The 128,578-nt window shown below is 41.0% G+C and overlaps 4 protein-coding genes across 7 annotated transcripts; 1 reads left to right on the top strand and 3 right to left on the bottom strand.

Annotated features, from left to right (window-relative positions):
- Positions 1–75,588: 75,588 nt before the first annotated feature.
- Positions 75,589–82,195, bottom strand: mrpl46 (mitochondrial ribosomal protein L46). 3 transcript variants are annotated; one of them, XM_074661246.1, is made up of 4 exons: positions 81,889–82,195; positions 79,420–79,621; positions 78,346–78,516; positions 75,589–75,981 (listed from the first exon to the last, which is right to left on the bottom strand). In XM_074661246.1, the coding sequence occupies exons 1-4, from the start codon at positions 82,156–82,158 to the stop codon at positions 75,734–75,736; spliced, it is 891 nt and encodes a 296-aa protein (XP_074517347.1). In that variant the 5' UTR covers positions 82,159–82,195; the 3' UTR covers positions 75,589–75,733. The 3 variants fall into 3 exon arrangements, with proteins under 3 accessions (XP_074517347.1, XP_074517338.1, XP_074517329.1); XM_074661237.1 differs by having other exon boundaries at positions 75,589–75,978; positions 81,823–82,185; XM_074661228.1 differs by having other exon boundaries at positions 81,823–82,182.
- Positions 82,196–83,822: 1,627 nt separating this feature from the next.
- mrps11 (mitochondrial ribosomal protein S11) lies at positions 83,823–88,528 on the top strand. Its single transcript, XM_074661340.1, has 6 exons — positions 83,823–84,012; positions 84,175–84,282; positions 84,741–84,839; positions 85,450–85,579; positions 87,352–87,417; positions 88,338–88,528. The coding sequence occupies exons 1-6, from the start codon at positions 83,924–83,926 to the stop codon at positions 88,443–88,445; spliced, it is 600 nt and encodes a 199-aa protein (XP_074517441.1). The 5' UTR covers positions 83,823–83,923; the 3' UTR covers positions 88,446–88,528.
- A 345-nt stretch (positions 88,529–88,873) lies between these two features.
- On the bottom strand, positions 88,874–104,356 carry pdpr (pyruvate dehydrogenase phosphatase regulatory subunit). Its single transcript, XM_074661325.1, has 18 exons — positions 104,216–104,356; positions 102,771–103,044; positions 101,704–101,837; positions 101,341–101,422; positions 100,616–100,779; positions 100,289–100,410; positions 99,883–100,000; positions 99,186–99,335; positions 97,706–97,898; positions 97,332–97,456; positions 96,232–96,387; positions 95,998–96,131; positions 95,507–95,655; positions 95,316–95,428; positions 94,687–94,781; positions 94,381–94,470; positions 94,077–94,259; positions 88,874–92,645 (listed from the first exon to the last, which is right to left on the bottom strand). The coding sequence occupies exons 2-18, from the start codon at positions 103,031–103,033 to the stop codon at positions 92,238–92,240; spliced, it is 2,679 nt and encodes an 892-aa protein (XP_074517426.1). The 5' UTR covers positions 103,034–103,044; positions 104,216–104,356; the 3' UTR covers positions 88,874–92,237.
- Positions 104,357–106,785: 2,429 nt separating this feature from the next.
- pnoca (prepronociceptin a) lies at positions 106,786–127,135 on the bottom strand. 2 transcript variants are annotated; one of them, XM_074661207.1, is made up of 4 exons: positions 126,956–127,135; positions 122,886–123,053; positions 109,616–109,749; positions 106,786–108,503 (listed from the first exon to the last, which is right to left on the bottom strand). In XM_074661207.1, the coding sequence occupies exons 1-4, from the start codon at positions 127,017–127,019 to the stop codon at positions 107,886–107,888; spliced, it is 984 nt and encodes a 327-aa protein (XP_074517308.1). In that variant the 5' UTR covers positions 127,020–127,135; the 3' UTR covers positions 106,786–107,885. The 2 variants fall into 2 exon arrangements, with proteins under 2 accessions (XP_074517308.1, XP_074517317.1); XM_074661216.1 differs by having other exon boundaries at positions 109,616–109,746.
- Positions 127,136–128,578: the final 1,443 nt, after the last annotated feature.

Below are 128,578 nucleotides of genomic sequence, written 5' to 3'. Positions count from 1 at the left end.
AGCAGGCATGTGCGTCCGCAGCGAGGGCGAACAGTCATCAGCGTCTGCAAAGCCACACAAGTCGATCTCTGCCGACTTCTATCGACCAATTACTCGCCGGGTCATCGCCGTGTGAGTAGGCCGACTGAGTTGTCAGGAGTGCCACTGAGGAGGCCGTGCTGTGGGCTCTGGCTGGGATTGAATGGGGATGAGGAATGGGGGATGGGGGGGTTGAGGGGCTCTTTCCATTGTGCCAGTCTGACAGACCGCTGGACAGCTCGGCGGCCAGGCGGCGAACATCAGCACTCCGGCCCTTGTTCCGCAGCACCGGCAGGTCACTTGCAGGACCTTGAGAAAATAAGGGAGTCAGACTCCATTTGTTTTCCGTCTCTGTTCCCCGAGGAATCAAAGGGGAAGACATTTCCAGCCGTCCCGCCTGACTGCGTCCGACTCACTTAAGAGGTCCGTTTTCGCCTGGCTCCCTCCGAGCTTTGTTCACACATCCAGCAGACATGGCATGTGGGACAGTTGTGGCTTAGCTTGGCCAGAATAGCAGGAGAAGCAGGGGAGTGGAAGAGGCAGCGCTGGCTGGCAGGGAGGCAGCTGAGAGGACAAACAGCACTGTGGAGAAATGAGAGGGAGCATTATAAAGGCCAAAGCCCCGGAATAGGCCTCTTTCCTTTTCAGGAGGCAAGAAAATTGGCTGTATGAGTGTGTTTGGGATGTGTTTGCATGAGTGCATTTATTGTTATTGTAGAGTCGCTCCGTCATTTCCTTCCTCATGTTTGAATACTCAATGCGTCTCCGACAACAAACCAACAACTTAGCTGCTTCTTGTAAATTTCCACCAGTGAAAAGTGAATAAAATTAGTTTTTTTTCTTCCTGGAAAATGGAGTAGCGATTCAGCAAACGTCGAGTGAAAAGTGGCACTTCCACAACGATTAAGGACATCGACTCCTGGAAACTAAAGGCAGGAAGAACAACTAGAATGGTGGCAAAGAAAGAGCCAGTGGGAGATAGCAACTTCAGAGTCGTTAGTGAGACAGGTGTACAGGTAAGAATGTGGTTCCTGTCAGCTTCACTACACTTCAACACGCAGAGAGCGACGGGACAAGTGCGGGCAGCTTAGCAATTTCAAGGCTCTTTTCCAAAATTAGATGTCCATCATTTTTACAAATACGGTATGTTACCTGCTCTCAAAGAATGACTGCTGTCATTTAAGTCAGGCTTCCTTGAGATTTTTTACACCATTTTTAAAAGACATATGTTTCCCACATGGTCTGGAGCTGTGGAGGGTTTTCTCGAACAAATACGCACGTCAGAATGAAATGTTTCTTTTTATGTCCTGTTATAAGACTCCATTTATAGACAAGGTCGAAATTACAAATGCATTATGTAAAAGAACAATAAAATAGATTTAATATCTGCACTCAAAGTTGAACAAAAAATAAAGTATTATTCAAATTTCAGTAAGAACTATGTGAATAATAAAAATTCAGATGAAATTCTCCTGCAACCAATAAGCATCCGTCAATCCTGGTCTGACTTCAAAGATGGTTTGCCCAAAGGACCCACCAGGCACGAGCCCAGGGGCCATCGGGAGTCAGGGGGGCCCAAAGTCAGACCCTTCTGTGACAAGTGACCGCCATTAAGATCTCGGGACGAAGTGCCGCACAAAATGAAGAAGTAGCCTAAACATTCACTTTGCATTAGTCACACGAAAAAGCTATCATGACAACCCGCTGTCACTCCCAACTTGTCAAATACTGCCACTTGGTCAGCGCCCCTTGGCGTCTGATACGACGCACCAAGGCACCCTTTAGCCAAAGAGTATAGAAGCAAAGAGACTGACACCAGAGGGGTACCTAGAGCGTCATAGTTTGAAGCCTAGGGATGCTGAACAAGCTGTGGTATTTGACTAGTTGGGAGTGAGAATGGATTGATCTTGACACTTTCAAACGGAGTGTTTACCCCTCAGGTAGTGTGTAGGATGTTCAGGTCTAGTTCAGCATTAACAACATGCAATATGGGCTCTACCGAATCAAAGATAATGCATACATGCCCAGGAGCCCATTATCTCATAATCCGTCCATTAAAGAACCTAGGATTGTTGTTGTTTTTTTTATTGGGACCAGACCCGGATTCTGATGCTCAAACATAATGTCTATACAGGCTGTGTGATGAAAACAGCACATCAGTAGCAGCTTCAATCCTCCATCAGCACACAGGATGCGTTTTAGACGTGTGTGTAGGTCACCCGTGTTTTGGCAGCACTCAGAGCCCAATATGCAATCGCTGCCGTTACGTGCATAAAGCGGAAGTAAATAGACATGAAGCCTAAAATGTGTATCTGTGTTCACAGCTGTATTGATTCAAATGGAAACACATGATACGGACGACTACAAAACGTGGCTGAAACGCCTCCTGTGTAGACACGACAAATTAAAATATTATTGAACTAAAAATGTTAAGATGTAAGAATTAATTCCTCAAATGCCAAAAAATGCAGAGAATCTTAAAATGAGCTTGAGGCAACAGTGAAATTATTATTTAGTATTTGTCTCCCAACAGTCTTTTGGCCTACAGCTGGTATGAGCATTTCCATCAGAGGATTTCAGCATTTATAGCGCTGCTTCACTAACCCCTGGGGTACCCCATCACCACTAATTTCCTTCATGTTACATCCAGTGTTTTTGCTCGAAGGCAAAATGAAGTTCACACGTGAGGTTATTTTATTAGCTCATATGCGAGGTATTAATGGTATAAACAGATGTCAAAACTCCCCTCGTAAGATTAATTTCTCCTTCTTTGTCCCACCTTGTGATCTCACAACAAGAATATAGAATATTTATTACATCTAATTAAAGTTTTCTACTGTACGCCTGTGACCCCTATGCCTCATACGGTTAGTTTTCCTTTAGCATTAATTATCATAGTGAAGTGCATTCTTCTTTTTTATTGTTGCACTCATTGGTTTCTTGTAATAGAGATCAAGTTATTAGAGGAACTATTATACATTGTGCTTTTTCCCTTTCCTTTAGTGTGGTATATAGTTTTGTTGTGCATGTAAAAGGTCTGCAAAGTCCACACCAAAGAGAGTTACCTTTCCCCACAGAAACACTGCTCCTGAACTGTCTGAAACACCTTGCTTGAAGTCCCGCCTTTTCTTCCGTAACATGGTGATGTCACCAAGTAACACATTTGCGTAATACCTGCCTAGTGGCTAGTTTAGAGGGAGCTAAAACAGAGCGTTTCAGACAGAGGATGAAAAGAGTTGCTGCAGCACAGCCGGTATGAGAGTTGTTTTGTTTGTTTTTCTTTAAATTAAAAGGGACTGTATGTAAGTTTTTATACGTATAAACATTTTTTCATCGTTATTTATTGCCAATGTGTGAACAGGTTCTAACCTAACCTAAAAAATGAGATCTTACGCGACTTTCTGGGTTTCCTTTATCAGCATGTAGACTGCTTTAAATGTGAAGAATCTGGGACGTTTTTTCCGGTAAAATCCAATGGATGTGACGTCATGTGCGCTCGCAAGTGCCTTTATTTTCATCTCCGCTACAGGGCTAACGGTGTGCAACAATAGCTAACGTTCGGTTAAAAATGGAGGCCTACAAACGTCCAGCACCCACCACAACTCAGACTCCAACACAAACTCCACAGAAGCACAAAAAAAAAAAAAAAGTCATATCTTGTGAAGCCCGTCTTGCAAAACAGGAATGTGACCGACGTCGGGGGTAAACTAGGATTTATATCAGCCGGGTCTTTAATTCATGGAAAATTCCTATTGGACAGGTAAGCTATTGCTAAGCAAATATAAAGTGATATTGTGGTTTTAGCTGTCAATCACGTTCAGTCTCGTGTGTGTCGCTTCACTGTTTTGACCGATGCTCACTTGTGTCTACATAGCGCAAACACGAGCAACAGGACACTGACTGTCGTTGACTTAACAGCCACAGGTTTCACTGTTAACAGGCAATTTCTGATTCCTACATCGAGCCCCTTTAAAGCATGTAAACATGTTCTAGTAGAAATCTAAAATACAGGTATGAACCTGAAAATGAGCATTATAGGTCCTCTTTAATGTTCATATTCAAATCTTAAATGTTTTCCTACACTTCCAGATTAAAGAACTAGTATGCCAAGTGTAATAATGCAGGGCTATCTGTTCTTAGAGGAGAATTTTGCAAGTTGCAAAATAAAGCGGTGACCTGGTTCTCTCTCAGCTAGTATCTTCAGTAGTCTGATGCTACTGTATACTTACAACACAGCAGGTGGTGTCGAACAACGTTCCACCGCAGCTCCCTGCAATTAGCCCTCCGCGCATCCATGTGCATGTTGGCAGCATACAGTCTCTGTCAAGTGGATGTTTCATCAAGTAATGGCCCGTCAGTCTAAAAATGTGAACTATTATTTGACCCAGCGGGATTTGGAATAAGATTTGGAGAATTTTAGAGAATTGTGTGTTTATTCCTGTTTTGCATCCAGCAACCAGACCAATGTTAGTAGATTCATATCAAAGTATAAAGAAGAAGAACAGAAATAAACAGCAAAGGAGACTGATTCATATCAGACAGTCTGTTATTATCCTGCCTATATCAGCCTCTGATCAATTATCCAGCGCAGACGGGCTATGTGTGCAGTAATGTTCACAAAATGAACCTGACCAGGACCAAATGGAATGAAGGGGAATAAATAGAAATTACAGCATGGAAATGAAAAAAGTCATTACTTTATTCATTCGGAGGTGACATGACTTTTTGTTACTAAGATAAATTAGAGCGTAATAGCGGCTTGTCACGGAGCGTTCGGAAAGTACTTAACCAACGGTTACATGCCACCCCACTGGAGGAGCAACAGCAAAATCAAAGATTGAAATAATATTGCTCGTTCCCTCATATGCTACCTGCAAAATTGAAATGAAGTCACCTAACTCTTCTTCAATATACTATTATTACTTCCACCAGGGAGTTTATGATTTTGGTTTGGTTTGTTTGTCTGTTTGTCAGCCGGATTACGGAAAAACTACATGGTCCCTCCACCAATGAAACTTGGTTGAAGCTCTTTTTCGACAAACCCCATAAAGCGAGTGGAAAAAGCTTTTTTTTGTAATTGAGGAAGTTTTATCAAATTTTGACGTTTCCATACAGCTTTTCTAATGTGATACTTCAAAATATGTATAAAAATATGTGAATGGAAACACAGCTATTGTGAGCATGCTCACATTAGCATTTAGCTAAAAGCACAGCTGTTCCTACACACAGCATCTAGCCAGGCTGTAGACCTCTGGTGTTGTTTACATTAGTGCCAATCTCTTCAGACTGCAACAGTCACCGGCCCTGGGAGTCTCAGGGATTTTGCCCCAGGTAGAAAAAAAAATTGATTTATTTCTGTGGTTCGATTTAAGCAACACAGCTCACAGGATGCAACGGGGCCCACCGGTGGTGTAGCTGTGACCTTTTCTATAGGCTATACCGAGGTCATTATCCAGGGCAACTAGTATTAATTAAGAGGTGTGGGTGAGTTTTCTGCTTCAGGGCAACCCTGGCGCTACACCACAAGCATCAATCAATACTGGACCTGTATTCTATGCAAATGTTTTTAAAAATCTCGCTGTACTATATATGTGTATGGAAACTGTTATGTTTACAGTAAGGTTAGGTAAAGATTAAGGTTGTGTATGTGGTTAAGGTGTCGTTAGGGTTAAGCCTGGTGTACACTTAAAGATTTTTCAAATCTTAACAGATGTTGAAAATGTGAGAGACCCCACACATAACATGTTATGTTAAATTAAACAGTTTTGTCCCTGTAGTGTGTGGAGAGCAACGATTTGGCCAAAACAGCAGCACACCACACACTAACAGACTCTATTCATGATGAAGAGTCCTGATAAAAAAAATGGAAATCTCGCAAAATCTAACGTGATCAAACGTGACTTTAGTGTAAACAAACATGGTGGACGAAGGGCAGGAAGAATGTGGTTTTTGCACTACTTTTCATACTGAAAAATTGACAAAGGATGGATGGATGAAGTCATGGAGACACGTTAAATAAACACTTGTGTTGTTGTCACAAATCAACAAGTTGGTCCTCCATTTCTGAGGTCCATCTTACTACTTTATTGTTGTTATCGTTCTTTCCCATGTGACTGCGTCATCGGCTGTCCTCGGGGTTCCCCACACACAACAGGATATCCAATCGCAAATACTGAACATGTTTAATATTTATGATTTGATTCGGTGATGCCAGGATGGACTTCCGAGTCGATTAGGGGATGTAAAAAACCCTGTTAACATACCTCACAATACAGGAATATCTGGAAAGATAATCTCGAGCACAGTCACTCCAAGTTCCCTAACCTCTATAACTCTTCATGCAAATCTACATAAGGAGCGACACACACTTTCCCATTGTACACATTTAAATTTCCAGCTTGAAAGAAAAGGTTTACAGTAATGTAATACTGCCAATTTGAGGGAACACAATTATATTTTTAGAAAAAAATAACCGAGGACTAAATCCTAAACACCTTTTCCTATAAATCCTGTTTTGTGTTAAAAGATGCTGTTTCCCTCATTTGCACCGCAGTGCCCATCCAAGAGAGATGCTTGTTCAGCAAGAAGACGTGGCAGCAATTGGAGTGCGACATGCAGACAAGCAGACAAGGTGTAATCCATAGATAAACACTGACAAGGAGCAGGCAAACAGGAAGCCTGCAGGAGTAAAAAGATGGCTGTACCTACAATGCAGAGCGCCGGCCAGCCAAGTCAAACAAGCCAGCTGGAGGTTGCTACCAACGGCTCCATTTACATTACATTTTACATTCACTGCTTGATTGACATCGAGGGGCTCTGGCAAGGATAAAACACAAGCCTTGTGTGGGGAGCAAGGGCATGTTTCATAGCAACAAACCTAATGCATAATGGATTATTATACATTAAACATCAGTACTTCTCAGTCACACAAAGATAGACGGATAGACAGACAGAAGAAAAGATGAATTTAAATCAAGGAAGCCGATCACATATTTACAGACTGGAATCCGCTGTGACTTTAGAAGAGAAACCAGGTAAAAGTCAGTATAATAATCATTCAGCTGAGCTCTGTCTATCTCTCACTATGTCCTCTCTGTCCCCGAAAACAAAAAAAAAAAATATTTTTTTTGTCAAGACTTTAAATAACAGATTTTTTCCCCAAGGCGGCAGCCATTTTCATTCCGCACTAGCTGTGACTCTGACTGGATAAGCTAATCAGCTCTCGCCTCAGGGATTACATTCCTTATCATATCTCTGCCACCAGTCAGGTTAAGCATGCTGCCACATTGTAACTCTTTTTAATAAAGCTCCATTTTAAATCAAGATTTGAGTAAAGCCACCCACTCAGTTAATTGGTTTCTATTATATTAGGAGGGATTGTATGGCAGCCAACTCAGTAGGACTGGCTCGGGCTAAAGTGCGTGCTGCACTGCTGACTCACACACCGAGACCTCACAACTACAATTTGCACCATCATTGAGAAAAGTACTTGGAAACTACTTTAATGCACGTCTGATAAGTGCGGAGGGAGAGCGCGATGGGCTTGGCTCTTTTTTTGGTGGATGTCATTACTTGGGTCACAGTGACTGCGTCGATGGATGTTATCAGCTTGGCTGCTAATATCAGCCCGGAGAATTGTGGTACTATCGGATGCCATCTGCCTGAAGGCGACGATAGTTTGAAGTCCCCACAACAAGTTGTTCTACAAGTCCAGGCGATGTAGATAATTAGGGGATGCGCTCATGTTTCACTCATCTAATTTCAACACAATATGAAGTACAATATATTCTTCCGGAGGCCAAGTTTAACCCAATTGTATGCACACAAGAAACACATATCTGAGACTAAAATCTGTCAGATAGCTGAAATGATCACCTGTATGGATGAGACTGACTGCATATGAACAGGTTAAATCCAGGACAATCTTCTTTTTTTTTTTCCACAAATCAAATCTGGATATTCTTCATTCTGCTGCTGTTCGATTGACATCAGATGTCCCATCATTAGTGCAAAGCACAAAGTTGTTTCACAGGCACAGCTGGCTACATCGACCAAGGAGCAAATTAGACATTCTGATTGCAGTGGGAATACATAAGTCTCTGATTCTCTTACCCCGACGTTTATACTTTCTCACTCTCCAAGTCTGTGTTTCTGTCAGCTATACCGCCTTGTCACAGAAGGAATTCAGCTCGGTTTGGTTTGCTACACCTCATAGATGTTATAAAATATGTCTAGTTATTTCCTATAACTGTACTTTTGGCTCTGTTAATGCTCCAGGGACATTTTAAAAATTTTTGGACTGCCATCTTATTGCTAATTTTTGTAAATTTGTTAAAGGGGACATCATGAAAAACAAAACAAACAAACAAGACTTTCAACCAGGAGACCACTGTTTGTGTCCCGTGTGAAACTAAAAGTAACGTTGACTTATGTCATGTGAGTCGTTGGTAACATGACTCATTAGTATCATCAGTCATGTGAGTCGCTTGTCAGTGAAGTTAACCTCAACCACGACCGCTTTCTAACCCTAATGAAGAGGTTGTGTCCTTCCTTTTGTGTTCCTGTGAAAACGGAAGGTTATTTTGAAAGGACAGTATGTATACAAGCGTATATTGACACGCCGCCCCCGACACGTCCAAAAGTAACGTAAGACGGGTGCGTCGGTCATCGATACCGAGGGGCAATGACTAAGCGGTGGTATTTGACGAGTTGAGAGTGAGAATGTGTTGGAAAGGTGCCCCATATTTTTCTCACAACCAGAGCAGACTGGGCTTTTTCAGGAGTGGGCCTTAAAGAGACAGGCGCCAAAACGGAGCGTTTCAGACAGAGGTTGAACACAGGTATATTCAGACAGACCGTATGAGAAAAATAATGTGTTTTTTGAACATTAAAGCATGTAAACATGTTCTAGTAGAAACCAGATATACAAGTATGAACCTGACAATGAGCATGATATGTCCCCTTTAATGATTCTTTATCGGACTTGACAGGGTTGAGCTTTGATTCAAATCTATCTCTCTAAACCACAATTCATCCTTTACTCTTCATCCACGTAGGCTGTTGTTTGCAGATTTCACGACTGCCTTGTTAGGTTGTTTGAACCTCACCTCCCCACACATCAAACTAAGTGGCACTTTAAGTACGAGTGTAGGAGTGTAGACACAGGAGTCACATAGAGAACCAGAACCAGTCCATAACTCTGACAGTTACAGAGAATTGAACCTATAATCCGAGCAGCGTTAGTGTCTGTCTCTACACATCTATTAACAAAGCACCACAGGATATACAGGCTTTCCTTTTTCTTTTTTTTACTGGGAAACATCATAGCTGTTAATAAGAGATTAAATAGGGCATGAAATCTGAGTAACATTTTGCAGCTGATTTGTGTCAAGCAAGTGTCAGGTTTCAAGTTTTCAAATGTGATTACACAGTTGCACCGGTACAAGGTGCAGTTTTGCATGCACTGTGTGCAGTGACTTGCTTGATTATGCTGTTCCTCTGAGATGTGAGGTGGGAGGAATAATCCAAACATTAAGAAGCTCCTACACAGATTAAAAGAGGCCCGCCACTGAATGCTCGCAGAATAATTTCCAATGGTTAGACAAGGAGAATGGAGGCAAAATGCAAATCTTCAATATCAGCATTATTGCCTCATCTTCTCACACAAAACAAAGGGGATGTATAATTTCTGTGCGATGCTACTTTCTCTACAACAATAAACCTTTAATAGGGAATCATTCATTGATAAGAGTGCAAGTACCAGCAGGTTTAAAGCAGCATTACTGTGCAATGCTGCGCTCTCATGAAGTGGTGAGGGAGATTGAACTCTCAGGAAATTAAACCTTTATGTAAAACTGCACCTTCACCTTCTACTCTCGACCCTCAGCTTCCTTTGAGGGGATGAAATGTTTGTCTATAAGGCAGACAAAAACAACCAGCCATTCACCACAACCATTCACTGAACTCTTCCTGTGTTGTGCCGAAATACAGTGGACAGGGCCATGACATGATTCATGATATAGATCAGCAACAGCCTTAGTGAGCACTGAAGAGGTCCTTGAGAATAGGGCCTCAAGATGGGTTTATACTGCTCTGGGTTGTTGCATCTATAATGTAAGTGTAACATGTAAGTACCATTGTAGCAAGACCTTAGCTTGTGTTTTCTCCTACAGTACATGCTTCTGGTGCTGGTCTGGTAGTGGTTGTTGACAGTGAGGACACAGCCCAGTCGCACGGCAGTTCGTGAAATAGTCAGGGTAAAAAAAACACAGGACTTTCACCCAGGAGACTGCTGTTCATGTCCCATGTGAAACCAGGAGTCAACGTAGATTTATTTGTCATGTAAATTCTGTCCTTAAGTTACGGTACTTCCGGAGTTATTTTAACCCAAACCACAATCTTTTCCTAAACTTAAACTTTATTAGATTGGTCATATACAGTACATACAGGTACAAACATTAAAATTTGACCTCTGCATTTAACCCATCTTAAGCATTAGGAGCAGTGAGCTGCTGTAAAGTGCCCGGGGAGCAACTTGGAGTTCAGTGTCTCACTCAAAGACACTTCGACATGCAGATAGTAAGAGCACTAACCACCAACCTTGGGGTAATAAGACAACCCATTCAACCCACTGAGCTACAGCCGCCCCAGAAGCTATCTAAGTAGTTTTTGGTCACGTAAGTTATGGCATTTCCGGTGTTATTTTAACGCAAACCACAATGTTTCCTGTTTCCTTAAACCTAAATGAGTAGTTTGTTGTCTAAACCTAACCATGTTGATCTATTCCTCAACCTAACTAAGTAGTTTTATTTTGAAATTGACACATGCGTCACTGCTGTGAGACTGTGTTGGAAGAAAACATGTAGCAGGTTGAAGAAACACTCATTAATCTCATATATAGTAATGGTTTAAAGTTGTAATTACATATCCAGGGCCGTAGCGAGGATTTCGAGACATTTTTGACTACCCACCAAAAAAAAAAAAAAGTCTATAGAATGTTTATTTTTTGCCAAATTTGGTTTTTCATTTAAAGGACTGGTTTAATTTCTGTAGATTTGATCTCTTCACATGACCGTCCAAATGCTGTTTCAAAGCCTTTATGTCATTGCAAGGAATATAACTCTGGTAGAGAAATATGATTTGCCTATAAAAAAGTCAAAGTCAAAAAGATATTGAATCCTACAAATATCAAAATCAGGCTTTAAAATGTGTAGCTTTAAGTGTAGAATGTAAACTGAAGTCATAATAACATCCATATAATCAAGAAACCAAGCAAATCCATCTCCACTGCAAAGCTTCCCAAAGCATCCCAAAGTAATTAAAAGAATGTAAACTTGACATGAAAGTCAATGAGTTGAATCAATAAACTAAAACTATAAATCTAAATCAACCCTGCACATATCTATGGGGGGGACCACTGAAACAGTTTCATTGGTCCCAACCACTCGCATATGTCAGTCACGACGGGGGCAACAAAAGACAGGTCTCACTCCTGTCACCTGTCTTTAGGCCCGCTGTATGAACAGCTGAGGCATGGAGGGCGGCAGGAAAACAAGCTGTAGGTGCTTTTATCACGGTCTACAGCTCCTGCAGTCTGTCGCTGCTTTTAGTCGAGAAAAAAAAATCTCCTCTTACTGGAGGGGAGGCTGGAGTAATAGAATAATATCACTTTGAATGAGCAAACACGGCCGAGGGCATTATTGCCAGTGTCATCCAGTGGGTGGTGTGGAGTCAGGGGGTGGCGGGGCCGGTCCGGAACACATCCTTTCTGGCACAGAAGGTCGTCACTATCGCTGTGTTCCAACTGCAGCTCCGGGGAGTAACCAAAATATCTGTAACACTGCCGGCACCTCTCTGCATAAAGAGCACTCTGGCTTGTCCACTACACGTGTGCTTGGTGCTGAGGCACTCGCAGCATTGCTCGTGGGGATAAGCAATTGCCAGCAGACCAGAGGATGACTGCTAATGGAGTTTCAGACCAAGCTGTCCTTGGCTATTTTTGTGTTTCCACAGGTAAGGAGAAAGTGGGTGCAGGAATAGAGGTGTTACTAAAGATAAAATAATAACATCATTAGCAAGGTATTCTGACCTTAAAGTGCACTAATTAATATTAAAATGATGTGTTAAATGAAAGGGGCTTGTAATGGATCCACAGAAAAATTACCACCCAATTCTGCAGTTTCCCTCAGCTTTAGCTAACTGTTTACGTCTTTCAGCTCACAACTTAACTGTTTTAGTTCAGCCTCATCGACTTCCAGCAGCAGGCAGCTGTTTTCAGCAAAAAAAAGCTCTAATAAATCCACTGTATATATAGATGGACCACGCGTCTCCACTTCCTCCCACTGTACAAAAGTGAAGCCAGAATATCTAAGATATGGAAGCTGCCTTCTTCAGATTTTGATGTCATTTGGAGCCAGAGTCTGCTAGTGATCGGGGGGCTGAAGCTGCGGTGTCGAAGTCCCGCCCACACAACCGCCTGAGCCAATCACGAGCCGAGCACGACCACAGCTTGTAACGCCAAATTCACACCAGAGCAGTGGCAAACTGCCAGACAATGTCTACGAAAAGCTACAGCGGCCACTCCCGAGCTCAGCGAGATGCGGCCGTTTGATTCTGCGGCGAAGTGCGGCCAAACAAAAGTTGAGAAAGTTTAACTTTTAACGGCAAAGTGTGGCCAGAGAGAACCTGCAGCCAGCTAAAATAAGAAAAAACATCTTTGAGAAAAATGTATTTGATGCGTACTTTGACTTTTTAGTTTGGCCCATGTCCCATCTGCTAACATGGAGGAGGCGGGATTTATGACTTATACTGCAACCAGCCACCAGGGGGCGATCCAGATGTTTTGGCTTCACTTTCGGGGAGCTGTCATGTCGTCAATCTTTATATATAGTCTATGTAGGCTACCACACTACCTACCGGAAAGACAAAGTTATCAACTGGCTTGTAGTGGCACATTTAGCTGCTAAACGGCCAGAGATTTGACTTTGGAGGTGTTCGAGACTAAAACAACTAAATGTTGCACCGGTGTTATTGTGCTTTGGGGTAAAGATGTTCACGAAAAGGTTTAAACTGTCACGTAAAATTCCGTAATTCACAAGAATATAGTTTTACCATATCTATTGTGGCTTTTTCTGTGCCACCGGACCATCTGGTCGCGAACATGCTGGAAAGGTGATTCATGGAAATTGCCATCTGTCCCTCTGGTGCTTTAGTCAGACGGTATACCATTGCTATTTCTGAAATCAGCGCTAAGCATGACAGATTCCTCAGGAACGTGTGAGTTTCCCACCACCACCTCCTCACTTAAAATCCTGAGCTCTGCTGATGACAATTCTGACAGCCGTCACATCCACAGCTAACTCACAAGCCGGCACTGAAACCAGTTTTTCATTCATTTAGAAGAAAAAACAAAAGGCAGCATACATAGGCGGGCTTGTGACCAGCAAAGCCACTTTTGAGTTAATGTGATTGAGCCGACCATAATCTAGACTGTCTTGAGCTGGATGAGAGCCACATCTGCAGCTTCCTCAGTTCTCTTTTATAAGTGCTTTTCATCTTGGAAAGGCAGCACCAATGTCATAGTTCTGGCTTTGAGACAATCACTTCCCCTTTTAGCATGCTTGATTTGCTCTCTGTGATTAATTCATTACTTTTTTTCAATGGGACTTCTGTTGATGAAGTCAGAGTTCCTAGTGTTCTTTCCATTATGAAACCTCCGCTTTTCATGCTAACTATTCAGTTCTTCCTCTGTTTATTCCAATTAAACTTGTGTTGATGTTGCTGTGCATCCAGGAGTTATATGATACCTATGCTAAAGAGAGTGGAACAGCAAATAAAAACCTTTTGGGAAGAACAAAAATAAAGCATTTACTGAGGGCCCATAGCAAGTAAGGCATGCATTGAAAACAACATGAGTGGGAGTATATATATTTGATATCGACTCTATCTTTACGCAATTTATCCCAATAGTGACCTGAAGGTAAAGCTTTCAAGTTTTCATAAACCAGCAGACACAGCTTGGCCTCTGATTTGCACTTTTTCTTCACGAAGCCTCTAAAAATCGTAGCACACGGTCTTAATCGCGGCTCCGGACCTCTCCGCTGTCAGGGAGGAGGGCATTAAGAGGAGGAACTCCCGGGCGCTGGAGCTGAAGCCCGAGGCAGAACTGGAATAACGGAGCGTTAGGCCTAGTCTTCATCACAGCAACAGTCAAGGTTCCTCCTAGGTTCTTTGATGTGGGCGGCTCTGAATAAGCAGGTGGGTGGACTGGAAATATGTTCATTAAACAGCACTGGAATGACTACAGCTACTACTTTGATCTGGAAAGAGAGGGGGGGTGGGAATACTGTGGGACAGAGGAAAGAAGATTCTCTTGATCATTAAAAAAAAGTTCATTTTGGAGAATTTTTCAGTAGTTTTAGTTATTGCTTGCATTTATATTTATATTTAATTGAATTATTAATGCTTTAAATGAGCTCATTTTACAGTTTATATCACGTGTGTCATCATTGTGGATTTTTCTTCCCTCTTTTCATGTTTTCCGTAGTAAGTCAAGACAAAGAATAAAAAGGAACTTTGATATAAACTTGGTGGATTGCTGATATCGCACAACCCAAATCCCTATCGTTTCAAAAAAGTGTCACAGTATGGCATATTCCCCAGAAAGAAACAAAGCAGAGAGACTTCCACGGACCAACTACTGCTCCCTATTTCCTCGCAATAATCCATCTGATCTCCATGTGTTGCCAATTTCTGTGTTCCCTGCTCTGTGACACATAACTAGCGCTCAAGCTAATAGGCTACTGGTATATGATGGAAAACTTTGAGAAAGTTTGACTATATGCAGTTAGGCAGCAGGATTCTTTGGGTCGGATCAATTTATAGACATCCAACGAATGTGTTTAAGGAACCTCAAAGAATAAACATGCATGTGTGCAGAAATATTTGGCCATTTTTACTAGCCCTTTGCAAAATGATTTCCCCATGGCACTATTTTTAAAGCTGCAGTCGGTAACTTTGAGCAAATATGATTAAAATGTGTTTTTATAAAACATTTACTATATCCTGACAGTAGTGCATGAGACAGTTAATCTGTGAAAAAAATCCTCCCCCTAATGCTCCTGATAGCATTTACAAGATTTCACCATGCCCAAATGAAAACAACCAATCAGAGACGAGCAGTCTCTGGGTAGCTGTCAATCACTGCTTGCAACACTCGCAAACTCTTATCAAACAGTCAAACTAGGCAGTACTGATCAAATATGAATCAATATTCTGTTACTGTAATGTCTATTTCTCTCCTCAGATGTTTTCAGAAACATCTTGTAGAGTACTGTGTAGCTATAAAATGATAAAGTTTGTGACCCGGTCGCCATGTTGAAAACAGTCGAGTCAAAAGCACCGCTCGCCCGTCGGAGTAAACGTTCTCATTTTACAGCTAATCAGTACACTACAAGATGTTTCTGTAAATATTTGAGATGAGAAATAGGCATTACAACAGAATATTGATTCATATTTGATCATTGCTGCCTAGTTTGACCGTTTGATCAGAGTTCACGAGCTTCGTGAGCAGTGATTGACAGCTGCTGTAGAGACTGCTCGGCTCTGATTGGTTGTTTTCCTTCGGGCACGTTGAAATCTTGCCATTAGGAGCACCAGAGGACACAGAGGAACATGATTTTTTTCACAGATTATCTGTCTCTTACACTACTGTCAGGCTATAGTGACAGTTTTATAAAAATAACTTCTTATCATATTTGCTCAAAGTTACCAACTGCAGCTTTAAATTAAGGGCATTGGTTAACCTTTGGGCCAATGGGTCCGAATGATTTTTACCGACTGACTCTCCGCTGTTGAACCATGCATGAGATGCTGTTGTGCAGTGGACTCAAGGCGAGAAACGAATGTTCAACAAATTGCTCTTGATTTAGCGTTGCATGAGAGGAGCCTTTTGACCCTTTTCTTCAGCTTTCCATCTGGAAATGAGTAGCGCGTTACCACATTACAAACTGCACTTGTGAAATTGCGTATCCCCGTAGGTGTAGTGTAAATGATTCTCACGGTGGAAGTAGTATTTAGCTGTTTCTATAAATAGTGTTACCAATAATATTTTCTATAATATATAGTATAGTGTATATTCTGAGGTGACATGAGTGGGAGTGTGGAATTGCTGTGGCAGGAAAGTTTGCACCGAGTGTGATGTATATGCCTGATAGCTGGAGATGATTGACATGGATTTTCATTAATCAACACCGACAATATACCTTTAGTATAGTATTATAATTATGGAGGAAGTAAATCCATCTGGTTGACTTTCAACTGGGAAGCGTCGTCATCATGTGTGAAAAGAGGCACTATTTTTTTTAACAGAAAGTCATTGGTCAAAGGTTTCAGTTTCTGACTTTCTCCCCCAGCAGCGCTGCATGCAGTCATATTTACTACAGACCAACAACTACCATTACAAAAATCTATACAAAAAAACATAAAACAGCTAGTTAAGTTGAATTCAATTCAACTGAAAACTGACAGACGGAGAGAGAAAGAGACGTGCGGAGAGACATAAATGTGACATGGAAACATGGAGGGAGACTGATAAAGGCAGACAGACAGAGAGGGAAGGGGGGGGTGTCTGGCAATTCCTGTATCATCTGAGCTCCAATTAGAGTAATGCAGAACAGAGGAGGAGGTGCATGTGTGTGTGTTTGAGGAAGATCAGGTGAAAATGAGGTCACACTCTCCTCCCTGAGATATTTACAACCCAGCATGAAAGCCCTGACCAAAAAAAAATGGACACCGGCGTCAGCCCAGAAAAGCATCCTCCTGATTTGAGGCCTGTTGACTTGACAAAATGGAAAAAAATCCATCTCAGTCCCCTTCCCCAAAGCCAGAGAGCAGCAGAGCCATCGTCACCTGAGCGCGGGGGGGGGGGGGAGTTAATAAGAAGCCTCATCTGCCCTTTACCCATCCTCCACATCATTATCATAATTCTGTATTAATCAGCGCCCGCCTCCGCTACTCAGCGGCATGAGATCTAAAAATGACCCGAAACTTTGACTTTGCCTCCTCCTGCTCTCCGAGAGGGAGATGTGAGGGTTTTTGGGGATGGAGTAGGTGCTGAAATATCCCAAGGATTGTGATCCCACTCCTGGTATAAAAAGGGAAGCCTTTGATGTGGCGATGGAGTTGTGTTCTAATGAGGCTCGTTACACAGCGATCTGTCCCTGCCAGACTAGAGGTGGCATCACAGAGCGGCAGCCAAGCCTGCTAAAACACTCCTGCTGTTCTCGGTTTGTTCAGCCAGGTTCTCATCACAGCCAGCCCAGTGCTACACTTTGGGGTTGTACATCCACAGTTTCAATTATTCATCGGCCTACTACAGCACCTCGCAAACAGAGACGAGATGCGCATCGGCTGCTGTTAGCACTCAACATCTTTCATTTTCAAACCGATTTTGTGTTTAACCCCGTAGCCAACCTGCTTGACAGTGTAAAAATGCTTGAAAATCTTTCAATCCAGTGAATGACTCACCACTGCTATGCACGGTTTTATTTCACACGACCAATTACGGCACTGAGCAGCGCATCTACTGCAGATACTCAAGCACAGTCTAATTATACAATCAGCATCAGTGATACCTTTACACAGAAAATGCTATAATTTAAGTGATGTTTTTTGTCTTTCAAATGAAGGAACACACACACGATGAATAATTATAGCATATGGCAAATGATATTCTTGCCGGTACCGTGTGTAGGATCTAGCGGTATGTGGCGGTGAGGCGAGGAGATTGCAATGAACTGAAGCCTCTCCTGTGTGCCAAGCATGTTGGAGAGCTACAGTGGCCGATGCAATGACCCTCTCTAGAGCCATTTAGACTTCGCACTCTAGAGCAGAGTGGGAAGTGAGTGGTGAAGCAAGAGAGAGAGAGCGTCGGTGATGGGACTGAGTAACCTTATTTCTCATAGACTTCTATAGAATCAGACTTCTTTTTGCAACCAGAGGAGTCGCCCCCTGCTGGCTGTTAGAAAGAACGCACGTTTAAGGCACTTCAGCAAAGGCTTCACTTCTCAGAACCGGGAGTTGCCCACTGGAACAGACTGAGCTTTTTCAGGAAGGGGGCTTAAAGAGACAGGCGCTAAAACGGAGTGTTTCACACAGAAGGTGAATACAGACAGACAGTATAAGAAATATAATGTGTTTTTGAAAATTAAAACATAAACATGTTCTGGTAGAAACCAGAAATACAAGTATAAACCTGAAAATGTGCATGTTATGTCCCCTTTAATAGACAGAGGGAGACATAAATATCTGATGATCCAGACAGTCACAAGCCTGAGTCAATGATTGAGACATGTCGACGTTTGCTATTTATAGTATAGTATATGACACATTTCAGTTATATATGGATATGTCAGAGATGTACGGCACGGCGCATCCGTCATGCAACATATTATCTTTTTCACATACGTCTGTGTAGCGCCTCTCAGACATGGAATTCATAACATGCTTGCTTCATCTATCTGTTAAACTGATGGCTTTTTGTCATTCAGACATATGAAATGTAAATGTCCCTTACCATTTTATTCACACATGACAGGGCCATTACAGGAAGAGCCACAATGTTCTGGCACGGCAACGGCGGTGATATTCCTGGAGAACATCCGTGAGTTGGAGAGTAATGATCAAGACGAGTGTGGGTGAATCAGAGATGATTTCTAATTGAGGCTTAATTAAAGCCTCCGCTTCTCAACAAATCAATTAAGTTTTATGATCAATTTCATCATTTTAATTTTATTTTATAATGTCCGTTTTTCCTTTTTGCCCTGCACATTTTTTAAAGACTGATCTGACACGAGAAGAATCTCCTCATTAATTTAAAAGGTACCCTGTGGAGTTTCTGACCGATAGTAGAGCTATAAAGTAATATTTTTACGGGTGATTCCCTGTTTTGTTGGCATGCGCAGAAGTCACATCCTGCCGTCGGTTTTACTATTGCACTGTTTGACAGTTGCCAGGGGTAACGCGTAAAGAAACATAGCAATGCACCAATAAAGGCAGTGAAAAAGACAAGCAAATAAACATTATTTAAAATATTTTTAAAAAAATCAGCTTTGCAAATGTTTTATGAGGAAGGACTGCAACAATACACACAATGCATCTTGGTGAATGGAAACATAACTTGTATTTGTTTACAAGAAAACACAGCGAGGTTCCTTTAAAATCAGCTCCTTCATGTTGTTTTAAACAACCAGGTCTCACTCCCAACTAGTCAAATACCGCCGTTTGGTAAGTGCCCCTCGGCATCAGAAACCAGCGCACGGAGGCACCCTTTAGCAACACCAACCGGGCTTTCAACTAACTCCAATATAAACCCAACTGCAGCGTTATTCGACAGTCGGAGCAACTGACGTATTAATAGCGTGAGAGCCCGGTAAGGGTGGGCGGCGAGGTAGGGGTGGTGGATGGGTCAACCAAACACAAGAATTTCAACCTGGAGACCGCTATTCGTGTCCCGTGTGAAACTAAATAGTAAAGTTGACTTATTTTGTCACGTCAGTCACGTGACTAGTCGGTATCGTTAGTATCGTCAGCTCCGTGAGTTCAGTGGGTCACTAGTCAGTGAAGTTAACGTCAACCACAACTGTTTCCTAACCCTACCTAAGTGGTTGTGTTGCCTAAATCTAACTTCCTGTGAAAACCCTAACCATAAATGATGTTAATCCGATGGCATTCAATTCAGACTTGTGCCATGTTCAAAGTGTTAATGTTACTAGATTACTGGTTTACTAAGTTTGCATTCGTGACTTTTACATAAAAATGACTTGGCTGCTTATTTTAGATATTAGACTAACATATTAATTTGTACATTTACCTAACAAAGCACGTGCCTGAAAGGGGCTCATGTTCTACTGTGAATGGTCTAGCATCACTAAAGATACTCACTCTTGTCAGTAACATCATCAGGTGTCACATCAATTCTATTAAGACCACCTTGCTGTTAACAAACTGCAACAAACTTGGACATCTTCCTGCTGTCTACCTCCGTTGATTTTAGTTTGAACTCTGCACTCTCTAATTCAGAATTGATTGGTTCGGTCTGTAAGTCTGTTTGAGTTGCAATACCTTGTTTTCTGTTTTCTGTTTTCTTCACAGCTCTACCACCCGAGACACCCGAGGTTAGTTTGCAGTATTTTCTACAAGAGAAACTGTGAAAATAACAACTCGTTACTCCGATGGACAAAACCACTGACACCGCGGTTGGGAATACTATAACTGATCAATCCAATCACTACTACCACAAGTCCAGAAGTCCTTAGAGGGACGTTGCTAGAAATTCTGCGTCGCCTGACGACAGCTCAATTGGGACCCTAGAACAGTAAATATGTGTGATTCAAGCAGTGAGCTGCTGCTGTGTAACCAACGACATGACATGGAATGAAAGTCTGCTTTTTTATGAATACGATTGTTATTGTATACTGTACAAGCAGAATTGGCCAAGAAGTAGCACCTCGCCTGGATCAGGGAAAGTGGGGCATCCTTGAACCAGACCTGGGAGGGGAGCTCACCAGCGAGCTTCTGGTGACCAGGCCTCGTGCCCGAGCAGAATTACATGGAACGGCTGCCCTGTTTGGCCCAACACCAGCAGGGATAGGCACTGGGGTCTGGTGCATTGTCAGACCCCTGGCATCGCACACTGGTTCTAGGGACGTGGAATGTCAGCTCTCTGGCGGGGTAAAGGAACCAGAGCGAGTGCAGGAGGCTCACCTATACACATAACACTGGGTCTGGAACCAAACTCCTGGAGAGGAACTGGACTCTCTCCTTTTCCGGAGTTGCGGAGGTTGAGAGGCGCCGGGTGGGTGTAGGGAAACTCACGAGCCTCCGGCTGAGCGTGTTGAAGTTCTCCCCAGAGAACGACAGAGTCGACTCAATTCAACTACGAGTTGCTGAGAGGAAGGCTCAGACTGCTGTTTGTGCCTACGCACTCCTTTAGAGTTAGGGTTATTTGCTAATATAACAAAATTCTGCTCCTTCTAACCATGTGGTTTGGATGCTTAAAAATATTTTACATTCATGAATAAATTAAATATGTTTTTATGTTTCTTGCATTCGAGCACCGTGACCTCTTAAGATGGAACTTTCAGGAAAATGTTTCTTTTGAATATAATGAATCAAGCTTACGCAATATTAAATGATTTGACCCAATTCCAGCTTGGACTCTGCTAGCTGCTGTTTGCGGCGTTATTGTGTTTACTCTCTTTATGTATTGTGTTGTGTGATTAACTCGGTCAGAGACAATGAGGTATTGAGCCTGAAAGTGGGTCTTGTTATTTAGGTTAAAGGAGACTATACAGTGCAACATGCACGCACATAGGGCATAAACATCATTTGTACATACATACAGAATATACACATGTACTTTTTAATGGTGTGCATGCTTATCTGCACCTTAATATGTCTAATTTGTGTCTATATTATCTCTATCTTTGCCGTTTCTTCTGGTTTCTCTGTGTGTATGGCTATACAATAAGCTGTATGTGTGTGACATTTCATTAACACTGTAAAACACACTCAGCTGGAAGCTGAGAGGTGATGATATAGGTGAAAGTGCGAGGTTAGAGAGGACAGGATTTACCAGCAGGCTGACGATTAGCCCCACTATCACCCCTCTAACACATACACACACACCTCATTTAATTACTCCTACATCCCCATCTGTACTGAGAACACGGAAATAGATGCCAGCTCTGTGCATGTGTTAGTGTGCGTGTGAATTTCTGCATGGGCCGTGTGTGAATGTATATGTGTGTGTGTTGGGCCGGATTTATACGTGTGCGTCAGGGTGTTGCAGAAGCTTCGGGACATGCGGAGGCTCCGGAGCTGACGTGCACTTCCTCAAAAATATAACCACGGTAGGACCACAGAGATGCCATGTGGAGACCACAAGAATAGAGATTGGGTTGGGAGAAATCCCGGTATGCCCATAACATTTCGTGCTAGTTACACTGGGCCAACTAATAATATTATGTCAAAGAGCACCCTGTCCAAAGGAGACCGTCTTATCATGATGGAACGTTTTGAGAATAAGTTATTAATTTAGCAGGTAGTGGCAATAAAATCTGGATTAAAAGAAAAAATGACTGGATCAGGATTCAGTGAGTAAAAACAAGAGTCTACTGCCATGCTATAGCGGCTCTATGAGGTATTTAGATACAGCTGTGCTTAGAGCTAATCATTCAACATATCCTCATACAGCGGTTTGTATGATATCTCAGGAAAATCTTTTCCTCATTTTTCGTGTGTTTTCCTAAGAATCTCCAGCACTTCTGTTATTTACATGCATACAGTCTTTTCAAAATAAACTTTCATTTTCAGAGGAAACAACTTGGTAAAAGTTTGGGTTCAAATAAATACGGAAATGGCGTAAATTAAGTACGGATATTACGTGACAAATAAATCACTGTTGACTTCTGGTTTCACTCTGGACACAAACAGTGGTCTCCTGGGTGAATGTCTGGTGTTTTTGACTCACCCATCCACCCAGACCTCCTTCCTACGAGGTGTTTGTCGCTCATTATACTTCCTAGTTCAGGATTATGTGGATAACTTATGAATTGCTTTCGTGGGATATATATACGAATTATAGTGCATTACTTTTCGTAAGTATAGCTACGAACGGTGTATGAGCCTGAATCATCATAGTGATGATTTTAACATGCTGATGCAGGTTTAATGTTTACTATGTTCACCATCTTAGTTTTACCATGCTAAAATTGGCTAATTAGCACTAAACACAAAGTGCAGCTGAGGCTGATGGGAATGTCATTAGTTTTGCAGGGATTTGGTCAGAAACAAAAGTATTGGACAAATTCAAATGTTGATCTGGTGATGGTGCTAGATGTAACGCCAAAGTGATTACAAGTGATTCTATGGGGACATGAATGTTTGTACAAAGTTTTATGGCAATCTTTGAAACAGGCGTCAAGATATTTCACTCAAAACCACAGATGTCGATATCATGATGGTGCTTGAGGCAAAAATTAAGAGATTCATTAGGCTTAATCTTCTGTGATCCATAAATGTCTGTACAGAATTTGATGGCAATCCATCCAGTAAATCTGGACCAAAGTGGTGGAATAACCAGCCAACTGACATTGCCACCCCTGGAGCCACGCTGTTGGCATGGCTAATAATATAATATATTCCATGCAGCTGACCCGTGAACATGGTCTACACCAAAATGCTGACTGAACTGTCATAATATTATGCAACAGCTGTCCACACATCATGAGTTTGCAGAGTTTGGCTCATTGGAGTTTGAAAGACTTGCACAAAGCGAGTTTTTTGGTTTGGTTTTTACACCGAACTGATCCAGAAAATTCAGAAAACCAACAGCTGTCAAGAGGTGCATACTCTCCCTTTGAATGTGTGAGCAATTGATTCTGTGCAAACCACCCATTTTATTCATGCATTTAGTTTTAAGGTTATATCAGTGTGTTAGAACTAATTTGAATGGAATTATGCCAAAGCAGTGCGTATGAATGTGTTTCCTGTGTAATGCAGAGAGAGAGGCCACTTGCATAAAGAGTACAGGCTTTGTTCACGCCATCGAAAGATTGAAAGGTGGCTTTTGGAAATGAGTTTCAATTTCTGAGATGCCAAAACTGTCATATATTTAAAATTATATTTCCTGGCAGCACAAATAGCTGCAATATACTCCTCCATGGCTGGGAATTGAAACTCAGTTTGGTGAGGTTGATGGGACCATCGCTATAGGTGGGGTAAATACATGGTTGTATGGGATAGGTAGCAGGAAACATGGCTGCTGCTGCTGGTGAGAGCTTACAGCAATGTCCCCTTCCATTATCTGCTAGTCATTTCTACACACAATCCCAGACATTTTGGTTAGAAGTTAAAGTTTGAGCAGCAGACGTGGAGACAATAAGAAATGCTACAGTGGTGTACATTATATGAAATATTTTCTGCCCCACATTTGTGTCTTCTCTCATCAGTAACTGGAAGTCTCCTTTATAGTCCACATCCACATCCGTCGTAGCCATGGCGCCGACAAATGGCATTTCCTAACAAATGTCAAGAACATTATTGGAAAGAGCTTTCTTTACTTGACACTCAACTATTTCATTGACAATTGCTTTTTGTGTCCTTTTATCATCTTATTTTGTGTCCTGTACTTGGTTTTTGTGGGTAGGTTTCCTTTTTTCCTCAAGCAATTCGAGACATTTTTTTCATGAATGGCAAAAGGTTTAAGGTGTCAATACGCCTCAACCAAATGCTTGTTTGTCAGAAATCAGGAGGCTACATCCGACAATTTCTGTAACTTCCCAAAACTGACGATCCGAAAAGCACGCCCACTTCACGCAGTTTTGGCCAGGTGTGCGAAAGTGAGAAAGGATGCAGGGTTTGAACTTCTATCTCAAGCTTTCTTTGTCATATTTCACTCAACTACTTTTTCTCTTTTTGTATGAACAACCCAGTGCAAAAATAATTTTGTCCTAAAATGTGCACTGTTATCCCCATTTGAACAATTATTGCATCCACCCCCACTCTATGGCTCTTGCAAGTTTGGCTGTTTGCAACGGCTAAACACTTTTGCCTTCAGACAGTCGGACGACACGTCGTGCTAAGTGGTTCGCTTCGAGAATAACCCTCACCAAAAGGAAGTTTATTCAAGTGTGCTATTAGTATACTTCTTAAGAGAGTATACTTTCAGTTTACTTCTTATGTACTTATCAGAGATATACTTAACAAAAGTGAACTTAAGTATACTTGGCTCATACTGACAAGTATACAGAAAAGAGTAAGCATACTTGGCTTATACTTGTACTTAATCTTTTGATCAAGACATACTTAAGAAAAGTATAAGTTAGTATACTTGTCGTCTAAAAACAATTTAACTAGTAGTTTAATGAATATACATTTAAGTGCACTTTCATAAACTATAAAGTGGGCTACAAGTATATACAAGTATACTTGCAGTATACAAAACTTTTAAACCAGTAGTTTACTGAGAGTAAACTTTAAAGTGAACTTTCATAAACTAAAAAGTGGGCTGCAAGTATAACACTATCAGTACAATACTAACACTTAAAGTATACTTTTATAAACTAAAAAGCAGGCCTATTTAATCCCAAGAAGTATTAAAGTAGTACACTTGCAAGTATAAAACTAGTAAACTATCTGTGTACTTATATGGTATAGTTGCAGTATAAAATAAGACTTGAATGTAAACTACTTGTGTACTCAAAGTTTACTATTCTTACACTTAAAAGTAAAAGTGGGCCAATTTAGTCCCAAGAAGTATTAAAGCAGTACGCTTATGAGTATACTACTAGTACATTGATAACAGTATACTTACTACATATAGTATACTTATATAGAAAAAAAACATATATATATATATATATATACTTATATAGAAAAAAAACATATATATATATATATATATATATATATATATATATATATACACACACACTTGAACTTTATTGAAGTATAATTCATAAAATAAACTTGAAGTATACTGCTTTTTTGTAATGGTACTGATGTCTTTAGGCAAACAGGACGATTTAGGCCTGTACACATACACAAACACACTCGGTGACAGACAGGCACAGAATTATGACACTATAACAATATGTATGTTATTTATTTATTATTACTTTACTGTGACAAAGTTGGTTATTGTAGCTTTTAATCAGTGTCCCTTTAGGCTCTCACCATTACACTGAATGCACCGGGTTGAATAAAAACAAGTCCCTCAACAACCTTTAAGCTTTTAACCCATTCTGCATATAAAGCTGTTCTACACTCATAAATAATGCAGGATGTGTAAAGCAGATGCATTACGTAGAGCTCCATTGTTCAGACACTCTGTTTAATGAATAGGCGTCGCTAAGAGCCATTACCTGAAAGCAAAGCCTTCCCCGATGTCTTCTCTTCCCCTGTGCATTAGTTGACCAGCGTTGTTGTGTTGGGAAGGCCGGGGCTCTGGCCTGGTTCTGACAGTCTAATGTTCGTGCTCTGTAAATTGTGTTGGAATTGCTCCCCTGGGAGACATGAACGTGACAATGGTCTGTGGGTTGTAAGTACTTGTTCATAGACAATATTGTGAGTCTGCTTGCCCTTTTCCTTTGAATAAGGAATTAATTATTCATCCGCCGATGGGAAATAAAGAGTGTGGAGGAGAGAAGAGGAGGTGTTTTTGTAGACAATAGATTCTGAAATCTTTTTAGGTGTCAATAAAGCTGAAATTAAGGCATCGGGATAAACGGGAGCAGCGAAAACAGACAGAGGAGCATCTTTATTCTAAATGAAAATGTCCTTGTATTACCGTCTCCAGGAACCTCATCAAAGTCAGCGACGGAAATTAAAAATGCAGAGTGTAGCATTCATGCCATCATTTCCCCAATCACCCTTCTGTACTTATAATCAGTATCAGATCAGTCACCTATTGGCTGTGTACCTCATGATTTATTTCTCCAGAAGCCCGAGACACCACCAGCAGTCCTCTAATTTTTGTGTTTTTTTGCTATGGCACCACGGAGCCATTTAAGGGGTCAGACTGTTAGACCATTTATCTCTCTAAATCTGTTCACTGTTAAAACACATCATCACCCTGTCCAAGTGACGTCAATGCTCAGAGACGCTTGACTTACAACTTGAATCCTAAATCACCACAATTTAATTTAAAATGCTCTTTACTTATCAAGAACCAATTAAAACGGCTGTCTTTATGGGGTTGAAATAATTGTGTCAGGATGGAGCAGACAAGATTTCCTTGTTTCCCTACTTTGTTTCCCAAAGCGAGATGTGAGATAATTTGAGTTTATAAATGTTACCTTATCTCACCTGCATTTTTAGCAAAACACCCTTTTCCTTTTACTGGGATCTATTCCTGTCTTCATTTCACAATATAATAGTGTTGACTGCAAGAGAAAACCCACAGATGCACAAGAGAATTTGCGACATTGTTGTATCAACTGTGCCATAGATTTGCCAGCTATGTTAGCTAATGCTACTGTATTCTCAATAAGGCCTAAACCTGCAGTAAGTACTTTTTTGGCCACTTGGGGGCATTGCAACAAGCTGCAAACACAACCTTGACATAACTTTGACATATTATCACCTAATTACGTTGATATGGTAAACGTGATAGCACACAGCTGTTTAAACATAAGTTAGTCCAATATTCACTCTCCTTTAGCTCCGTTTTTGGTCTCCACCAACTAATGAGGGAAATATCTGGCTCTTTAGTAGCTAAATGCTCCATTTTGTTTACCAGTGAGTCGCTAACCTTGACTTTAGCAACTACCTGTTTGGTGCCTGGGCAGACACAGTGGGTTTATCAAAGCATTTTTTACTGAGAACAGCTATATGGTGGCCTGCGGCTGGAAGCAAGTTTGATGAATGCAGTAAGACTCATAGATTGTATATAAAAAATGGATATAGTCACCATAACGTCACCCATTGGTTTGTGGACTACGTTTTGAAGCCTTGAGTTCGGCATTTTGGCCATCTTGTTTTTTTGCAACCAGAAGTGACACGAGAGGATGGAGCTAAGTACAATGCTGAATAAGACATTTTTAGGCAACAAAAATGTTACAATTAACTTTCATGAACTGAAAACACACTGTGAAAGGGTTAAAGTTTTAAGACAAAAACACGGACAACACCTACACCGGAAAACGCCGTGGTAGCGACCTGTCATTCACAAGGTAGTCATGCCCTAAAGCATACCCTGCTTAATGGTCTATTTGACTCTAAACGGGACCATAATTTACTACATGAAAATCATGCTGTATTGAAGAAGACTTGAAACTAGCGATTGAGACCATAAACTCATGTTTACGATGTTTACGGAGGTAATAAATCAGGTAGGGTCATTTTCTTCTATATAAAATATAACAATGTTGATTGATCTATCACAACCGTTAGATTGTGATATTGTGACAAAATGAAATGCTCAGTAACTATGTCTGACATTGCCACAAATCTGCCACGCTGCTGAACACAATTTCCTGACTTGTGTGATCTTCACCCTTCATGACTGCTCCTCCCCTCTGGTGCTCCCTGGGCAACACTTAGCGCACCAGCAGGCCATCTCTTGTGCTGACAGGAAGTGTTGAGTCGCCAACAGCGCCATCCTGGAACACCGTGGACGCCAGGAAGCGGTTGTAGCAGAGGAGGAGCAGCTGCCTATGTGGGTGGCAGGATATCAGATGTAGGATCACTGAGACCAAGGGAGGTGAAGGAGGATAGAGAAGACAGGGCTGAAGAGGAAGAGGAGGAGGAGGTGGGTTATGCATGTGTGTATGTGGTGGTGGTGGTAGGGTGCCAGAGAAATTGCACAGCGAGGTGCAGGAGAGCACTATAAATACAAACCTGCTGCCAGCACGGTGGGCAACCTCCAGCCAGGTCGGAGTCGTTTCCATAGCAGTAAATGCCATTTATCTAACGTATTGGCCTATTACGACCTCTCCTTTATGTGTTCCTGCTGAGGGATCCCCTGCAGTCTCACAGCAGGGCCACCGGCGCACAATTGATTGGGGAGTCGTTCTATTTCTGCAAGCAGACCCTCACTCATGCTTCTGCCTCTCGCTCTTCCTTTATCCCGCCGCTCCCTCTATCTGTCTTCCTCTGCCTGCTCCTCTTTATCTCCCTCCCTGCCTCCCTCTGTCCCCTTTGCCTTTTTCTGCCTCTGTCTCCTCACTCTCCAAGGACTGGCTGCAGGCGCATTGTCAGGCCTTCCTTGCAAAAAAAAAAATCAATAATATCATTCTAATTCAAACTGATATTAAAAGGCACACAGCCAGCAAACCATTTCTCTGCGGACTTATCATAAGCCCATGTTTTTCCACGCCGTTTATTTTCTGTCGTTTGGTCCCTTCGATCTCCTTTTTAGGGGGCTCCTCTGGGCTTCGCTCGCCCAGCATGTCTGAGCAGAGTTTAGATGTTACATTTGACGCTGACAAATTTGGCAGAGTAGCCGTGAGTGTCCATGAGCGCCACATTCATGAGATATCCGTTTCTGTGATAAGTACCCCAGATATTGGCACACAGAAGCACTTCTGCAACAACACGGGCAGAAGCCTGCCTTAAACGTAATTTTAATCTTTCATAAGCTAGGCCAAGAATAAAACAAGTAATTATGAATTCTCAGAAGCCCAATTTCTTAAGAACAATGCAAGGGGGATGGGAAGCATAATGTAGGGCTCCATTAAGCACTCATGTTTATTCCATTTTAAGTCAGCCAGAATCACTTTCTTAATGTAATTATTGCAAATAACCAATCTCTCCCCCCCCCCCTCTGGCTATACCAAACCACTAATGCTCCCGCCCCCCTCCCAAAAAAATGCCTATCAGCATGTTTTGTCCAATTACAAAGTCATTTGGGAAGCTAAAATGCAGTCCAGTCGTATGAGGAGATGTTTAAGGCCTTGAGGTGCTGTTACAGTTCAATATTAATGAGATAATTTGATCAAGTTAGCGCCAATGCAGACATTTTGTGGTTGGATAATTCACAGTCCATATAGCTTGTAGTTGGTTTACCAGAAGCCTTTTGGAAACGCTGTTAGCTGCAAACTTTGTAATGGCCGACGCAGCAAAAGAGCACTCTTAACTATTTATTATTATGTTAGATGACAAATGTTATTTATTCTAAAAGCATTTAAAAGTGCTAATGGAGTCAGACAATTTCATCCTTTCCTCAATACAGTTTCAGGATGTTTTTTTTAGATACTGGAGGCACAAGTTTTACGTAAACCACACTACTCAACCTGTTTCGATATATTGCCCCGTGTTTCTTGAAAGCAGTGAACTCTACGGCGAGATGATTTGCAATTAACTGCTCCAGTTATTTAAAGAGTAGTTGTAATGTTCACGGGCAGTCACATATAATTCATTTTATGTGGAGTGGGCGCAGGAAGAGTTGCCGCCTATCTGTCATTGTTTATATGCACCAAGTCAATCTGAGTCGGTCAGCACCAGTTTGTCACACTGAGAGCGTGGGAGCTTTAAAAGACGGTTCAATCAGGAGAGACTATCTACTCGTATCAAGTGATGTTGATAAAATGGAGATTAGATTTTGGCACAGACTCCCTCTGGGGATAATGACCAGTTGTTCACCACAGTTGGTGAACAAAACGGGCTCATCCCCGTGTTCCCAGAGTCCTCATTTTAAGAGAAGATTGGTAAGGGCTTTCTTGGCAGTTCAAATTGCTAAAGAACGAAGGGAGATGGATGTTTCAAATGCAGTTTGATTGGTAGAAATCCATTCAGCCACTGTGGAGATGTCAATGTCTAAAGTCAAGAAAGAAAGCTGTGTGCAAATTTGAGAGCGTAGGTTTCAAAGAGTATAACCAGTGGGCTACCTCAGAGTCTGAGAAGTGAAGCTAATGCTGAAGTGCCTTAAACTTGCATTCTTTCTTATAGCCAGCAGGGGGCGACGACTCTGGTTGCAAAAAGAAGTCTGATTGTATAGAAGTCTATGAGAAAATGAGCCTACTTCTCACTTGATTTATTACCTCAGTAAACATTGTAAACATGAGTTTGTGGTCTCAATCGCTAGTTTCAAGTTTTCTTCAATACAGCATGATGTTCATTTAGTAAATTATGGTCCCATTTAGAGTCAAATAGACCATAAAGCAGGGTATGCTTTAGGGCGTGGCTACCTTGTGATTGACAGGTCGCTACCACGGCGTTGTCCGGTCTGCGTGTTGTCCGTTTTTTTGTCTTACAACTTTAACCCTTTCATAGTGTGTTTTCAGTTCATGAAAGTTAATTATAACATTTTGGTCGCCTAAAAATGTCTTATTCAGCGTTCGGTTGTACTTAGCTCCACCCTCTCGTGTCACTTCTGGTTGCAAAAAAACAACATGGCAATGGCAAAAATGCCAAACTCGAAGCTTCAAGACGGAAGTCCACAAACCAATGGGTGACATCACAGTGACTACGTCCACTTCTTATATATAAAGGCTATGAGTATAACATCAGTAGGCTGTGGGTGGGTGATTTCAACATATTGAACATTTGACCTTGGGGGAAAAATATTGCTGAGAACATAAAACCCTTTGAAAGGTCTCCTTAATGTGTCAGATTAAGAGGATATAGAGCTGTGGAACACAGAAACCCTGGGAACATAAAACAACCAGCAGTCTGATTCTTAATATTTGACGTCTTAATGCTTGTGTTTGGAAATCAACATCAGGAGTTTGCACAGGTGCAGCTAATTTAGTTAATTAAGATAATTGCTGATTAATTATAGCCTGCTGTAAGGCTGACTTGACGTAGACCTTTTCAAACTTGACAACATAAACATTCAAAACGGGCCCCTTCGTATTTCCTGTTGCAATGTTTGTTAATGCAGCAGCTGACAGGAAGTAAAACTGCACCAAAGCTGTTGCACTAGCAACAGAATTGCAATGTCTATAGTGTGAAGTGAACCAGACTGACGTAATAATAGTAGCAATAATAGGGGGGTTGTGGGACAATAAATTAAAAGGATAGGAGCAAAGAGGACTGGCCCAGAAGACACAATGAATTCAGACAGAAAGAAAAAATATTTTTGCGTGCACACAGGACACCAGGTTATTGGAAGAAATCCCATTAAGGTGTTTACATGCACTGCAGTTAGCTGGTTACTTTATATTCAGCTGGTCAGTAATCAGATTCTTCTTATATCCTTTTACCATATTTCTGAAGTGAGGCTGTCTAATTTTAAGTGAATTAGTGATACGAGTCTGCAGCCTTTTTGTTGGAACAGTTGGACTGACGCTGCAGTGAGAGGACAGGCTGTGTAGTGTGACAGCACAGTTTTTCCTTACAGTGTTCACATGTCTGGATTTTACAAATGCTTCACTGTTCAGCCGTAGAAACTGGCTCACTTTGAATGATTTATTTCAGTTTTATCAGACTTTGGATTTCATTATTTAAGATATAAGAACACATTGCTACAAGTAAGTATCCCATCACACTTTTGTCCCCCGCTTTACTTTCCCTATCTTAAGTTTTTGTCCTAAAACCCAGTTAGAACCCCAGCGAAGTGTACACATGGTCAAGAAATCAGGTTTCTCCAGCAGAAAAGTATTTGTGTTAACTGGGTTTCTCAGGTGTTTTCAGCTGATTAGACTTCTGGCTCAGGTTGAAGTTATGTGGAGCTATTTTGGGATTATCTGAGGTCACCAAACTGCATAAGATGATCAAGGTGCCACAAAGCTAATAGGTTGGTCAGACAGTTTCCTGTCTGCACACACCTACACAGTCCTTCGATGTCTAATCAGGCATGATAATTAACATTAGCTGTGTGGGTGGACCGTAGGTGTGGAGGGCATTTAAGAAAACCAAGTTTCTCATTTACATCAGATTACTGCAGAAAGCCAATAATAGGCAGGTTACTTAGGTGCATGTAAACAGTGAATGGTGTCGTTTTTCGTCACAAAGGCAAAATAAATCAAACAAATGACAAGATCAATCTTGTTTCATAGAAAAAAAGAGAAAAAAATGGGAAGAATGAGAAAGTTGCCCGTTGCTGATAGAGAGGCATCAACATGACAGCAGAAAACATTGCTTTGATACCTAAAAAGATCACAGTACAGGCTGTCTATTTGATGATGAACACAGGAGGCATTTAAACTGAGCTTCAGTCTGTGATCACTGGGCAGCGGTGGAAAGTAACAAAGTACATTTACTCAAGTACTCTATTTAAGTACAGTTTTAGAATAGGTTTTACTGCCGTCTCCGTCCATGGCACTGTATTGCTTTGCTCCGGTGTCGGTACTCTTGTCTGTTTCTACAAACTGGACCGTCATCTACTGTAAGTAATACACCTACTATGGATAAGTACCTCATACAACCCCACTTCAAAACGCCCGAACTATCCCTTCAAGGCAACGGCATCATAGCCAATATAAACTAAACTATATCAACTGCATCCTATGAAGGGAAGTTTGACCACTTTGGGAAGTTGTTTGGAAGTTACATGTTTGTTTTAGTGTGTTTTCATTGCATCGCCTTGAAATTAAATCATGAATGTAAAAGTGAGAAGAAGTAAGCAGTAGTTAGTGACTATTAGTAAAGAAACTGCTTTTTTGAATGTCAAAATAAAGTGTTTATTTTCCACCTTGTTTGATGGAGTCGAGCGGCTGCCTGTGAATAGTGAATTATCGGTCCTCTCTGTCAGTGTGGCTCTGTCTTCATGTTGATGCATCAAAGACTCCCAGCATGTTTCAGGAACATTTTACGTTTTAGATGTGGCCACCGTTAATTATTCCTGACAGTAAACATGGCACATTCATATGTTAATGACATTCCTGTTTTCCCTCCAACACTCGCCTGTGCTATTAGTTTGGCTGAGAAATGAAGATCAGCCGCTTTGAATGGAGAACGGCCTGCACAGGCCATCGTTCTTCCCGTAGATGACCCTGAAAAAACAGCACACAGCCTGTTTATCTATCATTTTATTTTAAAAATCGTCATTTACCGGATTTCTTAGAAATATATTCTCTTCATATTCCACAATAATTGGCAACCTGTTCTCAATTTGCATCAAGTCTCTACGGGGCCTCTCGGAGGAACAGACAGGTTCTTGGTTTTTGATTTATATTTTTTTTTCTGACTGCTCACATTCGAGACAGTTTCTGTGAAAAACAGTCAATTTACTAATCTACAAGGACCGATGTACTTTTACTTCAAAACTAGAGTGAATGTCTGTTGAGACACAGTGGAAACAGGTTTGCCATTAAACCTATCAAATGGGAAACTCAGATGAAGGATGATTGGTCTAATTAGACCCAATACTAGAACCTCTAAAATCTTATGTGGTGTAATGTCTGTTGATATTCTCACAACTGGAAAATAAAGAAACTGCCTCATTTCTTACAGTACAGTGTATATGAGGATCCTGTGAGGAGGTGGAATGATTAATGACTTGTTTACTACTCACTAAATGCTCCATCACCTCTTATTTAACCTTTTATTTTAACCTGCATTTAGCTTCATTTAAATAAAATCATTATGCATGTCTTTAAAAAGGCCTCTTATGGTTTATACTAATGTTCTAATATTATACATTAAGATACTGCATCAGTATGCTGTCAATGCAGGAATTTTGTATTATTGGAGCAAGCGCAAAGTAGCCGTGGTTACCTAACCCGGGTGACAAACACTTAGAGGTCCTCAAAACTAAAGGAGGAAATGCATCTTTATTTGTCAAAACTAATTTTGTGATCTGCCATAGTTAAGGTTTGGTTAGATTTAAGCGACATTGGACTATCCTCTAAAGAAAAACAACAGCATCACCTGTTTCTCCAAATGGCCAATGAAAAGATATGTTAAAGGTGCTCAATACGAAATTCAGAGCATATATTGCCTCCACCGGAACCGGAGAGTGGGCGCTACGCTTCCGCGCCGCCTACATTAAATAAAGTAAAAAACAATAGTACAGTTACTTTACAATTTTTGTGTTGTTCTTGCATAGGTTTAATAATATTTTTTCACATTAATTAAAGCAAACAATGGCCACTTAGAGTCATATATAATCACATTATAATGCATAATAACAGTGATTATAATGCATTATAAAAATATTATAATGTATTACAACTATGGGAATTATAATACACTATGATCCTTGCAAAAAAAAATGTCAGTGAGTGACCAGCAATTATGACGAATTATGATACTTGACTTTATAGGTCATTATTTAATGCTTTATAATGTGTTGTGATTATTTTAATATGAAGCCTTATAAATATTTACAAGTGCTTATAATTATGCAGTGCTATAGGCAGATTATAACGCATTATAAGTATGTTTATAATGCATTATAGAATTGGGCGTCATTTTTATTTTTGCAACAGTAATTTGTGACAGTGTTGGAAGGCATTCTTATCAGATGATATCGTTCTGCTGATAGAAGCGTCTGATTAGGAAAAGGCTTATGTGTCATTCAGTAGGGCAGTAACTAATTATTTATTATGTATTCAGGCACAAAACCAACTTTGTTAAGGTTAGGAAACAATATGTCATGGATAAAAGAAGAATTACTTGGTCATGGTTAGGCAAAGACTGCGGCCATGGTTAAGAAAAACACACATTGTTGACTAATCTAACTTCTCTCTGTCAGGGAACTCAATTTCTGGCCACATTATCACAATCGTTTGTTGATTTTCCTCTCAGAGCAGGCAGCGGTTGGTTTATCTGGCCCGTCAGTAGAGGTGAGGGGTGTGATATCACGTGAGAAAACACAATCCCTGTACTCTCCATCCTCGTGCATGGTGCCTGTTGGATTATCTCTGCTAACAGCCACCTCACATCACTGTCACTGTCAATACTGCATATTTATTCCAAGCAATTCTCTCACCACATCATTAGTTTGTCAGCATTCTGATGCTCTCTTCAGGCTGGGATTAAAATGAGGGATTAGATGTCACATTCACTCGCTGTGACTTTAAAGGGGACATGTCATGAAAAATTCACGTTTTTCAGTGCTTGTGCTCGTACATTTGGGTATCTGGAGTGCCTATCAACCCACAAACTGTGAAACAAGACAACCCAGTCAGTTTTTTGGTGGGCTGCCTAGATCAGAAAACATATGATTCAACAAGACATTCAGATTTGGCTCCCCTTCCTATGTCGCTGCACCCAATTTGACTCTTAAATAGGCGTTATCAGTCGCTATAAGCACCATGGATGTGGGTCATTAGGGACGTAATATAAGTGAAACTTAAAAAGCAACACGTTTATAACATGTTGTAAAACTGACTGAAACGTCATGTTCTGAACACAAAAAAAAAAGACTTCTTTAGGTTTAGGCAAAAAAAAACACTTAGATAAAACCTACTAGTGGGCGTAGTAGGCCCCTATTTACCCACATCTAAGGGGCTAGCGATTGATAACGCCTATTTGATAGCCTGACAACAGTCTAATCGACCGGTCACATGCAGGCTCATTAGAATATTCCGCACACAGCTTGAGAACTACTTTCGCAAAGGTGCACCATATATATCTCGCAAAGCCAATCAGAGCAGACGGGCTTTTTCTGGAGGGAGGCTTAAAGAGACAGGCGCTAAACGGAGCGTTTCAGACAGAGGGTGAATACAGATATATTCAGACAGACCGTATGAGAAAAATAATGTGTTTTTGAACATTAAAGCCTGTAAAAATGTCCTAGTAGACACTCAAAATACAAGTATGAACCTAAAAAATGAGCATGATATGTCCCCTTTAACTTCGTTTTCCGTCCAGGTTCAAATTAAGAGCTTTATCATGCCTTTCACCAGAGCCCTTTTTTTACGACTTCCATATGCTATCAAGTACATGTGTGATGAGTGTGATATGACTAGCCTATTTACACTCACATGACATGTTAGGTAATTACAGGAAGGAGTCCTGCATTTCATGGCAAGCTTCTTGCGCTGCCTCTGAGAAAAACTGTCCCGAAGTATTAAATACGTTTCATTTTTTAGCCATGGAAAGTTGCTTACAGTCGGGTCTTACAAGAAGCAGTCTGAGATATTTGAGTTTAATGTTCCAAAATTGAATTCAGCCCACAAAGTCTGATAAAGAACAGGCTGCAGTGACGGATGTCTGTCGCTCCCAGTACTTGAGTATCCTGCCTCCCCTATCAGCAATACGAAGAGCATTAACATGATAAAAGACTCCCATCTGCACAACGAAGCATGCTGCTGTGATACCACATTACGACCTACACATTGTCATGTCAAAGACCTCCAAGTGCACACATTAGTGTGGAGACACCAACAGATTTAGCCCATATGGGGAGATTTTCTGCCATTATTTAGTAATGCTTTATAGAAGTGTCCTGTCTCCTAACACACATTTCTTAACCCCCTTTCTAGATCAATCATACCTGTGCTGTACGCAGCTACAGGTGCTGCTCTGGGCCAGCGGGCTCTGCAGTAGCCATCTGTTTAGTTTCTTCTTAACCTCCCCTCAATTTATTCTATATAATAAGCCTGTGCCCTTTAGAGTGACAGTGCAATATCCATCCATGTGGAACTCTGCTCATACTTACAGATTAACACAGATGGCTTAAAGCTGTAAACAAAAAGGGACACAGTCTCTTCCTTTCACACTGAATAAAAGAGGATGCTGCTTCAAGAACCATCTGGCTGATTGGAGCCTGCTGATGATGACTGAGCAATAAATTATGATAACCAATCACCCATCAGTGTTCATTGATGGATTGTCTGATATTGTGCTCGTCAATGAAAATTGAAATGAGAACAGCTTTTAAATTGGCGTGATCATAGCCAAAAAGAAAATCATCCGGCAGCAGTTTGTCGACATTTTAGCCGTGCTAATGGCGACAAATGTTTGAGGCCACTGACCGTCCCCTAACGCTAAGTCCTCTGTGCAAGCAAAGGGGATGGGTATGGGCTGGCAATGTATGTGCTGCTGATGAGCTTCCTTTAATGGTCCACCAACAGCCATATGCTGGTTCATCTATCATCTGAAACCCTACCTGACTCTCCTGACAGCCACCAGAGTGAAGCTGCCGTTTAACCTGCAGACCTGCTGTTAAAAACCTCGAGCGGCCGTAATTAGCAGCCCTGACTGCCACTTCTTCTTCTTCTTCTTCATCTACTACTTCACCCCTCTTCCTCCTGTTTCACCGACTAAACCTTTGCTTCCTCAAACCTCTATTAAAGGATAAAGCTGGCAGTATTCTATAGTTTTGTTATTGTCAACAGACCCAGGCTGTTCTCATACATCGCTCGTAGCTATACCTATAAAAAGTAATGCACTGTTATTCTTATATACCCCATAAAATCAATTCATATGTAATCCACGTAATCGTGAACCAGGAAGTGCAAAGAGCGACTAAAAGCTGTACAGGGAGGAGTTCTGGGTGGATGAGTGGGTCAAGAAACAACAGACTTTTTGCCCAGCAGAAGTTACGCCACTTCTTTAGTTATTTTAAACTAAACATTGACTTATTTGTTACGTATCTTCTGTACTTAAGTAACGCCACTTCCGGTGTTATTCTAACCGAAATGTTGACTCATTTGTCACATAACTTCTGGAGTAATTTGAACCCAAACCATGATCTTTTCCCTAAAACCTGACCAAGTAGTTTTGTTGCCTAAACCTAACCAAGTTGTTTCCTGTGAAGACGGAAGTTTATTTTGAAAGAAAACTGTATGCATGCGACAAGTGGAAATTGACACATCTTACTGGACATTCGTAGGAAAACGCATGAAAAATTTGTAACTTTTAGTAATCATATGAACAGTTGTACGAAGATACATTGGCAAACCTCATGAATAGAAAAAGGCTGTTTCCGAAATCCCTCCCTCGTCTAATCTTCTATCTCATGTATAATAGACATTTTGGGATTTTGGACACATTTTGTGACATCACCAACAGATGTAGAGTCCCACAACTGCTAATTTTTGCATCCAAAAAATTAGACACATTGCACTGTGGGTTTGTTAATAAAAAGTAGTGTCAATGCCATTGTGGGGATTTTTATGGGCACTTTGTAATGCGTACATTTCACACAAATCAAGAAACTCAAACTAAATGCCAGACAGTAAATGATTTCTCAGAATTGCTGGGCACTGTTTTTTTGTTCGCAAACGTAACTCAGGCAGAGTAAATTGTGTATTTGTTGGGGTCTATTTTTAGCATAGACTGTATATCAGAAGTGGACGTAGTCACCGTGATGTTACCCATTGGTTTGTGGACTGCCGTTTTGAAGCCTTGAGTTTGGCATTTTGGCCGTCGGTATCACGGTATTTGGCCATCACCATCTTGGTTTTTGCCTGTCGCCATCTTGTTTTTTTGCAACCAGAAGTGACACAAGAGGGTGGAGCTAAGTACAAACGAACGCTGAATAAAACATTTACAGGGAACCAAAAAGGTTATAATTAACTTTCACAAAGTGAAAACACACTGTGATAGGATTAAAGTTCTAAGATGAAAAGAAAGACCACTCCCAGACCGGACAACGCCGTGGAAGCGACCTGTCAATCACAAGGTAGCCTCGCCCTAAAGCATACCCTGCTTTATGGTCTATTTGACTCTAAATGGGACCATAGTTTACTAAATGAACATCATGCTGTATTTAAGAACACCTCAAACTAGCGATTGAGACCATAAACTCATGTTTACAATGTTTACTGAGGTAATAAATCAAGTGAGAAGTAGGCTCATTTTCTTATAGACTTCTATATAATCAGACTTCTTTTTGCGACCAGAGGAGTCGCCCCCTGCTGGTTATTAGAAAGAATGCAAGTTTAAGGCACTTCTGCACTGGCCTCACTTTTCAGACCCGGAGGTTGCCCACTGATTTCAGCTGCGGATTAATATACATTTGGTGTCCTCTGAGTATTTATGACACCAGGATGGTATATGTGGATTTGACTAGAGATAAACTACAGTGCCCACGTTCACAGTAATGGAGAAATGTGTCATCCAGTGCAGCGGTGCGGCTCATTGATCTGTTCTTTAATAGTTTTTGAAAGAATATAACTAGATATATTCTGTAAGAGGAGATATTTTTCATTTGCACAAAAGATAAAAACACAAAGCAATCGTTACTGTAATGCACGTCTATTTTCAACTCAAGGTAAAATAATTGATTAGATAATTATAAGAAACATATCAAAACAGAAATCTGAAGGTAAATACATCACAGTAAAACAGTCACAGAGACAAAAATCATTTTAAGTTAGTAAAAATTACTCAGGCTTAAGAAAGAAAAGTAAACAACAAAGATTAAAATAAGCCATCTAGGAGAAACTTGGCATCAAAACTATCAAGCAAATTAATTAAAACCTCCTCCCTGTCCTCTGGGCTGCACAGTGTCATCATGTGGCCCCTGCTAATTCATATAATCAATTACTTTGATCTAACACTCACGTTTGTCACTTTTGATACCCATGAATGCTAAATCACTGTCACAGCGCTCAGGGACCAGGAGCCCTGACCATCTTTGCTTGTATTGTTGAGGATCCACGAGTTTATTCTACTTAAGGGATGCTGCTCTAGATAAGGGATTCAGCTAAATGAAATGTGAATGTAAAAACATGGGAGTTCAGTCTGGGCGAGGAGGGGCCTGGTACCAAAACAAGCGACATCCTGCTCAGTGGATTTCAATGCATGCCACAATTTAGTGTGCATGTAATTGCTGTGATTATGTGGTGATTGGGTTATGTAGATTACACACCTGTTTTGGGGAGACCCCCCACAGGCAGCTCGTATTTGACTGAGAGTCGGAAATGATTGACTTTGATTCAGGTTTAGTTAAGCTTTCTTTGTACCACACTCAGGGATCGGCGTTCTGAGCCTGTGGGGTGTTTGAAATAAGAAAACTTTCAGAGGAGGGATCAGTCGATGCTTACTTATCCTGATTTAAAGTCTTACTATTAGAGGCATGAGTTGGTATTTAGAGTTTACGCATTTAGCTGTTACCCAGATTGCATTACAGGGAGTGCAAAAAGAGGATAAGCTTCAAATTTAAGATCACCAATATTGCAAGTAGTAAGAAACATTAAGCAGCCTGACAATATTCCCGGGACAGATGTTCTATGAATACATAAAGAAACAGAGCAAATGAGAAAGGTAGTTAGGCTATTTCTTCAGTGAGTTAGAACAAGCAGGAAGATGTGGGTGGGGGTTTGAGATGCAGCGCGGTGATTCACTGGTTCGCTGACCCAGTTTGGAAGAACTTCAGCATGTGTTTCAACAATTCACCCTGACAACCAACAATATGACCAGCTCCAAACTGGTCATACTGTAGAGTTTGGCTGACAGGGCTGTGAGTGTAATAATGTTCTCTGTCTCTGGGTTATGATGGATGGAGCAAGGTTAGCTGTTGGCACACACTCACACACACACACGAGAGTTGTGTGCTTAAAAGTCCAGTTTCCAGTCAGTTTCAGTGTTGCCAGTCCAAGAAGAATTATTTTTAAAAGTCACGCTGTGTGCTGCAGTAGCAACACAGCATAAGAGCTGAATGTTGCTGATGGTGTTTGGCTCTACTGGTCATCAACTCAACTACTTACAGTTGCACACGCCAGTTAGCCACTCCCTCCCTCCAGTCCACAGCTGCCACTTTAAAGGCTACATGATGGTGAGTATGAAGCCCTGGTCAGACTGGAGACTGGCACTGTGAGATTCGTTCACATGTCCTCATTAAATAGGCTGTGCTTGGATTTTTCTAACACAGTGACACCTTGCAGAGCTAGCTCAGCCTCTAACCGGACAATATGTTGCTATAGAGATGTCTCACTCGAGTTCTTTTGACCCCAATACGAGTCCTTTAACATCGAATATCTGCCGATACCTTGTCCAATACTTAATAATTACATAAATGACACAGTTGCCCAGTGCACACTACAGCTACAAAATTATACAAATTCATTCATCCCAAAATATTTGGGATATTTGGGGCCAAAACTGTTCAGTATACAGAATTATAAATGAATCAAATTTGAACTTTATCTGGATTTACTGATCATGATTGAAACAGAGATTTTGCAGATATTTTGTTTAGCACCGTCATTGTTTTGGTCTCACAGGAAGGCGTATAAATAGCACGACATTACAAGGACATTCTTTGTGTCATGAGGATGCATTTTAGGCTTTTCACATGTCATTCTTATACCGCTTTCCGTGTGTCATTTGTACGCAACAAAACTACGATAACGTCCGCAGTTGATTAGGATGAGGCAACAAAACAACTTAGTTAGGTTTAGGAAAAACTTCATTGTTGGGCTTAAAATACATACGTAAACAACATAACATCAGTACGGAAAGCACGTCACAAACGTCACTAAAAAACTTGACAGACATCACTAACTTACAAAACAAAACACCGGTCAAGAGTAAGCATGAGATAACATAACCAGTTAGCAAGCAAGCACAAGCCACCAATGAATACTTTGTACACTGTGAATACTGTTAGATAATGTAACTCCCCCAGTTTCATGATAAATCTGTCTTTGAAAGCATAGGGAACCACGTCTTTAGTGAGTGAGAGGATTTAGCTGAAGAAAACAGCTCATGAACAAACACATGTCGAGGACCTTCAAGCTGCAGTCATTGATGTTTCAAAATAAACATAATGTCTCAGATTTCAAACTTTCTGAAAGGCACAGCTGTGTGTATTTTCTGGAAAAGCTCCGCTCTCTGAGGACCTCCGAACTACCCACTTTGCGCTCTGTAGTGCACACATTATTTGATCCAGACAGAAAGGAAGAAAGAGCACAGCATACGGAAGAGAGGGAAATAAATGAAGGGAGGAAAAGAAACAAAAAGGACAATAGAACGATTAGAATGGACCAAATGAGACAAAATACAGAAATGTTAGCACAGAAAAAGGAGAGATGGAAGTTCAGGGGAATTGCAGAGCGCTGTTTACTCTCTCTGCCGTAAGGGCATGATGAAATATTGAACCAGATATTTTGCATGGCCAACAGGCTTTCAGCAGTGCAGAATCTGTTCCCTGTAATGAGGCCAGAGTTAGTCCTCTGTGGTGCCATGAAGACAGGAACACAAGGAGGATAGAACTACACCAAGCATGCTGGTTTGGTGTACTGTAAGGTAGTCTGCTGTAGCTCTTTGCAGGTGTGTTCACTCCAGGGTCATGCTGCCAACTTTGTAGACGCAAGTTTCTTTCCAAAAATGGAAAACATTTTTTATCATAATTTATTCATGATTATGATCAAACCCACTCACTATAGCTTAATTCCCTCACTTGACATTTCCCCGCCACGACCAAAACACCGCCAAACACACATCTATTGTAATGGGATGTTCTGCATCTCTGGATACACTACACCTGTCCACCCCCCCGCCCTCACCTCGTCCCACCAGGTCTGAATATGATAATGGTCATTGTGAATTTATTTGCTGAAGAAGCGTTTGCGGCCAGCAGTGCATAATCACGTCTGATTACAGGCAGGGAGCAGTCGGGGCTGCAAGCGAGGGAATGGGACATTTGCATAATGTCCCAGAGCATGTAGCACAGGTGAAGAAGCCAGTCATTTAAAATGGACAGAGCTGCAGTTCATGCCTTTGGAGTGCTGCTGGATACTGCGACTGCAGGCTGCGTACGTAGCAAGAAAGATGGATGAGGCTTCATTAAGACCTCGCCTGTTATACGCTGGCTACCACAATAAATGAACCATTTTCTGTCATAATACAAATAATAATGCTTTGTCCCTATTCTCCCCCTTTAAATCCTCCCCCTTGTTTCAGAGTTGGCTTTTGGAGTATCCCCTCTAGAAAAGAAAGTTCCAGCTGGAAGTGGTAAAATACATCCACTATGGAATAAGATTTGAATACATCATTATACGCCAACAGCAAAACAGAAAACAGAAAACATGTTTGATGATGAGTGTGTGGAGGACCATCTTTGTGTTATGATCAGCCACAATGCCAGGTGCAATGGCAGAGGGAGAGGGCTAAGTTTTCTACTAGGACACATTGTATGTTCATGCAACTCAGTTGCTTGTGAAATAGTCACAAAATTACTATTTCGTGACTATAGTAATTTCCTTTGTCATTTTTGTCACGTAACTTCCGTACTTAAGTTACGGCACTTCCGGTGTTATTTAAACCCAAACCGAAATCTTTCCCTAAACCTAACCAAGTAAATAGTTTAATTTTGAAAAGACTGGAGTGGAAAAAGACACGTGCATCATGTGTTGCTGGACATCATAGGAAAAAGCACGAAAAATACGTTGTTGAAAGTCGTTGAAAATCGTGCGGAGCGTCACAAAACATGTTATGTTAGCAATTTAATTAATCATAAAAGAGCACTCAGTTATAACATTAAATTAATACTCCTACTGAAAAATCTAAACAATAAGAGGAGCCTTTTAGTATACAGACCGAATAAATACTTTCTAAAATAATACCAAGGACAAAGAGAATAAAAACAGAACATTTTGTATGAACTTGTTTCTGAAGGTAAAAAAAATTTTCAGTAAAAAAAAAAAAAAATTCAGCTCTGAAGCTGTCAGCTGCTGGAGAAAGTCTAAAACAGGAATATGCTCGCAATCTCTTTAAAGCTTGTTAGAAGCCTTGCATCTTGCCTATATTTTGGACACGGAAAGCAACCTTTGATTCAACCCAGAGTGCAGTTTGTTGCAGTGGTATAAACAAGATGGGATAAAAGATGGGATTGCAGTCTCAAGGTCTGCAAAAGATAAAAAGGGCATTCTTTTATCAATGCTTTTCAGCTGCAAAAAACAAGCCCGAACAGCCCTATTTACTTGAAACAGCCGTTGGTTGGATGTGTTTTTATCAACCAGCTTAGCATAGAGAGCAAACAAACATGGCTTGTTGCGCTGCAAGTTTAAAGGTACTTGCTACACGTCCACTGCAAAGCATGAGAGGAGGAAGCATGTTACACAGAAATGGGGCCAATAAATACTTCTCAGGGAACTATTATAAGATGCTAAAGATAGATAGGAGGAGCTAGAACATCTATGGTGAATAACTGGAAATACTGCCATTTTCTCCTAACCTTTGATTTAAAAAATTGAGTCACGATACAGCCTTCAATTTCAAGGAAATATAACCTTTGCAAGTTTGACAGGATGAAGAAGACGAAGAGTCTACAGCCATTCTCTGTGAGGCTCCCCTTAGGCATAATGTTGCTTTGAGCTAAACGTTATCATCATTAGTTTTGTCTGGACAAATTGAAACTTTGACCTGATGATGGCACTATGAGACATTTCACTCGAAACCACAACTGTGAACCTCATGGTGGCTCAAGAGGAATAACCAAAGTCATTGGGATACATTGTCTGGGAACCATGAATGTCTGAACCATCTAGTAGATGTTGAGATGTTTCACTGGATTAATGAAAACTTTTACCTGCTGATGGCGCTAAAGTTAAAGTCAGGGGTTAACCCAATTTATTAGGATCCATCCTCTGGGCACCATGAATGTCCAACACGCTCTCATCCCAACTCGTCACATACTGCCAGTTTGTCACGCCCCTTGGCGTCACATTATTTTCGGCATCAAAACCACTAAATTTAGGTTTTGGAAGAAACTACATCGTTGGGCTTAAAACTAGTATGTTTGTACAGTGAAAATGAAACTGAACGTTGTGAACAGGGGACACGAACGAACCCTGTGTTTGTTGGACCCATCCACCCTCTCGCGTAAAATGTTTTCAGAAACATCTTGTAGTGTACTGTTTAGCTGTAAAATGAGACGTTTGTGAACCGTCAGCCATGTTGAGATCAGTTGAGGAAATACCAAGCACCGCCCACCAGCCGCAGCTAACTTTCTCATTTTACAGCAAAAAAACAAGCAAATAGGCATTACAGTAACAGAATATTGATTAATATATGACCGTTTGATCAGAGTTTGCGAGGGACTGACAGCTGCCTCCGTAGATTTTTTTAAAGCCTGAAACAAAGCCAAGAGGAGGTGCGGATGTCTAGTTATCTCTCAGAGCACTTGAACTACAATATGCTGAAAGGTTATTGTGGAATGATGCCAGTGATGCATAAACATTCTGCCTACTGCCGCTTTAAAATGTGCTATTTATCCGCCCTCCATGAGATCGGGTTGTCTGAGGACAACGTACAAAATGTCATAGTAATCCATCTAATAGCTCTTCTTACAGTCTGAACCAACCAAGAATGGCATTGCCATCCCTGGTGCAATGCCACTACTATGGCTAAACGTATAGGACATTGGCAGTCGTGAGGGAGCCTTTTGTGATTTTTAATAAGTAGGGCAACTGTATGGTCTCTTCTCGAAATTTGGTGGGGATAAATTCCAGTGGAAATAATGAAGATTTTATTTGAAGGATGCTCTCTGTGAGCAATACGCAAAGGAAAAGTCTGCTGATTTATACAGGACAAATGCAGGGGGAATTAAAGTGGAGTTACTGGGTTTGAACCGACTAGAAATGCGGTGTCAGCCAAATGTCAAAAAACGTGAAAAGAAAAGCGAGTAAAACGATAGTAAGGAAGAACTTCTGCTTTAATAGTACAGCACAATGATTGATGGTTTGATATCTCAACTGAATCAAAAAAAACACAGGCATCATGGGGCCATTAGTATACAATCTTCCCTTCTGTTCTTCAGCCCTGTGGCACTAACAACTTTCAGGATTTGTGAGTGCAATAAAGAGACCATAGATTCAAGGTAATTTGCTCCACAATGAGGTGAGACCCAGAGCGCTCGCGGAAGGCTTGCTACAATGCCAGAGCAGTTAACCTGTTCATCGGTCAAAACAAACAAGCCTCACCGTCAACTTTTATCAGCCCTTTATTTCATAACCTTGGCGCAGAAATGAGAGCCCCTCTGAGTGGTTTATAGGGCGGCCGTGTTGAATGCTGGGAGATGCGGTAGCCCGCCCAAGCAGCAATCGCTCTGATCTACAGCAATCTATTGATCCAGCAAGCTTGTCCAATCAATACAGGAGAAGGGAAGAGGGGAAACAACATTAGAGGAGAAAATAGCCTATTTAAGGAGCCTGAAGAGTGGGAGAGGGGGCTGCATACACATTTTGATAGGACAGGTACCGTATGTGGATTCTGCACGCACACATAGGGCTAGATGAAAGGAAATGCATTTTTCCACGGAGACCAATAGAAAAGCTCTGTATTATTTCCTTAGGAGTGCCAGGAATGTAATGAGAAAACTAGCAGAGGGGGAAAAAAACTGCTGTAAAAAAGTAAGGACAGCTTACATTAAATTATTATCTCATATACTATCTATAGATGTTGTGGCAGGATTCACCCATTTTGAGAATTTATTGCCTCATGTCATTTTAAAACTCAATTTTATAGAGAGTGAAGACTGAAGATACTGGCAACATATGAAACTAAAAAACCTAAGGAATCCATTGGTACCAACCATGTCATACATAGCTTTTCGCAAAGGATGCTAAATAACGCTCCAAACTTGCGCTAAACTTTGGCGAGGAAAAACTGGCATGGCCATTTTCAAAGGGGTCCCTTGACCTCTGACCTCAAGATATGTTAATGAAAATGGGTTCTATGGGTACCCACGAGTCTCCCCTTTACAGACATGCCCACTTTATGATAATCACATGCAGTTTGGGGCAAGTGATAGTCAAGTCAGCACACTGACACACTGACAGCTGTTGTTGCCTGTTGGGCTTGAGTTTACCATGTTATGATTTGAGCATATATGTTATGCTAAATGCAGTATCTGTGAGGGTTTCTGGACAATATTTGTCATTGTTTTGTGTTGTTAATTGATTTTCAATAATAAATATATTTATACATTTGCATAAAGCAAGCATATTTGCCCTCTCCCATGTTGATAAGAGTATACTCGACAAATCTCCCTTTAAGGTACATTTTGAACAGATAAAAAAAATGTGTGATTAATTTGGGATTAATCAAGATTAACTATGGACAATCATGCAATTAAATATTTTCATCGATCGACAGCCCTACCAGAAACACATGACGAATGTCCAGCAACACGTTTCAATTTCCGCTCGTTACATGCTTTTTAAAATAAACACAGGAAACAACTTGTTTAGCTTTAGGCAACAAAACTACTCAGTTATGTTTAGGAAAAGAACCTGGTTTGGCTACGTGAAAAACATATCAACATTGACGTCTGGTTTCATACGGGACACAAAAACTGGTCTCCTGGGTGAAAGTGGTGTTTTTTGTCGCACCCATCCGACCTGACCTCCTCGCTACACAGCGTTTGTTGCTCTTTATCCTTACAGGTACACGATTACGTGATACGATTTGATTTAATGGAATATATACAAATTACAGTGCATTACTTTTCGTAGGTATAGCTACGAACAGTGTATGAGAACAGCCTGCTCAGTATATCGTTTTTAATGTTTTTGAATGTATGAGCTGCCAAGTTTGTCATTTGCTGACGAGTATCCCTGTACCCCATTCTATCAAGGACCACCATGGAAATAAACATACTTTCTTAATTGTGCTATCCTTGGCCATTTCTGAAAAATTGTACGCCCATATCCTGTATTCTTTTTTTTTTTTCGGCAAATAAAATCAATCCATCAATCAATCACTTCTGTCAGTGTAACCCTGAGCTACAAACAGATCGTCTTCCTCTTCATTCACTGTCCATTTCTCTGAAAAGGAGCACTGTATCATGCCTAAATTGTAACAGACAGATGCTGAAGATGGATGAGCTATTAAACCAATGTAAAGATTTCCGTGCATCCACAGAGAGAGCAATCAGATGTAGGATGGATGAGTTGTAGAGCACACGGTCATGAATAAAGCTTTAAATATGTGCAGAAAATAGTGTTACTACATGCAGGATATCAATATTGTTTGATAGTAGATTTATAAAAGGGAGGAACAGAGGTAGAAAAGTAATTTTTCTTCAAATAGGCCCAAAACAAGGTGGGAAATGCATACAATTTCTTAGGGAATATTATCTCGGTAAGGGTCAATAATGAACATTCTCTAGAAATATAAGATAATACGACAATGGTTTAAGTTTAGTCTGTCTGCATATGAACAAGTAGTTCATAAAAGTAGTTTAGATTTCTTTTTCTCTAGACCATACAGTGCTTTTAACTTTTGTTCAACTTCATCCTGACAGCCACTTTAAAAACCTCAACCAGACCTTGGTTGGCTAATTGGCTGTAGGTGACAATTCTCCGGTTCAAATTAGAAGAGGTAAAACTTTGATTAAAAGGGAGACATCTTTCTATTACCAAACACTATCATCACTGTCATTGTAATTTCTCATCTCAAAGAATTGCTAAGTGATGAGAATTAAGTAAGAAAATATTCAATGTGCAAAAGTCTGCATTTAATTCACTTTGACCCGTCTTTAAGAAACTGTATGATTTACAGTTTGTGGAATGCTTTTGTTAGCACGCTATGTGCAGCCAACAATACTTGACCCTGCCCACATTATTTCCTCTCCCATCTACTTTTTGCCACAGCTCGAGTAAATTTCACTTTAAGAAATGGGATCTGTTCTCACCATTATGGCTCAGTCACACCAGCATTTAACTGGCAAAATTTTGCAGTATAATAAGTTCATATGAAGTCTCTGCAATCAGGGGATTTGCTGGTGAGGGTGAAGTAATATCCACATTTATCTTCTGTGTCAAATTCAACTTTGGAGTGCTGACGAATAGAAAACCATTGACATGCTGTTCGAGGTAACAAAGGGCCAAAGAATCTGGAAAAAAGAAGAACTATCATAGCTTTTTAGGAGTTTTGCAACATTAACTTTTATTTAGGCCTAACCCTTTTCAGCCAGAGAACTTTTATGGTCCCGTTAGTGACCAAGCTCACAAGCTAGCTGGCTCGGGTTCAGGGTTAGGGCTTTAGATTGTGTAACCATGGCTGTGACTGACTAGTGCTCACATGTTATTAACTAGATAGCATGTTAGTCGGTACCTCGGCAGCTACAGCAGTTCAACAGCTACCCCTATAGTCACCAAGCTTTTAGCACCTATTTCATGAGGACAGGCAGATGAACTTTCCTGTGCCTCTTGGTGCGACCTGGGCTGCGGTCGAAAAGTCAAAAAATTGTGAAGGTGAAGGAGAATTCATAAGGATTTAGGAAAAGACAACCGCGGTGTTAAGAGAATCCAACTTTCACTAAGCTCCGTAATTATGATGCGACAGCGGCGGATGTTGGTGACGCAGGTCTGCCGTGGTGCCGTGGTGAAAGAGAAAGAGAGATACCACAGGTCCTTCTGCTGCTGTAACACTTTACATCAACATAATATAAAGGATTATCTGACCTAACGTGGACAACCCGTGAAAAATACAACTTAATTACGAAGTTTGGAATTGAAATAAAAAAAAGAATCTCTGATAAATATTGAGTTAATTGTTCGAGTTACTCCTTTTCAGACGTGTAATATTTATTTATGTTGATTATTTGTTTATTGACAGTTTGCTATATGTTCACATTTTATTTGTTATTCTTGTTTTTGTTTTTTTTACTTAGGTATTTGTTACATGTTCGAAATAAATAAATAACTAAAGATAAAGTGAAATGAAATGGTTGTCACTGTCCACTCATATTAAACATGAATCTCAACTAGTATATGACTGTATGGAAAAAAATATGCAAGATAAGCATATTGTTTGTTATCATGAACGGCCGAATGGTGCGTCGCTTTAAATGCTGCTCCCGCAAGGAACTATCTCCTTTCCTTTGGTAAAGGATGGTCCAGTGTATCCTATGCTAAAGGAGATAATAAAGGAAGCATTGAAGCTCCATTAGGAACCTTCCTAAGCAAAAAAGACCTTTCGACCGCAGCCCTGACCTTGTTCTTCCACCTTTGAAATGCAGCTAGTGCAGCAAATGTTGCAGTCCATCTAAACATCCCTATGGCCAATGCCTCATCCTCTAAAGATATCTTTCATGTTGAAATGTTAGGTGCATAATATTAAATTCTTTATTCGTAACATGCATTCTGGACCCGATCCTCCTGCAGCTGAGGAAGGTCATTAGTTATGTGGGAGAAGAAGAGCAGCTATCCTGCTCTCGCTGATTTACTTCCTTTCCTTCAACATGGCAGACTATTCCCCTGCTTTAAATGTGTGTTCAATAGTCATGCCGCTCAGTAGTACAAATAACAAGTCTAAAAAGAGCACCGTTGCAAGACGTTGTGAGTCGTCCCCTTTAAAGCCTGAATAATTGAAGTTGATTTATAATTAACACGGCCATGCTTAAAATCAAAACAATGAATCCTCTCTACACGTCTCACCGATGCTGTTCACCCGAGAATCCGTGGAGCTGGCACACGGAGGCAACGCACTATAAAATCCTATCCAACATGCTCTCTGTCTAGGAGGTCGTTGTCAGTTCCAATTTTTCCTTATTCCTTTCTCTGTGGCGAGCAGCGGCGTGTGCAAGAGAGCACGTTTCTCTATCTGAATATAAATAAAGGGGTCTTATCTGCTAGCACCAAGCATCAGAGTCAGGAGGTAGAGAGTTCAGGCCTGGGAAATTGTTCAAGGGTTTATTTCAAAATTAATTACATGGAAAATAAAACAATAAACTGCTTTTCTGTTGTTACTCAAGTCTTTGGTTGGCAAAATTATAATAATACTATAATAATACTGTTTATTAGACTGATTCTCTTATCTTATCCATTGAAAATGCTTTCTTTCAAAAATCGATGCATAGAGAACTATTAACATCACTGCCACCTTGGAAGGAAACATACAAAGATGTTAACAATTATGTATTATTATATTTTATCTATGATGAATGTTTGTTTTGTGAGCATTATAAGGTTACACTTTAACATTTGTGCAACAGTTCGTTTTACATGCCGTCCACTGTAAAACGCACAATAATGTTCCAGTTTCATCCTGCCCAACAGTGTTACGGACATTTTGTTCCCAATTAATTGAATGTTTAAACTCTCTAAAACCCTCTCTATTTGACATTTTTACCCTTTTACACAAAACAATACAGAGCCTGAAAATGTCCTCCGTAAAAGCGTAAAATATTACATATGACTCTACAGCAATTAGCTCCATATTTTACATTGTCTGGAACGGGAGAGATGCAAAGCAGGCCATTGTATGAGGATCTCATTACGCTACTAAGAGTTTCGCTCCATCTAAATCATGCGGCTGACGCGTCTAATAGGGTCCAAATAAAGTCAGCCCATTTATGAAGCAGTTAATGTGTTGAGCAGAACTCCAGTAGGCCTGTGTTTATGGCCATTATGCTATTCAAGACAATGTTCTCATTTTTCAACACGCTACAGGGAAAATCCTCTTCACTGCAGTTAGCTGGAGTCTGCGAAATAAAGTGGAGCCGCGGCTCTGAGCACATCTCAACACGAGTTGGGGAAAAATATTGGCGGCAACTATTTATTTGGAGGATAAGGCATTAAACACATTTGCATAATCTGAGCAGTGCTGCAGCTGGCCCGCAACAACATCAACTCATACGGACCTAATTTCACTCTTATCATTTCCCTGCTGAAAGAGGAGCAGCGAAAATCAACTATTCATCCCTTTTACATTTATTAGCATGACTGCATCCACTGAGTCTCTCAGCTGCCACTGTTCATTTAGAGAGCGTGTCTTCTGGGAGAGATATCATATGTTGTTTTATGAGTGTGTTAAAAACCAGAGGCCATGAAAAAACCAAAGACATGCTGTGGAGGCAACCTTTAAGATAAGGTGAGACAAGGCCCTCAGGAGTGCTTGAGTTTTCACAGTGGGGTCCTAACGTCATAAAAACATAAAACAACATCTTCCAGATATGAGACGCGTATCGATGCAAGGTGTACAGGGGCTAAAAAGTGAGGGATCTTGGTGACCACAGGACTACATTTGTCAGTATAGGTTCATTGAAAACAGCAATGATCCGGCAGAGACGTGCTGTTTATCTGTCAGAGGCGGGAGAAATACTTGATCTTTGACTTAAAAGGTAAAGTGTGTAGGATTTGGGGGCATCTAGTGCTGTGGTTGCAGATTGCAACCACCTGGTAATGTGAGCCGCCGAGTGCAAAACTGTGGTAACACCGTTCGCCTCGCTCAGAGGCCATCCTTACCATAATAACACTACTTTAGGAGCAACGGAAGTCAGATGGCGGCAGTTCACGTTACCGCAGTTTCACAAGCGTGTCAGATAACTATGGTGGCCTTCAGGTAACGTAAAAAAGCTCTCTCTACAGTCAGTGATTGGTTAAGTAAAAGTAGTGATACCACAGTGTAGAAATATTCAGTTACAAGCAAAAGTTATGCATTCAAAGTATTAGCATTAGTTTTAGCAAAATATACTTAAAGTACCTAAAGTAAAAGGAATCATTACACAGAACTGGATACATTTTACTGGATTATAACTATGGATTAATTTATGTGTGAGTATACTTTAAAGGGGACATATCATGCTCATTTTCAGGTTCTGAATGATCATCTGAGTATACCTGTGTTCACCCTCTGTCTGACACGCTCTGTTTTAGCGCCTGTCTCTTTAAGATCCCCTCCAGAAAAAGCCTCAGATGGGGGGCGATATATTCTAATGAGCCTGCATGTGACATAGGAAGGGGAGCCACATCTGAATGGCTTGTTGAATCATGTTTTCTGATTTAAACAGCCCAAAAAAAACTGACATGGTTGTCTTATTTCACAGTTTGTGGGTTGGTTGGCACTCTTGATACCCAAATGTATGTGCACAAGCACTGAAAAAGTGAGTTTTTCATGATATGTCCCCTTTAATGTTGCAGCTGGTAAAGGTGGGGCTAACTGTAACTACTTTATATACAGGTTATAGGGTAGCTTAACCTATAACATTACATCACAATTTATTGTATTTTAAGGTAATGATTTGAAAGTAACTAAAGCTGTCAGATAAATATAGTGGAGTACTATAAAGCAGCATAAAATGGAATTACTCAAAAGTACCTCAAAATTGTTTTTTACTGTGTATATATGTGTCCCTTCGTGTCATACATGTATATTTGGAAATGTAAAGTTAATGAAAAGGCAGGTAATACGTTCACAACAAAACATGATGGCCACAGTCCTGAGATACAGCTCGTACATACTTTCTGTAGCTCGGTTACTATTATCAAGAAAGTTGGGGTCAGTAGACAATTATTATATGAGATTTCTATGTAACTGGATTGAAAAAAAAAAATTAAAAATGGGTTTATGTTGGCTGCTCTGGCAACGTACCCTCATACAACGGGTCGTATGATGTCTTACGAAAATGTATTCCTAATTTTTTGTGCGTTTTCCTACGAATGCCCAGCAACATGTGACACACGTGTCAATTTCCGCTCGGTACTTGCTTACATTCTTTTCAAAAAAAGAAACTTCCGTCTTCATAGGAAGTAGCTTGTTAGGTTTAGGCAACAAAACTACTTAGTTAGGTTGAGGAAAATATTGTGGTTTGGGTTAAAATAACACCAGAAGTGGCGCAACATAAGTACGGAAGTTACATGACAAATAAATCAATGTTAACTTCTGGTTTAATACGGCATAGAAACACTGGCCTCCTGGGCTTAAGTCCGGTGTTTTTGACCCCCCCATCCACCCCGACCTCCTCCCTACGAGGCCTTTGTCGCTCTTTATACTTCCTGGTTCACATTACGTGGATTAAATACAAATTTATTTTGTGGATATTACACAAATTACAGGGCATTAACTTTTCGTAGGTACAGCTACAAGAACAGCCTGACTCTGGAGGGAAGTGGAATCATCACACTCCAAGACTCACACAAAAATATGATTTTCAAGACTTACAATAAGATTCGACTCATTCTTTAGTAACTTCTCCCTGGGTTGCTTCTTCTTCTCTGCCCTCCCTCTCTGCCTCCATGCAGCTTCACACTCCATAGAGCCCCAGCCCTTAGGGCCCAGCGCTCCATCCTCATCCATCATCCTGAAGGGGGGCAAAAAGGGAGATTCACGTTTCCTCAGGGCGGCAGCCATTGCTGGGGGCTGTCAGACAACGGTGATTGATGGGCGGGGTTACGACAGGGCGCCTGGGCCAATGCACACAGCTCATCCTGGGAGCATGTTGGCTCCCCAACACCAGCTGGGCACTGCTATTCCCTCTACAGTACACCGACAGGCTGGAGCTCGAGATGCAGCTTGGCGGTCGAGCCGCCTATAGGAACGGCCCAGGGGGGTGAGAGTTCTCTGTCAGAAGAGCGAGTCTTGTCAGTATACTGTAGTTTCAAGGCAGCAGACATGGCGGCAGCAGTGGGAGAGTCGTGCAGACACCCACCACTGCGAGGATGACACATACAAACACAGACACTGACGCTGCTGTTGCAATACAGTAACTAAGCAACAGGAAGCCTCACACACTGACCACTGACACCACATAGTAATAGAAATATGGGTTAACATCTCACTCTCTCTCTTTCCTTTCTCTCCGTCTCTCCCTCTCCCTATTTTTTCTGTCAGACCCAGCAGACGTGACTCTATTCCAGACTCAAAAACAGCCGAACAGAGCCTCCGCTGCAGGTTTCTCTTCCTCCACCTACTCCTTCTCTGCAACAGCATTATACGCCTCCTCTTTCTTCTGTATTCTGTACTTCCCTCTCCTCTTTCTCTGTAGTGTTCTACACCCCTTCCTCCTCTACAGAGACTTGCACTTCCTCCCTCCAGCTCTTCAGCTGTTTTGTTTCTACAGTGTTCACCTCCTCCTCTTTTGGCCTCTACAACACTCTCCTCCATCCCCTGCACCACCACCACACTCCTTCTCTACAGTGCCCCGCACCTCATCGTCCATCTTCATAGAATTCACGTTCTCCCTCACTCCTCCTCCGAGACTCGGCAGACAGGTGTGCATTTCACACGCTATTTGTTTCCCTGTTTTGTCATTCTACCGAGCTCCAGCGGTCATCATTAATAACCCCAGTCCCTCTCGCCGCGTGTTTCTGTGTCTCCGGGCTGATGTTTCCTCCAGCCCGTTGGCAGCGCTGCCAGGCTCAGAGCCTCCGGTGCACACAGAGAGAGATGGAGGAGACAGATCAGTCCAGACACACAGGTAGCAACATCCAGACAGCAAAATGCACACAGCAAAACAAAGAGCAAAGTGTGCTCTCCGAATACTAACGGATATGATGATGGCCTCACATAGAGTACACAATGAATTAGGGAATATGTATAATACAGGGGTGTAACAGTAAACTATATGGCATCACATTGTTCTATAAAAGGTCGTTGAATTCATTATGTGAGTTATAATAGGCTGCTACTGATAAACCAGACTAACTGGATCAGGCAAGACTCCATTGGTTTATTTAGAAGTTATATTGCACTATGATGAAGCTGAAAGTTATGAAAAAATAAATACATTAGAGCACATTCTCCAGCATTCCTTGTTTTTCCGTATTGTAATTTTGTTAAACTGTGACACATTGTGCTGCATTACATGCATTACAATACATTTTGTGAAAAGTTACACCCCTAATATCACAATGTCATGGGACACATTGGCTTAGTGGCTAATATTGTGGCTTCAATGCATGCAGTAGGTGGGTGGTTTAAGGGTCTTTTCTGTGTCGGCCTTGCACAATCATCTCATGTCCATGTTGTCTTGGGTTTTTTACTGTCAGGAAGGTGGATTGGACTACAGTTGTCTAGACGGTTTAATTTTGGAAAAGGGGAACTTCATTTGGATGTTTGAGCTTCACTGTGCAGAATGACATCCTGTTTGTGCAGAGTTTGACACAAGAAGGCTGTTTTGACATGCATCTGCTGACGGGGGGGAAGTTTCTTTGTGCTCACCTTAAATGTCAGTTTAAGACGTGCACTTACAAGCCACGCAGCAGCCGTCCTGACAACTGCCTACCTGCAAGAGCGTTCTCCAAAATAGCAAAGCGTTTTTAAAAGCGGCTGCTGCCGCTATGGTCCAAGGGTGCAATGACAGGCAGGTAGGTGCTTTGGTGAACGTCGTAAAGGCTTTCTGGCGGAAGTGCAAGCTTGCTTGGTGCCGTGTAAATAATTCCCCAAGAAAATAGGCTTCTAGTTGTCCTAATAAGTAGCTAGCAGTGTGTTGTACAGCTCTGAGTATTGACACATCACCATTAGCCGAGGGGTCTGACAAAGCGTCAGTATGTGATGAGTTGGAATGAGAACATGTTGCATTATCAGCTCCTATCTTCTTCTTTCTTCTTCGGCCTCCTTCTATTTCCGCGATGTTCACCCCCTTCTGTGTGATTGGCCAAAGCCAGGCGGTTATACCCCCAGAAATTCAGCACGGTGAACTCTGCGTGGCAGAGCAAAATCTGCGCACATTCACGTGGACGGCAACCGCTTCATACCCCTACCTACCGCCGTGATCAAAACCGCTTCCCCTCTGCTACCTTCCCCTCATTGAAATGACTGGAGGTGGGGAGTTAGTATTATTTAGTATATTTAGTCTTATAGTGTCGTCTTAAACATGTCTGGAACGACCTTTAGGCTCCACTGCTAACAAAACTCAAACCTCTAATCTCTTGACACTCTTGATTGTTAACAAACATTAGTGTAAAATTAGCAGGCTTCTAATTTTTAACTGGTGCTGACCGGTTTAAAGCATCACCAGCTAAACACTATTTCAGCTGTCTCTTATTAAATAGTAACTCAACCCCCCCTGCAAATCTCGGCCAACAAAAGCGGATTACAGAAAACTGAGTTTTAGTTATTAAAATTTTAGTTACTTTAATTAATTGGATTCAATAAGGGTTTGGATCAAGGATCAGATTCAATAAAATCAAATTCTAGAGAGGCCGATGTAACTCTCCCCTGGATTTGAATATGTATGTGTGTTTATCGGTGTTAGGCCATAATGGACTGACGGGTCATCGGGGTTGTTTCTATTATCTCTAAATAATGTGCACTGGGACAGTGTGGAGTCAATAGTGTGGGCTAACACTGCAATTTGCTGCCAACCTTTGATTGTCTCTTTGTCTAATATCATTTCCTGCGCTGGGCAACTGTTCCCTTACGGCCACGGAAACAAATACAATCAACAGCCTTAAGTAGTTTATTTAAGGTACCATATATTCACTTGTGGCGATTCGGCGCCTCCCACACAAGTACATTAGTTTCCTTTCAAGAGAGGATTTTGTGATGCTCTGGACTATTACATCACGAAATGTTCTAACTTTAACGGAAGGAAAGTGCTTATCTGATTGGTCGTGACTGAAGCCAGACGCACAGATAATGTATTTCTCTAAATCCAACCTAATTTCCAGCTGCGCTGTTTGCCTCTGGCCTCCAAATTACCAAAACTCAGTCGCCGCGCCCTGTGCACTCACATCCCGTGGCACTGATTCGAAGAAACAGAGCCCACAGTGACATGCTGAGGAAATGGGTTCCTCTTTTTATCGTCTGTTTTATGACAGCAGTCTTTCTTCACAGTTAAACTGTGCTCAAACAGGGTCATGTGTTCTTACTTTCCTCCTTCCTTCCTTTATTTCTTCCATCACTGCCTGAAACCTTCCTCCCGCTTCTTTCACTCCCTTTATCCTCCTAATGCTTCACTCCAATTTGGCTTCCCTCTTTCTGTCTTTTAGTTTTCTTTCCCTCTGTTCATCCATTCCTTCCTTCCCTCCTTCCTCCCTATAAGTCTGGTTCAGTGAGGTCATGGAGGGATCTGTGTCCCTTGGCCTCCGCGAGGCAGTGTCCGGTTGGTGTAATTATGATGGATGGAGTAATTTCCAGAGGCGCCTTTCGCCAAGAGGGTTGAACCCACCATGCTTTCTCTCAGCTTTAATGACTTTTTAATAGAGCTCACTCCCAAACCTACATCACAGAGTGCCAGTGAGAGTCACCGCCGAATCGCTGCTGTTAAAACAGGTAATGGCACAGCAGGACATCATGGGTGGTCCGGCCTCTTTAAAAGCTACTGCCCCCTTAGGTAACAGCAGCTCTCTGTAGATGTGTGTCGGACTCCCCTTTACAAGGTCCACACTCAGTTGGACTTCTCAACTTTAGAACAATCTGCCGGAGGAGCTTAGGTGGACAAATCCATTTAAGCAGTGATTCTCAAAGTGGGGTCCAGGGACCCCAAAGGGGTCGTTGGAACTCTGTCAGGGGGTCCACGAAATAATTTTCTATAAATTATAAAACTGTGCTGTATCCTTAAAAAGTCCATCTCTACATATGGAGACCATTTGACCATCTAAGAGTACAAATAGTAGTAAACATATCTGTGTACGATTAAGAAGGTTCCTTGGAAAATGTTCTCCCCTTGCCCCAAAAATGTTGAGAACCCCTGCATTAAAGGATTTTTTAAAATGAAATTAAAAGCAATGTTTCCAAATTCTAAGTTATGGATGTATTATAAGAACTGGATACTGGACCCCAAGATGGTGCCTATTCATTCCAATGAGAATTGCTTGCCTGCTTCTTCCGGGGTATGCGGCCCACTGAATTTCACAGATTTTAAAATAGATCTTCTCAGCTGGAGGAAAGTTTACAAATATAAAACATCCATGGATCAAAAAGCAGCGGCATCATATCTTATTATATATCAATGGTCCATGCCCTCTAGAGCGACACGTACAAGCATTTTCTGATACTAATATTGAGATAATATTAGATCTCATCACTAACACTTTCTCACAGAGCGTGCGACAGCAGGGCAGTGAGTCTATTACTGTAAGTAGACAGTGTTCAGTATGTGTGAGCTCTTAGCTTTAGTCCTCCTAACAGGCAACATTCCAGATAGTCCCAGTGCAAGTTACTGAGTCTTGTCGCTCCCGATGAATTCCCTCAATATAAATGTAAAAATATCAATGTGCTGCAGTGCTGACTAAGGTTTCTTTTAGGGGACTTTGGGATACCGTAATTGTAGAAAATGAATTACGCTGAGACTACAACAGTTTTTATTAAAAAAAAAAAAAAATTTGATCTTGCAGAAAAACATACATATGTGTGTGTGTTTTGTTTTCCCTTTTTTTTAAGAAGAACAATATGGCAGATGGAGGATAAATCCAACTACAACAATAGCAAATGAGGAGGTGTCGAAACGTCCAACACTTTGGAAAAACTGAGGTGTATATACCTTGTTAGAGAGGCTACCAGTCATTGTGGTGGTTGTCGCTGCTCGCAGACTGTCAAAGACCGCCCTGTGGTGCACTGACACATGTGGTCGGGGTTCAAGCCAGAGGCACTGCAGCTGCTTCTGGACCTGCTTGGCCACCTCACTCTCCGTCAGCCTCCATCCTCACCCCTATATAATTTATGTAGCAAAGTGCAATACTAAGTATAAAAAGTTAAAGGAACCTTGTGTAACATTTAAAGGGATCTATTGGCAGAAATGGAATATAATATTAAGAAGTATGTTTTCTTTAGTGTATAATCACCTGAAAACAAGAGTTGTGTTTTGTTTTTTTTTAGCTTAGAATGATTCATTTATATCTACATACGGAGCGGGCCGACATGTTGCTACAGAAGCCCAGAACGGACAAACCAAAACTGACACCGGAGAGGGCCATTCACGTTTTCACAATTTTGTGTCGGCTATTTTTCTTCTACATGCTTGGCACACAGGAGAAGTTTAAATTGGTTGTAATCTGCAACCTCACCGCTAGATGCCACCAGATCTTACACACTGCACCTTTAAGTAAAAGTAAAATTATAAACACTCAAAAAAGTACAAAAACAACCACTTTGTTACAGTAACAAGAGTAAATGTAATTTGTCATTTCAACCCCTGGCTGTACAAAAGCAGCCTTCAAGCAAGAAAAGAAGAAGAAGATAATGATAGAGAAAATAAAACGACATACCGTATCTGATATTTGCCTTCTGGACAGCATATAGTACATCAATTATAAGATATCAGAAAGTTAAATCTAAAATTTTGTCAGCACACATCAACTGCCTTCTATTGCCATTTGAAGCTTATTTTTCACTGTCAATTGTTACAGGACAATAAACAGAGCCAAAAACAAATAATGACAAACAACTTCCATTTGGAGAGTTTCAACGTCTGTTTCCTGTGTCTGTGACTACTTCACAAGCTGTTGTCTGTGTGTCACCATTAACCGAGTCCTGAGGTCCGGCAAACTGCACGGTGACTTCATCTCCTTCTTCGATAAGCTGCAGCAACCCCTTGTTCTACTGTCTCCTCGTCTCTGATTGAACACAGTGAGGTGAAAATGTCTCGCTTTGCCTCCATATTTCCAGTGACTGCTCTTATTTTGGTGGCCTCCAGTCTTGTTTGGGCTGATTCATGATGTGTTAAATTGTGGATCGCTCAACGTTGCAACACCAAGAGGGTCGACCTTTGTCGGGTCAGTGTATTTTTCGTCAAGATATACCGTGACCGATGTCTTTGTGTTGTTTTTTGAGTTGTGCATTGAGGTTTTTAAGAAGCTGTGCAGTAAAGACATGGAGAGGGCTTGAGGTAGGATACACAGTCAGCAGAGAGTGATTCAGTGAGTGGATTCAAGGCCTCCTTCATAGTCTCTTCCTGCACATCAAGTGCATGATCTTCTTGTCAACACTGAGAGAGATGACCTTGTGTTGCTTCAGCATCATCTTTTGACGAGTGCCCCACCTGGCTGGTGACCAGCTCAAGTATTGGCAGGTGATGTGCTTGCTGAGCAACAGCCAGATCTCTCTTGTTTTTCAAGCAGTAAGTAAGATGGTTAACTTCTTTTTTTCCAGACACCAACAGTTAATTTCATCCTCTTGTCTCTGCCTGTTCTCTGAGAAAGAGATGATGTAACATTGAATAAAATATAATTTGCCTCCTGAATTGTATTTAGCTATCAAACACTGTTAGGCTACATCTTTTTCTGTACTGATTCATTCTTTCAAATTGTATTACCATTACCACAGTTACTGTGCCCAAAGCACTGCAGTGGGCTCCAAATGTTTAGTTAAGTGCCCTTCACTATATTTGTCCGCCTGTCAGTTGCAATGCAGAGGCTTTGGGCAACAACCTCGGCTGTGTAGTCTTCAGAGAAGGGAGCTCTTTGTAGGCATTCATTCGAAGGAGTAGTGGATGAGGTTCATGTATGGTTGACCACAGATTAGATGGCGGAGAAGAAGCGTATTGTCTTTCCAAAATGTCCAGGCCAGAGAGCTCATATTCCGGGTCAATTATATTCAACAACTTCTTGGATCCCTCATTTTCTCCCATGCATATTGACATCTTCGTCTTTTGTGCACACTCTTAATTGCTCTTAATGCGTTGTGTACTGTTAGTCTATTCAAGCTGTTCTCTGAATGGTAACACACGTGTTTCTTGATACTGTATATGAACCATTACAGACCTACAGCCTTGGCCTTGACAAACCATTTAACTGCTCAGCAGCTAAGTCTTTATCCTGAAGCCAAGGGGACTGTCAAGGAGTCCTGCAATCAGTGTTGGCTATTGTTGTTGTTAGCTAACAGTTTGCCAACTCTGCAGTTGGAAATATTAAGTTGACCATTCTTTAAACTGTAAACTGACGCCAGTGTGGCTCTGGTGTCAGTTTCAAGCGATATTTTAGTTGCCAGCTAGCTAGCTTGTTAAATATGGTGTTTTTAAATGAAACTCGTGAGCTTGTGTTTACAACATGGGAAGTCGTGTACACGATATGCTTGGCGTTCAAGTGGTTAGGTTGCGAAAACACCGCTGCTAAGCAACGGCAGTATTAACATTACTGTAACAGTGTGTTCCAATCCGCGTACTTCCGTACTTACTTTTACTATTTTGAGTGCATAAGTGCATTCACACTGTGAAGTATGGCAAAATGCAGTGCACTCAGAGTACCCGGATGTTGTACTCAAAACGGTCAAATCGTTGAGTGTGGAACGCTGGACACTTTTCACACTCAATTGTCGCCATCTTGGCTACGTAGTGGAAGGGGCGGGACCACGACCACTATTCAAACATGTGAAAATGGCGGCAGATGATGCGGGAGCTTTTGCGGTGCTGAACAACGTACCTTATAGATGTCTACGGGCTACGTAGATAACAGAATAAAACAAGACAGTACGTAAACATAGTGGTGCATTTTCAGCCAACAGGAGGACACATCGTAGGCGGCGACGTTGGAAACGTTATTTCCACTTTGCTTTCATTTTCTGTGTATTTTTGATCAACAAAGCAGGCAGATATTTTGGGGGGTAGTGGACATGTAAAACCTGAAGGAGGCAGCAGTGCAACACAAAGGATGCCAGCTTCCGTAAAACCCAGAAGAAGAAGAAGAAGATATTTTGGCGGGTAGCGAGCCGCGGTGAAATGTTGCGATAGTCATTTCCAGTAAGTGCACCGCAGAGTATCCGATTTGAGATGACCCTACCCCGTTGAAATTCATGCACTACTCAAGTAAGTACAGAGTGCACACAGTGCACTACATTGAAGTGTACTTCAGGAAGTACGTGGATTGGAACACACTGTCTGTGTGCCTCCCCGTGTTCCTGGTAATATATGACTGCAGCTTATCTGACCGCAGAGCCACATTTAGATATACCCGTCCCAGGATCATTTATGCAAAAAAACACAATTATTGCACACCAAATGGCAAACAAAACAGTAACACTGATATTATGATTTCAAATGGGATGCAAATCACATTCCTCTGCTCTTCATAATTTAGCTCTTTGCCATATTTTGTAGTGATGATAATTTAGGGTTGCTGTTATTATCAGCTGGTTTGCAATCATCTTTGCATTTCTTTATTTAGACACAATTTAGTCCATAGAAGACAACTCTTCTCTTTTTTTTGTCTATACTCTCCTCTTCTACAGTGTTCGCCCTCTCATCCTTCACCATCACATGTTGGAGGCTGCGTAACAGACCCAGATGTTCCTCCCATTAGTTGATACTGTAACTGTCGGCCTAGTTCGGTGGCTTTACTGTGTCACCATTTACACCATCCACTCCTTGACATAAATATCTCATGAGTTTCTGTCTCTTCCCCGTTGCCTACGCCGGCACACAAATAAACCACAGCCATTAACGCAAGTGTAACTTACAAGTGGAGATGCTCTTTAAAAACAGGCGCAATCTACCCAAACCTCACTGTGGTCAAGCAGCACACGGCGACCCGACGAGACATGAAAGCAGCATGGTCAGCAAACTGTCTGGGCCCTCCTCCACCTCCTCTCTCCTCCTCACCTCCACAGTGCTGAGCTGTGGACTTGTGGCCAGTAAAGAGGTTTAGGTGCAAACAAACAGCCCATTTAGTAGCATCTCTCCTCCATTTAGGCCGTCATTATGGCCCTCAAGGCCCTGGCTCAGCACTGAATTATGAATTAAGTTGTCAGGAGAGCCTCTGCTTATGAGCTGAGGGGGTCATTTAAATTTAATTTGAAAAGGGATTCTGTTAAGAATGTATGCTCAGCAACCTCCTGTGGAACTTCTCCATCAGAGTGAAGAGGGGTAAGTACTGACAAGGGCAAATGAAATAAAAATGTCTGGAAGAGCATTGACTAGCTATAATAATGCATAGTGCATGATGGGATGAAAGCTACAAGACACTGACATCGCCAGAAACGGTATTTGAAATCATTATCAAAGGCGGAGTAAATGCCTGGAGTTTATCTTTTTTTTTTGTAGCCAGGTTGTCTTCGCCCGCAGACGTCTTGCATGAGGTGTTGCTTCACCTCGGAGCATTTACAGTTCTGCTGAGTTGATAGATAAATAAATAAATTGCAGTAACATTTAAAAAATGCAACCGAGCTGTTAAAAAATGCAACTGTTAAAAGATCTTACGCATAAAATAAGTTCCAGTGAAGTTTTGTAATCTCTTAGGACCTCAGTAATGTCTTTTCCCCCCTGAATTTAGTCTCCATTGGTAACTTTAGTGCTTTGTACCATACCATCCAATTTAAAGGGGACATACCATGCTCATTTTCAGGTTCATACTTGTATTTTGGGTTTCTACTAGAACATGTTTACATGCTTTAATGTTCAGGAAACACTTTATTTTTCTCATACAGTCTGTCTGAATATACCTGTATTCACCGTCTGTCTGAAACGCTCCGTTTTAGCGCCTGTCTCTTTGAAAAAGTCCAGTCTGCTCTGATTGGCTTGCCAGAAATGTATGTGCACAAGCACTGAAATTTGAGTTTTTCATGATACGTCCACTTTAAGGTATTAAATTAAACTGGTTCAGTGGTGGTAACCAAAAATTTGGTCAAATTGGCCTGATTTTTATTTTGGCCTTGGCTTTTGAAAGTGCTTCTGATTTGGATTCTTTTCATGCATTGATTGGAAAAATTGGCAAGCATTCTTCTCACCAGTGCGGAGGCTGAGAGAGCTCAATACGCACACACACAAAACCCAAGTAAAAGGGAGAAAACATCTTCACCAACGTGAAGACACTTTGGTAAATAAAATGCTGCAAATAAATAAAAGCACTTTTCCTTGCTTTAACAGTATATTATATTGAATATTTTTGGTTTTCGAGTGTTGGTCCGACAAAACAAGACATTACATGAAATCCAATATCTATTTCTAAGAAACTATTTGGCATCTTTAACACTTTTCTGGTGTTATACAGACATGATTACAGCCAAATTTCTATTGTGTTGTAACTTAATTCTGATGTTATGTAACTCAGTGTTTTTCTGTTTGCTTTTACTTTCTGTATTTTCCCAGTGTGGTTAGGGTTGAGGTGTTTATGCTGTTGTCATATTGGTGAAGATCTTTTCTTAATTTGCTTGCGTTAAAACCATGAACTGTATAAAATATGGACATAGTCTCTGTGGCATCACCCATAGATCTGAAGAGCCGTTGTGAATCTCAAAGTGGGTGGCTCCGGCCGTCGCCATCTTGGCAGTGACAATACAGCCTAACTCCTGACTAATACAAAAATGGGTAAAGAGGTGGATTGTTGGTGGACTTGAGGCCAGTGTAACACGCCTAAACGGTTATAGCCTATAAAAATTCAGCCCCCGTACAGTTGTCATGAACGGGGGCTCTATATAATCTAGAGAGCAAAATCGTTTTTTGTACCGGGCTGTAAACATGTTTATTTCTGCTGTAAAGTCGGGCTAATGGGAGTTAATGGGGATTGACTCGCTTTTGGAGCCAGCCTCAAGTGGCCACTTGAAGAACTGCAAGTTTTGGCATTTCCGCATTTGCTTCATTTCTCAGCACTAGAGGTTGCCGCTTGGTTAAATCACAAAAATATCGCATTTGGCTATCTCAGCCACCAATAATTATTTTGTGGAGAAATGGCAGGATTATGAAAAGATGGCAAGATCTAGGCAAATATTGTAGGAACAGGTCGAATTGGTATTTATCTCTGTGGTCGCAAAATCTACAAGGGATTGACTTACAGCCTGTGATTGATTTCTCTCAACTCTCTCGGGTGCATCATAAAAGTCCTCTTTCATGCCTTCACAGGTTTTATTCACAACAAATCACACCTTACATCTTGTGACTCTGATGACCCCTCTTGACCTTATTGACTCAGATGTGACACCCCAACGGTGTAGACAAGCCACATGGATTAAAATACATGAATGGAGACTAAGTGTTCTTGACTGGTTCCTCACAGGACAGAACCTGGAGTGCAGCAGTGGTTTAACAGGCAGGCGGTAAAAAAAATGGGTCTCCTACACCGGCTGCCACCGTGCATGCAGTATGCAACACAGTCTAACACAGTCCCTCAGGCCTTCCTATCAAAACCGCTGTGTCTTTTATCATTGCCGAAATGTTCAGCAGCACTTTGAAGGAAGGATACAGATGACTCCTCCGTCTGGGGACTTGTGTGCCGTGCTGTTTGCAGTCTCTGTTAACGATGACAGTGCCGTCTTACATGATCCTCGGTGCCACCGGCTCTACTAACAACCTTCCAGACAAGACTTTGACTTTCCTACCTTTCTGCCAGATGTTTGGTCCTGCTGCAGCAGCTGTTGCCCCTGTGCTCCCGGGGGACGTCGGACGGGAGCTGCTGCCAAAGCAGAGCCATTCAGGCATCCCTCAGGGACCATTGATCGTCATCAGAAAGGTCTTTGGAAGGGGACTCGCCCCTTCACGGGTTGCTGCCAACAAATTATCCACACCAATCAATGAACACACTGCATGTGAAGGTTCCCTTTTTTAGATTTAAAGGCCACTCATCTGATTCGGCTTCATTTGATTTCGTGTTTTACATTTGTAGCTCTTTGATCACATTCAAACAGCTCCTCTCTTTATGCATTAATACACCGTATTGAACCGGTGAACTTGTTCCAGCCTTCCTTCCATATGCTACCAGTGACCTAGAGGTGTGATGACGCTCCAGTCCCCCCTGGTGGTCGGCGGTGAACCGCTAACCCCAGCAGCCAATCAAACGGCCTGTAGACTAGAAGGAGAGGAGGAGGGGGTGATAGTGATGGAGGAAGTCGAGGTCAGCGAAGGGGTCGTCCGCCCTGACACGATGCCATCTAACCGCACAGTAGGATGTGACCTTAACCCTCCCGCTGTCCATTCACACTCTCTTTCTCCTCACCCCGCCTCCAACCCCAACATCCCATTTGTCATCTATCCATCCTTCCCCATCCCTCCCCCCCGACGCATCCCACTCAACAGTCTGCTCTGGATTGACAGCTCCCAGGGAAAAGGGGGAAGGACACGAAGGAGGTGGCAGATCCAGACAGTCAGAGGAGGGGAGGAGGACTCACCCTGCAGGCCGGAGGTCTGCCTGCCAGACACAGTATGAACGGATCTGCGTGTGTGTGTATGTGTGTGTGTGTGTGTGTGTGTGTGTGTGTGTGTGTGTGTGTGTGTGTGCGAATGCTAGTGTGTGTGTGTGGGAGGGGGTTAGGCAGAGATGGATGAAGAGGAGAAGGGAAAGATATAAGAGAAGCAAGAAATAAAAAAGAGAAAAAGGCAAGAAGATTGCGTTATATACACAGACACAACCATCCAGTGTATCACTTATACAAATGTATAAACAACAAACTATATATTACATCACATAAGCAAAATCACAACAGGAGAAACAAATGTAGAAATCGATGATATAATCATAATCAAACTGACTTAGCGAGACACAGCTTTATATGGAGGGATGGATGAAGGGATGGGAAGGAGGAAGGCGAGAAGGAAGGATAGACGGAGGTGTGGAGGACTAAAGCTTCCTCTCCTGCAGAGTGGAGACTCGGACAGGAGGAAGCAGGAGGGGCGTCTGCCATCTCCAACTGTTCCATCCCAGCAACATCACACACAATCTCTCGCTCTTTCCTAATAGATGCAGATTCACTCGAGCTGGACTAAACAGGAAGAGCCAAAAGTGAAATATGAAACATTTAGCTTGATGATTTAATGCGTCGCCTCGACTAAAGACACGGCATCACAGTACACTAACTCTGTCGCATGCAAATCACCTCTCATAAATTCACATTCACACATAGTTTCACACATTTACATTTTCCAACACCAGTGCAGCGCCCGTTCAAAACGTTTGCTCGGCCTCCGGTGCTGCTGCTTGCACCTTTCTCTAGAACCACTCATCCAAACAACTTCACTCTCGACACTGCCCTTAGCGAGCTCTTCCCAGCATGCCGTTCGGCGGTGTATCAGTTAATTGGGGTCCCCTTTCAATACACTACACAGCGTATACATAATGCACTAAGAAATATGTTCAGCAGTGGTCTACCTCCGGGTCTGAAAAGTGAAGCCAATGTGGAAGTGCCTTAAACTTGCATTCTTTCTAACAGCCAGTAGGGGGCAACTCCTCTGGTTGCAAAAAGAAGTCTGATTGTCTATGAGAAAATGACCCTATTTCTCACTTGATTCATTAACTCAGTAAACATTGTAAACATGAGTTTATGTTCTCAATTGCTAGTTTCAAGTCTTCTTAATACAGCATGATGTTCATTTAGTAAATTATGGTCCCATTTAGAGTCAAATAGACCATAAAGCAAGGTATGCTTTTGAGCATGGCTACCTTGTGATTGACAGGTCGCTACCACTGCGTTGTCTGATCTGGGAGTCGTCCATGTTTTTGTCTTACAACTTTAACCCTTTCACAGTGTGTTTTCAGTTCATGATAGTTAATCATAACCTTTTTGGTCTCCTAAAAATGTCTTATTCAGTGTTCGGTTGTACTTAACTCCACCCTCTCGTGTCCCTTCTGGTTGCAAAAAGCCAACATGGCGATGGCCAAAATGCTAAACTCGAGGCTTCAAAACGGCAGTCCACAATCAAATGCCTAGTGACTACATCCACTTCTTATATACAGTCTATTATGTCCAGTAGATCTCAAGAGCTCGCACTCGACACTGCACTTCCTTGAGTCCTCAGCAATACACCCGCCAAGTGTGAAGTCGATCGGATGAATGGTTGTCGAGAAATTCAAAGGACAGACAGAGAGACAGAGACTGCACTTTATGGTCCAGAATAAAAATCCCATTTATCACTGATATTAGCCTGTATATGTATCTCAATCATTTCCGCCATACTGCCCCAAATGACACCACAGCTTTTACATCCAGGGAAATATACTCTACTTTGACCGTCTGCTTATGATTGGAGAGGAAGATGTTTATCCAGCTGGTGGAGAGACAGAAATCACATCTCTGCGACGGGACAGATATTAGCGAGAGCAACCGGGTCGCTGCAAAACACAGCTCCTCCTCCCACCTCCTCCTCCTCCTGCAGTCTGCCACCCTGACTGTTACAAAGCCCTCAGCAACGCAGCAGGTAGCTGCTGCATTTGTTGCATTTTCTCTTACCAATGCCACCGTTAAAGAGACTGCACTCATGGTAGAAGTACTGTGCTCTGAGGTTGTAAAATCGCTCATAGAAGAAGTTGGTTCTGGAATATTTCCGTGGTGAAGCTCCTTACCATCAAAGTAGAGGTCAATGAAGGGGTTGTCTGCTCTTTTTGCCAAGCAACTGTCAATCAAATCTGATCAAACCACACCCACACAGTCCTTTTCCAATGAAACGAACATGACTATTGTTAGTACTCACAGCTGTCAAGCTAGCAGCTTGTGGAAGACTGCGGTGACGCACAATGAGTGCACGGGCAGAGAGCACGCAGGTAGGTAGGTAGCATTTCAACACGTTCTCATCCAACTCGTTGCTACCGCTTCATCACGCCCCTTCCTTGGCGTCACGCCCCTTCCTTGGCGTCACGCCCCTTCCTTGGCGTCACGCCCCTTCCTTGGCGTCACGCCCCCGGGTGTCACTTTAGGATTAGGCAACAAAACCACTTTTGTTAGGTTTAGACAAAATCAACATGGTTGGACTTCAAATTATTTGTAAACTGAAAATGAAACTGAGCGTTGTGAATAAAGGACACAAATGAACAGCTGTTTGTAACAACAACAACTGTAGATTTGGCGTTTTTTCACATTAAACTCTGTGAAATTACAGTTGAGTTCGACCAAAGCACACTTGGTGATTGTTGGAAAGAGTAACGACGACGGTTTAGGTGAGTTTTATTTTGTTTCTGTCCACTTTGAATGAAGTGTTTTACGAATCTCCGCTACGTACAGCTGATCTCAACATAAACAAAAATACACATGGATGATGGCGCAAGCTGAACGGAGAGGAGGGGCAATCATACTGGGGCACTTTGGCAGAGGTCTGCGCTCTCTGAGTTCCATTCTAGTTATAATTTTTTTTACTATTTTAAAGGCCAGATATTGTTTTACAGTTCCCTGATTTTTCTGACAGCTTCTAGAGATCCTACCAAGTAATTTATTCGTTCGACCCTGGTAGATTTTTTGTTTGATACTAGCATATTGCTGTAGATAACAGATTGTTGTGCTTGTTTGTAGAAAGAAATTGTTGGCAGTGTGGTTGCTCGCGTAAGCTGGCCGGCTGCGCAGAAGTAGTGTTGTGTACTTCTGTACATTAGTTTATCTGTATGTATCTCTACATACAGGGAGGACGGAGTTTAGAGAATATTATAGATCCAAGAGGAAAACTGACAGAAGGGCGGCACTCTCAGCAGAAAAAGTCGCAATTACAAATCCGTCTGCTGCTTCAGCACCACGGACAGCAAACGTGGATTTAGGCTGTTAGGCTGCTGATATTTCAGAGCCATGGTCGGGGTCACAGATTCTAACTTGCACGGATAAATATTGCTTCAGATTTAAGGGGTCAGGCAGAGCAGACTAACATATTCAACTAAACAACCCCTCTGCCCCAACACTCTCTCTGCTACTAGAGGATGGAGAGAGCGGATAGCATGTTAACAAGGGGGATTTTACACTCTCTGCTAAAGTATAGGCTTCGGGTACTTAATGTGTGCATTGAAAATAAAGTTGGATCTAATTTAATCTATTGTTAGGTGCTTAGGTAGTAAGAACACCGGTGAGTGAATACAATTGAATGGCGGTTAACAAAAAGGCTAAACTCACCGTTCACTGAGTGCAGCAGCAGTATAAAGGCGAAGCAGCATGGGGCTGAAAGTGTGCGTGCTTAGCTGACTGTCACTGAATGATTAAGGGTAAGAAATATAGTGCAGTGCTGGTAGCAGTGCGTGCTGGGAGAGTAGAACTAAGGAGGGTGGTGGTTAAGGCGCTTAAGGTGGTCCGGATTCAGAAGCCTTGCTCTGATCTGCACTCCTTTACCTGCATGTTTCTGTGCGTTATTGTGTGTTACATAAAGACTCTTAATAAGCTTCTTTATCAAATGGTTTGGTAAGCGGCTGTGGACGACTGGCCCGCTTACATCCCTCCCAGTCATAGATTTGCATAAAATTAAAAAAAAGAAGTTGCAGTGTGTAAACACAGTTGATGGGGGGATGGGAGGTTTGTTCTCTTTTGCTCTGAGCTCATTTACACTGTTGCCCGGCCAAACTGCTGCCAAAATGTGCAGATTTTACCTGTGTGGTATATTTTCACAGATATTTATATAAGAATTGCCATGCAACATATGAACATAATGTTGCATCGACCAACAGTGTCGCTGAAGAGGAGACCGCTCACCATATGGTGCAGGCTTGTACCCATGACAGTGCCCGACAGTGCCATAAGTGAGTGTACTATTATTAGCTCAGGACATCCTGATGGAGCTGAGCCCCTCAGCCTGGCAGCGCCTCACTCATTGCATTGAACTTCAAAGGATCACAAGAATAAGGTTGAAAAAAAAAACTCAGCGGCTGTTTTAAAATCAGTTTGAAATCCCCAGTGAGAACGAGGCCAGTGTGAATGTGACAGTGTGGCGGGGTGGTAACATCCTGTTTCCAGCAGCAGGGCTTGAAACGCGCCCATCAGCCACCTCCGAGCCGCGCGCCTCATTCCAGGCATTTACCGTCTCTCTTTTACCCTTTTCAGTGGCGAAAAACTGCGAGACCTTTCTTTTGACATTTGTTATCCCGGTGCTATCATGTGCTACCTAATTGGATGAAGAGGTAGACTGTGGGGCCGGCCTCTGGCAGGAAGAGGAGGTGAGATACTTTACCGAAGTGAAGCCGTGATCTTCTACGTTCTGCCTGTCTTGACCTGATGTTTCGGCATTGGCAGGTCTGTACCTTTGTATGATACATGACAGTTGATGACCTGCTGATCTTATAAAGGGGAAATCCCCTTCATAAAACAAACCAATAGAACTGACTGTACACATTTGTCTTGTTAATTTCTGCTCAGAGACTGCTGCTCGAAAACTCCTCCGATGCTACACAAATTTCAGTTGTATAATGTCCAGGAGCTTTTTAAAGTAACCCAGGTGATGTCATAGTGATGTCATCAGGGTATCTCAGCTTCGGCTTAGAGACAAAAAGTTGATAACGAAAAGTCTGTGTTACAAATTGGGGCATGCAGGTCGAAATATGTGGGCATCTACCAGGCAGGGGAAGTCTAACACAAGATGTGATTGAGTTGCATTATGGGAAATGTAGGATCCACTGTTTTTGGAGCTTGACCCACAGTAAGGCCTAAAAATCTCAGCCTCTGCTGCTTAGCATTTGACCATTCTTTTTTAAATTTGTCCCTCGCAAGTCCCCCAACTTTATGAAAGTGCAATATCATAATGCTGGACTTCACCTTTAAAGGACCAGTGTGTAACAATTAGGGGGATTTATTGGCAAAAATGGAATATAATATTAATAAGTATGTTTTCTTTCGTATATAATCACCTGAAAATAAGAATCGTATTTTCGATACCTGACAATGAGCCTTTTATATCTACATAGGGAGCGGGGGCCATCTCCACGAAGTCTGCCATGTTGCACCGCTCATATTTCAACTCTTAACTTTTCCTGTTTGGGCCAGAGTCGATAACGCTCCCATCGACGCCGCTCTCTCTCTCTTGCTTCACCACTCACTTCCCACATGCACACACTCTAAGCACTGGCTCTGCTTCAGATGGCTCTATAGAGGCCCATTCGCGTTTTTGCGTCAACCACTGTAGCAATCCTACACGCTTGGCACGCGGGAGAAGTTTTAATCTGCAACCTCACGGCTAGATACCGCCAGAACCTACACACCGTTCCTTTAACGGCTAGTGAGAGATCATGTTGGAGGATTTGGGCTAAGAACTCTTCTCATTTTTAGAACTTTGAAAGAGTACTCAAGGGGTTTATTATTACATTTCCATAAATGTGTGGGGACTTGATAGCATATTTTAGTTAGACCCTCCCTGATGGCCTTATCAAGATCACTTTCTGAGATAAAGCTCCTCCAGAGACATGGAGGACATTTTATAATTGTTTTCACAGTCAAAGTAACACTCCCTGTGACTATTAAATTGACTTAGACATGTAGATATTGGTAGAATAACCCTTTAACATGTATCTATCTTGAGTTATTTCACATCATGAGCTGCCCAAAAACCGGCCCTCTCATTTTCCACCAAGCAGTTCAGCAAGAGCAAGTGTGGGTTAAGTGCCTTGCTCAAGGGCACCTTGACTGGTATTCCACGGAAGGTAGGTAGAGGGACATTTGGTCACTTATAACTCCCTGATGGTTTCAGGATTCAGACTGGTAACCTTCTGATCCCAAGCCAATTTCTCCACCCTCTTAGGCCCTTTCACTACAAACTGGGCAAAGACGCTTTCATCAGACTCCCCCCGGAGATGAAAGCAGCCGCTGTTGCTCTTTTTGTACCTGCGATTACACCTTGATTCCACGTCAGGGACCAGAACCTGAAGGAGGGCAGCAAGAGGCCACCGTGAGCTGGCAGAAAAGTAAGCTCTGGTTTTGTGTGCAAACCAAACAGTCTAACGGTTAGAAATGGCCTTTATTAGCTCGCTCTGACCTTCACATCTCAACCGACAGAGCGGGGCTGTGTTGCACTCAGCCAGTCGCCCAAGCAGCTCAGTCCGCGGGCTTTCAACAAACCCTGGAAATAAAGACAGAAGAATCTAATGCCAATGTCTACAACATTAATAACTCCTTGTCCCAGCAGACACAAATAGAAAGAACAGGCTGATCGCAGAGGCTGGGACGGGAACATCAGAATGCTCTTACCTAAGACGAATTATCGTCGCTATTCCACAGGAACATTTGCCTGCTATGATGGATATTTTCAGTTTGTAAGAGGAAGCCAAGTTGATCAGAAAAGCTCTCTCTGCAGTCCCCCTCTGAGGTCACCACACAGGCATAATTACACAGCTCTCACAGTGCTTCCTCTGTGGCCGGTGTGCAAACACTGCCATCTACTGTTGGACGACGAGAACCAGCCGGCTGCTGGAGCTCAACAGTTCACCTCTAGCAGGCCTGCCAGGCCCACACAGTTCAGGATCAAGTGAGCACTCCAAACGGCAAAAACAACATTTGGTTTTCAGTTTTCAGTTCTCATTAACTGCTGCAGTTCTAAAAAACCAAAGCACTTTCAGCAAGACACCTGCTGCTAGTCTGAGTTAATACAGCAGTTGTCTAATAAGTATTTATGGTGAGTTTAGCAAAACCTAGAAATCACAAATTAAGTTATTAACACAAACATCTTATAGGACCTCCATAGATGGTTCTCACGCCAAATGTTATTATATCCATCTTTGACTCATTTAAGATTTTTATATATTAATCCAAATAGCACATATTGACATCGTCTACATAACTGCAGGAGAAATGTATAATGTAAGCTTTCCTCCTACATGTTTCATTATGATAAACTATGCCATCAATGCATGATGGGTAGTCTTCATCATGACAAGGTGTGCATGATGCATGAGGCTCGCTATTGGGTGAGTCAGTGCTTGAAGAAGGGCATTGTGGGTAGACATAATTGCAGTTTACCTACTTTTTAAAGGTTCTTTATATGATATTCAGAGCATTAATATAGCAGCAAACAACTACTGGCTATGTAAAGTTATGTAAGGGATAATGTACAGCGAGCCGGTCATTGTTGTGAAATAAACCCCTTCAAGGCGATGCAAGACCCTGAAGGGGTTTATTTCACAACAATGACCAGCTCGCTGTACATTTTCCCGCTTATTATAAGGCTACTTACTTAAAAAAAATCAATAATTTGACACAAAGATGGTCCCTCAGAGTCTGAGATCAGTACTGCGTCCATAGCAATGGTCTGCCATACATAGCAACGGTCTGCTATAAAGAAATAACGGACCGTAGAACGCCATGATTGACCAATAGGAATCGAGTATTCAACAGAGCTGTGTAATAAAGAGTAGTAATGTCTACCTGAGCAGAGAATGAAGTCGCTCTCCCTCTGTGTGTGTTGTAATCCGAGCTTCTCTGTGCTTTGTTGACATAGCCGGGCCGGTCGAGCGTGCTTTAAGTGCATGTGATCTTGACCCACTGGCTAGCTCACGGCCGCCGCTCTGCACTGCTCTCTAACTGCGGTTACAGCTGTTAACGCCGTCCCGACCGACAGCGTCATCGAACGTAGCAACCACACCCCGGTTCCTCCCTTCCTCCCCTCACTGTTAGCTCTGTCAGCAATGTTGCTGTTTTTTCCACTGTTAGCACTGTTAGCACTGTTAGCTGCGAGCCGCTGGCACAGCCGTCGCCATGTTGAGATCCATGTGGAAGCAATAGAAATGCTCTGAATTTTGAATTCAGCACCTTTAAGAATCACACTTAGACTTTGCTATAAGCAACTTTCAGCTTCTTTGTTTTACAAAACTTCTAAGGCCAACTTTTTACTGAGAATTTTTTGACTCATAAATCGAAGTTTAGGAACAATTTTAAGATAAATTCCTAAAAGTTTTATACATACTGAACACTGACGTAGATATTACTTGGTAATGAAAGGTGAAATCTGAAGGTCTTGCTAACTTAAAACCCATACAATTTGTGTGGAAAAACAATTTATTTATACAACACATAAATTGAATCAAAGACATTTTTTATGATACAGAGAAGTGACATGGGTAACTTTCTGGGCCTCATAAATACTGTTGTGCAAGTCAGTGTCCCTGCTCTGTGTTTTTAGGTGTCATTGGCTGAGGATGAAGCGGTCGACCTTCATCATATACGCCGGTTTCAGGTAGCGCTGCAGTTCACTTTTCTTCACCCACAGAAAAGGAGCGCTCTGGGCCGCGGGGGGGCCGCTGTCTGACAGAATAGCTTTGAAGAAGAACACCTTTGTTCCGACCGAGCTCTCCGTCCGAGCGGCTTTGGGCAGTTTGTACTTGTATACTCCGCAGGGGGCGTTGCCGAGGAAAGTCGCCTTGAAACCAGCTGCTGCGGGAAGAGAACAGGGTGTCATTCAGCTGCAGACAAAAGGGGAGCTGAAGTGCAGATGTTTCTAAGTTTTATGCAGATGCTGCAGCTGCATTTAGTTTATGCTGTATAATAATTAAGTGTGTTATTACCCTAATACTCTGTTTCTCAGTCCTCTGCTGTGACAACACACTTTTCTCAATTAAGTTTTAATCAAATCTCATGTCTAAATCACATGCTCCCAGTTGGCTCAACATGCAGAGTAAAAGGCACCAACACAGCCATGTCAGAGATTCAACTCCCACTGAGTCCAGCGATATTAAAAATGGATTGACTGCTGCTACTGTGAGGCACTTTAAATAAAAACCCTCCACCAAATGGCACACGGTAATGTCAAGTGGAAAGTCTTAATGGGGAGTGATTGATGGAGTTGGCACATTAATAGTTCATGAGCGGTGTTGTGAAACAGTTTAACATGCTCCGCCACTGGCGTTTTGTTTAAATGCTTAAGAGCTAAAAGGCTTGATTTCAGTTGGATGCCGAGAGAAAAAAAATTAGAAAAAAGCCAGTTTTAGAGCAAATGTTAAATATTTTGTGTGAAGGATCATTACAGGGTCACTGGAACGTTGCTTCCATGTGTTCCCAGCTGTGACCCCGAACCTCCTCCCTGTCATTTGCCATCCTAATCTACAGCTGACATCAGCGGAGGTCTAAGTGGATGTGACAACTTGGACTATGACTGGTAAAAGGCTGCGTATATAAATGAACTTTTGGTTGGAGGTTTAAGGACGTTAAGTGCTGCGAGTACCACGCAGCTATTTTAGATAAGATCACATCAAACTTTAATGATCCTGAGATGATAAAACTGGGTCATTACAGCTAAAGAGATAAGGATGTACATACAGTAATAATGCAGCAAATGGAGCGTGTTGACAATAATACAACCTAACAGCTGATATTTAGGATGTGAATAGTACCTTATATCTTGCCGTAAGCAGCGGCTTTGAGGTTAATTAAAAGGTATTGCAGTAAAGAACAGAGCTCTTTTAGTAAAGATGAGAATAAAACATTATCTATCATAAAGCATCAAGTCTCTATCAGTGCAATAGTGATTTTAAGTAGCGTTAGTTCATTAATAATACAGCTTCTTTTTGCATGATAACCAATTTCATCATAATGCATTTACATAAATGTATAGAAATACAGGAAATCGCATTCCTACAGTTTACATGGAAAGTTATGGACTTATTGGCAATATAATTCTATATCTAGGGAGAACAGATATATTAGATGTATTTTAAGGATAGTATAGATGGCTTCTGCTGGGGATATTCATCCTAAATACCTCTGGGACAAAAGCATGAATTACTGTTAACGGCTGTACTTTACAATGATAGTGTTGGTAACTACATTTTATGTCGTTGAACAATATAAAGACCTCAGGGGTTGGTTAAATTATATGCTTTATGTCAGGGAATACATTTGCTACAGTCTGGGTCAATCTGCTTTTTCTGTAAACTGAATTTAGAAAGGTAGATCAGTGTGCTGATATATCCATGTAAAAGTAAAGCCCCCGCATGTGGGATTTGAATACTTCTACTTTGGGGACTCCTAGTGGTAGTATAAAAAAAGGCACTGTCACAGAAAGCACCAGAACAATTAGTAACATGATAGTATAACCCATAGACTGTAAATAAAGATAGACGACATGACGGCTCCTCAAAAGTGAAGCCAAACCATCTGGATCGCCCCCTGGTGGCTGGCTGCAGTATAGGTCATAAACCTCTGTAAAGCTAGGTAGCTATCGCTAGAAAGCTGTGTCCATGCTCAGCTCGTTACTGGCTCGGGCTGGTGTGTGGGCGGGATCTCGATACCACGACTCCACTGGCTGATCACTACCGCGCAGACTCTGGCTCTAAATGACGTCCAAATCTCAAGATGACAGCTCCCGTATCCGGGATGGTTTGGATCCAGTTTTGTACAGTGGGAGGTGGTGGAGACGCATCGTCCACCTATATATACAGTCTATGGTCTAATCACATAAAAACTCAGCACATGGAGACTTTACATTTCTGATACCAACCAGTGTTGTCTACATGTCTAATATTATATATTTAGTAATTTAATGACAAATTGAATATATTTCATAGTTAGTAAATGGTAGGTCTATTTAGGTCTCGATGAGCTGCATTAAACATTAAAGGAACTGAAAGAAAAAGAGGTTTCAGTGGAGTTTCAGTGCCCCGTGATTCAACAGAATTCAAGGGAAACACTTGAATACATATTATAAAATACTAATACTAAATACTACTTTCACTAACTAACAGTGGACCGAATATCAGAACAGAATATCAGCAGCTTCATTTAAACAAAAACTCCTGTTACCTGGCAGGGAGGCGAGGGCTCTCTCGGCCGTCTGCCGCAGCGTTTCTCCTTCCTGCCACTGAGTCTGAGGCAGCAGCCACAGCTTCTCACCTCCGACCTGCTGCTCGGCCAGGAGAAGCAGCGAGTCGGCCAGGCAGCGCTCCGACGAGGTCAAGTCCTTATCTACATCAGCTAAACAAGAGACGGGAACGTCAGCCGCCTCACAACAGCCAACGTCTCTCTGTGACAGTAGAGTAAAATTTATACAAACTTTGGAAATGTCACGGGGAATAAAATGCAAATTGGGAGTGCTGGAGCGAATAGATTTCCTGAATGTCAGAAAAACATTAGAATCCTGCACTGAAAGTCTCTTTCCTCCCTGGTAATTTACTTTAAACCCAGATGTGTGCGACGCCTTCAGATTATCTACATTTCTTTTCCATTCTGTTTCACTTGATTAATGATTGGAGCCCGGCAAAAGGCTGAATACTATCCTCTATTTCATCGGGCACATTTGTAATATTTAAGGGAACAGTGTGTTGCATTTCGGGGGATCTGTTAGCAGATATGGAATATAATAATCATAACTGTGTTTTCATTAGTGTATAATCACCTGAAACTAAGAATTGTTTTCATTAGCTTGGAATGAGCCGTTTATATCTACATAGGGAGCAGGTCCTCTTCACAGAGTCAGTCCATGTTGCCATGTTTCTACAGTAGCCTAGAACGGACAAACCAAACACTGGCACTAGAGAAAGTCTTTCACGTTTTTACGTTACCTGAAGGCCACCGTAGTAGGCCAATACGCTTTTGAAAATGCGGTAATGTGAGCTGCAGAGTGCAAAACCGTGGTACCGCCAGCCGCCGTCTGACTTCCGTTGCTCCTAAAGTAGTGTTATTATGGTACGGATAGCCTCTGAGCGAGGCGAACGGTGTTACCACAGTTTTGCACTCGGCGGCTGACATTACCGCAGTCTTGGAAAGGGAGGAGAGAGCGGAGGGTACTCAGTTGGTTGCAACTTGCAACTCCTACACACTGTACCTTTAAGAAGATTTTCATATTGCGTATATTCTGGTTTACTTTCCCGTACTGACCTGTGACCCTCAGCGCTGGCTGGAAGTTCTTCAGCTTCTGCTCCCAGGAGTCTTCCAGGTCCTGAGTCAACATGATCTCCTGGTCCCCGCGGTCGTCCTCTTCGTCCGAGTCATAGTCGTCCGCCTGCTTACGACTCATCCTCTCAGCGTCCTCCAGCAGCCGCAGCTCGTGGTCCGACAGCAAGCTTTTCTCCAGCTCCATCTGAAATTAAGTCAGAGCAGGTCTCCATCTCAAACCCCAGGACCCTTTACAGATAACAGTTTTCTACAGCTAGTGTCACAATATATGAAGTATCAGAGTCCACAGCTGCATAAAATGTGTAGAAACACAAAGCAACATGGACAAAATTTATATCATGTGATTATCCTAAATTATTTATACATGGTACATAGTACTTGTGCACCAAAAATCAAATGTTACTTAAATGAACTTCATGATAATATGGAGTCTGATAAAAATGTGTTTTTCAAATAAAACTCTAAATTGTTTTTAGATCTCACTTTGAGACAGACTGTTACAGCTGTTTGCCTTTTTGTTATTCATTGAGGCAACAGAAGTATTGCAATATTTTGTTTCAGGATATGATTCTAATAAAAGGAATCAAATAATAATGAAAGACTACCCAGCCTGAATTTAAGTAATCTGGTTTAACTTGTGCTTTTTTCTCTCTAGACTGCAGTTTCACAAATCTTATGTCCTGGAACAAAATTTCTCAGTCATTTATGGAGAGTGAGGAATCCAAGCACAGACCGGATTTACAGAGCAGAAATTAGAAGTTGCCATTCTGATTATTGCAAAAAATTTTAGAATTATTTCAAAATATGAATTGATTCGATAAACTAAACAGTGCTAAACTGGGGTGGTTTTATGCACAGGCTGGCCATGTTTACAAGGGCCCCAGATTGGCCGGATTATTTTTAATTATTTAAATGTACTTTAAAGACAAAAAAAAAAAAAAAATGTACCCCTATTGGCCCATAAGAAACATTAAAAAAAAATTAAACAGCTGACTGGGTAGATGTGGCCCACTTCTATCCAATCAGCTGACCTTATGAACCCCATGATGTGACCAGGTTCATAAGGTCAATGTGGCAAACAATACGTCACTACTGGACAGAATAGCGGTAAAATGAAAATATGATCACGGAGCACAAAAACGGCTGAAAGAACACCATGACGAACATCTACAAAGGAAAATCCCTAAATTGATTAGATATTTCAAGGTCTAGATTAAAGGCTGTCTCAATGTGTGTGTGTGTGTGTGGATATGACAGTGCTCCCCGAGTGTGTACATGTGGGCCATCTAATATTCCTAGCATGCTTTTACACATTAAATTACTTTTTTTTCTGGTAATGTTAAAACATGATGAGTAAGGGTGGGGGGGCCCATACAACAAGTAGCCGAGGGGCCCCTGACCACCTTAATCAGTCACTGCTGTTAAGTAATCTTAGATTGATTATCTACATTATGTTGAAGTCAATTTAATTCAGCATAATTTATAGAGCATTTTCACATAATTAGAGAGGGTTTTAAATAATATTTTACTAGCTATGTGACATACAACATGCCAAGTCTTAAAAAGGATAGTTAGACTGTCTTTGGTGTGCCATAATGACAACACCATAAATAATATAATTTTATGCATTAAACATGTTGAACAAGTAGGCTATTTTGTTGAGTAATGCAAAAAAAAACTTAATCATGTTGTATGGGTGTGTGTTTCTGCACATTAGTGTCTTTGTGTGTGTCTTTGTTGGTCTGTGTGTAGCTGTGTGTGTGTCTGTGTAGGTGCATGCTTTATATATATATATATACATACATATATACACACATATATACACATATATACACACATACATATATACACATATATATACATATATACACACATACATATATACACATATATATACATATATACACACATACATATACACATACATATATACACATATATACACATATATATACACACATACATATATACACATATATATACACACATACATATATACACACATACATATATACACATATATATACACACATATATATATACACACATACATATATACACATATATATACACACATATATATATACACATATATACACACATACATATATACACATATATATACACACATATATATACACATATATACACACATACATATATACACATATATATACACACATATATATACACATATATACACACATATATATATACACATATATACACACATACATATATACACATATATACACACATATATATACACATATATACACACATACATATATACACATATATACATATATACACACATATATAGGCCTACATATATATACACACCTATATATACATTATATATATACACCTGCTGAACTAACTCACCTGGTGCATCATGTGAGTGAACTCTGAACTCACCTGGTGCATCATGTGAGTGAACTCTGAACTCACCTGGTGCATCATGTGAGTGAACTGCTGCTCTATCGCGCTGCACTCTGATGAGATGACCGGAAGTCTCTGCAGACACACTGCTGCCATCAGAGTCCACGGAGAACTGGCTCTCTCCACTCTGTCCGTCACACTCTGGGTCTGCAAAGCGGCCCGACTGACAGACGAGCTGGAGAACTGTCGGAACCCCGCGGTCCTCACCGCTGTTCTGCTGAAACAAGAGAGAAACTGAGAGACACACCGACCAGACATCCTTACACAGGGAGCAGACATCTTGTTCTGCTGCTGCTGCGTTCACTGTACCAGAGAAAAAATCATCCTAGAGCTGCAAAAAATAGGCTGGAGGAAGGATTTTCAAATTAATTGTTTTTGTTTATTTGTTTTGCACAATTTTAGACTATACAACATAACAAAAAAATAAATAATAATATACAGTGCAGGAAAAGGCAAAAAAAAAATACTGGGCCTATCTAAAGCCTCTACATAGAGATAAGATTAATATAAAGAAATAATATGACTACATAATAGTGATAACAAAACAATTAGGACAAGATATATATAATAGCAACAATAACAATACAGTAAATATATTAAAAAAAAGACAAGGGTGTGTGTGTGTGTGTTGCATGGAAGTGTATGGTTAGTGTTTGTGAGGAGGATACTATAAAGACTTCTTCAAACAACATTGTGAGTGGGAAAAAATAAAAAAACATAAAAACAGATACATGGAAAACATGGGGAAAAGCAATTACAAGACAGCAATTAAATGACCCTTTAAGCGACTTTTGAAACATTTGACAGATGAACAGTTTTTATTTTGTTTTTTTTGCTCAAAGTCTTTTTTATTATTATTATCTGTACAAAATCCAATACATAATTGTATAAACAAATTATACCCCCCCCCCCCCCCATACCCATAACAATATAACTGCACCATTAAATAAGCAGAGTTAATTTCATAACAATTACATTTATACATATAAATGAATTAAATCCGATAGCAACATAAATTAAACATATACCAAAAAAAAAGGAAAGGACAAAAAAAAAACAGAAAAATAAGTAAATTATTAATAATAATAATACATTAAAAAAAAAGAAAAACTAAATTAAAATTAACAGTTTATTGATAGATATGAAAAGATACTCCATAATTTGCTTCCCCTAAATCTTATTGAAAATTGAACTCTACTAGTGAGACATTTGACCTCTTCTAGTGAGGAATTTAGGAGGATGAAAATCTAGAGATTGACGGGTTGAGTAAGAATGGACCTGAGAATTTGTTTTAACATAGGAATATGAATATTCCCACCAGAAAGTATCTTATAAATAAAAACACATATTTGAGAAATATTGATATCATAAATACTAACATTTTATTTTAAAGGTTTGTAGGAAAAGTACTCGCCCAAACTATATTACAGTATGAAAGAGGGATAAATTAGACTACTATAAAGAGTAATGGATAAATTAGACTATAATAAAGAGTCATTATTCCTTGGTTGATACCAGAAGACAAAAACACTAACAACAACTCCTGGTATAAAGTATTTTCTTTTTATTTCTCTAGAGTACAAGGCAGATTGATTATTATGTGAGGGCTTCAAGCACAGACTGTATTCAGTTTATAGCTTTAAGTGAGTGTTCACCATAAAAGCGTTACATTTACGACGGTTTACGTAGTACATGAAGGCAGCATGCGTCTACTTCTACCCACAATCCTGTGCAGAAAGACGGAACAGTCTATTCAGATAAAAATAGGGGGATGTTGATATTAATATACATTTTAAAAAGAAAACATTATATTGTAAGCACAACAGAAATATAATACACTGAAATAAAAATGTTTTTAAATCCATTTTACAAGCGACAACCGTATTTTTAATGGTAATAATAATGTATATAATATGATAATAACCATGTCACCCCTCAAGATATTACTGGTCTGGTCTGGATTTACAGGACCTTCAATGTCACATGTGTTTTGTGTAAAGTAGCTACATTCCTGATAGTAAAGTTGTTTCTAATCGTATCAAACATGTTTAAATTAAATTGTTTATTAGTTAGTTCTGTGAGTAACGTTTGCAGACAGCTGACTGCATCACTAAATGCAAGTGGAAGCTCTCTGTAAGTGTCCTATGGTTTACTAGCATCCTTGTTAGCTGCAGGTTGAGTGTTATGTAGCATCATTGAACTGTACATAATGTCCAGATGACACTAGTTTATAGCTAATTGACCAGCCACACTGGTTTATGAAGATGGTCCTAATGTAATGTTTTGTGTGTATAGGTGTGGAGGCATTGGGTTACAGAGAACACTGTGCACCAGTGCTGTCAGACTTCAGGAGCCTGCAGCAGCATCCACCACAGAGCCTGGGAAAACCTCCAGAGACTTCAGGTACAGATACATGATGCACCTGTACATGTCTGTCTACTCACAGAATGATTCTGTATTGGTATTTTCCCCTTTAACATATGTGTTTGCTCACTAAATAGACGCACTGCTCCCAGTAGACCACTTACACACCAAAAAAATGATAATAACCTGATATTTTCGGGTGGAATTTAATTTATTCATTCATTCATTCATTCATTCTCACTGTGCAATATCATTTTCCACTTGTGCAATTTTGTTAATAGTCCGTTTATTGTCAATACTGTATATACTGCTCCTATTTTTATACGTCCTTCTATTTAAATGGTGTTTACTGTGTTAGCTGATGCTTCTTGTTTTTTCCACTATCCCCTTTGCTGCTGTACTCTGCAAATATCCCCACTGCGGGACTAATAAAGGAATATCTTATCTTATCTTATCTTAATGTTGATGAGATGTTAACATCAGTTTTAATCCTTCAGTCATTTCCCTCCACTGCCTGGCCAGGAGAGTTCACTGAGATGGGCTGGAAAGAAGTTTGAGGAGTTACCAATCGCTCACATTAAAGCCACATACAACAAGTAAGTGGAAAGACCATTTTCATCTTCAAATTATTTAGGTTAGATTAGGTTACTGGATCCCAAATGGGACTAGTAGGAAAATGTGAAAATAAAAGTAGACCTTTTTTTACAGTAGACATACTGACCTGTCAGACAAAAGTGCAATTATCAACATCAGATTGATGCATTACAATAAATGCTGGAACAGAGACATCATTCATGTTGTTAGTTCCACCTGTTTTTTCTGGTATGACAAGCCACACCATTTTTTTTCTGTAAAGAAAACAAACTCACATTTTTTTTTTGCAGTTTTCAAACTGGCATTTTTATTTTGCCACCTTCACATTTCTGCAAACGAAGAGTTCAGCTTTCTTAGTGCTTCCTGTTGGGCTGAGTGAATAACAAAATACGTTTTGTACCTTCATGCCTCAGAAAAGGTCTTTAGTCCTAATTTGATGATTTTTTTTCTTTAACTATTTATTTATTAGCTGCTATGTGATGCAGTCAAACCACTTATGGGGAACATATAACTTCAGTGCAACCGTGTTATGATATACATATTTCTGACTATTCAAAAGAATCAGTTGTGAGTCAGTGAGCCATTAAACTGTCCTGTCCTGTCCTGTACCAGCACACACATCCAGCTGACGGAGAGCACGGGAGAGTCGCTGGTCAGGACGTCCTGCGGAACGGAAGGCTTCAAGAATATCAAGAAGTCGACGCCCATCGCTGCTCAGACTGCAGGCATCTCTGCTGCTGTGGTACGTTCGGACTTGCATTTGTTTAAAGGGGACCTATTATGATTTTGTGCCTTTTCTCTTTCCTTCAGTGTGTTATATATTTTTTTGTGCATGTAAAAGGTCTGCAAAGTTACAAAGTCCAAAGGGAGTTACTCTCCCCCACAGAAACTCTGCTCCTGAACTGCCTGAAACGCCTTGAATGGTATCCCACCTTTTCTTCCGTAACGTGATGATGTCACCAAGTAACACATTTGCATAACAGCTAGTTTGGCACGCCCTCAAACGAAGCTAGTTAGAGCGTAGCTGGAGCTGAGTCCAAAGAGTTTGGTTCGGTTGAGCAATCAAAACAGAGCGTGCCAGCTGACCAATCAGAGCAGACCGGGCTTTTCAGGGACAGAGGGTGAAAAGTGGTGCTGCAGCACAGCCGGTATGAGAAAAATAAAGCGTTTTTTTGAACATTAAAGCATGTAAACATGTTCTAGTAGAAACCCAAAGTACAAGTATGAACCTGAAAAATAGCTTAATAGGTCCTCTTTAAAAGAAATGAATATTAGTTAAGACCAAATCGTGCTTTTCCACTCTATGTAACTCGTAAAGTAGATTAGATTAGCCTTTATAGTCCCCCTTAGGGGAAGTTTGTTTGTAGCAGCACCCAGCCTCTCCATATACACAACATTATATCTTATGCCCTACACTAAGATATTGCTCATTTATACATGTTCAACGTCTTCTATCTCTGACTTACACAGCAACATCTGATTCTTTTGTCAGTAAAGTGAGTGTATCATCAGAAAACTGGTTTCTACAATCATGTGTATATAATGTGAAAAGAAGGGAAGCTCCAGTACTTCTAACCTGGATGTCAGAGAGAGCTGAGTTAACTCTCACCTGCTGTTGTCTCCCTATGAGAAATGCATGATACCATCTGATCATATAGGGGTTCACCACCTCCATCTGTTTCAGCTTGTTTAACAGGATCCGGTATTAAATGCTGAGCTAAAATATAAACATTAGTTGAGCTGAATAAGCTGTAGGATCTTCAAGGTGCTTTATAATAAAGTGAGTTGTTTAGAGCATAATCAGTGCCTCTGCCTTCATTATAACTATAATTTATGAACGTTAGATGTTTGTTGCAAATAAGCTGCCCTCTATGAAGACTGTGACAGAGTACAGCGGTAGGTGTTAAGTGCTCATTTAGACCTTATATTAGCTTGATTTATGGAGACTGCTGGCTGACGGGGTTAAGGTCACACTGATTCACAGTAAACACACTGGAGAAATGAAGTGTTTTATCATAGTGCTGCTATAATAGTCTTTTATCACACAGGCAGAGATGTGAGATTATTCTGACCTCTGATCTGCTGTTTTTAGATGTTGGAGAGATGAAAATGAGAATATGGAAACTGCATTTAATAGGAGTTTTATCTCTTGTTGTTAGTGATTGGAAGCCCAGATGGAAAATGACCAAAATCGGCAAATAGATTAGAGGTTGACCTGTCATGCTGGTCAGACAATATTGATCAAATGTTAATCAAAATTGGGCTGCTCCCTCCTTTCGGTTGTTTTGGTCTTAGTCGAAATAAGATTTCTTTAGTAACTTTTTACTAATGACTTTTTTTTTTTTTTTTTTTACTGTTTTTGTCATTTAAAGGTGATGTCTTAACAGTATTTCTACAATGGAGTGAAGTTAATTTCTCCTAATGCTGGAAATATACCAAATGAAACTTATCTAGCTGTCCTGGACGGCTGCACATGTAAACATCAATCTTTCGTGTGTCTCTGCCTCTGAACAGAAAGCCACGGCGAAGGGAGTGACGTTTGTCCGTGTTATGGTCAAAGGTATCGGCCCTGGACGTCAAGTGAGTAGAAGAAGAAAACCAGTTTGCCTTGCAATCCTATTACAGTATATCTGCAGGCCCCCAAAACGTCTTAAAGGGGACATATCATGAAAAACTCACCTTTTCATTGCTTGTGCTCATCATAAGACAACCCTGTCTGTCAGTTTTTTGTGGGCTGTTTAGATCAGAAAACATGCGATTCATCAATCCATTCAGATTTGGTTCCCTCGGAGGGTGAATACAGGTATATTTGGACAGACAGTATGAGGACAATAATGTGTTTTTTTAACATTAAAGCATGTAAACATGTTCTACTAGGAACACAAAATGCAAGTATGAACCTGGAGATGAGCATATGTCCCCTTTAAATTATTGTAAATCATATTATTCAACCTTTAGAAATCTTGAATGTTGTCGCTGGTACAAGTAGATAATTTTCATAATTGATTATTTAATTGTTTAGTCTATAAAATAGTGACGGTTTTCAATTAGCAATGGTATAAAACAGATTAAAGCAGCAAGTTGAAAAGCTGGAACCAGAATGACTTAAACGGTTATTCAGTCGCAAAAAATTATTAGCCATACATTTTCTGTTAATCTATTAATCAATTAAACTAACCTCAACTCTGCTTAATGTGTCTATATATTTATAACTACCGGTCTACTCTTTTATTCATGGTTATTTCATTATAAGTTACAGGATGGCACATAAAAGTTTAAAGAGGCACAATAGGATCACAGGATCATAAGATGCTGTGTTGATGTAATAGTGGGAGTGCAACTCAAATAAAGCTGTCACTGCACGAAGAAAGTAGACCTCTAATTAATGAGTCTTTTTTATAATGAGGGTAATTTAAGGCTTGTTTGAGGAGCCTCAGACATCTTGATCTCTTCCCATTAGCTTCATTAACGAACGAATGCACTTTTCCTCCGTTGTGCAGTCTGCGATCAAAGGCTTGACGATGGGAGGCCTGGAGGTGGTATCGATCACCGACAACACCCCCGTGCCGCACAACGGATGCCGCCCACGCAAAGCCAGAAGGACGTGATCTCCGAACCAGAACGCGCTGCAAACGAGAGGAAGCGGGTTGTGTTGTAATATGCTAATAAAGTGTTTTTCTTGTACAACTTTCCCCGGCCCCCGAGCGGAACTTACATAATTCATTAGTGGAAATAATTGCAGATGGTGTTATTAATGAGCGGAGCGCAGGTGTCGCAGTCCTCTGCTGCGACTGTTGACACACAAATAAACCTTCAGTCTCACTGCTGATGTTCATTAGCAGAAACAGACTGATGGCTCTGTGTGGGAAGAGAAACGGCATCAATGCTGCACACGGCATCAATGCTGCACACGTCTTCTGTTTGGACACAGCTGGTCGCCATGGGGACTGGACCCTTGAACCCGACCGTGTTATTAGAGAGCCATACTACACCACTGGACCACACACATCACTGAAGTGAACACACAAGAAGCAAATTCAACAAAGTTCTCTTTATATTATAGTTGAAGTACATTAGACAGCCAAACATCTCTTTTAACATGATATAAATACATTATAGTAAAGCTCTGAAGAAAACGCTGGCATTTACAGATCAGTCCAGTACACACACACACACATTATGTTATGATGGAAACATTAAATGAGACAAACATGCATCAAACTCATCCAGAGGTGTAGAGTGTCGCTGTGTTTCAGCACTGAAAAAGACAACAACCACTTCGCCGATATTAGTAATCATTAACAGATTTTTCCTTACATGCTTTTCCAGACCTCAACTGAAGTTAAATTTTTTGCCTTCAATTTTTTGGATGGTATACGTTATACGTAATATTCAGCTATAGCGCTCTTTGCACCAAGTGCTATAGTGTTTGTACAGTTTTCTGATCCTTAGAATACCATAACAAGCCTCTGACCACATACTGTACAAGAACAAAAAACAGCAGGCTGCTCTTGTTTAGTGCAAACGCTCGGGGCCATTTCCCTTCAAATCATACACTCGACAATGTGGTCGGACAGTTGGAGAAGCAAATCATAACAGCTGATATGACCTAATGGGTCAAGTGATCAGTGTCAGCAGCAATGCGTTTCAGACACCTTCACACAGAATACAGACGTGTGCTCACGGCTGCTGGACTCCATATGAAGCCTCAGTGAAGATTCAAAACAGGGACTCCATTAATCACAAGCTCCTGTAGTTAAACTGTGACGAATATGATTAGATACGATTGTTTTTTAGAAATGCTGAGTCTAAAACATGTTAGATTCTTGTATAACTGAGGACCCAAAAGTATATCGCATAAAGCCGAAGCAGAGTACCACTGATGTAGAGGCATGTTGCTACTACAGTACCACGAGGTCGGGTCACAGCTCTGAAACTGAATCCAGACTGTTGATGATAGACTGCACTCTCACATGAAAAAATGCTTCATTTCATATTAACGCCTATTTATAAACATGACGCACATTAAAAGAAATTAGCCCTTAAAAGTGACGTCTGACTCTGATCTCGGAGTTCATACCAGCAACTAATGCATCAGTTGACCTTCTGTATACATTCTCACATAGTACGTCCGTTGTAGTGGAAAAGCCTGAGATGTTAGCAAAGTAACAGAAAAGCAAGTCAGATTAAAACAAGTATGATGGTTTGGTGAGGCTTTCCATATTCCTGTTTTTTTCAACACAGCATCGGATCTTCAGATATCCAAACTAAAACATACTGCAATTTTTTCCCCCTTTCAGAGGTAAAAGTGCTTGAGATGGACACCAAACTAATTTAACTGGTGCTGCTGAGGATCCTCCTTAAATTGAGATCAGGAGGATTTTGAAGGAAAAAGGAAATTAAAAAAAATCTTGTAGTCATACTGAGCAAATATTTAAAGTACCAATCTGTAACTTTCCAACCATATAAATTACAGGTATAAACCAAGAGTTGGAGTTACACTGTAAATAAGCCGTTTGTTACTCAACTGATCATGATTGTAAAAAGGGGCCTTTTTTGATTCACAAACAAAAACAACTCTTTAACAACATTGTAAAACATTAATAACAGATTTTGTTGGGAGTTATCATTCTGTTTACATATTCCCTTTCATTTTAGCATGTGTTACCCTCCTCAAGCACACTTGAATACTAAATGCTGGAAATAAGTTCGAGAAAAACAATCTGCATCCAAATTTAAATATGACGATATCAGGAAGCAGCATATCGGAGCTCAGAAGCACCCGTGCTGGTTTTAGCTCAACTATTTAGCCAGTCAGGCTAGCTTTCAGATTCCCAGCAGGGGAACATACAGTTCGGGGCCTTTTGACATCCAAAAGGAACACACAGTACTCACACACTGATCCAACACTCCAGTGTCGACTATTTGCCCAGTATGATGTGATTGGCTGAAGTGAATCCCTACCAGCTCCAGGCTGGCTGATCTGTAGCTCTCCCTGACTTTTGACCTCTGAAGGGGGCAAAGGGACCAAATTACTTTGAAGGTGTGCACATGGAGGAAAACATCAAGCTGTTGCTGACAAATGACATGTACATGTACAGAATAATTCTGTAAAGCATTTGAAATAACAAAAGAGACAACTGCAAGAATGAAACAACTGATAGATGATCCATACGGCTGATATGACTTAAAGCTGATTGGCTAGAAAAAAGGTGCGGTGCTGAAAATAGAGATTTTATACACCCTAGCTATACAAAAATACATTGCTTTATTTCAAATCGCAATGAAGACCTTCCTTTACACAGACATTGTTAACTCTGGATCAGGCAAACATCAAATCACCAATGTAAGATATTGTGGATTCCAACCAACATGTCTGGGATTACAGCTCCAGTCGCAGCTTTCCCCATTCTGCTTTCCCTCATCTGGGTCACCGAACCTCAGCCACACATTCAACAACACCTCAATGAAACATCAAAAGAGCAACGCCGCTTTAAAACGACCACAAAACATAAATAACAGGGCGGATTATATTACCGTAAATACATTACCACAAGCTCGACACACAGACAGCAGAAGAACACCAGGACAGCTGGAAGACTAAACGACAAAATCAGGGAGGAAAAGCTCATTTTGTTTTACTTTCTAAGCTTTCAGGAGCCTTGGAAGCCTTTCAAACAGGACTGGAAGAGGAGTAAACAATGGTTTACTAATGATTATTATCAGGCTTCCTGATTCTTTCCCCTGACTGAGAAGGATAATGTAATGGGGATGATATAGTAGTGGACAGTATAAAGTATCTGAATTAGGCCACATCACATCACTCATATTCTTTACAGCAGCAAATTTACGATTTGTAAAATGACAACAACTGCATCGACTGTGTAGGCGTGTGCACGTCAGCATCGAGTGACGTTTCTTTCAGACTCTTCCAGATTGCGCCGTGTTGAAACGTCACAGTGACTGGAAAAAACTACTGGAGAGGATTGTCGGTCTAAATCCCTTCTGGATGGGTTAAAGTGAACAAAGTGACAGAGTCCTCAACACATATTGTTGATGTTGCCTTGACAAAGGCACTTAACCGGCGGCTGCAGACTTTGCCAGTAAACCGTGGACCGTGTTTGAGTGCGAAGCAGAGCAGGGCTGGAGAACAACTGCAGACTTTGACGACACAGGAGTATTGTTGTGTTGCTGCATTTGATACAGCTCGAGCATTTGGTGCCTCTTAAATATTGCACTTTTAGAGAGGGAGATGCAGCGTGGAAGTTAAATACTAGAGAGACGAGGAGTGATTGTGCATCAGCCCTCGGTTAAGGAGCTAGGAAAGGGACGACAGGTTGGCACTGCCAGGTAAGTGCAGGAGTGGACTGAAGGACTGAAGGAGCGTCTACTACTCTGCATCACTTCCCCTGGAGGTTGCTCAACTCCATGTCTTCCTTGCGACGTTTCTGTTGGGTGAAGAGGGAGCTGAAGGGGTAGAGTTTGGCTTTGGCTGGGTAGCGCTGGCCGGCAATGTCCACCTCGTAGTCCCCGCGGTTGATGAAGTCCGGGGTGATGGGCGTGGGAAGCCCCTCTGGGCCTGGCGGCGGGGATACAAAGCCGAGGCAGACGTGGCGCTCCAGAGTGTAGCTGTAGGCGCTGCTGGTGGTCGTCCCGGCTAGCTGGCCGTTGCGGTAGACGGGCTCGCCCCACCACGGCCACAGGTCCAGCTCGGTGTCGTGGTCCTCTAGAACCAGCATGACGAAACGCCGAGACGCGCCGTCCTGACGCTGCTGCAGCAAGGCCTCGCGACCGAGGAAGTCTGTGTCCTGATGGAAGCATATAGAGAAGACAGACGAGAAGGAAGATGTGGCAGAAAGATGTAGAAGAAAGTAAGAGTCAAAGAGAGGAAACGGCGGAGTGGAGGAGAGGAGAAAGTGGGAAGATAAAGGAAGGAGCACTGTTAGGTGTTATGGGTCATGGTCTACAAACAATTAATCTACAAACACTGCACAGTTCTGTTAGGAGCAACAAGAAACAACTTTTCTTTTCAAACATTTCTTCGATAAACTTTACGGTAAAGACATTGATTCTGCTGATGCTCATCTGTGAAACCAACTGTACTCTGTGAGGTCCAGTCATTAATACCGTGCTGACATTAATACAGCAGACAGCAGCACACCTGATGTTGTACTATTTTCAAAATGAGGGTGATAACAAACTTTACCACTGCTGGTGTAAAGTGCCACCTGTTGTGTGCCTGCAGGTGCAGCTTGGTGACAGTTTTATCTCTACATCCTAGCAAAGACTATAACAATATAGCAATGCAGATGGTATAGTACCTTTTATTATTCTTCAAAGTTCTTTAAAGTTAAAAACAAGAGTAAAATTCAAGCGATAACTTCAATTGTAAATCAGGTTGGCAAAGTCAGTGTCATAATGTAATAGACGAAAATCAATGCATCAACACTCATTGTTGTATCCCTTCACTAAAATGTAGGGCTGTCAATCGATTGAAATATTAAATCATGATTAATCGCAAATTAAATCAGACATTTTTTATCTGTTCAAAATGTACCTTAAAGGGAGATTTGTAAGGTATTTAATACTCTTGTCAACATGGGAGTGGACAAATATGCTGCTTTATGCAGATCTATGTATATATTTATTATTGGAAATCAATTAACAAAACAAAATAATTACAAATATTGTCCAGAAACCCTCACAGGTACTGCATTTAGCATACAAAATATTCTCAAATCATAACATGGCAAACTGCAGCCCAACAGGCAACAACAGCTGTCAGTGTGTCAGTGTGCTGACTTGACTATGACTTGCCCAAAACTGCACGTGATTTTCAGAAAGTGTCTGTAAAGGGGAGACTCGCGGGTACCCATAGAACCCGTTGTCATTCACATATCTTGAGGTCAGAGGTCAAGGGAGGTCAGGTTTTCTGGTTTCATATGATACCAGTATCTTCACTCTAGCTTTGAAACTGAGCCTATCACCTAAAAATTGCATGTTGTTCATTAATGAAATGAGTGGCGTTAAAACAAATTTGCGTTCACATTATTATGCGTAAACTTTGACAACCCTACTAAAATTACCGTGTAACACAGCAAGGAGTTGCTGTTGACTGAACCACCATAATGCCAAATAAAAGCCCTTTTGTAACCCAAAACCAAAGAGCATCAGTCAGAATCCTCACTGGCTGACATCAAACAGTTTGCTGTGCTTACACAGCTGAACTGTCAACTGACCTTGTCAAACTTGACCCTAAACTCTCGTCCACACTCCAGCGGGGTGGTGAAGGTGTCGAGGTCCTGACCCCAGAAGGCAAAGAATTTCTCGATGCGGAGGCTGCGAAGTGCGTAGTAGCCTGCGTTACGAATCCCGTACTTCTGACCCACTGAAATCACCTCGTTGTACACGTGCAGTGCATACTGTGGAGAGCAGAGGAGATTACTAATGTTAGACATCACTTTCCTAAACTTTACCAACCATTCTGTGGAGAGTTGACTGGATACATATTGTTTTGTGTGTGCAGATGTGAGCAGGACGCACCTCTATAGGTATGTAGAGCATGAAACCCGGTTCTCCAGTGTGAGTCATACTCATCACTCTGATCCCATTGGCATAGCCGACACTCATCTCCTGTAAACACACATACACACAATAGAGTTCTTGTCAATGTGGGGTTAATAACTGAGTAGAAGCAGTTACTAATACAACCACAGGTGCAACCTAAAGTACTGCAGCTGCAACTATTTCAGCTACAACAATTCATATTACCACTCTTCCTACAGCTATCACCACTATTGTTATGATCACTCTATTAATGTCATTGAAACTAGATTTAGTGTTTCCTACCTTACAGAACATGGAGGGGAAATGGTCAGGTGTCATGGAAACATATGACAGCTCGGCCAGAACATCCATTGCTCGAGGTCCAATCAGATTTAAAGCTGTGGGTAAAGAATCAGAGTTATATACACTTTAGAAATACAGTTCAGGAGCAGTGTTTGGGTGGTGGAACGCACAGTGTGTTATGAGTGTTTCATTATTTTTACAAAACATGAGCTAATTCTATTTGGAACTTTTTAGGAAATTAATATCACTATCAATGAATATTTTGATTATTACTGTAGAAACATATTGTACAAGTACATGGGTACATTTCAGGATAGAGCTCCTCAGTTGGTGTTTTTTATCTTGCATATAAAAATAGAATGTAGATCTAGTGTTGCTCACATTTCGAAGAGTTAAGGTAATTACATTACAACTATACAAATCAGATTTTGGACATGTAATTAACCGCCCTCTCGGTCCCCTGAGTGTCTGATTTCAACACCAAACCCAAAATCAGGCCACTTTAATAGCTGGGTTAAGAGCAGAGAGTGGATGTGGGATGCTGGTGCATTGCTTCCACCCTTTAACATTGTGAGGCCACTAGATGGCGACGTCAATGCAGGACCTCAACAACAGTGCTGTGTGCTTACCGGTGTACTTCCAGCTGACATCCTCTAGGTGGAGGTGTGGGTCATTGGGCATGTGTTTCTTTATCCAGGACCAACAGTGGACCTGCTGGTCTGTTGGAGAGACAATGAAGAAGCTGGAGAGGGGACAAGAATGGGAGTTATTTTAATGGTCAACTGCATGTCTATGGTAATATTGCTTTGGTGTTATCAACCTGTTCTTGCTGGTGCGGACCACGCTGCAGTCGTTCTCGTAGCCTCCCCTCTCATTCAGCATGCCGGTGTGGACGATATGTCCGACGGGAACATCCAGGTCGTTGGCACACAGATGTTGCAGCAAGTCCAGGGCCTGGTCGTTCGTTGACTGGGACATCAGGACAGACCACAAGGTTCAACTTAAATGACTTCACCCAGTGGATGCATTAGTCAAGGACTGAATACATACAGTAACTGTTGCATCAAAGGCTCCCGGTTGACAAAGAATTGCATACTCTGCCATTTTTTTAAATCATTTTTCTATGTTTTAGGACAGATGAACACTGATGTTAAACACATGCTGACATCACTCACTGGGTGTGGCCAGATGAGCAATGTACAGTTAGAAGTCCGAACCCACAAAGAGGGAAGTGCAGCAGCAGTGTCCTGCCCTATTATGTGATTGTGCTAACTAACTACTACAAGATGTCCATAGTGCATTGTGACTTACAGTCAGTTCAAACTTGGTGAAGGAGGACATGTCGATGACACAGACGGCCTCTTTGCAGCATTTCACTTCTTCTCCAACGATGTCAAACCAGTCCGGCTTGTAGAAGGTCTTACTCTGGTCCAGAGACAGCAAATCTACACACACAATCAGTTTTTTTCCAAAAATCACTTGGATTCTCTGAAATTTCCTAAAGACTTCAGGATAAAGAGAATGTTGTTGGTGAGTGATCTGTACCTTTTCCATGAGGAACAAAGTATTTGGGCCTTTCAAAACCGTGTTTCTCCATCCAGCGAGCTCCCTGGGTGTCCAGGCGGTCATACAGAGGGCTGGTCCGCAGCTGGCGCCCAGTCTGAAAGTCCCAGCGAGGAACCTTTAGTTCATAGATCAGGGCTGGAAACACAAACAAACACAGACACATTGGAAGCGCAGACATAATCATACCAAAGCAAAGCTAAAAAACATTTGACATCATCAGGATAGTCAACTACCTTTAAGGGTTTGGCAATTTGACAAATATATCGGCAATTACATTGCTGGTTGTTTTTTTTGGGCTCGTTTGTCATTTTATTTTTCTAATTTAATGGTCGTCCTCCGAAGAACGAGAACCGCACAGCTGCTGTTCTGCAGGCAGAGAGAGAGACAGCGGGGGATGATATACAGTAAGAGTTTATTTTGATCAAACCACAGTTGGTGATTGTTGGAAAGACTAACCCAAGGTGGTTTTGGTGAGTTTAATTTTGTTTCTGCCGTGTTTTTTACGATGCTCCGCCGCTAGATCAGCTGATCACCCAGCAGGAACTACGGCAGCGGGGAGGAGAATATATCGGCAATCTCTAGCTGTTGGGCTGACGGTGGCCGGTTGGAAAACCCTAGTTGGAAATTCTACATTATGAATTTATGACTTGTCAGGTGTTAATTGTGCTGGTGGTGCTGCTCGTCTCGAGAGAACAGCTCAATCGTACAGTGTGTAACTTTTACCTTTACCCCTGTATGCTGTTGTTAACCACTCACAGTAGAAATGTAGGCTGTGTTTTTTTGTAAGTCTCTTTGGTTAAAAGATTTCTCGAATCACACACTGTATGTACATTGAAATATTTATTAGTTGCTGTAATCTCTCCACTTCTCAAAATCCACAATCCTCCTTTTCATATTAAAATGCATTCCAACATTTGACGCAAGATAATATGAGGCTTCTGCGATCACGTGGGTATTTTCCAATTTGAAGTACAAAATCTCTTCATTACCATTATGGATGAAATGTACATAATGGGCATGTGAGTATAGTTTTTAAGACACACCAAACATATAAACTGTAACAAGAGTTCACTACTCACGCATGACCTCCATTACTCTGTGTCGCAGGAAGGTCCGGCTGCTCTGCAGGTTGCCAAAGCGTTTGATGTCCAGTGGCCAGACGTTGGCACTGGGGTAGCCGTAGGTCATCCACTCTGCCAGGTACCTGGATACAAAACCACACAGCATGCCATTTGTGCTTCATTGTAATTCAAACAAAGCATAGCCAGATCAAAAAGTTGATCAGTGAAATTAATAAACAGAGGCTGAATTATTTTGAGTAAAAGATATTTCAGTCCACCTCCTGAATAATGTAGAATAAAGCGCAGTCAAGTCTTCAAAACCATTTGATAATGTTTGCCCTTACAAATACCGTAGGCTATCCTCCAGCAAATACACTTGTACCCATGCTTACTTGCCAGCTCCTCCAGCAAAAGCCAGGCCAGAGGAGTTCATCCCGGCCAGCACGTAGTAGCCAGAGACACCCGGCGTCTCCCCCATCAGGCAGCGCATATCAGGGGTGAAGGACTCCGGACAGTTGACCAGCTGATGGATCTCAGCTGATTCAAGACTCGGCATTCTCCTCAGCAAGGCACTGAGCATCGGCTCTGGAGGTACAGTAGAAGACAATAAGGTTTCTGTACAATCTCTATTAAGACATTCTCTAAAAAAGTATGCATCAATATATTACATTTTGAAATCAGTATTGCTTCCATATAATTAGCATAAACAAACTAGACCAACTGTTGGCCTGAAGCTATGCCAGCTGTACCGTCAGTCTTAGGATTTCTCAGCATTTAAAGCCACATTTCCCATGAACCCAACTGCTTCCTGCCACAAAAATGAGGTTGCAACTTGTCTTCCTGGCCCTCTATATGGTTTTTCAAATAACTGAAAAACAAAAATGAACAAAACCATCTACTATTGCAAAGACTCAACAAGATAAAGCTCCCGCTGCGCAGCACGAAATGCACCCTTTCCCTCATGTTGTTCTATAAACAATCCAGCAGGTTTTCCAACATGAAAGCTGACCCAGTGGCTCAAATGTGGCTGTACGATGTAAAAATGTATTGCCAGTAGAAACTGTAAGATGAGATGGACTCTTGTTGGTAATCACTTGATACCTAAATGCAACAAATAAGATCTTAAACTTGCTAGTGTTCAGTCCAATATACTGTATATTATGTAAAGTATAATATGCATATGTTAGGTAATGTAAAAAATATCTATAATCACAACTGCAGAATGCTCGGTGACAGATTAGTTTGACTCTATGCCTTGCTCCCCTTCAGGGCCGACTGGTGATTTACGGCTGTCTTTACGACAATCCGTCAAGCTGCATGAGGAATCTCAGATTACTAGTTTAAGGCCAAGGCCAAAAAACAGGTGTGTGTGTTTACATGTGTGACGTGTACTTTGAACTGGCATTGCTTACAGTTAAACTGACAGCATGAAATTAGATTTCAAAAGCCCACCTGCAATGAAGGACACTTTAAATAAAAAATAAAGGAAAATAAACTAAACACCAAACCTTTAACGTCACCAAAAAAATATCAAAATGCAATGGAAAGATCAGGTCATCAGGACAGGGATTATATGGGGCTAAACATGTTTCCTAAAATAGAGCAGCCTAAAATAGAGATCTTCAGTCTTACTATGATCCTTCACAAAGATTTTTGAAGTACAACAAGTAGTTAAAAATGGTGAGCCAACACAGAGGATTGCCATTTCATTCAGAGGGGCTGACACCAAAACCTAATATTTAAAATTAATTGATCACAAGATTTGTATCTCATATTCAATGTGTGAATCCTGCCCAGGAATGCTGATGCATAGCAAACGTTTATTTTCTTTTAAACAATGTTCCTTTAAAGCCATCTTCCTCCCTCCCTTACCAAAGTGGTCCCAGTCCTCCTGCATGTTCTGAATCTCCAGCTGGTTGCGGCCCTCAGTGAAGATGGGTTTGGGGTTCTTCTCAAATCCCCCCGACAGAAGGCCTCCCTGCCACGGCCGTACATATATCCTGCCGTCCATATCGAGCACCACTGGAGACAAGACACAGACTCAGTGAGATCGCCTAACCTCATGTACTGCAACAAGCATGAACATGCAGAAAAATTAACTTTGATGGTAAATAATGATTTTGGCTTTCCATGTTTAGAGTATATTATCAAATCAATACAAGGGGCCAAGTGGCTAAATTATGTCAGCCTTCTATCCTCTCTCTTTCACACAACCAGCAGAACACTGATACACGCTCCACTGTAATGATGGTGAAACTACTCATTAAATTGAGGTGTAGGCTACAAAATTAGTGTTCAAAGTATAATGGCATGCAATCACAGAGCAGACCTCACTTTGTGTCACTGGGTGTTAACTAGGAATAGACTGGGAGATGCTTGTTGCAGTAATATACTATGCAATGAGTTACCCTACCAGCCAATTAACCAAGAAACCAATTATCAAAATGCAGAGGTTCTTCTCTATTACAGACATCATATTTAGCTGGCAAAACAGTAAACGTGATTGGAACTTAAAATCCATTAGCAGCTGTGCCTGCTGAAAGAAAAAGTAAATTTTCCTGTTTGAGACCTGGCGTGCTCGGTGGAAGTGACTCCTGGAGAGGTTTGGTGAGGAGGTAGAAGTGTTCACAGCCATGAAGAGGAATCGACACCTTCGTCTCACTAGCCTGGCCCAGCTCGTAAGCCCACTAGAGCAGAGAAAGACAGAACAAATAAATCTATCTGCTGCTCTGACCACAGGTACATCGTGACCCATATTGGAGACACTGCAATCTGTCATGTCAGCCAATTTGTTTAGTCATACTGCATTTATCTATTAGCATAATGTTGGTGAGAAACAGACCAAGATTTATGTGGAATTAAGACAGAAATAAAGAATAATTTCCTAAATGCTTACAAAGATTTTCCCTCATTAATTCCCCTGGGACTTGTTGATGTTCCCACATTTGTATCCCATCGCCCACTCTGAGGTTTACCTGTCCAGCACAGTTGACAAAATATTCACACTCGATGGAGCCACGATCAGTCTCCACCGCCGTCACCTGACCCTTCTCTACCAGAACCTGCTGAACAGTTGTTCTATCCAGGATCTTAACCCCTGGACCGGATGAGAAAGACAAGGAGGTTTAGGAGGAAGGGAACAGGGAGGAGGAGGTGCCAATGAAGAGGAGGAGAATCAGACGAGGAAACAGTAAACGGGTTAGAATTAAAAGGTAGAAAACAAGTACTGTTTTGTGAAACATTTGGTGTAATTGTTCATCAATGCTAAATCAAAAGGTAAGTTGTGAGTTTGAGTCTCTTACCTTGTCCAGCAGCCGCCACAGCCAGGGCGTGGTTAACATCAGGTGGAGACACCACAGCGTCTGCAGGGAGGTGGAGCGCCCCCACCAGGTCATGAATGTTAATAAGAGGGTGGAGTTTGGCCACCTCTTTAGGCTTAATGATGTTACAGCTGATCCCCATTACCCTAAGGATAAAGTGAAAAAGATAAAGATGAAGGCCTAATAATAATAATATAGATTTTATACTTTAAAAGGCCCTGCATATCTAACCTGGTTTCAGAACTCTGAATCATTCAAATATTGGATCAAATCGAAGATGTGGGCAGTGTAACATCTGCATCACAGCTGTCATTATTTCACCTTTTGATGTGAAGATCACATTCAGCTCAAGTGGAGGTGGACGATATGGGAGCTGAATGTAGATGTGGTTTTCTACCAGTAATAAAATTCAGTCGAGTCTAAAGAATAAAAGTAATCTTACAGCATTATGCCACCACCAGGCAGAAAGTTAATGTCCTGGAGTGACCAAGTCAGAGTCAAGACCGCAATTTAATCAAGAATTTGGTGGTTAGACTTGAAAATTCACTCAAAGTCCTTGTGCAACTTGACAGAGCCCGAGCAGTTTGGTAAATAAGTATGAGAAAAGTTTCTTTGTCCCCATGTGCAAAGCTGCCTCATTAACTAGAAGGAGTAGATGCTGCCAAAGGTCTCTACTAAATATTGACTTGAGGTTTTAGGGGCCTTACTTTAGTCGGGATGCCAGGCGCTTCAGAGAGAGGAAACGATCCTGATTTTGGGCCAGACACAGAGACCCTGTCTTCACATAACCTGAAACACACAAACAAACACACCAAACCAAATAGTGTGACTCAGCAGGTCTCAAACTACTCAAAGCTATTCCCCACTCAAAAACTCTACACAAACAAAGTGAAGCCAAAATGGTAATACAACTCAAAACTGAAGGGTATTATCATTCTAGCTTTAAAAGGCCAAAACATACAGGAAGTGTTATGGCGACACACATTAAACAATGTCTTGAACTTCTATAGGCTATCTATATCAGAATAAGTTAAATATGAGTGAAAGAAAAACATGTCAAAGTAGCTGACCTGTTTTAACCCCCGTCTGTTCCTCCAGCTGCTGATAAAGACTATTGGAGTAGTTCGCCATTTGACACTCAATGGAAATAGGCTTTGCCACGCTGACGATGCCAGCACACAGTCTGGTTGTTCCTGCACCAAGTCTGCCAAGAGAGAGGACAGGGAACACAGCATCAGCAGAACATTATCAAATCGACGACTCTTTTACTGATCATCTATTGCCTCCTACCAAGAACCTGTCTATATTCTATATACAGTACCTCCCCTATCTTTTAAATTAAAATGGTAAACATAGGAAGATAAGAAACTGTAAGATACTGTAATGTAAGTTATTAAAGTAGATATGAGAAACTGTAAATTAATGCTATCCTAAAGTGTGTGTGTGTGTGTGCACACCATAGACTGTATATAAAGATGGACAACATGACAGCTCCCCAAATGTGAAGCCAAAACATCTGGATCGCCCCCTGGTGGCTGGCTGCATTGTAGGTTATAAATCCCGACCCCTCCATGTTAGCGGTTGGGACATGGGCCAAACTAAAAAGTCAAAGTACAGGTCAAATACATTTTCTGTCATTGCAGGTAGTTCTTATCACGCTGATGTATGTTCAAGTGTTCATTTTTCTTATAAGTTTGCTTTTTATTAGTTATCTGATGCTATAAAAAGGGGCTGAGATGTGTCATGATTGACAGCTTTGAGTCTCTCTCGCTGACAAGCTGTGGCCGAGCACGGCTCCTGATTGGTTTGGGCAGGTGACCTTGATACCAGGGCTCCATCACCATTTCCAAAAAATGGAAGAAACCTCAGGAAGAGCAAGAGAGGAGGGATCCCCTTTCCAGGATGGACAGACGTGCAATAGATGTCGTGTGTACAGCAGGAGGAAGTGGAGGTGTGTTGGCCATCTTTATATACAGTCTATGGGGCACAAGCACATACTTAATGCCACCCCTGCATAAGTCAGTGCCCCTCTTGGGCCACTCCAGCCAAAAAAAGTCTGAACACGCAACTGACCCCCACCACAACCACTAAAACTTCTAACATTCCCAACAACTACAATTGCAGACATTTATCTCACCTGCCCTGCTCCAGCAGCACTATATCAGTCCAGCCCAGTTTGGCAAGGTGGAAGGCTACTGATGTTCCCACAATACCTCCTCCACAGATCACCACACGGGCCTGGCTGGGCAGTGGGAGCGGGGAGTCTCCACTGACAGCCATACAGTGCGGGGAGGTCCAGAGTCCTCTGCCGGCCAATCTGTACCCCGTCTGAGGAAGCAGCAGCAGCCTGGGGAGCAGCACAGGGGACAGAGCCCTGGAGCTCCGCACACAGCTGCACATAGCTGTGCTTTCTGAAATCACAAACACAAACAAGCAGACACACAAAGACTGGTCATAATAATTCAAAGTTACATTGTGGACACTGCAAACGTCTCTATGTAATTTCTACAAGTTTAATGAGGATGTAAGTTAGTGCTAGTGATGTGTCGGTCACGAACGAGCCGGTTCAAAGAGCCGGCTCTTTTAAGTGAACGATAAGAGCCGGCTCCCATCCGAGAGACGTTTTTTTCTTTAATTAATCCAAGGCAGAATGATAGGATGATCTTCTCCGCGCCACGGGCACTCCATGCACTGACTGTGACTGAATGTTGTGTTAATGACGTCAGTGCGACCAATCAGGTAATGAGGAAGGGGCGGGGGTGCGCGGCGCGCTGACGGTCTACAGGTACAGAGCAGGAGGGAGAGGAGGAGATAAAGAGAGAGGAGTGCGTTGCGGTGCGGTGCGGTGCGGTGCGGTGCGCTAAGGTGCGGTGCGGTGCGTTGCGGTGCAGTGCGGTGCGCGAATAGCAGACAAGATGAGTGACAGTCGGAAACGAAGCAGCATGTAAAATTATGGTATTCTGGAAATTATAAGGTTTAGTATAATTATATTGAATAATATATGTGCACACATACTAATCATAGGTCAATACACCGCTAAATTTGGCTGAATTATAAAAGGCAGAAGTGGTAAAATGAAGAGCCGTTTGGGAGCCGAAAGTGCCGGCTCTTTCTTGGTGAGCTGAGCCAAATGATCCGGCTCACTAAAAAGAGCCTGAATTCCCATCACTAGTTAGTGCTGTTCTTAGTATTTTGCAGACTAACGTTGCTATTTATGAAGCTATATTTAACATTAGCTCACTGACTAACGCATGTTGACATTAAATACAGTAACATTAACATTATTCAACACTTTGCATCGAAAATGAGGCCTGTGAAGCCAGCAAGGTGAACTAACTAACAACAGTCCTTCAGCTGTCACACAGTTATATAACGTTATGTTAAAGGTTAACTTTAAAGAGTCTGTAAGTTTGGTTAAAGTTTGTTGACATTAAGTGTGTTGTTTTAGCTGCTCTGGTTTGCGTTACAGTTAGCATTAGAGCTACTTGTAGCTAGCTAGTGTTGATTATTTACTAGCTAAACGTCAAAACGAGCTGAGGAGACACATTTCCTCTGCAGCTTCCTTCACTGTTTATAACTCACCGAGTCAGCCGAGCCCAGAGGTTGTGATATACTAAAGACAGAAGAAGTGAATACTAGTGATTGATAAGAGAGAAAGTGTTGTTTGGGTTCAGCAGCACCAGCAGCAGTCAGTCAATGTCAGCTGGCATCAATCACTACCAGCACTTCCTGTATGAACCTTCAAAATAAAATACACTCCTTCTTCTTTTATGAGGTTTGTTGACGAACAACGATTTGGTGCATTACTGCCACCAATTGGACTGGAGTGTGGAGCAGCAGATTGGCAGGAAAAAAAAGAAAAGAAATAAAGAAAAGAAAATAAAGAAAAACAATAAAATAATTATTAATAATTATTAATAATAATAACAATCATAATAATATTAATTAAATTCTCTCCATTATTCCTGTTGCCCCTTACGTAATTAATTAGAAGATTGTGTATTTTCTTAGATATCTTTCCTAGCAGATTCCCCATTGTAATATTTCCATCATTTACTCCTGATATCAATTCCCTTCTTTCTTTGTCATATTTGTTGCCCTCTATAAGAACATGCTTGACAGTTTCCGGTTTCCTTTTTCTTCTTCTTCTTTTGAGGTTTATTGGCCATCAACTGGTGGAGTGTGGATCAGACTGGCTAGTGTTTACAATATTCAAAAATAATATATGAATGAATGACTTTATTTCGAACATAAAAATAAATAAAAACAGATACAAAATAATAACAAACAAAACAAGAGTAATAGTGTCCGAAAGGAGTAGGTAGAAGTAAAACTTATATTTCCCTACCCCTTTCTCACTTCTCCTCTAATAACTCATCATAGAATGATAATATAATATAATATAATATATAAACTATCCCAGATTTATTTACATCCCAAATTAAATAAATGAACAGCATCCCAAGTTTATTTACAACCCGCATATCCATCCGGAGTTAGAAAGTAGATATAAACCAACCCTTAACGTAACCCTTATCACAACTCTTCCTCAACCATATACCTCCCAAAAATATATTTTTTGTATAGCTTTTTAAAGTGATTTATATTTGTGCTCCGCTTCAATCCATCACTTAACCCATTCCACAAATCCACCCCACAGACTGAAATACACGTACTCTTCTTTGTTGTACAAACACAATGCTTTTTTAAAATTCTATTTTCCTCTTAAATTATAACCCCTACCTCCCTGTCACAAAACATTTTTTGAATATTGCCCAGAAGTGAATTATGTCTTGCTTTGAACATAATTATTGCAGTTTTAAATTTGACCAAATCCATGAATTTCAATGCATGTGATATAACTACAGAAAAACTCATATTTTTTCAATCATATTAATTTGTCTAAGATACTGAAATAATATTTTATAACACTCATTTAGTGAGCTCTTTTGTAGAATATCTATTAAATCAAAGTGTACTTTAATCTCTGTAAGGCCTTGAATCAAATGCCTTCTTTCTTGTCCACAGTAATTACATCTACCTGTATCATGTTTACCTATTTTAAATAGTGTGCTGTTTAGTCCAGTGTGTCCAAATCTAAGTCTTGATATCATTGTCTCATCTCTCCTGTTCCCTCCTACACACCTCATTTCTCCCACTTTCCTTTGAACTGACCTGACACTACTAAAGTCAGTAGGGATAACTTACTTAATGTACTTATAAGTAACAGATCTGAGTACTTCTTCCACCACTGAAGGATACTATCAAAGAAGAATCAACATACTTAAATATAACGATAATATTACGATGTTGCATAATGTGATTTTATGTATGGTGTGCTATTCTGTATTTTTTTATTTTATTTTATTTTTCTGAAAAGCCTAACCATGGACAAGGTCTGCAAATTTGCTATGGCTAGAAGTCCTATATACGTTGCATCAGTTGCATTTTAATTAAGTGTAACAATGCCTATGTATTGTCGCTGTCAAATAAACTAATAAATAAATAAATAACAGTGTCCTAACATTAGGTTGGGGATAGCACACAATATAGTCGACATAACATATAGTATGTGCAGCTGGGCACGTACAGGACAGACCACTACGGGGCGCCAAAAGACCGCTGGAGCACAGCTGGATTTAACCTGCATACAATTTGTAATTTAAGTAAGGCAGTAACACATTTTCAGTGGTTATTTATATAATTCCACAAATCTGTACCATTTTCCAATAAATCCTTAAGTCTTTATAAATGGGATTATAAATTGTAGCTGGTGGATTTATTGATGTATAATGTGCTGGTGCTTTGTAGATGCAGTTAAAATCTGTTGATAAGAACACATTTTAGTGTTACCGGGTGGTGAAAAAAATGTCTTTTCAGCTCATCAGTTCATCAGGTAATATACCCCAACGGATCATTTAACCTGTGACCTACTGGAAAAGAGCAAGGTTTTAATATAAATGCAGACTAAATGAACCCTAATGTTGCTCTTATCAATGGCTTATAACTGATATAAAAAAGCATATTAGTTCCAAAAAAATCTGATGTAAATAAAGGAAGTAAAGAGATTAACATCCCCGTTACTGGCCGTACTATAAAGAACAAAACACCTCAAGACACAGAATCAGTTGCTGCATAACAAGCCACGAAGGAAAGAGTAAACTATTTTTATTGACATGTTTAAATTCAGCTATTTACAAGTTCTCATAGTGGGCAACATTTCACACCATTACAAGAAGAAGAAAAACAAATATTATTTTTACATACAGGAATCTGACATCTGGACACGAGAGCCAGTCAGCCCTCTCTCCGGTGTGTTTTGGCACAGTGATAAATCAATGACTTGTAGCTGTGTTTTTGCATGTTTTCATTTATTTACCACAAATCACATACAATATACTTTACATTACTGCTGACATTACCCTAACCATAATGCCATAAACATGAAAAAAAACACTGGTATTGTCCTTTATTATAAGAGACTGAGTTATGCGTTTTTGCCACAAGATGGTAGTATAATAAAGAGAGCGGTCCTGCTAGTCTTCTTACACACTTTCAACAGTAATGACCCCCCAAAGCCAGAGGCCTCCATGTGAGAAGATTTACAGATGACCCAGCGCAGTAATTAGTTGGTAAAATATACTTTATAATACAGGTAGTCGGAAAAGCAATAATTATGCCAACGTTAATCCAGCAGATTACATCAAACAGTAAAATATGGCCTTTATTTTACTGCATACCACTGCAGGACTACCAGGAATTCCCAAAGTAAGAGTTTCCTTCAAAGCTCAGGAGGATGAGGGCTTGGCCAGCTAAACAAATGAAACATGAGCAATCGACTGTTACGTCCCACAAGGGGCACCGAATGGGAGGTCCGAATGACACAAGGGGCCTTGAAGATGCCAGGGATTATATAGTGTCACAGCTCAGAAGGAGACGTTTTGAGGGGGTCCACAATTTCTGCTGCAGTGTCCAGCTACTTAATAATGTACAAAAGGTCTGATAATTAAAGGCAAATTGTTTATAATTTGTCATAATTAAAAGGGACGGAAAACAGAAAAAGCAATTCTTATGTCTTGAGACTCCAACTGGAGTCTTAGATTACGGCCTTAGTTTTCACTTTTTGGTAATTCAATAGGTCAACTTTGGTGACACCAGTTTAAAGTTTTACATGTCGGTGAAATACAAAACAAGATCAGTGAAAATACATCAGGAAATTGTTTTATGTCAGCGGCTTAAAGGTGCACTCTGTTTACACTTCGTTCTGTTGGGTGAGGTCCTCTGACACGCTGTTGAACTCGGTGGCCTTCGTGCTCATCCCCAGATACTGCTTCAGGAACTCGCTGAAACGTTTTTGGTTGTTCCACTTGCGGGCTGACTTCCGAATGCCGATGAAGCCGCCGTACCTCTTCTGGTACGATCTTCCCGGAGACATCAGCTTCCTGTAGCCGTGCCTCCCTTTGACGAAGCCGCCGAACCTCTTGGAGACGCTCAGCCCCGCGTCACCCTGTCCTCTCACTGCCATGTCAGCAGCCCCTTCTTCCTGCCCCGCCTCCTCCTCATACTCATCCTCAAGAGACAGGTCGTTCTGGGAATTGTAGGCAGTTTTCAGCTGGCTGCCCCTGCCGCCCAGATCCCTCTCGTCCACTCCGAGTGCCCGGGTCATGTGATCGTACCTCTGCAATGCAAAGGGCAGCAACAGACCTCCATCCAGCTGCTCATCCTCTTCAGGAAACAAGGCCTCCACCTCCTCCTGAGATCTTTTCCGCATCATACCAGTGAGGGAGGAAATTGGCGATGACAGCACCTTACGACAGAAGTCCCAGGAGAAGGCTGGGGAGACGTTGGCTTCGCACTCAGTGAGACACACCTGATAGAGACAAAGACAAGAGATCTTCATTTTCTGCATTTATTAGTGTTATCAGTTACACCTTTGTTCAAATATGTCTGTCATGAAGAAAAATATCTAGATTATGTATTAAACAGTATGTATCTCCCTCAAAGCATCTGATTTGCCGGGGTTGTTTGAGTGGAAAGTCCTCAACTCAGTCTAAGAGAATACAAAATTCAATGTGACAGATGAAGATCGATTGGATTTCTAGCTCGTCTATCACTTATATCGTCCACTTTAATGGTTCAATGGGCGCATGTGTGTGTGGGTCTGTCTGTTATTATGTGAGGGAATGTATCTTAGGCCTATCAGAATAATACTGGGATGCATGAAATACCTTTGCTTTGAAAATAACATTGCTTTGAGCATCATCTACTGTTTGAAAGGAATCTATCTGCTCATTCCTTTACAATAAAATGCCTTTCAGCCAGGAAGGAGGGATGGAGATGAAGGAGAGGAGAAAATTAGAATAAGCAGAAGAAGAGAGGGATTCTAAAAAGAGCAGTAAGTCATCGTAGAAAGCAATTTATTTACAATTCAATAGGCTTTTGAATAGGACTGTGACCAAAGTCCCCAACAGTTCCACGTTTTATGTTTTAAGCCATGCACTCTTAAATGTCTTCTTGTTTTCTCCTCCTGCCAAAACATCTGAGACGCAGACATGTCATTATCAGAGAGAAACAACCACCAGGCATTAGCGCTGAGAGGAGAAATGCACATCTATCCCCAGGAATCAACAACAAATTAAAAACTCAAATGCCAAAGGGATAATTTGTTGAGTCAGGACGGGAGGACGGGAGGAATAAAGGAAGGTGGGGGTGAGGGGTTTACACTTATTTTATCACCAAATTAAAAGAGCCCTGGAGGGATATCATTATTTACGTGAGTTGTGTGTGAGAGCGTGGTATGGTTTTGTCTGGATGGAGGATTGGCTAACAAATATTTCAGAGCGGAATTTGTTTTCCACTTATTTCAGCGGACACAATGGACTTCTCCCCCTGTTTTGGGCAGGAGCTCCACTCTTGCAATCAGCAGTTTGTGTGTGTGTGTGTGTGTGTGTGTGTGTGTGTGTGTGTGTGTGGCATCCTCACCATGGTGTTGAAACTGAGCTGTTTGGGCAGGATGTTGCTGCAGGACATGCATTCAGCCTGGCAGTCACTCTGTCCAGGATCACACAGACAGAGCAGCAGCAGAGCCACCACAGTCTTCATGGTCCCGCCGTCTGCTTTACAACACAGGACAGAGCAAATGTACAAGTTCAGTCCGACGATCTCACACATTCTACTCATACAATTCCTCTTTACGTTGTTTAATCAGTGGCCAACTCTGGGGTCTGAAAAGTGAAGCCAATGCTGAAGTGCCTTAAACATGCATTCTCTCTAATAGCCAGCAGGGGGCGACTCCTCTGGTTGCAAAAAGAAGTCTGATTGTATAGAAGTCTATGAGAAAATGAGCCTACTTCTCACTTCATGTATTACCTCAGAAGAAAGTAAACAAGCACATTTCCCTAAATGGTGGAGTATTCTTTTAAGTTTTGTTGCCTCTGACATGGCAATAGGCCTTTTTTTTAGCAGCCATTTTGACATGTAATTGCAGGTAAACACAGGTGTAATTGATAAAAGTATACGGTCCTGTTCTATTTAGTGTTACAGCCATTCCAGTGAGCCAGCATGCACCATACCAGGGCCTTGGCACACCTAAATGGAACAGGGCCATAATTAGTGTTATTAATTACACCTGTGTTTACCCTGCTATGAGTAAAAGCGTCATATTGGACAGGAGGTGAGATTAAAGGACAGACAAAAGACAAAATGTGACAAATAAAGACCTGAAGTTAAGGAAAAAAGAGCAAAAGAAAAATAGTTTGACATTATTCTGGTTGGAACAGCCAAGTCTGGCGAGTCTGACATCAGAAACACAACCGGAGTTTTCATCTCATTAAACAAACTCATTAACTCCTTTAATTGATGCCTCAATTAATGCCTCTGGCAACAGACTGAGTCATTGTTTGTTGCAGACAAACGCGCATACTCAAACTCACGTGCACTAAACATACACAACATTAAGACACACAAACGTATGCAGCACACAAACACACATTCATACAAGCACAAGCCTGATGTGCACACTGTGTATGACCCACTATACAGTGCATTGGTAGACACACACACACACGCACACGCACACACTGCTCTTTTAGCTGTAGGTTAACGTTATCTATTAAACTGACGTGGCTGAAAGTAAAACTAATTTGTCTTCAATCAAACACTACTTTATTATGTCTAAGAAATTTGGAGTAATTAAAAACTGATAAAAGTGTAATTGCACTACACTTCATTCTAATCTCTTACCACCCATAAAAATGGCAGCTCTGCAAAATTAATCAAAATTAATCAGTGTTCTGTAGAGTGCAAACAATAAAAAGTGTGTGCCGAGTCTGTCTTCAGTCCGATAGGAAAAGAGGACGGGTTTGTCAGTGAAGGACAAAAGAGCAGCGCAGCCATTTTAGGCAGGAATATTGGAGGACGGCTAAGGGCAGGACGAGATTGGCAGATGGCAGTTGATTTAGACAAGCAGCTTGGGCGTGTTCATTTGGATCAAATGCATCTCGTTCTCCAACCTCCTGTCGCTGACTTCGTGCTGACTTGGCTTCCAAAAATAAGATTAAGGATAAAGCATGAAGGAGACTTCACATCTTGAGATGTGGCTAGAGGATGCAGACACTTACAGATGACGTATCCTTCATTTAGAAATGAGTAAGAACAGTTAACGTCAAATACATGAGACTAAAGACTAAAAGTACTTCACCATCTTAGTTTAGTTAGACTATACTACCACGTGGGAAACCGATATATTAGAGCCGTTTTCAATGTGTCTTTATAACTGGCTAAAGTTCTGGTAGTTATGATAAGCAGTGTAACCCAGGACTCACGCTGTTGGCAACTTGGCATGGAGATATAAAGCATTATGAATGCTGAACTTGATGATACATATTGTCCGCCACTTATAATACTTTATAAATCTTGTTATTAGTTGTCATGCATGATTATAAACATTTATAAAGAGTTTTATAAAGCCTTAAAAATACATTATAATGTCTTATGAATGTGCTTATAATGAATTATAATCACGACCTTCATATAGAGTGTTTCCAGAATATATTCAAATAATATTATATAGAAATTTGAATACTGATTTGAGGGCAAACACATTTTTCACTTGCCAATATTATATAAACTTCACTTTAACAACATTTTTTCATTTCAAAACAACAAAATGCATATGCAGATTCAGACACATTTATTACAATGAACAACCTTTTAGTTAATATGATATTGGCTGTTTTTGTGCTTTTTGGACATTATACAAAGATGGGGAAAATAACAAAAAATGTCCAAAAAATATGAAAAGCTTCTCCTGTGGAAAGGCTGTCATATATTAATTAACTTATACTGACCCTATAAACAGTTTAGTATAGGTAAAGTTTTGCCCACTCAGATGGTACCGATATCTGGTCTGGCCCATGGGCTGTATACTAAAAGTTAAGGCATCACTAAAAGTATTAGGATTCATCATGTGGGAAGCATAAATGTGTGTACCGAATGTCATAGTAATCCATCCAATAGCTGAGATATTTCAGCCTGGACCAAAGCGGTGGACAGACGTCTCCAGAGCCATGCAGCTCTTGTCTGTGAACTTCTCTGTGCTATTAAAAGCTCTGTAAAAATGAATTGGACTTCTCAACAACTGATCTTTTCTGTGGCCTTCTATTCTGACGTCTGCCAGGGTTCTCTCTCGAGCCCTTAAAACCCAATTACTCTACTTTTAATTAACTGATTAACCACTAAATAAACCAGTTAATTAAGTCATTAGTGTCTGGTGCTGCGCTGATGCACTGCTGATGGAGGTCTCACAGTCCAGTAGATGATATAAAGATCATCTTTCAGATGAAAGGAACCCTCGTCTATAGAATATCTCTCATCCAGGCTCAGCCTGGTACCTGCTGATGTTGTGCCATTTGAGCTGTTTTACCTGAAAAACATCTGATCCAAGTTGCAATTCAAGGTTACCAAAAGAGCAGCTATAGTATCCATGTTTTGTAAAACATAATTCAGACACATAATACGTGAAATGACACTTCACTTAGTGGGAACATCAGCATACAGTGTGTAGTCCGTCTTCTTGGAAAGTTTGTGTAACTGTATGTAAGTTGTTAAATGGAAAAAATACTAACATGACCGTCTTCAAGTTGTTGATTAAAAAGTGTAGTCAACCATGGATAAGTACTGTTAAAATTACAGAAACATTCAAATGTAAGTTCAAGTCTGACAACTCACAACCGTCTCACACTGTGTTATCAGCTGTTTCCACCATTATTTTTCTCCATTATTGCCATTTTCTCATCAAGAACAGGAAGTACAAAATAAATTACTCTGAGCCCGAAGAGCGACTTAAAGCCGGATTATTCACGCGTGGTTGAACAGAGGAGCAGCGGGCATCCACCTTGCAGCTCTTTATTTTTTAAAAGCCGGACTGCAGATTATTACGTAATAAGCACAACATTGTCAAATTCACCTCGGCTGTAACTTCTCTTTACTTTGTGTGTGCTTTCTGTGTAATGTTGGACACACTGTAGTTATGAACTGCAATCAAATTTAAATTGCCTGCTTTAATGGACCTAATTTGTATTCTGGTGTATGGTGTTTGCATTAAATCGGGGTTGAGGTCTTTTTATGACTCAAGTTAAATCTAATTTAAAAGTTTAATGTAGTTCAAACCCAGTCTATATTAATATGCAAATGAAGTGTTCCTTTATTGACTTTTCATATATAAAAATCTGAAAATGATGGCGATGAAATAGCAACTGATATGATTAATGATTTAAAGATTTTCTTAAGTACTTACACTGAAATTGTTGTGCACAACTGCATAACTGGCCTAATAAACTGGCTTAATAAACAGCAGGTTTAGCTTTAATAATTAAACTGAAGAACAATAACTTCAAACCCTTAAAGGAAAGAGTAGCAGCATATTAATGAAACAAATGAAATATTGAATAATTAGAGTGTATTCGTGATGTTGGCTTTGTTGGTTGATGAGTCGGTTTGACAGGTAATTAAATGTTATTTAGTCTTCTGCCTAAAGAAGAGATGGGAGACTACTTTAACTGTCAGAAAAGTCACTTTGATTGGCAGCTTGTCTCAGGCCCACTCAAAATACATTGTGCTCTTTGTTTTCATATTGATAGCTATCTGGCAGAGTGGTCATTGATGTGACACATTTCAGGACAGTAGATCTATATTACCAATCAGGTTGATTAAAAATATCCAATCTATATATAAATCGTTTCTGTCACTACCGACATACGCTCTCTACCTATTGGTTTATCCGTCTTTACCTTTCTCTTCCTCTATCTATTTGCCTTCTGCCTCTTTAAGTCTCATTCTCACCCACGCATGCTCTTCCTCTTCCTCTCCCCCTTCCTCCATCATAAACTCTTTGTCTTTCACAACAGGCGGTTCTCATACACCGTTCATAGCTATACCTACAAAAAAAGTAGTGCGCTGTAATTTGTATACATCCCACAAAATGATTTTATATATAATCCACGTAATCGTGAACCAGGAAGTATAAAGAGCTACAAACGCCACATAGGGAAGACGTTGGGGTGGACGGGTGGGTCCAAAAACACCAGACTTTTGCCCACCGCTGTTCGCATCCCGTGTGAAATCAGAAGTCAACGTTGATTTATTTGTCGCGTAACTTCCATACTTAAGTGACGCCGCTTCCAGAGTTTTTCTTTTTACTTTTAGTGCATACTACAGATGCTCTTACAGTACGTATTGTTGCATGCAGTATGCATACAATTGGGACATACTACTTTGTCATAACATTGCACCTTCAACTTTGACCCTTTGCTCATATTCTCGCTGCGCAGAGGATTGTTGGTCAGAATAGCCAGAAAAGTATGCTGATTTGCATGCATACTGCAAAATGTGTTGTTTTTTTTGCAACCAGAAGTGACACGAGAGGGTGGAGATAAGTACAACCGAACGCTGAATAAGGAATTTTTTGGTGACCAAAATGTTACAATTAACTCTCCTGAACTGAAAACACACTGTGAAAGGGTTAAAGTCGGACAACACCCAGACTGGACAACGCCGTGGTAGCGACCTGTCAATCACAAGGTAGCCACGCCTTAAAGCATAACCTGCTTTATGGTCTATTTGACTCTAAATGGGACCATAATTTACTAAATGAACATCATGCTGTATTGAAGAAGACTTGAAACTAGCGATTGAGACCATAAACTCATGTTTACAATGTTTACCGAGGTAATAAATCAAGTGAGAAGTAGGATCATTTTCTCATAAACTTCTATACAATCTGACTTATTTTTGCAATCAGAGGAGTCGCCCCCTGCTGGCTGTTAGAAAGAATGCAAGTTTAAGGCACTTCAGCATTGGCTTCACTTCTCAGACCTGGAGGTAGCCCACTGGTTTGAGCCAGATTTTTCTAAATATCCTAACATTACTTGTTTGATTTAGTCTAGCTACATAGTCATAACTCATATTACAGACGGGGGCAAAAAAGAGGGCAAACAAATAAATAGCCAATTTGTGCAGGTGTGATAGAAAAGCAAAAAAAAAGTACAGGGCATCACCTCATCTCAAAACAAAAACAAAAAAATCAATATGAAATGTATTTGATGTGACCCCTGTGTAAGTGTGTGTGAGCACACCTCCCAACCATTAATCGACCTTAAGTGATTAGGTGCATTGAGAAGGGAAATTGATTTAGCTTAGCGTGTCTGCCTGTAATGGCTTCAGCGTGTAATCTACTGCCACGTCACGTCACACACAATCTAACTGACAGGGGACACCTTGTGAACGCACTAAAGGTTTCTTATAAAGGTTTCTTATAAAGGTTTCTTCTGGCTGGAGATGTGTTAAAACACCTCTACAGACACATCTGTGAGCTGACATGAACTCTGACAGGGAGACAAAGACCAGGATCATAAGAAATAATGTCTTTTGACAGTAGAAGTGGAAGTGCAGTTACTGCCTGGGCAGATTTTTTTTATGCTTTTTTACAATAAATCTGTTCAATACACTAAACATCTTGATACACAAATAAGGCAGATGTTTGTATGAAGAAACAGGTAAATGAATTGGTGTAAAACAGCTTTTTATGTTTCCATGAAATAGAATTTAGATTCAGTTTTTGTGGTATGAATAGTGGAGAATAGTGATGTCCCTTGTGAACTTTTATGCCAATGGCAGTAGTAGTTTTGTTATGTTTTGTATGTATGTGTACAGCGGTGAGACATTTGGCAGCAAACGTATCCAGCTTTCTTATTAGTCCTCGCGTCAAACAAAAAGATGAAGTATGTATCTCAACTTCCAGTTTGGCCTCCAAATACAAGCTTCAATTCCTAGATTACCAAGACTATAAGAAAACAAATCGATGAGCCTGAAGAAAGGCCAACATCAAAAGAAAATGTATTTCTCTGCCGCCACAATTAAAATGAGTGCACCTAACAAAGGAGACATGGAGAGAGAGGAGCTCACTGAGGGTCGCGAGGATGAAATCCTCCCAGCACACAAAAGGATGGACGGAGACCCTGCTGTGGTAGGAACATTGTATCTTAGATTAACTCCGCTCCACATTCACAGTCAGTTGAGTGCAGCCACCAGAGCTGTACACAACCACCGCACAATACCGTGTGACCTGTGATCCCTTATCCAGCCTTCGATTCAGAATGGTGTCCTGAAGTTTATATACTGCGTTGTGGAGGAAACCAGCAAACTCACTGATACTGAGGAGATGAGACACGTGGCTGTGGAAGTTCCTAATGTTTTGTGTGTTCTCTAGTAAGGCTTAAGGTTAATTAACCACTACTTACTCTATGGATTCGTCTTTATTCTTGGTCGCAAGTGGAATTTCTTTTTTCATTTTGCTCTTATGTCTCACTATCTACACACTGACTACCAGCTCTTCATCAATTTACTCCTAACAAACTGTTATCATTGTTGCACGACATCTTTAAAGTCCATAGAAATTGTCGCTTTATCGAGGCTTCCGATAGTCGTCTCCAAGTCTGATGGTGAAATAGAAAAACGACCTTGCTCTTTGTCTCTGAGGGACTTGCGATAAAATGTTGTGTTAGATATTTTAAACATTTTATGTTTGAAATTCTATTATAGTAGGTGTTGAAATATCATCTCTCATCTCTCATCTCTCCCTCTCTCTCTCTCATCTCTCTCTCTCTCTCTGCAGTCCCATATGTCATCGTCACCTCATCTATGTTTGGCAATCTATCCACAGAAACACAAAGAACGTTCATCACCAACAGCTGGAGTGTGACATCTCTATCTCTGAATACTGATGTGTATTTACCTAAAATTAGCTACATATCACTTCATTAATTTCAGAAGAAATTATGGCTATCAAATTTCAAACATTAAACTTTCATATAACATACTATATCGGATCTACTCAGACTTATTTACTCTGGGTTCTGATCCCTACGGCCTCACCGAAGACATTATTTGCCTCTTTTCAACCAAAGCAGAACTGCTAGAACACAACGCAAAGCTAATCAGAAAATGAACACATTTCACGGCAGTCACAGGAAAGCTCTGAGTATCTGCCCTGAGGTATGATAATCAGTTCAAAACAGCGTTGTTTCAGCCCGAGCGCTATCTGTAGATCTGCATCAGCTTCTCTCTGATACACAAGAAGCTGTTACTCAGATAATCAGAAGGAAGATACATGCACTTTTCAAATCTGTTATCATCAGTGGTTGTTGAAAGAGCCTTTTAATGTGATAGCTTACTTTTGAACGGCGCCTTTGTTTATAGAGTTTCTTTCAAGGTCAGATGAAAAGTGAGCCCCGGGCTGAACGAAAACACCATGTTCATTATTAAACATGGAAAGAGGTGACACCCAATCTTAAAGTTTATTAACTTCGTAATCGTTTGCTGACAGCTAAATAATGAGTTTTACATATAAACACCTGAAGGCATAAGGGAAATAATATTATCAGGTAGTATCACTACAGAAATAAAATGCTACTACTACTACTACTACTACTAGTAGTAGTAGTAGTAGTAGTAGTAGTTATTATTATTACTACTACAGTACTACTACTAATACTACTAGTAGTAGTACTGTAGTAGTAATAATAATAATGACAAGATAAAATAATAAATCTAGTTAACATCTCAAAATCATTGCATAGAAGCTATTTATACCGTTCATCTGAAGGTTTTATATTAATGTGATTTAATATACTTTTCATTAAAGATGACTATCTGAATCCATCACATTTAGCCTGTTATTAATCCATCAATCCAACCTGGGAGGAATAACAGGGGTTATGGCTCATAAAGAGTAAGGGGGGGCTGCAATGTCACATGGGCCAGATGTGGCCAGATGCCTAATATGTGATCAATAAAACCCATTTACATTACTGTCTTTAACCTTTTACCTCCCTTCATGCACTGAGCGTCCTGAGATTTTTCATATTTATTGTCATATTTATTTCCACACCACTGCATTTACAAATAGACTCCATTTCACATTACAACCACAAAGTGGAATCAGTCTATAAGTACCCATTGCTCTTTAATATTTCAGATTTTTTGTCATGAATTCAACCTTTAGAATATAGTTATTTTTTTTATCATTTGGCAGGTTATTGCCTTTAAAAACAAAGTATATCAAAATATTGACTCAGTTCAGGCGAATGTCTTCAAAAACCTAAAAATAACCTTCTAATGAAGTGAGCCCGAGAAAATCTGACCCCTGATTAATCAACGTGCACTCACCCAAATTACCTTCCATTACTCTGTGTCTTAAGAATACAGCGTAAACACAAACACGCAGCAGCTTTCTGCGGCGAAGACTCCCCTTTCCTTTCCTTTCATTCATGAAACCCAGCCGAGCGCGGCAGTAAATCAGGCCTTAACGATTAATGACTAATCGGGGACGAACTGTTTGACCTTACCCTCTTGAGACAAACGGCGTGTGTGAAAGCCCTCAGATGGAGCATCTGCACCTTGTGCACTCTGTAGTGTGTACGTCCCTGCTGCATTATGCTTTTAAGCCACTCAGACACGTAGTATTTAACCTTTGGGGAGTAGTTATAGGATGTAATAGTTGCTCCTTTAGAGGTGATGCATTGATGCTGTGAAACACAGGATCAGTGGTTTGTTAACTAGAGCGACCTGAGGCATTATCCTAACCTACCCTGACTGTCAACAATAAATAAAGTGTAAATTCTTTGATCAGCGTCATTACGAGCCCTCAAAGGTTAAAAGGTCACAACAACAGAAGTTGACCTGGGAGTCAGCAGAATGATTGAGGAAAATAAAATACAATTCTTAACACGGATGAAAAAAAAGCTTACAAAAACGTCCTTATTCCTCCCTTGTGTTGAGTTGAATTTAAATTTAATTAAAATTCACATTTGAATCATAGCCATTTATTGTGCTCTGTAAATCTGCTACGTTACCAACATTAGAAGCAACTAGTGAGGAGATAAAGTGATGTAAAATGACATCCTCACTTCCTGTAAAGTGTGACTCTGAGAGGGCTTTTTGTACAATGCAAATTCCTGCCTGTCAATCTGTTAACAAATACAACAAAAATGTCTTTACTTCTACGACAAATATGCAAAACGTAAAAGGTTCTATAATCAAAGGTCAGAGGTCAAGCCCATTCTTCTCCTCCTCCGTCTCCACAGGGTCTCCTCTTACCTGTGTTGGGGTGAGATTGTGGGTGCCTGTAGGGGTCCCTCGGGTGCAGGTTGAGGTGCGTCAGCGTGTACGTTTCCTTCCCTCGGTCTCAGCGTGGTTTCTCTGGCTACATGGAGGCTGGAGGCAGCTGCTCTTATAGGGGCCCACCCCTCCCCTTCAACCTCCTCCTCTGATTCTCTCTCTCGCTTTCAAAACTCCCTCTTTCATCACAGAGAGACAGAGAGGGAGGGAGGGAGGGAAATCAGAGGGAAGGAGGGAAGAGAAAAAGAGGGAGAGAAGAGAGAGATAATGGCAGGAGGCAAATTAATTGAAAGAGAGAGGGAGCTGGAAGGAGAAAAGAGGAAGGTGATGGGAGAGGAAGAGGGAGGAGAGGAAAGGAGAAGGGAAGATAACGGAGAAAAAGGAGGGATGAAGAAAGGTTTCTATCTATCAATCTTTAATGGGGGGCTTATGCTTTGCTACAAGATATTTATATTTTTAACTTCTTCTGGTTGAGTTACATGATGAAAACAACATTAATAAATTTAACACAGAACAAAAAAAAACACAAAGTACAAATCAAGTACCTAACTTGCAGACATAAAGATATCCCCTAAAATATTTTGGTGTATAATTTAAAGATCCCTTTCAGGCATGTTTTGAGACATAGAAATACTCTGAATACAATTACAAAAGTGTATGAAAATGCAAGTATTGTTAATTTCAAAGGTGATGGAAACAAGATGTATCCTACTTCACTGAAAAGTCCAGTTCTCAATGTGTGTGTGTGTGTGTGTGTGTGTGTGTGTGTGTGTGTGTGTGTGTGTGTGTGTGTGTGTGTGTGTGTGCGGAGGTTTCAAGCTTCCACATCACACTTGTGAAAGTTGCATCCTGGACCATGTTGTGATGTCACAAATTCCTGCTTGTGCGTATATGTATTAAAGCTGCAGTCAGTAACTTCGAGCAAATATGATTAAAAAGTTATTTTTATATAAAATATCATGTTCCTCTGTGTCCTCCGGTACTCCTAATGGCATCTGCAAGATTTCAACAAAGGAAAATAACCAATCAGAGCTGAGCGGTCCCTACTGCAGCTGTCAATCACTGCTTGCAAACGTTCTGCTACTGTAATGCCTATTTTTACTTGGTTTTGGTTCGACTGTTTTTAACGTGGCGGCCGGGTCACAAACCTTCTCATTTTACAGCTAAACAGTACACTACAAGGTGTTTATGAAAACAATTGAGATGAGAAATAGGCATTACAGTAACAGAATCTCAATTCATGTTTGAGTGGAATAACTTTTTATCATTTTTGCACAAAGTTACCAACTGCAGCTTTAAAGAATGAGCACAGAGAAACTTTCCTCCTACACCAGATGAACTTGAAAACAACCTTCAAACTCTGCTCATACATCATTCTGCACAGCGCAGCTCAAACATCCATCTAAAGTAGCAATAAATGAAACACTTTTTTTAAATGAAGGGGGACTTAAATGTTTTGTACTGATTCTACATCTTTGTTTTCTTGCATTTTACTGCATTTCCATTTTCATCTAGTCACTGCAGTGTTTCTTATCTATATACAATATTCCCCAGCTAGGTGAAAACATCTGTAAAATGACTTTTTTAAATCCCCTCATTGTACTGGCCATTATCTTAACATATTCACAGTATGTGAGAGTCTGAACGTTCACATGTATTTGCCACAGTTACGTTTTTTCTGTCTGTTTTACACTCTGAAGTCATAAGCTTAAAATTAAATTGGCAAACAAGGTCACTAAGTCCTATTTTTCACTCAGCTGTGGCTTTAAGCGGATTATTCCTAGCACCTATCAGTTGTTACTCCCCTCGTTAATATTCTCAGACTGCATATATTGTTGAAAAACAAAGAACATGTTGTATTTATGTGCAGCGTTGTTTTGAGGAGAGGTTGGAGGACATCTGGCTGTCACTCCCACACCATGTTGTGGGTGTGACAGTCAGATGTCCTCCAACCTCGCCTCAGGCACTGGCAGGACTGTATTACTGTCATTCTGCTCACAAACTAAAATCAGCGCTGGAAACAAAAGAACCATGACGAGCGTGAGTTTCTTATTATGCATCAGACCGGCCTTCATTATCAGGAGGATGCGCTCTGTTTCTCTCTGATTAGGGCTACTTTGCTTTGGCCATGCGTTCGCTACGATGCAGGATGAAACTCAAAATCTAACACGCAAGTTTCTGTAACAACAAATCCTTTGAGGAAACAGGAGACACAATGTGTACTGAAAGCAGGGATGTGTGGCTGTAATATAATGAGTCAATCAATCTCATTATGCTTACAGTAAAGTGTGGCATATCTTTGCATAAGAGAGGAGTGTAGAAAATATGTTTCCCTCTATAAAGTTGGAGCCTACACCGAGGTTGAAAACAGGACTAAGATTTGGAACAAGTCCTTGTACCTAAATGACAAAACAGGCAATTTCTCATATTTCAGGTTATTTTCATCAATCAGATATTTGGTTTTCTCATGAACTAGCCAGATAATCTAATCAATAAAGCATTTAAATCCATCAAGACACTGAGAAATAATGGTCTAACAGTCAAGTGTAAAGAGGAATCTTGATCTTGATAGTATTGTCTATAGATTGTCTATAGTATTTGAACCTGGTGAAAGTGCATGGATAGCTGTGTGTGTGTGTGCTGAGCATAAATATGTCAGACTATCTGCCCTTTTTGCTTTTTTTGGTGTCATTGGAGAGCTGGTGACTGTGAAGGCCATAGAAAATGATTATTTTCATGCTCATCAAACCATTCAGTGACCCCTGATGCACCATATAGAATCATACATTATATCTCTCCACTCATTTATTCAGGTGTTCCCTATCCATCAATCTGCATTTTAAAGATATCAAGTTCCGTACTCTCGGCTGGGTCTTAACGCCAGTCCTTATCTCTTCTGATTCTACTGTGTGTTTTGTAGGATAAGTAAAAGTCTTTGGGGATTATTCAATTTTAGAGGAGCTGAAGCAATTTAGAATAGGTTTTGCCAAGGGGTCTTTCCTCATGAGGATTCATGACAACCTGGTGGGTTAGTTTACTATTTCTGGAGTATTTCCTGTCTCAGTTTGAGTGCATCATGTTTGGTTTCCTTAAAGTCAACAGAGGTTTTGTGAGATGGGATCTAAAAACTGCATGGGCTCTGCTTCGTCAGTCTATGCACACACCCACCCACAATCTGCTTTTCTGATAGACAGGCCAGTGGACATTTCGGTAACACTTAATGTACAGGTCTGCAAATTTCATGGTAATTAGGTGATAATTAGCAAGTAACCTATTTGAAATTTATTTGGAATTACTGCCAAATTACCCAAATATTTGCCTCAAAATGTATCAAAAATTACTTTATTACAATGAAATTTGCAGACCTGTAAAATTAAGTGTTACCAACATTTCTTATTGTTTTTAAAGGCAAAGTTTGACAGGACAGCCAGGACATCGTTAGCTTAGCTTAGCACAAAGACTGGGAAACAGCTAGCCTGGCTCAGTCTGAGCATACAGAAATCTGCATACCAGTGCAAAAGAACAGCTAATGCTCCAAAACAACTGGGGGAAAAGTTCTCCTGAAGCGAGTAACTACCACGGTAGCTGACACAATGATCTGGCTCTGGATGTGTCAAACACTGCAAGGCTGATGAACTGATGAGAGGCAGGTGTGCAGACTGGAAGAGGTGATGAGCTGATTGATTGCAGGTGTGTAGAAGAGCAGAGCGGAGCCACGCCCACACACTGACATAGACCGGAGGTGCTGGAAACACAAGACACACAAGGAGGTCAGCCACGACAGTATATTTTTTATGCTAAATGCAGTACCTGTGAGGGTTTCTGGACAATATCTGTCATTGTTTTGTGTTGTTAATTGATTTCCAAAAATAAATATATACATACATTTGCATAAAACAGCATATTTGCCCACTCCCATGTTGATGAGTGTATTAAATACTTGAAAAATATCCCTTTAAGGTACATTTTAAACAGATACATAACAGATAATTTGCGATTAATCACGATTAAATATTTTATTAGATTGACACCCCTAGTTCTTACTAGTCCAGTGGCCATTCAAAACAAAACGTGCCTGTTCAGAACGGGTCGACTCTGGTGTTGCTGCTTGCAACTTTCTCGAGAACCGCTCATCCAAACAACTTCACACTGAGAAATACACCTGACATTACATAGTTGCGTCCCCTAACAATGCTAGAGGTGCAAAAGCTCACACGAGCATCAACAGAGAGCGAGCTGTACCCAATATTAATACTTGCAATAGGGGTCCTCCCTTAATACACTACATAGTGGGTACATAATTCACTTCTAATAAAGCTGTCCCATAGATCTCAAGAGCTCGCACTCGACACTGCACTTCCTTGGGTCCTCAGCAATGCACCCGAGAAGCGGGAAGTTGATCGGATCATCGGTTGTCGATAAAATCGAAGGACAGACAGACAGACAGACAGACAGACCGAGATCCATTTTATTTAGACTGGGAGCATCTTATAAATGATGAGTCACTGCTGAAGTCTCTATGAAGTGTCGTCAAAAATGCTACCTCACTGCCAACAAACCAACAGACTGTTGTTGGGACAGACTGGTTGTTGCAGCAGTTAAGACAGCCCTCTGGAGTTCAATAGGCTATTATTGTGTTTGTCTCTTCTAGTCAGTGGTTCATTAGTAGATAGGCATCGCAGGAGAGACGGCAGCTTGGTCAAGTAATCCAGGAAAGTGTCCCGTAATCAAGACGTCACAGCTTCAGTGCCCACTCATCTCTGTCTCAGCCCCACTAATCACGCAGCGTGTCATATCGTGATCCACTTCAGCACTTCACAAACATCAGTAAAATGTCAGCAGCATCCAAACTTTAAATTTTCTCTCATTGCTGAAAGGAAATGAAACTGTTCGTGCAGAGCAGCCGTATGAATCGTGATCGCCTAAAGTTCCTCGTGGTTTTAAGGACACGACTTCACTGTGAAGACCACACTTTTTAATGCCTCGTCAGTGCTCACATAATTACTTTTTGAACAGTGGAGTGCATGATAAATCTTCCCTAGCTGGTTGTAATTAACACTGATGGGCAGTGGTGGTAGCTTGGTTGTCAGAAAAATGGGGCTAGAAAGAATTAAATAATTTGAGTCGACTCATCTCAGCCCAACTCAGCTCAGATCAAATAATATGGACTGAACTCACACACAAATCAAATTAACAGAGAGCAGATAGTGCGTAATAATGAGAGCAGAGACAGAGTCATCAGATGCGTATCTCCTTCAGTTCAAAGTTACACTCTCCTCCATCTTCAGAGACCAGACAAGAGGAAATAAACCTCAGTGGCATCAGACAATCACCCACACAGTAATGATGGTCTGACTGCGATGCTGACTTATTTGCCTCGCCTCATTGCGTGCCCACCCCTGATTACACATTCTGGTGTTTTGGCAATCTGAAAAGAGACACAAAATGCTAAATGAGCAATTAGGTTGTATTGTGGAGCCGACTGCAGCTAGTTGATCGCTAATTGAGCCAAACGGCACCACAGAGACATGTTGGGTTTCTACAAAGGCAAACACGCAGGACCATCTGACAGCAGCATGAAGACATTTAAAGAGATGTAGAGTGTGATGTGTAAAACACAAAGTGAGCGACTGAGACAAGGACTAACAATGAGAGACATCACTTTGTCTGATCTCAGTGTCTGATCAGTGAAGCAGATTTATCCCCCACCAAAATGAATCAATGTCATTAATGAAATACTCGTTAAGACTTTTCCTGTGGGAAATGGCTATTAGCTCAACAGTAAATTAGACAGAACCACAACAGATGCTAATTTTAGCCTGCTTCAAAACAACCAGAAGAAAAAACACAATATTATTTAAAGATACACCAATGGGATTTACATTTGAGCTTGTGCCACCAAAGTTTAACCACAGATATTATGTCTTACTGTTTTTATATTGTTGTGGCTTAAAGCTGAAGTAGGCGAGATTAGAGCAAATATGATTAAAAAAACTATTTTTTTATAAAACGGTTGCTGTATCATGACAGTAGTACATGAAACGGTTAAACCTGAACAAAAATCATGTGCCTCGGTGTCCTCTGGTGCTCCTAACGGCATCTGCAAGATTTTACAGACCGGAGGAAAACAAGCAGTAAGAGCTGATCTGAGGTCTCCTGTCCAGCGGCCGTCTATGAGAGCCGGCTGTCTACTACTCGCGAACTCTGACCAAACAGTCAAACTAGGCAGCGCTGATCAAATATGAATCAATATTATGTTACTCTAATGCCTATTTCTCGCCTCAAATGTTTTCAGAATCATCTTGTAGTGCATGGTTTAGCTGTAAAATGAGAAAGTTTGTGACGCGGCCGCCATTGTAAAATCTTTTTGCTACCGTCTTTTTGCTACGTTTTGCTAACAACTTAACAGGTTGATCAGTTTTGAGTTTATAGCTTGTTTCATCTGACTCCAAGAGGCCAAAAAATCAGTTAATGCCGTAAATCTGGAGGGAGACTGTATGTGACACTGAGCAAACAAGTTTCCTTCAGAGCTGGTATGTGCTAAATTCTGCACCGTGAGATATCAAATCCTATAGACCAACCTATAGATAATTATTAGTTCAGTACGCCACCCGCTGTGCTCTATTTGCTGCTGCATCCAGCCAATTTTCCTCATTCAATTTCATAGAGTCTTTATTCATTGCACACTAGTAGCCTGCACTGTGCAAAAGGTCAACATAGAAAAACACATGCCGAAGAAATGGTACAAATATAAAGAATACATGTCGGTTTGCATTCTGTTATATTCTTGTTGAATTACTTAAAGCGAGAGTTGAATCTTCTTCAAAAACGTTTTTGTTATATTTGTTGAAATTCTCATTACATTCCGACAGAAATCAATAAATCAAATGCTATGATAATTTTTAAAATCTAGCATATTCTTGATAGTCTCTCAAGATTACCAAGCTTTAATTCACAGAACCTTTCTTCTTTTGGCATTTGTACAAATTCCTTTCAGTATCAACATTTTCATTTTTATTTATACACTTTGTAACATCATTACCACTATTGCTAATTATATCTCTGCTGATGTATTTTTATCTTTTCTCTCCTTCCTTCTCTTTCCCCCTTTCCTCTGGTCCAGTCATGGGGAGGACGGAGGGAGGTTGCAGATTTGTCGGAAAGAGATAACAGGTCTTATCTTCTCCCCGCCAGACGCTGAGAGACCTGATCCAATCAAGACCTGGTTAAAAGAATTCATCGACTTTTACAGCCAAGCCTCAATATGAAGTAGGTTCAGGGGAAAATAAAGGTGCTGATGGAGGGGTGGGGTGGGGGTTCGTTTTGTTAAATTCCATGTCTTCCAGAAGGAGCGTTGCAGTGATTTAAGTGAAGAGATGTATCTAGAAGAGGTTGGACATTAACATAGAGTGAGAAAAGTTTTGAGACTGATGTCAAAAGAGATTCAAACCGTACAAACTGATCAAATAAAGCATAGAATAAGCAACGTACAGTGTGCAGCTGTTGTTCCTAAGTGCTCCAGCAACTTTTTCATACTCAACAATCTTGAACTTTTCTTCTCCGAGCCACGCGGTTGTTGTTTCTCAATGGACAAAATGTCACAGATGTGATTCATTCAGAAGGCGTCAGACCTTGTCATTTTCTTACCTGCCAAGAAGCCAAAAAGGTTACTGTGACTGCCCCCTTCCTCTCCGCTGCCGACAGCTGCCATTCTTTCCTATATAATTGAGCCGCTGTCTATTAAGGTTAATGGTCATCCTCCTGCTACCACCACCATCATCATATCTGATGTTCGCTGCAGAGACGGTACAGCTTCTCTCTACATTATTTATAGCATACTTATTAGAAAATAACATTCCCAGCTGAAGTCAATCTGTAAATTGTTTGCTAGGTTACTGTTGCTATGCTTGTCAAGCTTCTGTTTTCTCAGTGCGGAAATACTACGGACTGATTGTGCTAGCTGTGAATGAGGCCTTTTTTTTTTTACATAACCTGTAACCCCACAAACTCATGTAGTTAGCTGATGATGTGATCCTTGGCCTGGGAGGTAAGGTAGTAAGCTAGTTAGCCAGACATGCAACCGATTGCAGCTTATGTTAGAGCAGAGTCATTCCTTACACATTAACTAACTGGTTTTGGTGAGAAAAAAAAAGGTAAAAAAAAAATAAAACCACCCACCAAACTCTTTAAATGCACAATGCTTGTTACAGCTCTATGCACATCGTTTCAGCATGAGGAAAAATCCAAAGTCGGTCGTGTCTAGAGGGTAACCCACAATTTGGGAACCACGTTTTCTTTTTCCGGTGAGACGGCGAGCTGCTGCATTTTGTTCTAACTGCAGACGGCGAAGAGACGACTCTTCTAAACCCACATACAAAGAATTACAGTAGTCTAACCGAGAGGTAACAAAAGCATGAGTTACTCTCTGGAGATCCCTGAGCCTTTACCACAGTCAAAAGTTTTAACTGGAAAAAGCTGTTTTTTACGACTGAGCTTATTTGTTTATCAAATTTGAATGAGATGTCAAAAATTACTTTCAAGATTTTTAACAAAAGGTCGTTTTTGAGAGGCCAAAGGGCCAAGAATATCAACTGAGTCATCTATTAGCTCAGGTTGTCGAAACATAATGATCTCAGTCTTTTTTTCGTTAAGATTGAGGAAATTTAGGTCCATTCAAGTTCTGATAGCATGTAAACCGTTAAACAAAGGCTGCAATGAATCTTTAGTTGTTTTTATAGGCAAATAGATTTGTATGTCATCAGCAAAACAATGAAAAGGAATAGTTACAGTTGCTAAGCTAAGATTGGATAACTTATTATTTAAATTATTTACATTAAATTAAATTAAATGACACAAATTAATACTAGAACCGCCAGCTGTCGCTGTATACCTAACACCGTCAACGGGTAAACTTTACCCACTATCAGAATGCATTGATTTTCAAAGTAAAAGGTTTGTTTATGTTTAATTCTACAACACAAAATGCTATAGTTTTAGTCCCTTTATGGAACAACAGTCACAATAAACCCAGGACACATTGCTCAGTCCTAAAACCTCCTCACCATCACACTCTTCTTCATTCAATGCATTGAGCAAGTCTAATACGTCATTCTCTACATCCATAAATCTCTTTCTCTTGTCCACAGTGAAGGTTAGACTATGACCTATGACACAGCTCTATTATGCAAAGTTTTAGACAAAATGTGTTGCACGAAAATGCCTTCATTCTCTATAGGGATACATTTTAACCATTTTAAATGGCCTTTTTTT

This window comes from Sebastes fasciatus, chromosome 2, assembly GCF_043250625.1.
Source record: "Sebastes fasciatus isolate fSebFas1 chromosome 2, fSebFas1.pri, whole genome shotgun sequence".
Taxonomy (NCBI): domain Eukaryota; kingdom Metazoa; phylum Chordata; class Actinopteri; order Perciformes; family Sebastidae; genus Sebastes; species Sebastes fasciatus.
This window is presented reverse-complemented; position numbering and strand designations above follow the sequence as displayed.

Coding starts and splice junctions, on each gene's coding strand:
- pnoca (XM_074661207.1), bottom strand. CDS start 127,019: ATGGCAGCTGTCGGCAGCGGAGAGGAAGGGGGCAGTCACAGTAACCTT. Junction 109,750..122,885: donor TCATTGTGTCAGCTACCGTG/GTAGTTACTCGC, acceptor TGTGTTGTAAAG/CAGACGGCGGGACCATGAAG. Junction 108,504..109,615: donor AGCTCAGTTTCAACACCATG/GTGAGGATGCCA, acceptor TGTCTCTATCAG/GTGTGTCTCACTGAGTGCGA.
- mrpl46 (XM_074661228.1), bottom strand. CDS start 82,158: ATGTCTGCTCCCTGTGTAAGGATGTCTGGTCGGTGTGTCTCTCAGTTT. Junction 79,622..81,822: donor TCACTCACATGATGCACCAG/GTGAGTTAGTTC, acceptor ACTTAATTTCAG/ATGGAGCTGGAGAAAAGCTT. Junction 75,982..78,345: donor AGCCCTCGCCTCCCTGCCAG/GTAACAGGAGTT, acceptor CTCTTCCCGCAG/CAGCTGGTTTCAAGGCGACT.
- mrps11 (XM_074661340.1), top strand. CDS start 83,924: ATGTTTAAATTAAATTGTTTATTAGTTAGTTCTGTGAGTAACGTTTGC. Junction 85,580..87,351: donor CAGGCATCTCTGCTGCTGTG/GTACGTTCGGAC, acceptor GCCTCTGAACAG/AAAGCCACGGCGAAGGGAGT. Junction 87,418..88,337: donor GTATCGGCCCTGGACGTCAA/GTGAGTAGAAGA, acceptor TCCGTTGTGCAG/TCTGCGATCAAAGGCTTGAC.
- pdpr (XM_074661325.1), bottom strand. CDS start 103,033: ATGTGCAGCTGTGTGCGGAGCTCCAGGGCTCTGTCCCCTGTGCTGCTC. Junction 101,423..101,703: donor ACAGACGGGGGTTAAAACAG/GTCAGCTACTTT, acceptor TGTGTGTTTCAG/GTTATGTGAAGACAGGGTCT. Junction 100,001..100,288: donor TTGTCAACTGTGCTGGACAG/GTAAACCTCAGA, acceptor TCTCTGCTCTAG/TGGGCTTACGAGCTGGGCCA.